Here is a 144,179-nt window from a genome sequence, read left to right as displayed (position 1 = left end):
AATATGGGAACTACATGGGTACATCAATATAATAAGGAGGTTGTGCTAATAACAATAAGGGGTTACACTAGTAGTATAAGGACCTAAAAACCTCGCAGTAGGATCCTTGGCAGCAGAGCAAATGTTGCGTGTGTGGACAATGAACACAATAGTGTTGCCGAAAGGGGCGCTAGTAACATCAAATGAGGTCAACAGGTTTTTGGTGAACATGATGAAAGGTCTAGGCATTAATATGGCTACCCTCCCATGCAAGACACTATATCTGTTGCAGGATGGGATAACGACAGAGTTGTGCGCCAGGGATAGCCGCACACTCAAAGTCCTTAGCGAGCAGAAGATAAATATGGAACAACTCAGCTCACAGTGTGATGAATTGGTGTTGCAAAATCAACAACTGGTGCAAGTGATAGGTGAGGCTTGCCAAAGCGGCTCGGAGTTGGCCATCCCAACAGATCTACTAGCAGAGGTGTGGATCCATAGATTAGCAACAGGATTCCGCGAGGCCAGGGAGGAAACAACAAAGGTTCAGCTGGAGTTGAATCTTTAAATCGCTGAGCTGTGGTTAAAGGCACAACCATCCATTCTCCTGGAAGTCAGAGAACAACGTGCTGGCACTATCATAGCAGGATTGGAGGAAATCGGAGGTGCAATGCGAGACCGCACTAGCATGTTGGAAGAATAACTGGAGGTCCTCACAACTCTGCAGGAGGATCCCAACAACTAGTGCTTAGAGACAGAGGCACGTGAAATCCAACAGCAGTATGACAGTGTCCGAGGAACTACGCAGATAGTGGTCCTCACCCAGAAGCTTGTGAGGATGCAGTAGGCTAAGGCACTGAAAGAGTAGGTGGATGCGGCAAGACATAAGGAGGAAGTTCTCAAAGCGCTTGTCCAACCTTGGATCGATGAGGCCTTCACTATCATGGCAGACATCGAAGGCAAGCTCACACACATAGAGGGGATGCACACATTGCTGTAGAGAACCACCCCAGACACAGAGGTCTCAGAATAGCGGATGCAATAGATCCAGCAAGCAATAGCTCAGTGCATTGCTGACCTCAGCACAATTTAAGAACAGTTGGAGGGACTCCACGCAAAGATCGCCACACCAGCCGAGTGACTCGAGGGCGAGTCACAATGTTTGTGTTGGGGGCCTGTTGGGCATGGAACCCCCCCAAGCCATGTTTTGGGGCTCAAAGCCCAATTTTTGACCAAATTTTGTTGTAAAGCTCCACGAATTGTGGGCACGGGGCCCGAGTTTTGTAATGTAATGTCGGTTAGATAGACCTACCCATGGTTTGTGAACCATGGGATTGTATAAATAGAGTGAGGCTCTAAGTGTAGAGAGGAGATAGATAATAGAAGAGGAGAATGAGAAGTCTAAGTGTGTCTTTGGGTCGTATAGTAGGAGGAGGTTCTACAGCTGAGTGCGCAGAGTCCTAGTAGTCCATAGATGAGTGCGCAGGGTGGAGTCGAGTCTGTAACTAAGGAAGGAATTAATAAAGAGAAGTTTTATCATAATTCTGTGTATATGTTCTTGGGTTAATGTATGTTTGATATAAATTGCAAAGGTACTATTTATTTACTACGCGCACCTGTAGGAATGGTTTATGTCATTAAGTATAACTTAAAGATAAGATAATCACTAACATTGGAATACCAGTAAAGTCTTGGGTAATAACACAGAAGCAGAGTGATCAGCCCCTGAGTAGGGTTATGCATAGGTAGTATATCAAGTAGTGCGCAGAGGCCTAGTAGTCCGCAACTAAGTGCGCGGATCCCTACAGCTGAGTGCGCAGGGCGAAGCTTTCTCCTACTCTACGACCCAAAGACACACTTAGCACTATGACTCAATCACTTAGACTTCTCATGCTCCTCTTCTATTATCTATCTCCTCTCTACACTTAGAGCCTCACTCTATTTATACAATCCCATGGTCCGCGGACCATGGGTAGGTCTATCTAGCTGACATTACATTACAAAACTAGGGCGGACAACCCTATGACTCTATTATACTTTCGTGCCCCGCGCCCGTAATTCGCGGAGCTTTACAACAAAATTTGGTCAAAACTTGGGCTTTGAGCCCCAAAACATGCCTTGGGGGGATTCCATGCCCAACACCAAGCTTGGTCGTCCGTGATGGTGTGCATGTGCTCAACGGTGACATCTTGTTGAAGCGAACTCTTGCCTCCATTGTATTCGGGTGCATTAGTAAGGCTCCTTCATCCAACTCATCTGCTAGTATGGGCATGGTCTTCTTGGTGCAACTGAACTGGCTGTTAACGCTCGAATCTGCCTCAGGCTGAAAAGGTGAAACTCGAGGCCACATCAAACCACGCTCAGCCTCGTAGCTAGCCCTACGAGGACAGGAGAGGGCTCTCTCCTGGTCTATCTCGAAAAACAAGTTTTCAAAGGGGCTGAGATGACCGATAAGGAATACTGATTTTAGGCTAGTAAATAGATAGGAAAGTTTGATTTAGATTTTTAAGTTTTTTGTTGGAGAAATGGGAAAACCAATTTTGGGTGCGGGGATTGAGGTCAGATCTTTGCAGAATTCGAGTTGGGGTGAGGTAGGCAATAGTCTTGATGTCTTTGATTAGGTGTATGGATGGATCAGAACAACAAGGAGCTGAAAAGGGCAAAGGAGAACATGAATCCTCTCCAAACTGACGAAAACATGTAAAACTAAACAAATTTAAAGGAAGAGCACTACAAACAATGGATTCAACCTCATTTACTCATTCATTTAGTTTCAGAAGCATAAGAAGGGAATGGCATACATTAAACATGAATAAACTTACAATAAACTGAGAGATGACACCATCAAGAACTGAAAGCCACAAGGATCCCAATAGGTGCTGCAAAATCTCTGATCTTTCCTTAGCCAAAATATGAAAAATATGTACAATAGTGTGCCAAAATCTTCCCAAGAGTCCAACCTGTGTTACTGAATGAAAATTTACATATATAGACCAAGCTAACCTCATTCCCTAACCTCTAGGGGTCGAGCTCCTCCTTCTAAGAGTGGTTTCAACAAATTCTAAACATGGAGCAGGAATCTAGGTGACCAAAACAACCTGCTTCTAAAAAGAAGGAAACTGATTCAATACATTAATTGTTTGCTAATTTGTGAATGAATCATCTAGAAGAAGGTAGATAAGTGCCATGTTACCTTACATACATCAATTTACATCATGGCGGGTCAAAAATTACATCAAGGAGTAAAACTGGTGAAAACTGGTCGAATTCCTGAGCTGAAAGGTGAAGACTGTGCCAAAAAACCCTGTGCGCCACGCGCCTTTCCACCTATTTTTGGGGCACTTCCCAGCATCCAAATTGAGTTCAGGTTGGCTTGTTGGAAAGCCCTAGATGTCTACTTTCCAACCCAAGTGGAATTTTACAATTTGGTGTCCATTTGCTCCTCCAAAAGTGCATTATCCCGGAAGTACTTTCTGCTGGTGCAAAAGATGGCAGAAAGGTGATTTTCATGGTGTTTTTGAGCCTTTTGGTCACCCAGAACTTGATGAAATGCTTTGGCCATAGCTGAGCATGTATATTTCATCATGACAAATCCAACACTACAAGCCATTTGTGATTTTGACCTCCCAATCTCATGGGTCGCGGGCGACGCGCTACGCGTTGAGCCAAAAAAACTGTTTTTAGGACAAAATTTTCAAAAATGACAAAAATTTTCTCCGAATTCGCTCAATTTCAGAGTGAAGACCCTCCATCATGCATTATGCTCAGCCAGCGAAGCCTCGGCCAAAACTCGAAGTGGATCTAGCCTCTTTCGCCGTTTTAGTGCTTTGCTCAACCTCCTTTGCAAAATCTTCATTTTTGCCTTGCAAACATGCATGCGAGCCCAATAATGATTCTTCATGTGACGAAGCAAGTCTTTGTCTCTATTGGCCTTCGCCAACAACTCCTCCAGATGTCGATTGGCTTTCTCAAGCCAAAATTGCCGCGCAACAGGTGTCAAATCACCCGGTCTTTTACGGGCCAACCTACGGTCTTCGCGGATTCGTTGCAGCTCGATAAGTGTGTGCTCGTCCTCTAACTGTTTATTGCGCTGCTCCAAGTATTTGATCCGACATTCTGCCTTCAGTAACTTCTCATTCAATCTATCAATTTCGGTCTTTTCCACATCACTCAATGCAACATCAATAGCATGACCACCTGAATGGCCCTCCTCGTAAATTGGCTCCTTGCCTCTGTCCTGAACCTGTACTTGTACTGAAGAAGAAGGCGAGACCCCTTCCATACCATGTGGAGATAATACTCGCCGTGTAGCTACAAATAAGGCCATGTGGCCTCGCTGATATGTCACACACACTGGAGCGCTGACATGCTCGATCTCAGGAATGTCAAACTGATGTGAAGGCCCTCCCTCATCATGAACTATCTCAGGAGGTGGCTGTGGCACTGTGAAAAAATCACGAGAAATGAAATCCTCCCAAGTAATGCCCTGCTGCGCCAACTGATGAACCACTATGATCTTGATCAAAGCATAATGATAAATACTCCTGTGCTGCTGTGCTGGGGTCTTCCTTTGTACTAAAGGCACCATCCTCTCTATGTTGCGACACATGAAAAACAGAATGTTCATCATACGTACCCTCGTGAAGCATCAACAAACGGACATGGTACGCATAGAGACGTGTGAATCTGCCCTCGCAACTGAAATATCGAATGATGAGTTTCATTAATGGTGCATACTCATCCCTCAGGAATCTGAAAGGAAAAACTGCGCTCAAGTTTCTCATATACCCGGGTTTGATATATGGCTCATAGTAGAATCTGTCTAACAGCTGGCGTTTACTCCATTCCTCCCCTACATTTGGTATCCTGGTGGCCTGAGCAATAGTCTCGGGTGTCAAGGTGAAATTCACTCCGGCAAGGTTTACATGACCGAACAAATAAACGGACTAGTTCCCGATGATGCTGGATTTGTGAGATCATCTCACAGTATTGAAAACACGATTGACGCTGAAAACAATCCATTGCAAGTGGGCAAGCTTGCAATTGGGCCAAAGAAGTAGGCTCCTCCCTTACATGCTGACCACTTTTGCCACCTTTGTGATACCTCCGTGGCACATTTACCTCCGGTGTAGAATCAGTATCATAATCCTCCTCATAGGCTAACTCGGTCTCTGACATGTTTGGCAGACAAGATAGCTGGAATATGTATATGCTGATATGTAAACTGTATGCTCAATTGCTTGTAGACTGTTCCTTTGCTTCTTCTTTTTTTAAAACAAAACACAGTGCTGTGACCAAGGGGAAAAACAAACACACAAGGGGGTATTAGGTAAAGGGAAAATCAGGGGATTAGGGACTTTGAAATAAAATGTAATTGTGTAGGGAAAGGAAAATGTATACATATGGAAACAGGGTTTAGGGTTTGGGGATATTGAATAATTTTTAAGGAGTTTTCATAGGGGTAAGGGACTAGGGATTTAGGGATCATATGATAGGATTATGAGGGGATTAATGAGAAATTTTAATGAGTTACTTTGGGAATGAGGGACAGCAGGAAGTGAAGAAAAGAGGAGACCTTGGTAACACTCTGTTTTCAAAATGTACAGCAATCTTTTCAAATTTGCAAAGGGAGATTTTCAAACTTTTATCTCAACGGCCATTACCCATAACCCACCACATTCATTGTTGACACCTAATCCGAAACGGATGAGGTGAAGCCGGACAGTCATCTAGAAGATGAACTGATCCGTTTTGTATTTGTATAAATAAAGTGCTAGCTAATGAATAAATATCAATCAGTGTTTTCTCTCGTTTAATGAGGAGTTACCCTGGCCTGACATGGTATCAGAGCACAGGTCCCAAAATTGGTTGTAACTCCTGGTCTGTTCTGTCCTGAACGCCTCTGGTCTGACACTGCCCTCTCATGAGACTGCGCCCTCTGTTCTGACATGGAGACTGCGCCCTCTGTCCGTGGAACTGTACGTTGATGCGTTTCTGCTAAAACCTATCTCATTCCAGCAAAATGGTATACGTTGATGCGTTTTCACTGTTAGGTAAAACCTATCTCACTGTTGTATTGTATAGAAATTACGCCGAGTTATATTGTTCTGTTGAATTCTGCAAGTATCGCTGCGTTATTGTAAAGACTGTGGTGTGAAAACGCTGCGTTTTTGAACTGTGGTTACGCTGTGCGTGCTTGTTGTGAGGGCTTTGAGACGCTGTGGTTACGCTGTGCGTGCTTGTTGTGAGACCTTTTTTGAAACCTATCTCGCTGTGCGTGCTTGAACATGGTAATGTAAAGTGGAGGGATTTGAAACTCGATACTGGTAACTTTTCTTGGGGTTCCGAGGCTGTGACTCGCAAGACTCGTATATTAGACGTGGTTTACAATGCATCTAATAATGAGCTTGTCCGAACCCAGACTTTGGTAAAGAGTGCCATTATTCAGGTTGATGCTGCTCCTTTCCGTCAGTGGTATGAACAGCACTACGCTCAGGATATTGGCAGGAAGAAGAAGGCTGCTGCATACCACCAGTACGTTCTAAGGGCAGGCGCCTTCAAGGCGTTAGGGTCATCCCGGAGCCTGTCCGTCACTGCTACTTCACTGTAGAACGAAAGCACCAAGATTCTTATCATTCCTTTCTTGTAATTTCCTTTGTTGAGGAGACCCGTGTTTTGTCGGTGGGTTTGAGCTTTGTTGATATAACAGATGCCGAGTTTTTTGTATTGATGTATTGAGAATGGTATTGACTGCGTTTGTTTGTAAAGACTGCTCCATGGCATCAAAGCTGCGTTTGTTTGTAAGCTGCTCCATGATATTGGCTGCGTTTTGTTTGTAAAGAGAATGGTATTGGCTGTGTTTGTAAAGCGCCCTCTCTTTTTTTCAAAACAGTGATATATGTTGAGCGCCCTCTCTTTTTTTCAAAACAGTGATATATGTTGAGCAGTAATATATATTGAACAGTGATATATATTTGAGCGCCCTCGTATTTTTTTAAAAAACATGGAAGTGATGGTGATATAAGAAATGCTCATGACATGCTGATGAAATGTTAGAAGAAGAATAAAATGCATAAGGCTATGATATAAGGATATTTTTATAGAAGTTTTTGGCAGAGATATTTTTTCAGAAGGATTTTGTTTACAGAAGTTTTTGGCAGAGATATTTTTTCAGAAGGATTTTGTTTACAGAAGTTTTTGGCAGAGATATTTTTTTTTTACAGAATGCATTCAATCATTTCTATGGTTGGAATAGTTCTCACTGGCAAGGAGAACTATTCTGAATGGTCTCGGATGGTAAAACACACCCTTATCTACAATGAGCTGTGGAAAGGAGTGTGTGTCGGAGAAGAAGACAAAGACCCTGTGCAGCCCACATCAGACAAAGAACTCGCCATTTGGGAAAACAAGAACAGCAAAGCCTTTGCATTGATCGCAGCATCTGTAAATGAGGAAGTAAGTTGTCATATTTCATGCTATTCCACTGCCTTTGAAGCTTTACAAAAGCTTAAAGAACTCTATGGTACACATTCTGCACTTGAAGTTGTTCAGCTCATGATTAAACTCTTCACTCTTGAACTGAAAAATAATGATCCTCTTGCTCTTGCATCTGAAATAAAGTCTATAATGCATGATATAAAATCCACTAAGGTTGAGCTGGATATCTCTCTTATTGCCTTTCTCAAAGCACTCTATCCTACCTACTCTAATTATCTTGAGTCTTTACAAGCAAATGGAAACCTTAAAGATATAACCTTTGACTCTCTTGTGAAAAAGTTTGCTAAAAGAGAGAAAGCCTTTGGAAAGAAAACAGTCCTTGAATCTTCTGAAGAGACTGTTTGCCTTGCTCACAAAGAAAAGCATCCTGCTCAAGATTCTGCAAGAGGAAGAGGTGGACGAAGGGGAAGAGGAAGATACTTCAGAGGCAGGGGGGGCAGACATTCTCAAGCAGAAAAGTCAGATCTGCATTGCATTCGCTGCAAACGAAATGGATCACATGATGCTTCTACATGCAAGCTACCATGGGACAAGGTTGAGCAGAGAAGAAACCAGCAGAAAGGTAAAACTGATGACATAGACAAAGGTAAAGCACCTGAATCCGCTCACTATATTGAGGCACAATGTAACATTGGAGTAAATGAAGACTTGTTTAATGCTTCACTTGCTTCTTCGAAAAATGACTGGTTGCTTGATTCAGGAGCAACCTGTCATATTACTTATAGGAAAGAATTTTTTGAAGATTTCACTGACAATGTTGATGGAGCAGTATACTTTGCAGATCAGTCAAAAATCAAGCCATTAGGGCTTGGCACAATCAGGCTTAAACTGCCTGGTCTTCCAGACTTTCTTCTGGATCATGTTCTATATCTCCCACAGCTGAAGAGAAACTTGCTGTCCCTGGTCCACATCCGCCAGCAAGGTCACTCCATTCACATGTTTGATGGCAAGCTTGAGGTAAGAAAGGCATCTGACCACTCACTTGTCATGAGGGGTATAGAAGAAGAAAGACTCCTTAAACTGCAAGGAACCTCTGCTCATGCACAACATTTTTCATATGTTTCTCATCATGATGAAAGTACACTTCCATCAAGTTTATTATGGCATGCTAGATTTGGACATTTAAACTATGATAGTCTCCGCTTGTTGAATAAAAATGGTGTTGCTGGTTTGCCTAAAATTCCTAGAAAACATAAACAATGTGATGCTTGCATTCTAGGAAAGCATAGCAAACAGTCTTTTCATGTTTCACATTCAAGAGCACATAGGAAGCTTGAACTTATTCATTCAGATTTATGTGGTCCAATGCCTGTTCCTTCTGCAAATGGAAATAAATATATCATGACATTTATTGATGATTACACCAGAATGTGTTGGGTTTACTTATTGAAGAACAAATCTGATGCTTTTCAAACATTCAAGAATTTTCATAAATGGATTGAAAATGATGCACAATCTCATATTGGGTCTATTCGCACTGATAATGGAAAAGAATATACATCAAATGAATTTGAACACTATCTTCGCCAACATGGGATTAAACATCAAACAACTGTGCCTTATAATCCTCAACAGAATGGTGTAGCTGAAAGAATGAACAGAACAATTTTGAATATGGTACGATCCATGCTTTTCTTCAAAAATGTAAAGACAATGTTTTGGGCTGATGCTGTTCTATGTGCTGCATATATAAAGAATAGATGTCCATCTAGTGCTATAAGAAACAAGACTCCTTATGAATTGTGGTATGGACATGTTCCTTCGGTAAAACATCTCAGGATATTTGGTTCCACCTGTTATGCTTTAATACCAAAGGTACATAGAAACAAACTTGGTGCGAGAAGTCGTAAGTGTATCTTCCTGGGGTATTCAAACACATCTAAAGCATACCGCCTTTATGATGAAGTAAATAAAAAGTTTGTTTTATCTAGAGATGTCATTTTTCTTGAATCATCCAAATCTGACAGTGTTGTTGAGCGGCAACTTGATCGCTTGGATAGATTCACAAAACCGAAATCATTTCAAGAGTTTGATAATCAGATTCCACATCTTGAAGGGGGGATTCCTATACTAGATCAACATGTGGAATCTTCTTCTGAAGAACAATCTCCCCTGCATGACACTACAACAACGGATGATGCTTTAAGTGATGTAATTGATAGAATTGGGAGACTCAATCTTGATTCAGACCCAACTCAATCAACAGAACAGCCTGGACCATCTCAGAAAGGTCCCCCAAAGTGGCTGACAAAGACACTTGAAAGTGTTCATCCTGATGAAATTGGAAAAACAGGAACCAGAAATTCAAACCGACAAGATGGAGGTGATGTAGATAATTCTAATTCACCTGTTGATATGGATGTTACTTATGATTGTGAATTGAACTTGTCTACAGATTTTGAACCAACTTCCTTCAAAGAAGCTGCTTCTCATGATGAATGGAAAGAAGCGATGCAGAAGGAGTATGATGCCCTCATAAAGAATGGCACTTGGAAGCTGGTTGATCCTCCATTTGGAACCAAACCAATTGGCTGCAAGTGGGTCTACAAGAACAAGTACAAAGCTGATGGCTCACTTGACAAGCACAAAGCTAGGCTTGTGGCAAAAGGTTTTGCACAGAAGGAAGGGGTCGATTATGAGGAAACTTTTGCTCCCACAGCAAAATGGGCCACCATCTGGACACTCTTTGCACTAGCTGCTCAAAACGGTTGGAAAGTCCATCAAATGGATGTAAAAACTGCATTCTTGAATGGAGATCTAAAAGAGAATGTTTTTATGTCCCAGCCTGAAGGATTTGCTGTGAAAGGACATGAACACAAAGTATGCAAACTTGTGAAGTCCTTGTATGGCCTCAAACAAGCACCACGAGCCTGGTATGAAAAAATAACTGAGCATCTTCTGAAACTCAACTTCAAACATTTTGATCTTGATGATGCAACTTTATTTGTCAAGAAAGTTGGCAAAACAGTTGTATATCTTGTGGTATATGTAGATGATCTTTTAATGACAGGGAACAATGAAAGTTATATTGCATCCATAAAGAAAGAATTAGGAAAATTTTTTGAAATGACTGATTTGGGCTATGTTCATTACTATCTTGGCATTGAAGTAACCCAACATCCAAAGTCCATATTTCTTTCTCAAAAGAAATACATTGGAGATTTGTTAAACAGATTTGGCATGACAGAGTGCAATCCCCTTTCTACTCCAATGGAACAAAACTTGAAGCTCACATCTATTGAAGGAAAAGAATTTGAGGATGCAACAAAGTATAGACAGCTTGTAGGAAGTCTCATCTACCTCACTACTACCAGACCAGACATTTCATTTGCTGTTGGAATCCTCTCAAGGTTTATGCAAAAGCCTTGTGAAGGACATTGGTCTGCTGCAAAAAGAGTTCTAAGGTACTTGAAGGGAACTCAAGACCTTGGAATCAAGTATACACAGGTGGACGACTTCAACTTGATTGGATACTCTGATTCAGACTTCGATGGAGACAAAGAAACTGGGGTATCTACTTCAGGATATGCTATGAGTCTTGGATCAGGAGCTGTCTCCTGGAGATCATGCAAACAATCAGTACCAGCAGATTCCACAACAGAAGCAGAATATGTGGCAGCAGCTGAAGCAACGAAAGAAATTGTGTGGCTCAGGAAAATTCTTGAAGATTTGCAGGTAAAACAAATACAATCAACTCCACTCATGATTGATAACACATCTGCAATAAAGTTGGCCAAGAACCCAAAGTTCCATGATCGTACTAAGCACATCAATACTAAATATCATCTGATCCGACATCATGTTGAGGCCAAAACAATCCATCTTCGTCATTGTTCCACAAACGAGCAAATTGCAGACATCTTCACCAAAGCGCTTGGAAGAGAAAAGCTTGAAAGATTCAGAATGATGCTTGGACTCACCAACATCCCTTCAGATTAAGGGGGTGAATGTTGACACCTAATCCGAAACGGATGAGGTGAAGCCGGACAGTCATCTAGAAGATGAACTGATCCGTTTTGTATTTGTATAAATAAAGTGCTAGCTAATGAATAAATATCAATCAGTGTTTTCTCTCGTTCAATGAGGAGTTACCCTGGCCTGACATTCATCACTAAATACAATGCAAGTGCAATGGATGAGGGCCTACCTGGCAAGTTGATGCAAAGAAGAGGTGAATTTATGCAAGTTCTGGGCGAAAACCCCAGTGCGCCGCGCGCCTCACCCAACGTGCCGCGCGCTTCTGATGCACCGCGCCCTTGTATTTTTACACTGTGTTTGAGTGCCTGATACGTCGCGCGCCTCTGATGCGCCGCGCGCCCAGTCCGATGCGTCGCGCACCCTGAAGCGGCTCCAACTTCCTCACAAACTCACAGTTTCGCTTTGGAATGGTCTTCTTCACTCTTGGCATGCAAAAATGAGTTGAAAATATCATGAAATATCTTTATAAAGACTCCCTTTTGATTTTTGTTTGGTCCATGACCCATTTTGTAATGTTTGGCACTTTTCACTTTTGGTCTTTAATACAACACTGCTTTTTGATTTTCTCATGCTTTTCTGAGGTTTGGACTGATCAATTTTTGTTGATTTTTGCAGGGATCTGGCGTTTGGCTTTGGAGAAGATCAGAGACTTGCTCTGAAACCTTTGAAATGACATAAATGTAGAACTTTTGAAATGACATAAATACAGTTATTTACAATAACAAGTTTTAGTTCCAAAACAGAGTTTTGGACTAAAAATGTTTAAAATGCTTTCTGAAAAACTATTAAATAAGAATCATTTGAAATCAACCTCATGGCCTGCAGGCTTGTTTTATGTATATGCAAAGGACTAACAACCCTAGACTCTATGAATTTTTAACGAAACAAAACCTTTATGACAATGAATGCATGATTATGGACTTTAGTGATTTTTGAGAAAATTTATTTTTTCACTAACTCTGCAGGGACAAACATGAGGAAACACAAAACAACCAGACCCCCTCGTCAGTAAATGGCATGCTCCTAGCGGAATGCAATGAAGTGGAACAAGCGAGACACCTAAAAATGATATGCAAAAGCGAAAAGATCTCTGACGGAGGGCTGTAGGACCGACTCTAACACTGGCAACACACTGATGTAGAGTGTCCATGCTGATCTTCCAGTGTGTGCTGGTGGACATGCACATCAACTGTTAACTACATACTCAACTCTAGTCAGAATTACTTCTTGTCTTAGCCTTGGTTAGTGTGCTGAATGGGTGGGATCGCATGTGTGTGCACAATGACATGCATGCTTCTGAATCCCTTACATGTGATCAACAAAACTGCTCACCATGTCTGCTCCATGCTAGCTGCTATGATGGATCTATAACTTGTACCAGGGCAGTTTCATCCGTGAGTGCATGTTGTGCCCCCTATTGTTCCTGTTCCTATTGCAACTCATTCACTTGTGTGTAGCTCATGTTCTTCCTTGAGTTGCTGCTTCAGCAAATGCAACTCCTTCTTTGTTCCATTCTTTGTCTTCATGCGATTGCGTCGTCACCTCATAGCATGAGCCTCCAAAGTTGCTTTCATCATCAGTGGATCTGCTTGAGCTTGCAACTTTGTTTTGCCTCCGTGTTGTCAACAACCTTCCTCTGTAATTCGTTGCATCCGGTATGCTGCCTTCAATTGTTGATCATGATGATGCTCACTGTGATGTTGTTGCTGTCATATCTTGGAACAACTTGATGTCTTCGTAAGTAGGCAATCTCATAGACACTTGATCGACTGCATCCCTAAGTGTGCTCTGAATGGTGTCTTCGACTCTGCTCTCCTGGAAACCATTGTACCTATGCTGCTAAGAGGAATTGAACAACTATGATACCTGGAGACATGGAAAGACTCATGGAAATCAATTTGTCAGTCAAAAACCAAAATGAACTTGAGAACTAACTTGCAACATACCTGTGTGACTGATCATGAAGGTCGCGCAATTTCGATTGGGAGGTCGAGAGACTGAGTGCCAAAACTACACAAGGCATAGTCTGGGTTACTAGGAGACTGACTGACTGTTGGAACTACACAATGCATAGTCCAGTCTAGTTGTTGACTACTAGAATTGCACAATGTGCAATCTCAGATGGCAATGGTTGTAGGCTTAGTGACTGCATTGCACAATTATCTGGGCCAACAATCACTATCCTTCATATTTGTGCAAAGCAAGCCTAGAGAACAACTCCTGGGAAAAAATGTGCATTTCTTGAGAGGAAGACAGAGCCTTCCCTCCCAGGATTGTGTAATGCTGTGTTGGTGAGGTAGAGGCTAGGCCAAGGCTGCCCAGACTTGCCGACGGGCAACTAAACGTTAATGTGAAAGCAAATGCATGGCGATACTGAGTGTAAGCATAAGATAATTATCGTGCATGCAAACGGTGAATGATAGATTCAGAAAATGGAACAACATGCATGTGGGTGAGGCGAGTCACCGAATCAATGACCGTCCATGAAAAATAGTTTCATGCATGTGACAACAATGATATGTTAATGAAAACTAAAGTGGTGCTAGTACAAGCTAGTATGTATCAAAACGATAGCAAGCAGTCACTGAAATTAAGCAGATACCGTTCATACGAAGCAAAACAAAAAAAGCACCAGAAAAGCAACACAAGACTTGGAAAACGGGCTTACCCCAAAACAACTCGACTGAATGTGCCAACAAATCCTAGATGCGATGTGGGATGTCAGAGCTGCAAGGTTGATGTGAGGAATGAACTCTATAGCATCCGGTTGAGTTTTGATAAAATTGAGGTTGTGATGCACATGCCACAAATCTAGTGAAAGTGACACTTGGTGGGAGGTTTCTGAAATGATCCTTGCATGTAACCTCCAACTGCCAAAAATAGATCCCTAAAATAAGGAATGCCTTTTCATGTTGCCTTGGGAGAAGCAGCCAATGCATTCAAGTTTGTTTTTCTTGGTCCCGAAGGAAACTGGTCAACTCAGTTGCACATGGAAGAGGCTGCTCAAATACTAGGAGAAAATGCACATTTCTGGCTGGGAGCTGGGCTGGCTGCTCAGAAGATTTTCACAATTTCTGGGCAGAGTAGCTAACTGCCACCAAGATTTGCACAAATTCTGGGCTGAGCAGCCTAGCTGGGAAGGATTGTGAAACTTTCTGGGTGAATCTTGCTGAGCAGAATTACGCATTTCTGGGGCCTAGCATGCTTCCAGCTAGGATTGCACAATTTCTGGAGGGAAGGCTGGTTCCCCTCCAAATTTGTGCAAATTATTGAAGGAGATGCCCAGCTTGTTGCTGGACCAAGTCCGAATGAACAACCTGTGAGGGGAATGCATCAAGGTTTTATCGACAGGATGTCTCTCTTTAAGAAAATCACTGGAGCAAGAGTTGTTGTTGTGAAGGTCGGTAGGGAGGCTCCAAAATGAAGCTAAGGAAAAATTTTGGAGGGTGGCTGTAGCCGCTATAACACTTGGTGACACACTGGTAGAACACCAACTCTCTGAATGGACCTTGTTTTTGAAAAGCAAGTCCAACACCTTCAGAAGTATTGTTCAGTTCTCAGCTTGTCTTGGTTTCACACTAGCTTGATTGTAAGATGTGGTATCCACCAAGCTCTCAGTTGATTGACACACATTCCAAGCCAAGTCAACACAGTTGTTTCGATTGGGTTGAGGGGTATATTATGCACAAGCATTATAGTCGTCAAATTCTTAGTTTCATCTCGACTGTTGCTTTGCTGCTAGCTAGCCTAGATAGTACCCCGGTGGAGTCACATAGGAACACAAGCATGGCTCCTCTGCGAGTGAGCCTAGTAAGTACCCTAGTGGAGTTACTTGCATCACCTCTCTGCACATGAAGCCTTTCTCTTCTTTCGCCTTATTCATTTTTTCAAACTTTTTTCCAATTTTTCATTTTTTCATTTTTCATCTTTGCAACTGTGCATAGCACTTATTCATTTTAGAGGTGGAAGAGGGATCCTGACTTATTGAGAGCAGAAGAGGTTGTTCCTATAGAGAAGTAGTTTATTATACCTCTTACATGACTGTTAGGGTTTTCCCCCTCACCTTACTCTACTTGACTCAGTTGACAAGGGTTAGCCCAAAAACAACTGACTAAAGTAGGTGATACTAGTTAGCGCGCAAGCGTTGTGTTTTCACCAAGGTTTACATCGAACAATGCATATTTTCCATTGATGTATCATGGACTAAAGACAACAATTTCTTACATAAGAGAGCGGAAAACAAATAACCAAATGTTTGTACAAGTCCTCTCATACTTTACCCATCTCGTTTCATGAGTCATACATGGTTTCATGCGAAAATCACCTACGAATGAAACAAGCAAACAAAAAAACAAACAACAAAGCAAAGCAGAAGCAAAATTAGAAGTGAAAGAAAAGCGAGTAAGAAAACAAGCAAGTAGACAAACAAAAAAATAAAGCAAGTAAGCAAATAATCATGCAAGCAAACAGACTGAAATAAAACATGACACCTACTCCTAAGCTAACGGTGCATGGGCCTAATCATGTGAAATGATATTTCCAATGTAGTCACCGACGCATTGGTTGACCCATGTTGGTGAAGGCTTGGTTTGCGAACAAGATAGATGTGTGAACTAGAAAACAAGAAAGATGTAACAATGAATACAAGCACACTCCGAGTTTAAAAGCATATATAGAGCAAAGATGAGTGAAAGCACATGACATGCACTCTATGGATCTGCCATGGTGTTGTGCTACGCTGCGTGTAGATGTTGAGTGTATGCATTCTCTTGACTATGACATGCAAGCAAATGTGAGAGAGGTAGACCACTTACGTTGTCCATGTGTGCTTGCTATGTAAGATTCCTCCAATGCATGAGTGATGGGATCATGTAGTTCGAGTGGAGGAAGGAAAATATTGGTTTTTGGTCGAGCTTTAATGCAAAGCAGAGAGTGATGAGGAGCCTTGAGTGTTTCAAAAATTTCCTTACTAGAAGTGAAGCCAACCCCAAGACAGAGAGGGCCTGACATAACCATTAGCTTGGGCTGAAGTGCCTCGACAGTCTATAGGGTTTTGACTTCGTTGACAGATAGATCATTGTAGACCAGTGTCTTAGATAGATTAACAGTGATTGAATCAACATAGTGATTAGATGGAGAAGTAGAGAGATCATGACAACCAAGATCAAAAAATTTAGGATGTTTTTCGGCATCCTCATGATTTAATGAATTGGGCAGAGGGGTAGATGAGAAGAAAAGATATTCGCCCTCTGTGTTTTCAGAAATGATAGATGATAGATTGGATGGATTTCTAGAGGAAGATGTATCCTCTCCACACTATGATGATAGACTGACATCTGACGTGTCCTGTGAATGATCAGAAGTAAAAATATCTGAAAATTGGTTTTCACAGGGGAAATCAATAGTGGTAGAATCACAAGAGATGTTATGATGAAGCGGATGAGGCATGACTGGAAGGGAGTCATCCTTCATTGCGAGTTCTTCTTTAGATTCCTGCACACACTCATTATGAATGATGGTGCAGGTTGGTTGCATAAAACCAACTCCGTCGATAACTTTATCCTCGTTCACAATAGGTGAGGAGTTCGGAATGGAAGAACACGAGACAGTACGATGCAGAGTATCAACAGATAATGAGGACGGAGGTCGAGGGAACGAATCCACATGACAACCAATAGGCTTGCAAGCCAAATCTGTGCAGATATCAAGAGTAGCTTGTTGAAATATGGCAACAAGAATATTCCAATTTAATTTGTCATTGAATTAAATTGTGAATTAAAATCGAATTTAGTCTTAACAACTACTTGAAAATAATTAATTAAGTCATTTTGACTTAAGTAGTTAGAGAAATTCAAGTTAGAAGTCTTTCTAAAGTCATGCAAGAGTTATCCCTTATATTAAGGAGGTAAGTCTTAAATTAAGGAGATAATATTGAGTTATATTTGAGTTGTAATTAGTTAACTTAGTTTATTGAGTTAAGTCTAGTTAAATTAGTTCCAAACTGTTTGAGGAACTAATAAAGAGTTAACAATCAGTTGATGCATGCATGCACTCAACTTGTGTACTCCAGTTAACTGAAGATTCCCTCATCAAAAACTCATGCATGTCTATTTTGAGAAAGACCCATTTGAGATTAAAGTCAAGGATAATGTACTATCAGTTGCATGTGTTTTCCTATAAAGAAAAATAATGCATGCAGAAGGAATCATTCCCTGAGGATTGCAAAGTTCTGACAACGTGTGAGAGCAGTGTTCCACTTGGTGAGGTGAGAATCATCCACTAGGAATAGTGCAAGGAAATAGGAGCTTGGAGGGCAGAGAGGAAGGCTTGAGAGAAGCCAAGATTGCCTGTGAGCATATGTGAGGATTGTACTGAGAGTTGGCTAGTTGTGAGAGCTAAGGCTTTGTATAATTCTGATGTATTTCCACCTTGTATGATAATACAGATAGTGGGGTTTTTATTGGAGGCTTTCCCAAGGTATTCTTATGTGTATTGTGCGATTGATTCTTCTTCTTCTGGTTATATTGTTCAACTTGATCTTTAAGCTTCCACAAATTGATAGTAGAAGTAGGTTATAGTATTCTTCTTTGATTCATATTGCATTATCGGGTTAATCTACAGCCAAATTTTCTACATGGTATTAAAGCAAGATTTGTAGAGAATTTGCAGAATTTCTACATGGTATTGGAGCCAAGTTTATCGAAGTAGTGAATAGTATATTGAGAAGAGAATTTGAAGTTTGAAGTTTGGGGTTGCAGGTGCAAATCAAATTCATATCATACTTCAAGGTTGGCCAATGGCGTTCTATGGCTTGAGACTCGAGTATGCCTTGGAAGGTAGCTTGAATTACATATCATGGAAAGATAGAATGGAGGCTGTATTAGAAGACAATGGCTTGAAGGAATTCATTGATCAAGAAATCCAAAAGCCAGCTTTGACTAATGCACAAGAGTTGGCTGAGTGGAAGAAGTGTGTGGTGAAGGTAAGGCGGATCATCCTTGAGGGAGTTCGAGACCATATTGTCTTGAGTCTTCATGGGAAGGCTACTCCATTTTCAATGTGGAAGACATTGAAGGACCTCTACCAGAACATTAGCGACCAGAGGAAATTGGTGCTCAAGGATAAGCTTCAAAGAATCAGGATGGTGAACGGTGATACTATTTCACATATCTAAACAAGCTCACCACTTGCAGAGATGAGCTTGGCAGTGTGGGAATAACTACTGTCGATGATGATATGGTGAGCCTCACTCTCCTTGGACTTCCAAAGAGTTGGAATAGATACCAGGACTCTATGAATGGAAGGGAGAAACTGCCGGATTGGGAACGAGTGTGGTTGGATCTGATGTAGGAGGAGATCAGGAGGAGCACACAAGATGGTTCTTCATCCAAGGATGATGATGAAGAAAATATGGCCTTAGTAGGTAAGGCAAGGAAAGGGAAGGGGAAGGCTTCTCATTCCAAATTGAATTCTTCTCATGGAGGGAAGAAGGGTGACAAGTCTAAAGTGAGATGCTTTAAATGTCACGAGATGGGACATTATGTGACTAATTTCCCATCGAAGAAGTCCAAGAAGGGATCCTCAGAAGGGTTGAAAGGTGAGGCATTAGTCTCTCAGTTCAAAATGGAATTTACCCTCATTGCATGCATGGTGTCATCGCTAATGGGTTGTGTTTGGTATCTTGATAGTGGAGCCTCATTCCACATGACCGGTGATAAACGTTTATTCAGTACCTTGGAGGAGAAAGACCTCAAGATGTTCATAGATATGGGTGATAATGGAAGGTATAGTGTTTCAGGAGTGGGCACAGTTGCTTTTCAGAGGGAGCATGGAACTCCTATCACCTTGAGAGATGTGATGTATGTGCCTGGATTGAAGAAGAACTTGGTATCAATCACGATGTTGGGGGACAAAGGCTATGATGTTGTCTTCAGTAAAGGAAAGGTGTTCCTAAGACACATAGCCATGGGTCAGACCAAGAGGATAGGGATTTGGGTGAAGAATCTCTATAAACTAGAGGTAGATGATTGTGCAACATTGAGTAAAAAAGCAGAATTGGTGCAAAGCCAAGACATTGGCAAGTTGTGGCACAAGAGGTTGGGCCATTGGCATCATGGGGCTTTGAAGATAATGCAACAGATATCTATAGGACTTCCCAAAGGTAAACTTGAGCAAGTTGAGACATTCAAAGGTTGTACCTTGGGAAAGTACACCAAGTCTTCCTTTCATGATCGAGACAGTCGAGCAAAGGCTATCTTAGAGCAAGTTCATAATGATGTGCTTGGACCATTCTCGACGGCATCCACTGCAAAGAAAAGGTATTATTTGATTTTCATTGATGATTATTCTCGTAAATGCTAGATTTATTTCATGTGGAAGAAGGATTAAACCTTCACAAAGTTTTGTGAGTTCAAAGTTTTGGTTGAGAAAGAGTCAGGGAAGAAGATCAAGGTCATGAGAAGTGACAATGGTGGAGAATATGTCTCTCAAGAGATTAAGGACTTCTGTGCAGCGGAAGGAATTAAACGAGAGTTGACGGCACCTCATAACCCACAGCAGAATGGGGTGGCCAAGAGGAAGAACAGAACTATTGTAGGGGCAACACGGGCGATGCTGCATGACCAAGGCCTACCACTTCACTTGTGGGTTGAGGCATGCAACACAACGGTCTATTTGTAGAATAGAAGCTTGCATCACATACTTGGGATGAAGACACCAGAGGAAGCTTTCTTCGGTAAGAGACCAGATGTGGGTCACTTTAGGATCTTTGGCTCATCAGTATATTTCCATGTGACAAAGAATGCATGGAAGAAACTTGAGCTGATAGCAGAGTTGGGGATACTTGTGGGGTACACTGATTCACCTCACAACTATCGCGTGTACTTGCCTACCAGTCGGAGGATAGTGGTTCATATAGATCTCAAGTTTGATGAGCAGAAGTCCATGAGAGTTTCCCTTGAGAGGGAGCTCCAACTAGAGGCTATGGAGGAACTGTTGGTTCCTAAGGAGGAGGAGCCTCATACTAATGTGGAGCAGCCACATGCAAAGGTTCTATGAGTGGAGACATCCACTCAAGCAGAGTCTTCCAGAGATGGACGGAAGCACACAAGAGAAGCTGACAGGTTGTTGGAGGATGCGAGAGAGAATGTGGGAGCACCATTTTCTCAGCACAGATAGAGGAGGTCACCTGAGAGGTACACTGGATACATGGCCTTTGTTGGGGAATGTGTTGAGACCGAGCCATCTTCCATTTAGGAAGTAGTGCAATAGCCGATTTGTGGTGATGTTATGGTGGAGGAGTACGACTCCATAGTTCGTAACAGTGTTTGGGACGTGGTTCCGAGACTGGAGAACAAGTTAGTTGTGAGGTCCCATTGGCTTTACAAGGTAAAACAAGCTGATGATGATGGGAGGATCATGTTGATGTAGTATGTTTCAACAGAGGAGCAAGATGCGGACATTTTGACAAAGGCATTGTCAAAGTGTAAATTTGAGTTCCATCGAGACAGGATCGGGGTGGTAGATAAACCCTTTCTTGCTAGGAGGGAGTGTTGAAATATGGCAACAAGAATATTCCAATTTAATTTGTCCTTGAATTAAATTGTGAATTAAAATCGAATTTAGTCTTAACAGCTACTTGGAAATAATTAATTAAGTATTTTGACTTAATTAGTTAGAGAAATTCAAGTTAGAAGTCTTTCTGAAGTCATGCAAGAGTTATCCCTTAATTTAAGGAGATAAGATTGAGTTATATTTGAGTTGTAATTAGTTAACTCAGTTTACTGAGTTAAGTCCAGTTAAATTAGTTCCACACTATTTTAGGAACTAATACAGAGTTAACAGTCAGTTGATGCATGCATGCACTCAACTTGTGTACTCCAGTTAACTGAAGATTCCCTCATCAGAAACTCATGCATGTCTATTCTGAGAAAGACCCAGTTGAGATTAAATTCAAGGACAGTGTACTATCAGTTGCATGTGCTTTCCCATAAAGAAAACTCATGCATGCAGAAGGAATCATTCCTTGAGGATTGTGCAGTTCTGATAGTGTGTAAGAGCAATGTTCCACTTGGTGAGGTGAGAATCATCCACTAGGAATAGTGCAAGGAAATAGGAGCTTGGAGGGTAGAGAGGAAGGCTTGAGAGAAGCTAGGATTTCCTGTGAGCATCTGTGAGGATTGTACTGAGAGCTGGCTAGCTGTGAGAGCTAAGGCTTTGTATAATTCTGATGTATTTCCACCTTGTATGATAATACAAATAGTGGGGTTTTTAGCTGAGGCTTTCCCCAAAGTATTCTCATGTGTATTGTGTGATTGATTATTCTTCTTCTAGTTATATTGTTTAGCTCGATCTTTAAGCTTCTGCAAATTGATGGTAGAAGTAGGTTATAGTATTATGATTTGATTTATATTGCATTATCGGGTTAATCTATAGTCAGATTTTCTACATGGTCTTAGAGTGAGATTTGTAGAGAATTTGCAGAATTTCTACATAGATGGGGTGGGAGAATGTGACAATTCAACAGAGGTATGTGCATGATCTCCCACATCACTCCGTGGTGGTGGAGGTGTTTGATGAAATGCAGGCAGGCAATCACTTGTGACAACGACTGTGCCTTCTCGTGATTGAGCAGTTCCATCACAAGAGTATGAGCGGGATTCGAATGATTTCAAGAATTGCAGATTTTCAGATATGTAAAGAAGATACTCAAATCTCCCATCTAGAAATTCCCAATCAATATCATCTTCGAGGAATCGGTATGCAAGATTACAAAGTGTGTGTGAAACTATTCAACGGATTCATCAGATGCTTTTCGTAATTTCATAATTTCCTTGTTGAGTGCTTTACAGTCAAAGTGATTGAAAGCATGATCTATCTCCGTGACTAGATGAGCAAGAGAATGAATAGATTTTTTGGGCAGTGTGGCACATGAGTGCATTGGGTGCCATCGAAGCGTGTAGATGAACAATGCGCAATTCATGTATTCTTAATGAGCCTACAATGTCGACCGCATGCCTAACCAAGGCTACGTGGCCTCCACCATCATATATTTTATGAGACAATTTATCCGAGAGCTTTTCGAAGATAATGAAGTCGTTTCCATAAGACATGAACTCGGGAAGTGCAACTTGGTAGTTAGTCATGATAGATATGTATAGATTCAAAATGGATGTGAGGACTCAGCTTGTCATCTGGCCCTCCTAGCACCAAAATGTTGACGGTGCTAGACCCGCCAACATGTAAGGGGATCTCTCCAATAAGAAGTCCCAATTAGACCTCAGATTGCTTGGTGTAGGAGTCCCAGTAGTGGTTCGTACGATAATGCCTTGACCACGATTATGCACAGAGGCAAGTAAGATAACTCTGTTGGTGGCAAGGGTGTGATAGTTGAAGTAAGACAAGGAAGGTGCATGAGAGGTTCTAACACACTAAAGGTGAGGTGAGTTCGCCCCTTGGAAACATGTGATAGCACTCGGCTTGGAAGGGAACACAGGAGAAAAGATACATCACAACATGGAAGGAAAGTTAGTGATAAATCCAAAATGATGGTTAAAGCAACAACACATTTCAGAAATATTCATACATACTTATACAGAATAGTACATACATGCATGTGTAAGAAAACCAATACATATATCATTTATATTAAACTATATAGCATAGAATACAATACAACATATGCATGAAACATGCTAGCTCTTGTTATATTAAGAAGTGTAAGGTCCAGTCATACAATACAACCATGTCCAACCACTAGTTTTGATAGCGGAACATTACAACCACAACCACCCGCTCCCCCAAAGAGATGTACTAGCTCTACGCAATGGAGAAGCCAAGGCTCGTTACAATACTATCCAAGCTTTCTCTAAGATACTCCTCTCAAAGCTTGGTTGACCAAAAGCCCATACAATGAGTTATGAGGGACTATTTATAGCAAAGGGTGGTGTGACCCTTGACATTCCCCTTTGTGACAGTTCATCTACCCCCATGACTCTTCATCTACTCTATGACTGTTACATCCAACTATCGACACTTGAATTTCCACTTGAAAAGATAGTACATTACAATGCACATGTGTTCATGTGAGACAAAATGGCTTGAGCAAGCCATGCAAGACATCATTGACACTCGGTCTTGTTGTGGCGAGACCAACTCTTTGACATGCTTGTGATGGTGAAGGTGGTGAGCTGATGCCATGCTTGGTCATCTGTGATGGTGTGCATGCTCTCAACGGTGACATCTTGCTGAAGCAAACTCTTTCCTCCCTTGTATCTGAGTGCATTGGTATGGCTCCTTCATCCAACTCGTCTACTAGTATGCATATGGTCTTCTTGGTGCAACTGAACCGAAAACACACTGATGCATAGTGTCCGTGCTGATCTTCCAGTGTGTGTTGGTGGTCATGTGCATCAACTGTCAACTACATGCTCAGCTCCAATTAGACTTGCTTCTTGTGTTCATCGGGGTTAGTGTGCTGAATGGGTTGGATCGCATGCATGCACACAATGACATGCACGCTACTGAATTTCTTGCATGCGATCAACAACATTACTCACCATGTCTTCTCCGTGTCAGCTGCTGGGATGGATAACTTGTACGGGTGCAGTTTCATCCATGAGTGCATGTTGTGTGCCCTTCTATTCCTGTTCCTGCTAAAACTCATTCGCTTGTCTATGTAGCTCATGTTCTTCCTTGAGTTGCTACTTCAGTACATGCAACTCCTTCTTTGTTGCATTCTCTGTCTTCGTGCGATCGTGCCGTCACCTCATAGTTTGAGTCTCCAAAGTTTCTTTCATCATCAGTGGATTTGCTTGAGCTTGCAACTTTGTTCCACCTATGTGTTGTCAACAACCTTCCTCTTGCATTCGTTTCATCCAGTATGATGCCTTTAACTGCTTTTCATGATGTTGCTTGCTGTGACGTTGCTGCCGTCATATCTTGATGTCCTTGTCTACAAACAACTTGATGTCTTCGTGAGTAGGCAAGCTCATAGACACTTGATTGACTACATCCCCAAGTGTGCTCTAAATGGTGTCTTTGACTCTGCTCTCCTGGAAACAATTGTACCTGTGTTGCTGAAAGGCAGATGAACACCTGTGATACTTGGAGACATGGAAACACTCATGGAAAGAAATTTGTCAGTCGAAAACCAAAATGAACTTGAGAACTGACTTGCAACATACCTGTGTGACTCATCATGAAGGTCGCGCAATTTCGTCTGGGAGGTCGGGAGACTGAGTGCCAAAACTGCGCAAGGCATAGTCTGGGTTGCTAGGAAGTTAACTAACTATTGGAACTATGCAATGCACAATCCAGTCTGGCTGCTGACTACTGGAATAGCATAATGTGCCATCTCAGCTAGCAATGGTTGCAGGCTCAGTAACTGCATTGCGCAATTCTCTGGGCTAGCAGTCACTATCCCTTAGATTTGCACAAAGCAAGCCTAGAGAACATCTCATGGGTAGAAATGCATATTTTTGGAGAGGAAGACAGAGCCTTCCCTCCCAGGATTGCACAATGCTATCTTGGTGAGGCAGAGCTCGGGCCGAGGCTACCTAGACTCGCCGACGGGAAACTAAATGTGAATGCATGGTGATACTGAGTGTAAGCATAAGAGAATGATCGTGCATGCAAATGGTGAATGAAATATTAAGAAAATGGAACAACATGCATGTGGGTGAGGTGAGTCACCGATTCACCGACCGTTCATGAAAAATAGTTTCATGCATGCGAAAAACAGTGAGATGTTTATGAAAACTGAAGCGGTGATAGTACAAGCTAGTATGTATGAAAATGACAGAAAGAGCTCACTAAAATCAAGAAGACAACATTCATATGAAGTGAAACACAAAAAGCGCTAGAAGGCAACACAAGACATGGAAAGCAGGCTTACCCCAAAACAGTTAGGTTGAATATGCCGACAGCTCCTGGGTGCGATGTGGGATGTCAGAGCTGTAAGGTTAATGTGAGGAATGAGCTCTGCAGCATCCATTGATGAGTTTTGATAAAATCAAGGTTGTGATGCACATGCCACAAATCTAGGGAAAGCGACACTTGGTGGGAGGTTTCTGAAATGATCCTTGCATGTAACCTCCAACTGCTAAAAAATATACCTGAAATAATTGATGCCTTTACATGTTGCCTTGGGAGAAGCAACCCATGCATGTAAGTCTGTTTTTCTCGGTCCCAGAGGAAAATGGTCAACTTAGTTGCACATGCAAGAGGCTGCTAAACTGCTGGGAGAAAATGTGCATTTCTGGCTTGGAGCTGGGCTGGCTACTCAGAAGATTTGCACAATTTCTGGGTAGAGCAATTGACTGCTACCTAGATTTGCACAAATATTGGGCTGAGCAGCCGAGCTGAGAAGGATTGTGTAATTTTCTAGGTGAAGCTTTCTCAGTAGAATTGTGCAATTTTGGGGCCAAGCAGGCTGCCAGCCAGGATTGTGCAATTTTTAGAGGGAAGGCTGGTTTCCCTCTAGATTTGCACAAATTCTTGAAGGAGTTGCTCAGCTTGCTGCTGGACCAAGTCTGGATGAACAACCAGTGAGGGGAATGCATCAAGGTTTGATTGATAGGTTGTCTCTCTGTAAGAAAATCACTGGAGCAAGACATGTTGCTGCGAAGGTTAATAGGGAGGCTCCAAAATGAAGCTGAGGCAAAATTTTGAGGGTGGTTATAGCGGCTACAATAGTAGCTTATCTCTGAGAAGAGATGTGGTGGCTACATGCCTCTGAATTGAGCTACAACGAGGCATAAGAGCCTTTTTATTATTGAAAAATAAGAGAAAACCCAAAACAACCAAAACCCTAACCTGAGGAGATGTAACGGTAAGAATTTATGGGCCTCGTTGTGGTTAGTTGGGCAACCGACTTCCTAGTGTCGTAACTTGGTCATATTATCTCCATTTGAAATGTATGATTGGCCACCAATATTGAACTGGATCAATCCTCCCCCCTTAGGAAGCAATGGTCTCCATTGTGTTGAGTTCCTCCATGAGATGAGGAAACTTCTACTGAACTTGGTCCTTGGTGAGCCATTTTCCCTTGTGCAAGAGTTGGATGACCTTGACAACTTGATACTATTGGATCTTCTACTGGTGAGTATTCTTGATCTACGTGTCCATGATCTGATCAGTTGTACCTTGTTCCATGTAGTTTGGATTTAACTCTGTTGGTGTGAGTTGTTCTACAATGTCGGATGTGTCCGGTAATGGTGGAAAGTATGGTCGAAGGTGATCCACGTTGAACACTGGGTGCAGGCAAAGGAATGGGGGAATGCTGAGATAAAAATAATTATCTCCCATAGCCTTGGTGATGGTATATGGCCCATATTGAAGTGAGAGAATCTTGCGGTGGGGCCCGGCGAGGCAATCCTTCTACAAATGTAGCCAAACTTTGTCGCCCACCTAGAACTTATGTGGCACCTGATGTTGGTCATGTCGGTGGTTGTACTTAGCATTTTATTTGTCCAATATGTCATGGAATTATTGGTGGATGTGTTGAATGTGCTCAATGAATTTATTTGCCTTGTTATCTTCAGACTGGACATGAGCCGAATCTGCCTGAGTCACTGCAAATGGTATGGCCACATCAATGGGACATAGTGGCATGAATCCCAAGCCCACCTGAAAAGGTTTGTGGCTATTCGAGCTGTGGAGAGCCCAACTATAGTTGTGCTGGACATAGGGGAGGGTCTCATCCCATGTGCATGGATTCCTTGAGTTTGACATGCGTAGAATGTGTACGATCATCCTGTTGATGACCTCTCTATGGCCATTAGTTTGGGGATAGAAAGTTGTGGAATTAGTGAGCTTGGTGTCCAGCATTGACCAGAGACTAGACCAAAATATATTGAGGAACCTGTTGTCCTGATCTAATATGACAGACTTTGGGATCCCAAAGTGTACCCACACTCGTTCAAAGAAGAGTTTAGCAGTGGCTTCTATTGTGATATTCTTCTTGTAGGCTCCCATAATGGCCATCTTCGAGAATCTGTTGACAACCACAAAAACACATTCATTACCATGCTTAGTAGAAGGAAGGTTTGACACGTAATCCATCGAGATGGATTCCCAAGGTCGACTAAGGGTAGGCATCGAAGTATAGAGGACTTGCTACTTGATGGTGGGTTTGGAAATGGTGCAGGAAGTGTAGGATTTGATGTACTTCCTGACATCCTATCGAAGATTCGACCAATAGAAATACTTTTGCAGTGCCACTGTTTTGTTGACCCCGAAATGCCCAGCAACCCGACTAAGGTACGCTTCCCAAATCATCTTAGCACGCTCACTTGAAGGAACACAAAGGTGTCCCAAGGTGAATAACAGAGCATCCTGGAGGTGAAAATATGGAACTTGCTGATCCTCTAAGGTGTATGGTATGTGTGGCCAAATTTTGAGTCACTTTGTAGAGAAGTGGCCAACCAAAGTCTTGTGCCCACAAGAGTTGAGCGCGGTGGTTAACGCCATGATTGGTGGTCGAATGAGGAAGTCTGCAACATTATTGGTGCTACACTTCTTGTAATTGATATTCAAATGGAACTGTTGTAGGTATGTGGACCAATTCTGATGGAGATCATTCTGAAACTTCCCTTGATGAACCACAGGTGTCGCTAGTCTATGTCGATGACCATTTCCTTCCCTAAAATGTAATTCTTCCATTGTCGGTAGGTGTGCACAATGGAATACATCTCTTTGTCATAAGTGGGATACTTCCGGACTGTTTCTGAAAGTGTCTCACTGTGATATGCCATTGGATTCCCTTGCTGAGTAAGGACTGCCCCGATATCATAGTTAGAGGCATTTTCCTAGATCTCAAATGGTTGTTGCAAGTTTGGTAATGAGAGCGCTGGTGCAAAGAAGAGGCGATGTTTCAATTCTGCAAATGCCTTCTATTGATATTCAGGCCAAAATATTTTTTCTTTCACTCCTCCCTTGGTGACATGACTCAAGGGCCAAGTGATATAAGAGATCCCTAACCTGAAGCTACGGTAGAAATTGGTAAGACCCATAAAGTTGCGGAGCTCTGTCAAAGTGGTTGGGGATGGCCAATCCCAAATGACTTGGATCTTAGCTATATCTACATTCATCCCCCAATCATCAATAATGTATCCTAGATATTGAACCTCGGTCATGTCAAAAGTGCATTTCTCCAAATTGGCACATATCTTGTGTTGCCACAGTGTTTCGAGAACCTGTTGGATGTGGTGGAGGTGATATTCTCAACTCTGGGTGAAGATTAGGATGTGATCCAGGTATACCACTACAAATGAGTTGGTGAATGGCTGCAAGATGTCATCCATCATCCCCATGAAGGTTGCAGGAGAATTTTTCAACCCAAAAGGCATAACCAACCATTCAAAAAGTCCCTCCTTGGCTTTGAAGGCAACCTTCCACACAACGGAGGGTTCGATTGGTACCTGGTGATATCCCGACTTCAATTCGATCTTGCTGAAAGATTTTTCCCCCTTGAGTTGGTCCAGAAGGTCATTATTACATGGGCTTGAGTACCTATTCCAAATAGTGATCCTGTTCAACACCTGATAATCAATATAGAGTCTCCAAGTCCCATGCTTATTATGTACTAGCATGATTGGGCTCTCATAGGGAGATGAACTTGGCTAGATGTGACCTTTTCATAGGAGCTTCTAAATTTGTCTCTTGATTTCATCATTCTCCAGAATGGAGCGTAGATAGATTGGTCCATTGGGAAATTCTACACCTGTGGTTAGATCGATGGACTGCTTAACCTGACAATGCAAAGGCACCCCTGCGGAGGAGGTGAAGATGTCCTCGTACTCCTCCACAACCTTGTCCATTTGTTGTTTTCATGTGGAGGAGCCCTGTCTGGAGGTCATGGCCACCGTCGTATTCTTTCCCTAAGGGAATATTATCAGGAAAACAAATTTCCCTATTTTGGAAATGAATTTACTGCATTGTTTTGAAGTAACTAGAAAGATGGTGGTAGGCAACGCTACCTTCAGTATCCTGTACAACTTATTTCCAAAGGTAACAATAACATTGCGAGGCCTTAACTCATACATGACATGTCACTTCCACAAGTATGGTTGGAATAATAATACATCACAAACATCAAGGGGAGTAACGTCACATAACACCTCATCCATGAAGGGATTGATGTTGTATGGAAGGTGACACTGTTGGATCACGCGAAGATCCCGTCCTTGGTGAAGCCACCTGATGGTGTACGGTTGTGGGTGTGATGTGGTCTATAAACCCAACAACTTCACGACCTCTTCTGCAATGATTTTATTTTGGCTCCCACTATCGACATTGAACTGTAGCCGGGAACCCTTTACCCATATCTAGGAGTGGAAGAGATGCTCCTCCTCCTCTAGATCTTCAGATTCCTCCTTCTAGATCTTCGTGGTGGCAATGATGGATTTGGGATCAACATTGATAATCTACTTCCCTCTATCATTCCCCTTGTCAAGTTCTGACTCAGAGTCAGAACATGCATTTGATTCTGAAGCCTTCAGCTTAGCCACTAGTGACTGCTTGGCCCGACACTCACTTGTGTTATGAGTGGAGATCTTAGTGAACTCATACCACTTTCACATGTCCTTCTTCGGCTTAGTAGTGTTTTCATTTTCTTGTGGCTTTGGTGGGTTGTCCTGTGTCATCCTGCCTTGGATTTTTCCTTTGTTCTATGGTTTTGGAGCACCTTTCCCTTGCTTCGGATTCGTAGATCCAAAGTGTCAGTTCTTCTGTTTAAACTTATGCTAGATATTAATGGCATATCGGTATGTCGTGCTGAGCAAGGAGATGTCCAAGAAATCCATCTCTTCTGGGATGTATCTGTTTAGGAAGCCGCAGTACTTTAGTACCAAATGTTTTCCAGAATCCTTGATACCCAACTTCGTGTGAAGGGTATGAAAAACATTGGTAAAATCTGGCATGTCTTGGTCCCTTCCTTGTAGCAACGTGGTCCACTTTATGTATTTTTCCTCACAGACTCTTCATTGTATGAACTGTAAGAGTTGTAGATTGGAGAATCTACTAAGAATTCTTGGTAGGAATCTTTCTACCATAGCTAGTAACAAACCCTGCGTAGTCTTGTAGCTTTGGGCTCTTCTTGGAAAACTTGCTATTAAGATCTTTCTCCCCACTTGCTGGTAAACAACTCCCTTTGAACCTTCGTAATGAACTCATCCACCTTTGAATAATATGAATCATGAATCGGAGTAGTTTCTTGATCTTGTTCTCCAGGTGATTGGTGTGCATTATAAACTGAAGCCTCTTTATTAACTTCCTGGTAGGATTCTCTTCTTGTGCATCTTCCCATGACTGGGATATGGTGGCTCTGCATCAGTTGACTCTCCATTAGATTCATATACATCATAAGAAGGAGGAACATCAGACTTGACTGGATACAATATCTGAGAGTTTATTTGTATCTCGATAATGTTTCCTTCTTCTCTTTCTTATTCACTAGGTGGTGCTTCTTGATGTGAGTAGATGTTTTCTTGGAGTGGAGCTCCACAAACATCTTCAACAGGGTCATTGACCTTGGGAATGTCTTCATCATTAAAATGTGCACATCAATATTCAAATAGAGCATTCAATCGATATAGTACTTTGAAATAGTGATTGAATGGTATATGAAAACTCTTTAAGGAACATATTCTACCATGAGGTATGGTTTTGTACCAAACTCTAGCATCCTCATCTAAATAATGCATGAAAAATTTAATTTGTACATCTTCAAGAAAGATGTCCTATTGTTCCATGCATTCATGAAATTCTTTGAGGTGCTGGTTAGGCCTTCTATCTGTATTCCCACTGAATCTACATAAGTAGGTATTCAACTCATGAAATGAAGGGACATGATTTGGATAACCAACGATAGAAGAAAAATCTAGTGGGGCAAATTTTTTGGCCATAAATGCAGGAATGGCCATCTCGAAAACCTCCCTAGATAACTGATTTCTGGTTCCAAGGTAGGGAAAGTTTTCAGATGCTCTAGCATCAAGGTGAGTATGAGGTTGCTTGAAATCCAGGATGATCAAATAGAGAAGGGAACAGTGGAGTCACCAGGATGTTTACAATAAAGTTGAGACAGTGGAGTCGGCAAGGTGAGAGATCTTCAACCCGCACTTCTCTTTCTCACCTAAAAAAGAGAATGTAAAAATTTGTCATACTCAGGGAAAAATATTCTAATCTGTTCCCTGGGAATGACGCCAGAAAGATGTTGTGTGTTTTCTAGAACCAACTGTAGCACGGGCGCTTAAGGGGACCTAGAAAGCCTCCTAAAGACAACTTTTGGGTTGATTGTAAATTGGTGCCTAGGACATCTTAAATAGAGGAGTGCATGGAGGATTATGAGTGAGGTTTCTATTGCACTCCAATTGTCACGTAGTTAAAAAGATTATAAAGGGGGCTTGGTTCATTAGTTTGTCATGCAGGTAAACTCAAGCAGATAAATGGATCGAAACACTCAGGGGGTAAATCGAGCCAACCTCAAAGAGAAATGGGTAGTTCTGGTGGTCGACATACAACAACAGGCAACTTTATATTGAAGTTGCAATAAAGTGAAGAGGAGGAAAGGAAAGAAGGAATTCGAGGTAGAGGGTTGTATACAGGACATAATCCTAAGCAACGATGTTCCAGCAGAAATATGGAAGAGAGAGGATGTAGAAGAGCTGAGTGCTTACTGAGCTTCCATACCAAATATAATATGGTTACCATTAGTGCTAAACAATAAAAGTGAATCTGGGCTCACACAGGTACTGTAGGTTAATCAAATAACACAAGTAAATATTTCTTGCACACAAATTTAGGTTATAGACTAACATAAGTAAATTTGTCTTATGTTCAAGTATTGTTCGCTTATTTAGTAGCATAGATAAATCCATGAATTAGAGGGAAACTGATAGATTTATCACACTATTTTTAGAGAAGGAAAACATATATGAAATGAAATTACAGAAGGGAAAACATACTGCACATTGATATTCTTGGAATCACCAAGGAGTTTCATTAATACAATATGAGTCCAACATACCAGTACGTTTACATTCAACCAAGATATCACTCAAGTCCCTCATGGATAGGCAAGTCGAAGCAAAGTGGAATTGCAGAAACACTGACCCGTAGGTGCAGAATTACGAAACCTTTTCTAAGTGTTTCTTCCCGCTATTTATAAGAAGAGGGGTAGCTTGGGTTATAGTTACAAAATATATCTTCACCAAAGCTCCAGCTATCTGCTGGACTAGTTGTCTAAGAGTGCAAGGCTCTGTTGCCCAAAATGTTTATAATCAGGATCTGGTCCCTTCTTGGATATAAACATAAATTACAAAATAATGAAAAGAAAGAGGAAGATTGAAATATGATGGAGGAAGTGTCCCCCTTGCTATTCCTATGAAAGGCCTCTAGTCAAGCCACGTCTTAACTGTGATGCACATCTCCTACTATTCAGCCACCTGAACTACCTGAATAGCTAATTCTCTGGAGTAGGGACTGGGTTGACTATGAATGTCTACTGGAGAGTAGAAATGGAGCATCTCTCGACAATCCTTTATTGTGTATAGGAGTGGAGAACCATGCCGAGCCATTAATTCTTCCTGAGTCCCACCATGCTTTCATTTACTCTCAAAAAACGTACAACCAAACAGTCAAATTCATTTATGAGGGTAATTTTGTCTTGGGTTTCTTGTTGCGGGGGCTTCTACAGGACCAACCCATATCACCCTGCCACTGCCTTATACTTTTGTTTAAAGTCACAGCTACCAACCCATATGCCTTTAATGCCCTGTATCGTGCTCACAAGGCCTTGCTATAATAGGGGCTTTTACCTCTGAAACATTATGAAACCGTGAGCTATGATGCCCCTCAACCCCATTTGGTTTTTCCCCTCTCTATATTTCTTCTCATGTGAATGGGGGCTATGACCAGATGCTTAGTCCTAAGGCTCTAGAGCCTTTGGGCTCCCCTCCAGGATCTCTTTCCTTTGTTACTTCAAATCCTGCATACTGATGATTTTCTATGCTTTGCCTTGCGGATCTCCCTTTGATCCTTGCAATCGTCGATCTGTGGGATTGGGGGTTTTTGAATATGCGGCCTTTGAAAACAGGAGATGGACCCGATATCCCCTTTAATCCTATCTTATAAAATATCACATTTGAGGAGCTCCCGAATATCGCAATCACAAGCCTTGTAACTGGAGTTTCCATGTGGCACTTCCTGAGTGGTGACACATGTCACCCAGAAATGGCCCCATAGGATCCTTGAAAAAGCCAAATTTGTGTGCCACGTGTCCTCCATACTATATCATCATCTCCATACTGCCACATCATGTGTCAGCTGCCCCATGGATTCTTAGGACCAATAGGATTCTACCCCGTGGCTTCCTGGAGGAGAGAGAAAAGGCCTGTCTACCCTTAGTTTTTCAATTGATTTCCTTTGTTAATTGTTTTTCGGCCCTCCCAATGCTTTAACATTGAAGCCCAAATTCTTAACGATTTTTCACTATCAGTGCGTTTCCCCTCGCAATTCCTTAAGAACGTTCTATTGGGCCTACTGATCGCCAATTTTATGGTATTACGGGTCCAATATTACGGGGATGCGGTGATGTGGGAGAATGGGATGCCCGATATCACAGGATTGCAGAATGTGAGATGCGATATGGAGGACTTGAGGAATGCGGGACTACAATATCGCGGCACCTATGGGATGTGAGATTGTGATATCGTGGGACCTGCAGGATGTGGGACTGCGATATCGCGGGAATTCGGGACCTGCAGGATGCGATATTTCCAATATGCGGGATTGCAATATAGAATATATGTGGGATGCGGGACTGTAGGATCTGCCCACCGCCGATTTGCTGTGCCCAGGGCCCTCCAATATGCTCTTCTCTTTCATTTCAAAGCAACAAAATCCCCATCTTAAATCTTCTCTAACTTCTGATCCAGAAGTCCATTTTTGGACTTTCATATACTGTTGGAAATATTATCATGCACACTATGCAATGAAGAGGGATTCATTAAACTTTAAGAGCCTGTGTGGCTTAAGAAATGGCTTCAAAATTCATTGCTCTTATGCATTCTGGGCAATTGATAACTTGTAAAGCAATGAGTGACAACACTAGATCTAACTGGGGATAGTGCCTTGCTGGCAAGGTGCTGAGAACCTACATACCAATATCCTTCAACATTGGGCATGGATTCGAAATATATGAACTTATATAAAATCTCCATGAACCTTTATTTGCAGGGAGTCACTTCCCCCCCAACTAAAACGCAGAAATAGAAATTCTAACAACTAGAAATTAAATGCTCAACTAGTGAGATTATTTATATACATTCCTACTTATGCATAGGGCTTAATTCACCTAAGTGAGTTCAACCCTCCAATGGAGCCAGGCTAGCATTTGGGTGCTGGACCTAATGCCCTCATGCTGCTGAAAAATAAAAATTAAAACAAGCATGCACCATGAAAAGTCTTCAGGCAAAGAACCTGATACATGCTCTTGAAACAACCTTTGCTGCTAGCTTAAGAATGTCATTATGTAGTCAGCCACAGGGTCATGGAATTGACTGGGAAAATTTGCTGTTGCCTCATTTTCACAAACATTCTGTTGGCCGATGTCTTCTTGGTCAAGGAAGCCACCATCATTGTCCAACTTCTCAACTTTAGCCTTTCCAAGAGAAACTTGTTGTTGATATTTTAATACCCATTTTTCAAAGGGCCAACCCTCTTGGAACTTTGTGATAGACTCTTCATTCTCTGAACTATAAGAGTCGTAGATTAGAGAATCTAATGAGAATTCCTAGCAGGAATCTTTCTACCACAGCCAGTGACAGACCCTGCATAGTCTTTTAGCTTTGGGCTCTTCTTGGAAAAATTGTTGTTGAGAGCTTTCTCCCCACTCACTGGTAAACAAATCCCTTTGAGCCTTCATGACCAACTCATCCTCGTCTGAATAATATGAATCATAAATCAGAGGAGTTTCTTGATCTTGTTGTCCAAGTGAAGGGTATGCATTGTAAATTGGAGCCTCTTTATTAACCTCCTGGTTTACTTCCTCTTCTTGTGAATCTTCCCATGATTGGGATTATGGTGGCTCTGCATCAGTTGACTCTCCATCAGAGTCATATACATCATAAGATGGAGGAGCATCAAACTCGACTAAATAAAATCTCTAAGAGTTTATTTGCAGCTCGATAATGTTTCCTTCTTCTCTTTCTTGTTCACTGGGTGATGCTTCTTGATGAGAGTAGATGTTTTCTTGCAGTGGAGCTCCACAAAAATATTCAGTTGGGTCATCGACCTTAGGAATGTCTTCATCATTTAATTGTGTGTAAAAATCTTCAAATAGAACATTCAGTGGATATAGTACTTTGTAATAGTGATTGAATGCTATATGAAAACTATTTAAGGAAGATATGACGCCATGGGGTATGGTTTTGTACCAAACTCTAGCATCCTCATCTAAAGAATGCATGAACAATTTCATTTATACATATTCAAGAAAGATGTCTTGTTGTTCCATGCATTCATGATATCCTTTGAGGTGTTGGTCAGGCCTTCTATCTGTATTCCCACTGAATCTAGGTAAGTAGGTATTCCACTCATGAAATGAAGGGACATGATTTTGATAACCAGCGATAGAAGAAAAATCCAGTGGGGTAGATTTGTTTTCCAGGAATGCAAGAATGGCCATCTTGAAAACATCCCTAGATAGGTGATTTCAGGTTCCAAGGTAGGGAAAATATTGGGCCGCTCTAGCATCAGGGTATGTATGAGGCTATTTGAAAGCCAGGATGATCAAATAGAGAAATTAACAGTTGAGTACCCAGGATGTTTACCATAAAATTGAGACAATGGAGTTGCCAAGGTGAGAGATCTTCAACCTGCACTTCCCTTGCTCACCTAACAAAGGAAATGTAAAAAATTGTCGTACCTAGGTGTTGAAGCCCCGAAAATCGGGTCTACAACAAGGGGGATACCCACCTGGTCCAGACCTTGGTTAGCAGCTCCTTTTCCGTTTGGTGTAGTGGGTCTGACTGGAGATATGGGACCAGTTTCCCAATTTATGTGTATGTGTGTGAAGAATTGATATTTCCCTTCTAAAAGTTCCTAAGTGAGATGCTCTAATTCTAACTCTAATCTAATAACATGCAAATCTTATTCTAATAAATAGAAACATCTAATTCTACACTAACCCAGGGTGTAATCCTTCTATTATGCGATCTAAAATGATTTCAAATAACAATTGGTAATAAAGATCATTCAACTGCTATGAGAAAAGAATTCAATAAAGATGAACCACTTCGTATAAAAAGTTAGACGAAACAGTTGTGAAAAACATATCGCATAATAAGCTATTTTTATATTAAGCATAAATAAATAGCTATCACCATACAAAAGTGCCAAATGATAACTCAAGAATTCACACATCAATATATAAACAACTGAACTTGAATATCACCTTTAACACAAGAGGCAGAAATAGTTAAGAGATAGAAGTACCATTTATAACTAGTCCTACTCATGAGCTTCAAGTGATAATGATTTATCTTTTCTTAATCCAACATCCACTAAGAGTACAGAAGTGCAACATCAGTAGCAGATATTAAATGCAGATATCAATAAATCCTGCTCCATTCATTCATCAAAACCTCCTCAGAGGGTGCAAAAGTGCATGTTCTGGGGATACATTTTTGACAAATTTCAGGACGCTTCTCTAAATGCATGAGAAGGGTTTAAATACTACTTAACTAAACCTAAAAATAACTTATTACAAAAATGTAGGATGTGGTTTAAATGACCGTCCTTACTTTGAGCAAAAATAAAACAAAATTAAAACTAAAAATACTAAAATTACTAACTAACTGTGTATCTGATCCTTGAAATCACACGCGTTCAGCATCTGTTTGAGCAGAGTCGGCTGGCTGACTTCCGATTTCAGCTGTGCTGAGAAAACAGAATTGGTAAGAGCTGGCGCCATCTTCTCGGCAGAATTGATGATACACTTGAGAGTCATGCACTAGCTGTGTGGTTTTACCAAGTACATCCAGTAAGAATCCCAATTTAACTTGGTTAACCTTTGGATTGATTCTGCCTTTTCTTGAGCTTTCTGTTTCTAGTCTTCCTATAGTTGATGCACCTTTGGTAGATACCATTTTGAAGATATTTCTAACAAATACCAGTGGTCTAGGATTCAAGTTTTACTTTTTACCTCTATTGTTGCTTTCTTGCAAATTCTTGGGCTTGTAGGTGACTGAGCAATTAGAAACTTTCCTTTTCAAGAAGTTTTGCTCAGTGATGCGCGATTAGCACCTAGCGCTAATCGCGCATCAGAAACTGCCTCCGTTTCTCGATCCGGGCTTCCTTGGTGCATTTTTCACCTTTTGTGCTTTTTCTTTCAATGGATATAAAGCTCAAAATTTGTAAAAATAATGATTCCGCAAGCTCTTGACCCTGAGTCTTAAACTGTCTGTTTCTCATATCCATGCTGTCCAATATCCATTTAACCATGTTTGTATATGGAAGAATTTTGGGCCTCGCCGCTATCCTGTGTAAGAACGAACAAGCTAGCTCTGTAAGGGATGCTTCAGAGGAACTATGTGAGCCTGCAGTAGCCTCGACCTCCATTACTCTGGGATCCTCTTCCTCAAGTAGATTGTACATGCCTTCCTAGGTAGCAATACCAACATCTCGGTTGTAGGCGGTGTCTGTATACAAGGGCGCCATTTCCTTCTCTTCAGAGCTCGGGGCTTTGCCTATCTTTCCCATAGTATCCTGCGTACTACTTTGTATCGTTCTCTCTTCTTCGTTCTTGTATTTTACAAGTGAAGTGAGAATAATGATAAGGAAAGGTGACGGGAAAGCTTTAAATGTCGAAGACATATAAAATACACCACCTTACGTGAAATGATATTTTTGATAAGCATGAAACCCTATTCCATTAATTACTGGCAACTACCTCATTAATTAGCATTAAAGCGCATAACTAGGTCTCGGTTTATGGAAACTACTTTTTGAACCACGAGCCCACAAGATCTGTGATGAAGCGATTTTGCAATTTGCTTTGCAATATCGCAGATCGCAACATCGCAGAATCACGACATTGCTTTCTTGCTATATCGCAAACTTACAATATCGCATTATCGCATAATCGTTCTATCGCATTGCTGCTTTTATCGCAATATCGCAGAATTTCTCTATCGCAATATCACAATATCACGATATCGCAGGAGCATGGCATATGACAATTTTCGTTAATCTATTTCCTGCGATTTGCGATATGTGTCATCTCATATTGGTAGTTTAAAGTTTTTCAATGTGAGCGATGTTTGACACATGCGATGCGATATATGTTCGTAATCCCATATCGCGGTTTCGCATTTTTAGAATTTGGCTTGTAAGGGGGTGTTCATGATCCTTTTGCAATGCGATATTTCCCAAGGAATAATGCTACTTTATCATAAAACTTAGGCTTTTTTTTATTTTTTAAAATTTTGACTAAGGGTCCCCACTTATTTGTTATTAGTAATAACACCAACTAAAAATGGGGGTTGTTGCTGGCCACAACACTAGGGAAAAAATATTATAATCCGTTCCCTGACAACGATACCATAAAGATGTTGTGGATTTTTCTAGCACCACCTCCAGCATGAGTGCTTTAGGGGACCAAGAAATTCTTCTAGAGACAACCTCTGTGTTGATTGTAGACTAGTTCCTGGGACCTCTTAAATAGAGGAGTGCATGGAGCATTATGAATGAGGTTTCTGTGCACTCCAATTGTCACATAGTTAAAAATATTATAAAGGGGGGTTGGTTCATTAGTCTGTCATGCAGGTAAACTCAAGTCGATACATGGATCCAAACGCTCAAGGGGTAAATCGGGCCAACCTCAAAGAGAAATGGGTAGTTCTGGTGGCTGACACACAATAATAGACAACTTTATATTGAGGTCACAGTAAAGTGAAGAGGAGGAAAGGAAGGAAGATATTTGATGCAGAGGGTTGTAGACAGGATAGAATCCTAAGCAATGATGTTCCACTAGAAATATGGAAGAGAGAGGATGTAGAAGAGTGGAGTACTTATTGAGGCTCCATACTAGATATAACATGGGTACCATTAGCGCTAAAAAACAAAAGCAAATTTGGGCTTACACAGGTACTGCAGGTTAATCAAATAACACATGTAAATTTGTTTTGCACATAGGTACTGTAGTTTATAGGCTAGCACAACTAAATCTATCTTATGTTCAGGTATTGTTTGCTTATTTAGTAGCCTAGATAAATCCATGAAGCAGAGGGAAATCAAAAGATTTATCACACTATTTTTAGAGAAGGAAAACATATATGAAATGAAATTACAGAAGGGAAAACATACTGTGCATTGATCTTCTTGGAATCACCAGGGAGTTTCATTAATCCAATATGAGTCCAACATACCAGTCCGTTTACTTTCAGCCAAGATATCACTGAAGTCCCTCATGGACAGGTAAGTCGAACCAAAGTGGAATCGCAGAAATACTAACTCGTAGGTGTAGAATTTCGAAACATTTTCTAAGTGTTTCTTCCCCCTATTTATAACAAGAGGGGGAGCTTGAGTTATAGTTACAAAAAATATATTGACCAGAGCTCTAGCTATCTTCTAGTCTAGTTGTCATGGTGTGCAAGGCTCTGCTGCCCAAAATGATTACAATTGGGATATGGTACCTTCTTGGAAATAAACATAAATTACAAAATAGTGCAAAGAAAGAGGAAGAATAAAAGATGATGGAGGAAGTGCCCCCCTTGCTATTCCTATGAAATGCCTCTAGTCAAGCCATGTCTCAGCTGTGATGTGCCTCTCCTGCTGTTCGATCGTTTCCTGTCACTTCTGCCTGAACTGTCTAAATATCTCATTCTCTAGAGTAGAAAGTGCGTTGAATGTGCGTGTCTTTCACAGAGAAGAAATGGAGCACCTCTCAGTAGTCCTTTGTTGTGTATAGGAGTGGAGTACCATGTCGAGCCATTAAGTCTTCTTGAGTCCCCCCATGATTTCACTTACTCTCGGAAAACGTATAGCCAAATAGTCGAATTCATTTCTGAGGGTATTTTTGTCCTGGGTTTGTTGTTGCGGGGGCTTCTATAGGACCAGCCCATATCACCCTACCAATTCCCTATCCTTCTATTTAAATTCCCTGTTTCCAACCCATATGAATTCAATGCCCTATATCGTGCTCACAGGGCCTTGCTGTCATAGGGGATTTTACCTTTGAAACATTACGAAACCATGAGCTATGATGCCTCTCAGCCCACTTTGGTTTTTCCCCTCTTTGTATTTCTTATCATGTGAACAAGGGCTATGACCAGGTGCTTAGTCCTAAGGCACTAGAGCCTTTGCGCTCCCCTATGGGGTCTCTTTCCTTTTTTACTTCAAATCCGCATACTAGTGATTTTCTATGCTTTTCCTTGGAGATCTCCCTTTCACCCTTGCAATCACCAATCTGCGGGATTGGGGGTGTTTGAATATGTGGCCTTTGAAAACAAGGGATGGACCCAACAACCCCTTTAAGCCTATCTTATAAAATATCGCACCCAGGGAGCTCCCGCATATCGCAATCGCAAGACTTTTAACTAGAGTTGCGACCTTTTACATTCGCCAATCGCCAATAAGCGGGATTGATGATGTCATTAGTGCCACATGGCACTTCTTGAGTGGCACCATGTGTCACCTATAAATGTTCCCATAGGACCCCTGAAAAATCCAAATCTGTGTTCCATGTGTCCTCCATATAGCCGCATCATCTTCATATTGCCACGTCATGTTGATATCAGCTGCCCCGTGGATTCTTAGGACCAATAGGATTCTACCATGTGGCCACCTGGAGGAGAGAGAAAAGGCCCATCTGCCCTTGGTTTTTCAACTAATTTCCTTTGTTAATTGTTTTTTGGCCCTCCCATTGCTTTAACACTAAAGCCCAAATTCTTAGTGATTTGCTATCGACGTGTTTCCCCTCATAATTCCTTAAGAACATTCTATTAGGCCCGCTGATCACCGATTTTTTGGTATTGCAGGGTCCAATATCGTGGGATTGCGATGATGTGGGACAACGAGATGCCTGATATCACAGGACTGCAGGATGCGGAATGTGATATGATCCAAAATGGATTTTGGATAGACTTCTAAGTCTAAGTGTTCCCCACAGGGGAAAATGAAAGTCCAAGGATGTTCCTGGAAATAGCCCCATTGCAGAGATTGTTTCATTCTGAATCTACTACAACTTGAATGTGATAAAATGGACTTCGGATGTAGAAGTTATCACAAAAATAAGTTGCCCTTTATCCTTTGAAAAAGAGGCACATCCTTAAAAAAAATGGCAAAAAAACCCTTATAAAGGGAAATTGCATTGGAGATGGGCCAAGAGGCGGACTTAAGTGGAGGTGGAAGAGACCCCGATTGCCGATCCCCAACATATTGGGTTGAAGGTAGACATATGTAAATAACGTAAGGAAGGGACCCCAGGCTTATGCGATATTGCGATAGCCAATATCGTCGTCGGCGGATCAACGTCGATGATCGGCATAGTCAATAGACAGAACCCCCGGGCCGTTAGAAATGTGATATGCGATAATGCGATATGCTGATCCGCAGCGTGCGATCTCAGTTGTCGGATCGGAAATGAGATCAACGACCAGGATTAAATCGATAGTCAGAAGATCGGTAATCCCCGACATAGAGGGCCGATGCGATAGTGATATGTGATGCGATCTAGATCGTCCAATCAAGGATCAGATCAATGGTCTAGATTAAATCGACGATCCTCGATAGCAGGCCTATACGATTTGCAATTGCGATAAGCGATAAGGGCCAGACCCAATGGGATTATGGACCTGATTACATAAAATTTAAAGTCCAGAAACATGGGATTTCTTTGTATTTCCTGTGTATTGGGCTTTTTGATCCATTTTTGGGTTTTTTCCTAGAGAAAGGCCCCGAGTCCCCTGTAACGGCCCCTGATCATCATGCCACGCTGCAAGTGGGCGTTTTTGGCAGACAATGATGTGTTTGAAGCCACAAAACCACAGATCTAGATGGCCAATCGAACAGATAACGTGCAGAGATGCCACAGGGCCGCAGAGGGATGATTATATGCAGAGAAATGATTGCAGGAAGCCGAAGAGCCAGAAAAGTACCTCAAAGGAGCTAGAGAGCACAATTCAGGGAAGAGGCTAGCCAAAGAACACAACAAAGAGAGCTGAAAGAGTTTTTGGAGTCACTTGGAGCTCAATTGAACCAGAGAGCACGATTGACAAGCAGCAAAGCTGCAAAAGGTCGCTAGAAGGTTGCTAAATGTCACTGGGAGGTCTAGCGAACCACTGATGCATGCAGAGGCTGAGAGAGAACTCAGAGAAGCTGAGAGCCAAAGCTAGAGGCAGGAGCTAGAGCCATGAGCCAGAACCAAGAGCCAGAGCTAGAGCCAGAGCCAAGAGCCAGAGCGAGAGTGCAGAGCTAGAACGCTGAGAGCTTTAGAGCCAGGGATAAGATGGTGTCTAAACCCATTGTGTTCTGTGTAAACCAATGGAGTTGAGCGAGGATCTTGTAAAAGGACTATTGCCATAATCCCAGAGAGCCTAGTCGAGTTGACTAGAGCTCATGGAGACGTAGCCCAAGAGTTTTGGGTGAACTCCTAATTAAATTGATGTCTTATGTGTTTGTTATTTGCTACACTGTTTTATTGTTATATGCATGTTATATTAGCATAAAAAACAAAATTTTAAAGCACGTAAATAGTAAAATATAAACACCAGCATACACCTTATTTTCGAGCACATTATTAATTTCACATTGGTTAATCATAATATCTTGGGAATATTTAAGCTTTGGAAGTGGGAGAGGTTCTTGTAAGCTTGACAAGAAGCCTTTAGTGCCCCATTTTCAGATCAGGTGGTATCAAAGCCTGAGATTGATTAACCGCACCTTCAAAGAAGGTTACATCAGAATGCTTGATTGACAGAGCAAAGATTGCTTTTTTGAAAGGTGTTTAAACAGTCAGAGGTTGATTGTATGCTTGTTTGCACAATGGCTATTGTTTGAGTTTGCAGAGATGAAGGGAAAGATATTGATAACTTAGTCCAGGAAGGACAAAAAAAGGAAGAAGGGTTGAAGACATTCTTCTAATCTCAAAGGACCTCAAGGCAATCGTTAAAGCACAAGAGGTTTATTACAAGAGGTTGCTTGAATAAGCTCTTTATTAATCTTGTTTGAAGTTCTTTTGCTCATTGGCATAATGACAACTTCTACAAGTGTATCTTCAAATTCCTCTTTCATCACAAGACTTTTTGATGAAGACATGAAGCAAGACTTGTTCATCATGATGGAAATGGTGAGAGAAATGTATGAAGATGGAAGGAAGAGCATCATACTTAAAGAGTAGTTGAATTCCATGAAGGAAGAGAAGCAGTTGCTTTCTGACAAATTGCAAGAAATGGAGAGGAAACTTCATATTGCAAATATGAACCTGAAAAGGATGCATGAGTTGAAGTCATAGATTTTTGTTGCCAAAGAAGCCTTGGTCAAGTATCAGCTTGAAGAAGGGGTAAACCATTCCAGTTTTTCTTCAAATTATTCTAAGAATGCTTATATTGGTTCTTTTGAAAAACATACCAGAGGCATAGGTTCCAAGCTAATTTCCAAGATGGGCTATGAAGGAAAGGGCTTGGGTAAACATGCACAGGGTATTGTTGAGACAATAATGGTTGAGGAAAGGCCTAAGTATTTGGGTCTTGGCTATGGACAGTCTTATGGAGGAAGTTCCAAAGTTGCCATGAAGGCCATTGAAACAGTTCCAAGAAGGATTTTCATTTCAAGTCCTCTACCTCAAGATTGTGAAGATTGTATTCAGGAGGAATGCAATAGCTTGAAACATCATTTGTAGGATGTAGGTGTTCAGAAGCACACACTTGAACCAGAGTTGTGGAGACTCTAACAACCTTGAAGAGATTGATGGTGTTCCAAAGGGAGCCACTTCTTCATTTGATTCACCTCCTCATGAAGGCAATAAAGGTGAAAGAGAAAGGTATAAATCTGGTTCTAAACATTTTCCTTTTGATTGTGCAAAGCATGATAAATTTCAATATAGGTATGGGAAAAGAATTGCATGTTCCTTTTGTGGTTTGGATAGCCATAATGTTTCTAGATGTTGGAAGAGAATGGCCACATACAGGAAAATTTTGAAGGAAAGGAAGCAAGAAGCCAAAGGTCCATTGGACAAGGAAAATCATGTTGTCAAGAGGATGCACATGTAGTGCACTTACTGCCATAAGAAAGGGAATCTTGCTGAAAGGTGTTGGACTTTGAATCCAACAATGCTTCCACAAAAGCTGAAGAAAGTGGAAAGAGAAGATGGTAGAAATGGAAAGGAAGATTCCATGGATGATGTGTTTCAGGATGATTCACATGTGATGCTGGTGTGCAGACAAAGGTAGTACCTTTGAAAGGGATTGGTGAGAGATGGTTAGAGTTCTTATCCAATTAAGATTGCATGTCTATTGATGCATCTATTTGCATTTCCTTGTTAATGGAATGCAAGTTGTAGGATTTTACCAAGATGGTGAATGGAAAAAGGTTGAGTAGGAGACTCACATTGTTGCTGCAACATTATATTTCATTTCAGCTTCGAAAGTACAGTGTGCTTAAGTGAAAGTTGAAGGATGAAATGCATGCATGAGCATGATAGGCATGAACACAGGGATGTTGATGTTTTATTTGAACATGTTTGTGTAATTAACTTGAAGGGTTGATTGCTTTGTTGTAACATGCATGTAATGTTGACTTGGGAGAGGTTAACTTGGTCTCCAAGATGGAGCTAATGGTGAAGTGTTTCATCTTTTGAAAAAAAGTCCTAATAGTCTTTTTCTACATGCTTGACTTGAAGGGTCATTTGTTTAAAGGCATGTTTTGTGGGCTTGTTATCTAGTCCATCATTTGTATGCAGATGTAAGACATGGAGGTGTTCACAAGATGTGAAATCTGTTTCTTTTGTTGAAGCAGAAGTTTAGGCCATCCAGTTGTTGTTTGTATTTCTGTTGTTGTTAATAGTTGTTGTTGACAGCTTTTCAAACAGGTGAAAATGAAAATTTGGTGGAGCAGATGTACTTCACATTTGTTTGAGACACCTTGGATCAATGATCAAGGTAGAGAAGTTCAAACTACCTTCTATGACCGTTTCAGTAAGAGTTTTGCAGGAAGGCAAGGAGGAAGGCAGTTCTTCCTAGGAGGACTAGCACATCCAGTAAGGAAAGTGGTCAAAGGCTTTGGTTCAGAGGCACTATGCAAGGCAAGTGTGTGGAGGCTGAAAGAAGAGGGTGATGTTACTCTCATTTAATGTTTAGATCAGTATATCAGTCTTTTGGAGACCAAAAGTTCTTTAGTGGGAAGGCGTGATCCAAAATGGATTTTGGATAGACTTCTAAGTCTAAGTGTTCCTCATAGGGGAAAATGAAAGTCCAAGGATGTTCCTAGAAATAGCCCCATTGTAGAGATCATTTCATTCTGAATCTACTACAACTTGAATGGGCTAAAATGGACTTCGGATGTAGAAGTTATCAGAAAACAAAGTTGCCCTTTATCCTTTGAAAAAGAGGCAAAATCTTCAAAAAAATGGCAAAAAAACCCATATAAAGGGAAATCGCATCAGAGATGGTCCAAGAGGCGGACTTAAGCTGAGGCAGAAGAGACCCCGATTATCGATCCCGGCATATCGGGTTGGAGGCAGACATATGTAAATAACATAAGGAAGGGACCCTAGGCTGATGCGGTATTGTGGTTGCCGATATCGGTGCTGACAGATCGGCGTAGTCAATAGACAGAACCCTCGGGCCGTTAGAAATGCGATATGCCGATCCACGGCTTGCGATCTCAACTGTCGGATCAGAAATGAGATGAATGGCCATGATTAAATCAGTGGTCGGGTGATCGGTGATACCCAACACATGGGGCCGATGCGATAGCGATATGCGATGCGATCTAGACTGTCCAATCGGGGATCAGATCAATGGTCTAGATTAAATCAGTGATCGACAATCCACGATAGTAGGCCTATACAATTTGCGATTATGATAAGTGACAAGGACCAGACCCGATGGGATTATGGACCCAGTTGCGTAAAATTTGAAGTTTGCAAACACGAGATTTCTTTGTATTTCCTGTGTATTGCACTTTTTGATCCATTTTCAGGTTTTTGCCTGGAAAAAGGCCTGAATCCCCTATAATGGCCCCTGATCATCATGCCACACTGCAAGAGGGCATTTTTGGTAGACAATGATGTGTTGGAAGCCACAGAGCTGGAGAGCCAGATGGCCAGTCGAACAGACAACGCGCAAAGAAGCCACAGGGCCACAGAGGGATGATTATACGTAGAGAAATGGCTAGGGGAAGCTAAAAAGCCGGAAAAGTACCTCAAAGGAGCTAGAGAGCACGATTGAGGGAAGAGGCTAGCAAAAGAAGGTAGCCCAGAGAGCTAAGAGAGTTTTTGGAGTCACTTGGAGGTCAAGTGAACCAGAGAGCACGATTGATCGACACCAAAGCTGCAAAAGGTTGCTGGAAGGTTGCTAAAGGTTGCTGGGAGGTCTAGCGAACCACTAATGCACGTAGAGGTCGAGAGAGAGCTTAGAGAAGTTGAGAGCTAGAGCCAGAGCCATGAGCCAGAGCCAAGAGCCAGAGCCAGAGCTAGAACCAAGAGCCACAGCGAGAGCGCAGAGCTAGAAAGCTAAGAGCTTCAGAGCCAGGGATAAGATGGTGTCTAAACCCATTGTGTTCTATGTAAACCAATTGAGTTAAGCAAGGATCTTGTAAAAGGAATGTTACCATAATCCCAGAGAGCCTAGTCGAGTTGACTAGAGCTCACGGAGATGTAGCCCAATATTTTTGGGTGAACTCCTAATTAAATTGTTGTCTTATGTGTTTGTTATTTGCTACACTGTTTTACTGTTATATGCATGTTATATCAGCATAAACAACAGAATTTTAAAGAACATAAATAGTCAAAAATAAACACCAGCATACACCTTGTTTTCAAGCACATTATTAATTCCAGATTGGTTAATCATAATATCATGGGAATATTTAAGCTTTGGAAGTGGGAGAGGTTCTTGTAAGCTTGACAAGAAGCCTTTAGTGCCCCATTTTTAGATCATGATATGCGGGACCTGCAGGATGCAGGATTCCAATATTGTGGGACTTGCAGGATGCGTGATTACGGGACTGCGAGATTATTATATCATGGGAATGTGGGACTTGTGGGATGTGAGATTGCGGGATGCGATATAGCCGATATGTAGGAATGCGATATGGCAGATATGTGGGATTGTGATATGGCTGATATACAGGATTGAGATATGACTGATATGCGGGATGTGGGACTATGGGACCTTCTGACTATTGATTTTCTGTGCCCGGCGCCCTCCAATATGCTCTTCTCTTTTATTTAGAAGCAATAGAATCCCCATCTTCAATCTGCTCTAACTTCTCATGCAGAAGTCTACTTTTGGACCTCCATATACCGTTGGAAATCTTATCATGAGCACTATGTAACGGAGTGGGATTGATTAAACTTTGAGAGCCTATGTGGCTTAGGAAATGGATTCAAACTTCACTGCCCTTATTCATTCTGGGCAACTAATAACTTGTAAAGCAGTGAGTGATAACACACAGAATGTTGCATCCACAAGTATGGTTGGCCTAATAATACATCAAAAACATCAAGAGGAGGAACACCAAATAATACCTCATCTGTAAAGGGCTTGATGCTATATGGAAGGTGACTTTGTTGGCTCACGTGAAGATCCCATCCTTGGTGAAGCCACCTGATGGTGTACGGTTGTGGGTGTGCTATGGTTGGTAAGCCCAACCACTTGATGACCTCTGCTGCAATGAGGTTCTTTTGGCTCTGGCTGTCAATAATGAACTATAGAAGGGAACCCTTTATCCCCATCTGGGAGTGGAAGAGACGTTCCTCGTCCTCTGGATCTTTGGGTTCCTCCTTTTGGATCTTTGTGGTGGCAATGATGGCGTTGGGCTCCACATCAATAATCTGCTTCCCTATGTCATTCCCCTTGTCAGGTTCTGACTTAGACTTGAAACATGCAACTGATTCAGAAACCTTCAAATCGACCACCAGTGACTACTTGACCCAACACTCACTTGTGTTGTGAGTGGAGCTCTTATGGAACTCACACCACTTTCCGTGTCCTTCTTTGGCTTGGCAGTGTTGTCCTTTGCTTGTGGCTTTGGAGGGTTGTCGTGGGCCATCCCACCTTGGCTTTTTCCTTTGTTCTCTGGTTTGGAGGCACCTTTCCCTTGCTTCAGATTCATAGATCCAAAGTCTCGCTTCTACTGTTTAAATTTCTGCTCGATCTTGACGACATATCGGTATATCGTGCTGAGTGAGGAGATGTCCAGGAACTGCATCTCATCTTGGATTTATCTATGTAGGAAGCCATGGTACTTGAGTACCAAATGTTTCTCAAAATCATTGATACCCAACTTTGTGCGAAGGGTATGAAATACATTGGTAAAATCCGGCACATCTTGGTCCCTTCCTTGTCCCAACGTGGTCCACTTTATGTATTTGTCCTCATAGCTCCTAACAGGGTAGTACCGCTCCTTGATGGCATCCCAGAATGAATTCCAAGAGGGAGTGGCTGGAAACAGTGAGGTCGTACTTTCATCCTTCTGGTCATAGTAGGTTTCCCACCAGTCCTTGACATGGGGGATGGCTTTGAGAAGAGAAAAAGTAATATTTTCCTAGCTGGAAAAATCATGAACAGAAAAATATCCTTCTAGCATATTTAACCATTTATTTACAATGTCTGCATGTATTTGGAACTCAAATATGGGAATGTCAAAGTTTACTTATACCTTAAAAGGTGTGGAGCCTCCAGAGTGGCTGGTGGATGTGGATGCTCCACCGGTGGGTAATGGTTGAAGGATCTGGGAAAAGTTATCCATCATCGCGTTCCTTTGTTTCTCAAGGGCCTCCTCGAGCAATATTTTGATAAGATCTCCTACTCCCTAATCTTTCCTTTCTTTCCCCATGGGCGTCTGTTAGGGTTTGCGAGGCTGATCTTGCAAAGGTTCAACCAAATCGAGCCCTAACTCCTTATATCTCGACCTTGTTGGGGACATGCAAAGAAAAAAAGGGAAAGAGCAGATTTCTCTCATACCACTGATCCATATTTAAATAGGAATGCAACAAATTACAAATATAACCATAAATAAAAAGACGCTGTAGAAATAAAACTTCATTTCATTAATATCAAATATTGAAATATGCTTACAAACATAATGGAAATAAGACTAGCTCGAGCGATGTTATCCTATCTCTGAGAAGAGATGTGGCGGCTACATGCCTCTAAACTAAGTTACAATGAGGCTCAAGGTCCTTTTTATTATTGAACAATAATAGAAAACCCTAAACAACCAAAACCCTAACCAGAGGAGATGTAACACCAAGAGTTTATGGGCCCATTAGGGTTAGTTGGGTAGCCAACTTCCCTGGGTCGTAACTTGGTCATATTATCTCTGTTTGACACATATTATATCTCATTGTAAAGATCTCTCCGAGGACTACAACAACTAATGCATCTTCCTACAAAATTACTTGTTGCATTTTTCCAAAAAAAGTAGTTTAGTGCCTCAAAATGGCTCTGGAAATTCAGGACCCGAAAAATTGCCATAAAATGTAAATTGTGCTACAATTAAGGAAACTGAAAAAAACTGACAGAACAATGGTGAGGTTCCAAGTGGAATAGGTGAGTTCCCACCAATATCCACCTAGATCAGTCCTCCCCCCCTTAGGAAGCAATGGTCTCCATTGTGTTGAGTTCCTCCATGAGATGAGGAAACATCTGCTGAACTTGGTCTGAGCCATTTGCCTTGGTGCAGGAGTTGGCCAACTTTGACAACTTGATACAACTGGATATTCTACTGGTGAGTGTTATTGATTTGCATGTCCATGATCCAATTAGTTGCATCTTGTTCCATGTATTTTGGATTTAATTTTGTTGGTGTGAGTTGTTCTGCAATGTCAGATGTCTCTAGTAATGGTGGAAAGTATGTGTTATAGACATATTTGGGCACTACAACCCCAATCACATATGTCAATAATCCAAAGGCTCTTAAACCCCTAAAAGTGTTTTTCCATACCCTAAAAGATTGTGGTCAACTGATTACATCATTTTGCAGAAGTTCTCCCTGAAAAGCCACTCAGAACTAGCCAAACTGGACTATACAGACTGCTCCATGCTTAGGGTGCGATGCATACTGGCTGTTACACTGGCCAGGTGCGATGCATACTGAAAGAACCTTCTGTGGGGTGAAATAGGCGAGAATAGACAAATGGCAGAGATAGTTTGCTAAGTGGATGCCTAAGGAATATTCTAGAAACTTCTCATATGAAACTTGCCTCTCTGAGTTTGCCCAGGGATGAGTAAGAGATCAATGAAATCTCCAAGTGGAACCAAGAACTATCAGTGAAATGACACTAATCAAAAACCCAAAAGCTGACTGACCCCTCTGCAAATATCTATAAATGGATCCCTCATCTGAGAGATCTAAAGGCTGGAATTTTGTAATTTGTAAGGAAGTGCTGTTGGTTTCTCTTTGAGAAGAAACATTGTATTGTTGGGTGATCTTGCTTTTCATGAGGTGAAGAGGGCTTTCATGTTGGAAGGATGATGCTAGATCAAACAGCTGGGTTATAATCCTCTCTTCTACTTCTACTATCAATAAAGTTCTTTGAGTTTTCCTCCATATAATTGTGTACTTGTAAATCTTGCTATTTGTGAATGCAATTGTATGGTTAATGTATTTCTAATTCTACATTGTTTATGGTATTATAGATCTCTATGCTTTGATGGTGTGTTGTTGCTTTGCCTCTATAGATATTCTCTAAAGCGGGATGAGTAGGAGAAGAGTGGAAAGCTCTATCAAGGGAGAGAGGAAACAAGCAAGGAGCCAAGCGGAAGATACAGGTTGGTGCTCTCTGCTTCTCTCTTATATATCACACATAAAGGAAATATTGAAGCGCTTTGAATTGTTTATTTCTAAGATAGCTACCTGTCTTAGTGGGACTAGCAGATCAAAAAGACATTAGTTTTCCCGGAAAAAAAATGGCGACTCTGCTGGGGAGCGATTATTTTGTTTGTTTGTTAATGTTGTTTGCTTTATAAAATACAGACGGAGCCTGAAGTTAAGCCAGCTAGCCCATAGCAAGTGCAAAGTAGATCAACGTTGCTTCAATCAATCTTTGGGTTGGTCTATGAACTGAACATCTGACTTGCAAACATCCTAAGTGCCCTTGTGGTAGCTCAATAACCTCATAAGATCATACCCCTATACTTTGTTTTTACTGTCTATCATAGCTTAGCCTAAATCACTGAACTTAGCTACAAATTTTGAGCAAAAACCAAGCTCAGTTTCGTTCCCTAGTCCATCGCACTGTCTATAATTGGCAGCCTAGATGCATCGCACCTCCCATGTGTTGCAGGTGAGATGCATCACTGTTTCCCTTAAGGACAGGTGCAATGACTGAATGATATTGTTTCCTTCTCTGGAATTTGGTTTTTTCTTCCTTGTTTTCAACTCTATTCAGTAGTTTTGCTGCTTATGATCAATATATCATTGCTGAAGCCATCTTCCTTTACATTATTCAACCTCAATTGATGAGGAATTGTGAATGTTTTTTATGTATTTCTCATCATTTACAGTCCTCCTTTGCAAAGAGTAGCTTAATCGAACTATCGTCTTTTGATTCAAAAGTGTCGCAATTGTCATTGTGAGTCGAAAAGAAGAGTGTCGTAAAGTCTTCCTCTTCTAGATAGTCGATTGTACTTTTGCCATTGTATTTGATTTGACTTGTCAGTATTTGAAGTGTCGAAAGTAGTTTTCCATTCGAAATTGAAAGTGTCGTCTTAGTATTCCTTTCATTTTGAAAAGAAATTGTTGAAGTGTCGCTTTGAAGAAAATAGTTCAGATCTGTACCTAGTTTTCCTTTTTGGCATTCTCACATTAAGGAAATGGAAAAACAAATACATGCATGTGCATTTGCATTTAGACTGCATGCAGAAAATGATTTAGGAAAAGTGCATTTACTGTGTGCTCTCTGCTCTCTGTTGAAAGAATCGTACTCTTCTTTCCTTAGTAGCTAGGATTTTCATTGCTAAAAGAAAACGAACGAATGTTTATCATTTTAGATTGCATATTTAGGAATTTTACATCTACATCACACGGTGAACCTTGAAAGGCAAACTTCTTAAAAAAGATCAACTCTAAAATAAACCTCAATGAACATAAAAATGCTTTGGAACCTAACACACAACATCTAGAAGTCTAGGCTAGAGACGTATTCCAACATCGTAAAGCCTGGTAACTATCATTGTCATCGAAGGTTGGGTGATTCCTCCTCTTTGATATGACAAGTGCCAGTACGGACTTATGCTCCCTATACCATCAAGTATATATTGGGAGACCACAATAGGCTGATATCCTTTATCCTTAGGTAGCTGTGTCTGCCGCCCTATCGATCGCAATGCACTGAACACAACGTTCGGGAAGATTGACTGTCGTACGTAAAATCCTTGGTAATTTCTCTTTAATTTACCACCAAGGTTTATATTGCAGTTTTGCGATTGGTTTGGTAATCCCTCTGTCTAGATTTCCAGAGTAGTCACTTTCATTCCTTTTCGACTCCTTAAAAGAAAAGTTCCATCTGAGCACTTGTCACTTCAGGCTTATTAAAAATCGAAGGTGACTAGAGTCACCTTTAGCTTTTTCTCAACTCTTAAAAATTGAAAAAGTAAAGTTGTGTCAAAGCGTCATAACATTTATTTAATTTGGAATAACATCCCTGCTCCTTCGTTGATCTTAGGTTGAGGTAATGGAATCCACCAATCAAGGATTTCCCCTTGGGGGGAATCCTAGTCCTTTCTCTTCTTGGGGAGATATTGGTGCTCCATATATGGCTACATTGTCCCTTCTAGGAATCACAATTGGCCTGCCGATATGGCTATTCTCAACCTCTGTCATTCAAAACACCGTAATTCCTCAACAATCGAATTAGCAACTAGGTGATACTGGAGTTGCTTCCTCATCTTCTACTTCGTTTGTTTCTCCCTCTCCTTCTTCCTATTTTCTTGGGGAAGCTAGTGATGCTAAAAACCAAGTAACTGAGAAGAAGAAGAAAGGGAAGGAGAAGAAGAAGAAGAAGCCAGTCAAGCAAGGGGGCAACCATGCATCATCTGGCAAAAATCGACACACCAAACCTTCCAAACCCAAATCTCCATGCATAATTTGCAAAGGAAACCACTTTCATCGAGATTGTCCTTGCATTCCGCGGATGTTGAGAGACTGGTCTCCCCACTTGCACCATTGGAGGTCATCAACCTCTAGTGATCATGTTGACAATGCACCATTGACTAGTGAAAATGAAGTTCCTCGATGGAAAGGAAAGGTCAAAATTCCATGTCAATTATGCGATGAAGACCATCACCTTTTCCAATGTCCTTTTCTGGATGAGGCCAAGAGAATCTTACATAACCGTCCTGCTTCACCGCAATAACTTCTGCCTGGATACAAGAAACTCTTGCCAAGTCCATCACTAGTTGAAAATCTAACTGACATACCTCAGTTGTCAGTCGAAACACCTATCATTGAAGATAAAGCCACTAAGTCCATATCGGACTAAAGTCAACAGGTCGGGATGGCAGCCGGCCTAGTCTTGCCTTCAGAAGGTCCACCTTCAGCTGATACAGTTTCCAAAGAGAATGAGAACAACATCATTCAAATTCTTTTTGTCAACGCAGAGTTTGATGAACATGGGGGCAATCTACCCATTCCTTTTCGACAGGAGGGCAGTTCTCCATTTCAAGAGATTCACCCAGCCATTTATTCGGCGCCCCCTCCAAGCAATCTAGTCGTTTCCTTCGATTGGAATCTACTAGCGGGTCCCCGCCTTCCATCTGACTTACCATTCCGAATCATAGTACAAGTTTACAAAATGATCATGTCTAGCACTATCATAGATGAAGGGGCTTCCATGAGTATCCTTTCCTCAACTGCTTGGAAAGCACTTGGTTCACCATCGCTTCTACCTGAGAATCGAAATTTGTTAAGCTTCAACAAAATAACTAGTCGACTGTTAGGGATTCTTCCAAATTTTCCTATAACTTTGAGAAGGAGAATTGTTCACTTGAACGTGATGGTAGTCCAAGGGCCATTAGATTACAATATACTCCTTGGGCCTGTTTATGTTTACAACATGGGAGCTATTGTTTCCACACTCTTTCGAGTGATGTGTTTCTCGCATGAAGGCAGAATGGTGCAACTTGTCGACCAGCTTTCATTTCCTAGTTCGAACATAGCTACAAGTCAAACACCATCCATAAATGGTCTCTTTGTGTCAAGAATGTCTCTTCAACCTCCAGTTCATCCACCTAATTACCGCGAGTAATTCGGTGAATGTAATGAAGCTTAGGGGGTGTGCACCCTGGTCTGCTTCAGCAGGTGAACCCAGATGAAAAAACAGATTTCCTTGTAGGTTATATGACCAATCTGAAACACCATTTCCATGTAGGATATGGGATCAATCTGGAACATTTATCTCCTCACACGTTATGTGATTGGAAGCTCACACCATTCACCTTTGTCTATTTCAATGGACAGAGCCAAGGAAGTGTTTTGTCTGCTCCACAGATGAAATGATCCTGCTTAAATGCAAGAGCTTCCATAAGATAATTGGAAATTTTTGTTTTCTCAACACCTGGGGGCATGCAAACATTTTTCACGCAAGTGAAAAGCGACCAACATAACTCTAACCTCGTAGTATTTTAGCCTAACTTTTAGTTCAACTGCTTAGGTTAGGTGAATGGTCTGATCCACCATTCACCTTTGTCAGCAGCGCGCAAGCAAAGCAAAGGAAATGTTTTATCTAAACTATCCTACCTAACCTCAGTAGTTCATTAACTCTTAGTGTAGTTAGTTTTGTAGTTGGTCGTTTCCAGCCTGCATACAAAAGGCAATGAGCAGGGCAAGCTCACTAAAAAATGAACCTACTAATAAGAGACATCTTTAAAGACGACTGGCATGAGCAATGTTACCGTAGGGTTCAAGCTCGTGAAAAAATAAACCCGCCACTGAGCATAGTTTCTAAAGATTCAAGCTCATTAAAAAATTAATCCACCTTCGGTAAATAACCTTTTTGATTGCATTGCTATCAGCCTTTTGAGCCTTGGTTATGTTCTTACAGTCACCTCCACTCTTTTGACCGATCATATGCCTCCACTTGATTGTTTACCCTTTTGAGGAATAGTCGTGACGAGTGATTCTATTAGCCACCCTCATTACACTACTGTGTTTGAGAAGTTCCAAACTTACCTGGAACCAGTTGCTACTTGAAAACATCCCTCGTTCCTAAAAAACGAGTCTCTTTTAAGCTCTTTTTAGACTCGTAAAATATGAAAAGATTGCTGAGCTACTGGCCTTTCCAGCTTGTTAAAGTAAAGGGAAGCGCCATCCTTCCTCTACATTTTAATCTTTTTGGACCTGAGGGATCATTACACAAAAAGATTGAGTGCTTGTCTTATTCAGTTTGCTAAAGCTATCGTAAAGTCATCCCTTTCATATTATTTTATACTTTTTCAAACTTAAGGGATTATTCCATGAAAAAGGGCTATTGGAGTTTCCTTTCCATCTCTTTTCAGACTCTCTAAACATGAAAAGGACCGAGTTATCTCTGTTGCTAAACTCGTTAAAACAATAGCGACAAACTTTTCCATCCAGACAAGAGTGAGTTTCACTATCGCTCGGCTCGCTAAAACATAGCGACAGGTTTGCCCAAAGAGAAAATTATAGAACAAGCATATGTTATCCTCCTGAAGCTTGACAAAAATAAAGAGGTACTGGTCAGCAATGACTGGGGAAAAAGGGAAGAAAACTTGAAGAACTTCATTGGTAGTAGGTCGCTCTTGAACATGACACTTTCACTCCATCACCATGATTGAGTCAGGTTGGGTTATTCCGTTCACCGGTCACATCACCATTGGTCCTCTGTACCATCCATTTTTTGGTTTAACGCTACTAATCCATCTTAGTGTCGCCGATATCTTCACGAGAAGTCATTCAGAAAATTCACAAACCCAGCTAAATGCTTCATCCACTGCAATACCTTCACCCTCCATTTTTCATGACCACCATTCTTGAACCTTGTATCATTAGAGTGTTTTCACCTCTAGAAAATCATTTGCTTTGTTTCGTGTCGTAGATGTGGGATTCATTAAGGCGCTCCTACGACGGGTCACTTCTTGTCGACATCAGCTCATTAGCCAAGAAGTTGACTTAGGAACAACCCTTTCAGTACTTTGAAGCTTGCATGCCTCAATGGCAAGTTTCTCACTTTCGGCGACAGGTTTACATCAATGGCCTTCGACCGAAAGCTTTTGCGTGGTGTTTGATGTCAGATCCTATATTCACACCATGTGAATTGTGCTATGGTACCTTGAGGGTCATTATCATTATCGGTGATTCCTCTCGCGCCTGTTAACAGCTTACATCATTGGTTGGTAATTAGGCGATGTCTTTCCATGTTCGACTTCAGAACATCTTTTCACATGGATTGACTTGTACATTGGGTGAAGATTGAACGAGTTTGAAGACCCCGAATCTAGTTTCATCTATCTGAGATGTGATATATTTAGGAAAATAAAGACATCAAATGTACACAGAAGCTGCACAGATGATCATCCAAGCTAAGGGATGATGACTCTACAAGAATCAACATTCTGCAACAACAAATGATTATCTGTCCTATGTACATGAAAATGAATTTAAAAAGTTGAGCATGGGAATGCCCGCCTTAGCTGGATCATGAAAATAATATGAAGATAATGTATTGTATTGTATTTTATACAGGTCACCTTCCAGTTCGAAAAACCTCAGATCCTCATGATAAAGCATTTCACCCGACATCAGAAGATTTATGACCTCATGCTTTAGGGGGCAACTGTTATAGACATATTTGGGCACTGCAACCCCAATCACATATGCTGATAAACCAAGGGCTCTTAAAACCCCTAAAGGTGTTGTTCCATACCCTAAAATATCATGGTCAACTGATTACATCATTTCCCAGAAGTTCTCCCTGAAAAACCACTCAGAACTGGCCAAAACTGGACCATATAGACTGCTCCATGCTTAGGGTGCGATGCATATTGGCTGTTACACTGGCTAGGTGCGATGCATACTGAAAGAGCCTTCTGTGGGGTGTGATGGGTGAGAGTAGACAAATGGTAGAGACAGTTTGCTAAGTGGATGCCTAAGGAATCTTCTAGAAATTTCTCATATGACACTTGCCTCTCTAAATTCGCACAGGGATGAGTAAGAGATCAATGAAATCTCCAAGTGGAACCAAGAACTATCAGTGAAATGACACTAATCAAAAACCCAGAAGTCGACTCACCCCTCTGCAAATATCTATAAATGGATCCCTCTTCTGAGAGATCTAAAGGCTGGAATTTTGTAATTTGTAAGGAAGTGCTGTTGGTTTCTCTTTGAGAAGAAACATTGTATTGTTGGGTGATCTTGCTTTTCATGAGGTGAAGAGGGCTTTCATGCTGGGAGGATGATGCTGGATCAGACAACTAGGTTTTAATCCTCTCTTCTACTTCTACTATCAATAAATTTCTTTGAGTTTTCCTCCATATAATTGTGTACTTGTAAATCTTGCTATTTGTGAATGCAATTGTATGGTTAATGTATTTATGATTCTGCATTGTTTATGGTATTATAGATCTCTATGCTTTGATGGTGTGTTGTTGCTTTGCCTCTACAGATATTCTCTAAAGCGGGACAAGTAGGAGAAGAGTGGCAAGCTCTATCAAGGGAGAGAGGAAACAAGCAAGGAGCCAAGCGGAAGATACAGGTTGGTGCTCTCTGCTTCTCTCTTATCTATCATACATAAAGGAAATCTTGAAGTGCTTTGAATTGTTTGTTTCTAAGATAGCTACCTGTCTTAATGGGACTAGCAGATCAAAAAGACACTAGTTTTCCCGGAAACAGTATGGCCGAAGGCGATCCACATTTAACATTGGGTGTAGGTCAAGGAATGGGGGAATGTTGAACTCAAAAGAATTATCTCCCACAACTTGGGTGATGATGTATGGCCCATATCGAATCGAGCGAATCTTGCAGTGGGGCCTAGCGAGATGCTCCTTCTGCAAATGTAGCCAAACTTTGTCACCCACCTGTAACTTGTGTGGCACTCGATGTTGATGATGCTGCTGCTTGTACTTAGCATAGGCTTTGTCCAATATGTCATGGACCTATTGGTGGATGTGTTGAATGTGCTTAATGAATTTTTTTTCCTTGTCGGCTTCTGACTAGACATGAGTCGAAACTACCTGAGTCGCTGCAAATGATATGGCCAGATCAATGGGACATAGTGGTTGGAATCCCAAGCCCACTTGAAAAGGGTTGTGGCCAGTCGAGCTGTGGAGAGGCTAGTTATAGTTGTGCTAGACATAGGGGAGGCTCTCATCCCATGTGCGTGGATGCTTTGATTTGTACATTCGTAGAATGTGTACGATCATCCTATTGACAACCTCTGTTTGGCCACCAGTTTCGGTATGGAAAGTTGTGGACTTAGTGAGGTTCGTGTCCAGCATCAACTAGAGACTGGACCAAAATGTACTGAGTAACCTACTGCCCTGATATGAGATGATATATTATGGGATCCCAAAGTGTACCCACACTCGTTCAAAGAAGAGTTTAGCAGTGGCTTCTGTTGTGATATTCTGCTTCTAGGCCACCATAATGGCCATCTTCGAGAATCTATTGATGACCACAAAAACACATTCATTATCATGCCTAGTATAAGGAAGGTCCGACATGTAATCCATGGAGATGGATTCCCAAGGTCGACTAACGGTAGGCAGTGGAGTATAGAGGCCTTGCTTCTTGATGGTCTATTTGGCAATGGTGTAAGCAGTGCAGGATTTGATATACTTCTCAACATCCTATCAAAGATTCGGCGAATAGGAATACTTATGTAGTACCGCCACCATTTTCTCGACCCTGAAATGCCCAGCGGCCCGACTGTAGTGCGCTTCCCAAATAATCTTGGCACACTCGCTTGAAGGAACACAAAGGTGTCCCAAGTGGCATAACATAACATCCTGGAGGTGAAAATATGGAACTTGCTGACCCTCTAAGTGTGTATGGAATGTGTGGCCGAATTCTGGGTCGCTTTTGTAGAGAAGTGGCCAATCAGAAGTCTCATTCCCACAAGAGTTTGAGCACGGTAGTTAACGCCATGATCAATGGTTGGCTGAGGAAGTCTGTAACAATATTGGTGCTGCCCTTCTTGTACTTGATATTCAAATGGAACTGTTGTAGGTATGTGGACCACCTCTGATGGGGATCATTCTGCAACTTTCCTTGCTTCTGTATTATCTGCAGGGGTCGGTGGTCTGTGTGGATGACTTTTTCCTTCCCCAAAATGTAATGCTTCCATTGTCGGCAGGCCTACACAATGGAATACGTCTCTTTGTCATAAGTGGGATGTAGAAATTCTCACTGTAGATCAACCTGATTATGCAATATAACTAAAGCAAAATACTTAATCTACTTCTACAATCAAACTTGCCGAAGCTTAATCAATTTGAGCAAGATCAAATGGAACACATATAACCAGAGGAGGAAAAAATGCACATGAAACACAGAAGAATACTCTGGGGAAAGCCTCAGCTAAAAACCCTGCTATCTGTATTATCATACAAGTGGAAATATCTCAGGATTACACACAGCTTTAGATCTCGCAACTATCCAGCTCTCAGTACAATCCCTCACTGCTGCTCATAGACAAAATAGAAAACTCATATGCCTTTCCCTCTGCCCTCCAAACCTCCTATTTCCTTGTGCAGTCTTCCTTGGGTGCTCCAGCTGTAACCTTGTGTGACACTGATCTCACACACTACTCAACACACTATAAAATTTCACAAATCTCAAGGAATGAATTCCTTCTGCATGCAAGATATTTTCTTATAGGAAACTTCTTGCAACTGATAGTACATTGTCCCTGCCTTTAATCTCAACTAGGTCTTTGTCTGAACTGACATGCATGAGTTATTTATGAGAGAATATTCAGTTATCTGGAGTACACTAGTTTCATGCATGCATGCATTAACTGACTGAACTCACAATTAGTTCCACAAAATGTTTGGAACTAATTTAACTAGACTTAACTCAATTAATTGAGCTAACTAATTACATCTCAAATACAATTCATCCTTATCTCCTTAATTAAGGGATAATCTCCTCAATCAAAGGAATAATTGTTGCATGACTTCATAAAGAATTCTAGCTTGAATTTCTCCAACTAATGAACTCAAGATGAATTAATTAATTATTTTTCAAGCAGCTGGTGAGACTAAATTCGAATTTTACTTCTCAATTTTAATTCAAGGACAAATTAAAATTGGAATATTCTTGTTGCCACATTTCAACACTCCCTCTCAACAAGAAAGGGATTATCTTCCACCCCGATCCTGTCTCTATGGAACTCGAATTTACACTTTGACAATGCCTTAGTCAAAATGTCTACATCTTGCTCCTCGGTCGAAATATACTGCAACAACATGATCCTTCTCACCACACAGTCTCGGAGATGATGATATTGAATGTCGATGTGCTTGGACATATCATGAAATATTGGATTCTTAGAGAGTTTGATACAACTCTGATTATCGCAATAGATCACAGTTGGATCCATCCTCTGATCAAACAAACCAACTAGAATTTTCCGCATCCAAATGGCCTCACATGCTGCCTAACTTGCATTCATGTATTAAGCCTTTGCTGAGCTGAGTGCAACTGACCTCTATTTCCTGCTGTACCAAGAAACTGCAGCTGACCCAAGGTTGAAAATTCCTCCTGATGTGCTCTTCCGATTTGATGGACTCCCTGCTCAATCTACATCTGTGAAGCCTTGTAGCTTCACTTCCTCTGTCTGTTTGTACCATAATCCATATTGAGATGTGCCTCTGAGGTATCTCAAAACATGCTTTGTCGCCTTCCAAAACAGCTTGGTAGGATGAACCATAGCTTGACTCAACTAGTTCACCGCATAGCACAATTCTGGTCGTGCGTTCACTAAGTACATCAGTGAACCCACAAGTTGCCGATACACAATAGACTCTACTACTTCTCCTGAAGTAACATCCTCCTTCCTCCAATTACCTGCTAGAGGAGTCTGCATGGGCTTGCACTTCTCCCTATGGAATCTCCTGAGTATCTCATTGGCATAATTGCCTTGAGACACAAACACTTCCCCATCCTTCTACCACACTTCCATGCCAAGGAAGTAGTGCATGAGACCCATGTCTTTTATCTCGAACTCTCTTGCAAGGTCATCCTTGCAAGACATGATCAACTGATCATCACCTATTAATATCAGATCAACAACATAAAGAACAATGATCAATGGCTTACCTTTCACAATAATGCAATATAGGTTCACATCCGCTTCACTCTTTGTGAAGCCCAACCCTTTGAAGTAGTTGTCGATCCTGGTGTACCAAGCACGAGGTGCTTGCTTCAGCCTGTACAAAGCTCTCTTGAGTTGGCACACATGCGACTCATGATCGAAGGTCTCAAAACGTTCTGGCTGCTCTATGTACACCTCTTTCTCAATCTTGCCATTGAGTAATGCAGTCTTCACATCCATCTGATGGATCTTCCAACCCATCTGTGCTAATAGTGCCAACATCGATCTGATATATGATTACCTTGCTACAGGAGAAAAAGTCTCATCATAGTCGATCCCCTCGACCTGTGAGAAACCACAGGAAACAGATCTTGCCTTATGTTTCTCCACACTACCATCAGCAGCTTTCTTTACCTTGTAAAGCCAACAGGAACTCACAACTGACTTGTTCTCTGATCTTGGAACCACATCCCAAACACTGTTTTGAACTATGGAGTCATACTCCTCCACCATAGCATCAACCCAAATCGGCTGCTGCATTTCTTCCTAAAAGGAAGATGGCTCGGTCTCAACACATTCCCCAACAAGGGCCATGTATCAAGTGTACCTATCAGGTGACCTCCTTTGTCTACGCTGAGAAGATGGTTCTCCCACATTCTCTCTTGCATCTGACAACAATCTATCAAATTCTCTTGTGCACTTCCATCCTTCTCTCGAAGGCTCTGCTTGAGTGGATGCCTCCACTCCTGGAACCTCTGCATGTAGCTGATCTACATCAATCTGAGGCTCCTCCTCCTTAGGAACCAAAAGTTCCTCCACAGCCTGTAGTTGGAGCTCCCTCTCAAGGGAAACTCGCATGGCCTTCTGCTCATCAAACTTTAGATCTCTGTGTACCACTATGCTCTGACTGGTAGGCAAGTACACCTGATAGTTGTGAGGTGTATCAGTGTACCCCACAATATCCCCAACTTTGTTGTCGGCTCAAGTTTCTTCTAGGCATCCTTGGTCACATGGAAAAATACTGATGAGCCAAAGATCTTGAAGTGACTCACATCTGGTCTCTTCACAAAGAAAGCTTCTTTAGGTGTCTTCATCCCAAGTATGTGATGCGGGCTTCTATTTTGCAAATAGACCATTTTGTTGCATGCCTCCGCCCACCAATGAAGTGGTAGGCCTTGGTCATGCAGCATCGCCCGAGCTACCCCTAGAATCGTTTTGTTCTTCCTCTCAGCCACCCTATTTTGCTGTGGGTTATGAGGTGCCGTCAATTCCCGTTTAATTCCTTCTGCTACACGGAAGTCCTTAAACTCTTGAGAGACATACTCTCCACCATTGTCACTTCTCAAGGCCTTGATCTTCTTCCCTGATTCTTTCTCTACCAAATCTTTGAACTCACAAAACTTTGGGAAGGTTTGATCCTTCTTCTGCATGAAATAAATCCAGCATTTACGAGAAAAATCATCAATGAAAATCAAATAATACCTTTGCTTTGCAGTGGATGCTATCGATAATGGTCCACACACATCAGTATGAACTCGCTCTAACATTACCTCAGCTCGACTGTCTCGATCATGAAAGGAAGACTTGGCGTACTTTCCCAAGGTACAACCTTTTCATGTGTCGACTTACTCAAGTTTACCTTTGGGAAGTTCGGTAGAGGTATGTTGCATTATCTTCAAGGCCCCATGATGCAAGTGGCCCAACTGTCTATGCCATAACTCGCCAATGTCATAGTTTTGCACCAATTCTGCTTTCAAACTCAATGCAACACAGTCATCTACCTCTAGTTTGTAGAGATTATTCACTCGAATGCCAATCCTCTTGGTCTGACCCGTGGCTATGTGTCTTAGGAACACCTTTCCTTTACTGAAGACAACATCGTAGCCTTTGTCTTCCAACATCACGACCGATACCAAGTTCTTCATCAGTCCAGGCACATACTTCACATCTGTCAAGGTGAGAGGAGCTCCATGCTCCCTCTGAAAAGTAACCGTGCCCACTCCTGAAACACTATACTTCCCGTCGTCACCCATCTTTATGCACATCTTGAGGTCTTTCTCCTCCAAGGTACTGAACAAACTCTTATTGACGATCATGTGGAATGAAGCTCCATTGTCAAGATACCAAACACAACCCACCATTGATGAAACCATACATGAGATGAGGGTAAAATCCAATTCGAACTGAGAGACTAATGCCTCACCTTCTGATCCCTTCAAGGATTCCTTCTTGGATTTTTTCAATGGTAAATTAACTGCATAATGACCCACCTCATGACAATTAAAGCATCTCACTTTAGATTTGTCAATATTCTTCCCTCGATGAGAAGAATTCGATTTGGAATGGGAAGCCTTCCCTTTCCCTTTCCTTTCCTTACTTGCTAAGGTTATATTTTCTTCATCATCATGCTTAGATGAAGAATCATCTCTGGTGCTCTTCCTGATCTCCTCCTGCATCAGATCCGACCACAGTCATTCCCAATCCGGTAGTTTCTCTCTTCCATTCACAGAGTCCTGGTAGCTATGCCAGCTCTTTGGAAGACCGAGGAGAGCAAGACTCACCATGTCATCATTGGTTGTTGTTATTCTCACACTACCAAGCTCATCTCTACAGGTGGTGATCTTGTTCAGATACGTAGAAATAGTATCACCCTTTTCTAGCTTGATTTTCTGAAGCTTGTCCTTGAGCACCAGTTTCCTCTGGTTGTTGCTGTTCTGATAGAGGTCCTTAAATGTTTTCCACCTTGAGAATAGAGTCTCCTTCCCATGGAGACTCGAGACAATATGGTCTCGAATTCCCTCCAAAAGAATTTGCCTCACCTTCGCCACACACTTCTTCCATTCAGCCAATTCTTGTGCATTAGCTGCAGCTGGCTTAGGAATTTCTTGATCAATAAAATCCTTCAAACCATTGTCTTCCAATACCACTTCCATGCGATCCTTCCTTGCTATGTAATTCAAGATGCCATCCAGTGCATACTCGAGTCTCAAGCCATTGAACGCCAATGGTGAACTTAGAAGTATGATAATAAATTGATTTTACTCCTCCAACCAAGAACTTCAAACTTCGAATTTCCCTTCTTCAGTATACTATTCACAGCTTCGATCACCTTTGCTTTGATACCATGTATAAATTCTCACTGTAGATCAACCTGATTATGCAATATAACTAAAGCAAAATACTTAATCTACTTCTACAATCAAACTTGCAGAAGCTTAATCAATTTGAGCAAAGATCAAACGGAACACATATAACTAGAAGAGGAAACAATACACATGAAACACAGAAGAATATTCTGGGGAAATCCTCAGCTAAAAACCCTGCTATCTGTATTATCATACAACTGGAAATATATTAGGATTACACACAGCTTTAGCTCTCACAGCTATCGAGCTCTCAGTATAATCCCTCAATGCTGCTCATAGACAGAATACACAACTCATATGCCTTTCCCTCTACTGTCCAAGCCTCCTATTTCCTTGCGCAGTTTTCCCTAGGTGTTCCAACAATAACCTTGTGTGACACTGATCTCACACACTGCTCCAACACACTGTAAACTACACAAATCTCAAGGAATGAATTCCTTCTGCATGCAAGATATTTTCTTATAGGAAAATTCTTGCAACTGATAGTACACTGTCCCTACCTTTAATCTCAACTGGGTCTTTGTCTAAACTGACATGCATGAGTTATTTATGAGAGAATATTCAGTTATCTAGAGTACACTAGTTTCATGCATGCATGCATTAATTGATTGAACTCACAATTAGTTCCACAAATTGTTTGGAACTAATTTAACTGGACTTAACTCAGTTAACTGAGCTAATTAATTACAACTCAAATACAACTCATCCTTATCTCCTTAATTAAAGGATAATCTCCTCAATCAAAGGAATAACTGTTGCATGACTTCACAAAGACTTCTAGCTTGAATTTCTCCAACTAATGAACTCAAGATGAATTAATTAATTACTTTTCAAGCAATTGGTGAGACTAAATTTGAATTTTAATTCAAGGACAAATTAAAATTGGAATATTCTTGTTGCCACATTTCAACATGGGATACTTTCGGACTATGTCTGAAAGTGTCTGACTGTGATATGTAATTGGATGCCAATGTTGAATAAGGATTGCCCCAATAGCATAGTTAGAGGCATATGTCTCGATCTCAAATGGTTGTTGCAAGTCTGGTAATATCAGCACTGGTGTAGAGAAAAGGCAATGTTTCAACTTTACGAATGCATTCTGTTGAGATTCAGACCAAAAGATTTTTTCTTTCACTCCTCCCTTGGTGACTTGACTCAAGGGTGAAGTGATATGAGAGAACCCCAACACGAACCTGCGATAGAAATTTGCAAGACCCAGAAAGCTGCAGAGCTCTATCAGAGTGGTTGGGGCTACTCAATCTCGAATGAATTGGATCTTGGCTGGATCAACATACAGCCCCCGTTCATTAATAATGTATCCAAAGATATTGAACCTGGGTCATGCCAAAAGTGCATTTCTATAAAATTGGCATACAACTTGTGTTGCCGCAGTGTTTGGAGAACCTGTCGGATGTGGTGGAGGTGCTCTCCCCAACTCTGGCTGAAGATTAGGATTTCATCCAAGTATATCACTAAAAATGAGTTGCTGAATGGTTGCAAGATGTCATCCATCAACCTCATGAAGGTTGCAATGGCATTCATCAACCCGAAAGTCATAACCAACCATTCGAAAGGGCCCTCCTTGGCTTTGAAAGAAGTCTTCCACACATCGGTAGGTTTGATTGGTACCTGGTCTTATATGGACTTCAAGTCGATCTTGTTGAAATACGTTTCCCCCTTGAGTTGGTCCAGAAGGTCATCAATCTGTGGGATCGGGTACCTATTCTATATAGTGATCTTGTTCAGCGCCCAATAATCAATACAGAGTCTCCATGTCCCATCCTTCTTCTATACCAACATGATCGGGCTCTCACAAGGTGACGAACTCGACTAGATGTGGCCTTTCTGTAGCAGCACCTAAATCTGCCTCTTGATTTCATCGTTCTCTAGAACGGAGCACCGATAGATTAGTCCATTGGGGAATGACTCACTTGGGGTCAAATTGATGGAGTACTTCACCTAACAGTGCAGAGGCACCCCTGCAGAGGAGGTGAACATGTACTTGTACTCCTCTACGACCTTGTCCATTTGTTGTTGTCGTGCGGAGGGGCCCGGTCTGGAGGTCGTGGCCACCGTCTTCTTCTTTCCCTGAGGGAATATCATTAGGAAAACAAATTTCCCAGTTTTGGAAATGAGCTTACTGCATTTTTTTGGAGTAACCAGAGAGATGGCAGTAGGCAGTGCTACCTCTGGTATCCTGTACAACTTATTTCCCAAGGTAAAAATAACAGTGCAAGGCCTTGACTCATACACAACATGTCACTTCCACAAGTATGGTTTGCCTAATAATACATCACAAACATCAAGGGGAGCAACATCACATAATACCTCATCCGTGAAGGGCTTGATGTTGTATGGAAGGCGACATTGTTGGTTCACACGAGGCTCCCGTCCTTGGTGAAGCCACCCAAAGTACGGTTGTGGGTGTGCTGTGGTTAGTAAGCCCAGTCACTTCACAACCTCTGCTACAATGAGGTTCTTTTGGCTCCCGCTGTCGATAATGAATTGTAGCATGGAACTCGTTACCCACATCTAGGAGTGGAAGAGATGCTCCTCCTCCTCTAGATCTTCGTGTTCCTCCTTCTGGATCTTCGTGGTGGCAAAGGTGGCATTGGGCTTTGCATCAATAATTTGCTTCCCTCTGTCATTCACCTTGTTGGGTTCTGACTCAGAGTCAGAATATGCATATGATTCTGAAGCCTTCAGCTCAGCCACTAGTGACTGCTTGGCCCGACACTCACTTGTGTTGTGACTGGAGCTCTTATGGAACTCACACCACTTTCTCGTGTCCTTCATTGGCTTCAGAGTGTTTTCCTTTGCTTGTGGCTTTGGCGGGTTGTCCTGGGCCATCCCGCCTTGGCTTTGTCTTTTGTTCTCTGGTTTGGAGGCACCTTTTCCTTGGTTTTGATTAGCAGATCTGAAGTCTAGTTTCTTCTATTTATACTTATGCTTGATCTTGACGATGTATCGATATGTCGTGCCAAGCAGGGAGATGTCTAGTGACTCCATCTCATCTTGAATGTATCTGTGTAGGCATTGTGGTACTTGAGTACCAATTGTTTGTCAGAATCATTGATACCCAACTTCATATGAAAAACATTGGTAAACTCTAGATCATCTTGGTCCCTTCCCTGCCGCAGCGTGGTCCACTTTATGTATTTGTCCTCATAGCTCCCAACAGGGTAGTGCTGCTCCTTGATGGCATCCCCGAACGAATTCCATGAGGGAGTGGCTGAAAACAGTGAGGTCATACTTTCATCCTTCTACTCAAAGTAGGTTTCCCACCAGTCCTTGATGTGGGGGGTGACTTTGAGAAGAGAAAAATTAATCTTTTCGCGGCTGGAAAAATCATGAATAGAAAATATCATTCTAGCATATTTAACCATTTATCTACAACGTCTGCACCTATTTGGCCCTCAAATATGGGAATGTCAAAGTTTACTTGTACCTTAAAAGGTGTGGAGCCTCCAGAGTGGCTGTTGGATGTGGATGCACCGTCGATGGGAAACCGTTGAAGGATCTGGGTAAAGTTATCCATCATCATGTTCCTTTGTTTCTCAAGGGCCTCCTCGAGCAATATTTTGATAGGATCTCCTGCTCCCTCATCTTTCGTTTCTTCCCCCATGGGTGGTCATTGGGGTTTGCGAGGCTGATCTTGCAAAGGTTCAACCAGATCAAACACTAATTCCTTATATCCCAACCTCGTTGGAGACATGAAAAGAAAAACAAAGAAAGAGAAGATTGCTCTGATACCACTGATCCAAATTTAAACAAGAATGCAACAAATTATAGATATAACCATAAATACAGAGATGAAACAGAAATAACACTTCATTTCATTAATATCAAATACTGAAATATGCTTACAAACAGAATGGAAATAATACTAGCACAGGCAATGGTAGCTTATGTCTGAGAAGAGATGTGGCGGCTACATGCCCCTGAACTGAGTTACAATGAGGCTCAAGGGCCTTCTTATGATTGAATAATAATAGAAAACCCTAAACAACTAAAACCCTAACTTGAGGAGATGTAACACCAAGAGTTTATGGGCCTTGTTGGGGATAGTTGGGTAGCAGACTTCTCGGGGTCGTAACATGGTCATATTATTTATGTTTGACACATACGATACCTCATTGGAAATATCTATCCGAGGACTACAACTACGGGTTCGTTTTCTTTAGAAATTATTGGTTTCATTTTGCAAAAAAAAACGCCGTTTAGGGCCTCAAAATGGCTCCAGGATTCCACGACCCGAAAAACTTCCAAAAATAGTAAACTATGCTACAATTAAGGAAACTGATTTTTTTTTTTTTTACAGAACAATGGTGAGGGTCCAAGTGGAATGGGTGGGTGGCCACCAACATCCACCTAGATCAATCTTACAGGAAGGATGGACATCCTTTTCAAGATCTCACTGTTACAAGCCAGATCTATGCTCACTGATGCAAGTTGGCTAGATCGGGATATTTCTACACCACTGCCGACAACAAATCGATGCCCATCAATGAGATCTGGATCCTTATCAGGGATTTATGGACATCTAACATTCAAGTGAAAGGCATACATAGACATACCAAATGGGGGACATTTGAATCAGAATCATCATCAGAGAGAATCAATGACACAATCATATCAGAATACCGAACTGGAAAACCTATCTCAGATGAATCAACATGCACCAGATGGGGTATTTTATCAAAAGAAGAATTATGAAGCAAGAGAAGGAGCTTTGATCCAAATTTTTATTCGAACATTCCACGGGAAGACCATTTGCAAGAGGACCTCGAATTGGATGTGGATTCATGAACTAAAGTACGAGATTCAAAAATAGCTGGGTATTTCAGCAGACATGCTAAATTTGATATATGTAGGGAAATTGTTGCAGGAGAACCTCATGTTACAGGATCATGGTATCGCTATTGGTACAACTATCATCCTCAATGTGATATTTTTAGGAGGTTTCTCTGAAACAAGCTCAAAGGGTACACTATCCTTCAAGGATGCAGTCAAAGGGAAGGAGGAGACCCAAACCAAAACAATAATGATTCCAAATCTACCTGGGCCTTATATTGTGCAGCAAAAATCCCTGATACTAGCTCTAGAAGTCACTCTGCCTAAGGTAAATGAACTTTATATAGACCTCCACACCAAAGTAGTTATATGTAGTTTGGATGGTTTTTGGCCCAAACTTGATGCTCTACACCAATGGATCTTCTCCACTTGGACAACAAACTGTGAGATTCATCTATGTTCTAAAGGATTTTTGATTGCTAGATTTCATACAGTTAAAGATAGGGCCTATGTTTTAAATGAGGACCCATGGTTTTGGGGCAATGTGGGGCTATTCATGACACCTTGATTCCCACGATTTGATGCTACCACCATGGTGGTATCTGAAATGCATGTATGGGTTAGAATACACAATCTACCACTCCATTTTTAGCACCACAAAGCTCGAGAAGGAATTGGGAATTCCTTGGGGAAAGTTCTCAAGATTGATGCAGAGAAAGTTGCAAAAAGAATCTTCACTTTCGTTAGAATCTGTGTTGAAGCAGACTTTAATCAAGGCCTATTTGATCGAATTATGTTGGTCCACAACAATATGTAGTGGACAGAACATCTAGATTATGAGAATACGACATTTCATTGCCATGGATGTCTACAAACAGGACACCTCGAGAGTGCATGTCTGCAAGCTAAAAAAGAGCCTGAAAGACACAAGAAACAATCACAAAAACTAAAAGATTGGCAAGGCACTGAATTGTTGGAAGACCCTAAAGAAGACGTAGACATTCCAAAAAATAACACTAATATCAATGAGCAAAACACACAGAACAATATACAGAAATAGGAGGTCGAGCATAGCTCTACATTAGTTCCAATGTCAATCATCTCACAATAGCAGAATGAACAACATACACCTGGAAAAGAGGCAACTGGCAACAAACGAACTTATTCGTCAGAAGGCTCAAATTTTGACAAAGAAATCTCAACAACTATAAAAGAAAATCAAATGACTATTGTATCATCCACACCCAACACTGGTGGTTGGCGAAAAGTGGAAAAAAAGAAAGGTAGAAAAGAATAGACTAATTTTTTCATGAGTTATTGTAGATCCTCAGAAGTCATGATCCGTTATTATGCATATGTTTTTCTACAACATGTAATTTTTCTCCATCTCAATAAAATTACGATTTTTCCTTGGGAAAAAAAATTACTGACTAATAATTATTTAACATGGCTAGCTATAATTAACATGGACATAATACTAATTACTAATTACTATTAATCAATAATAATAATTATTAATTAATTATTATTGATTAATTAAATAACAATTACTCATTAGTTATTATTGATTAATTAATTATTATACTTAATTAATTAACTAATTAATTATTATTATTATTTATAATGATAATTATAATATTTTTATTGCAATAAATTTTTTTTGTATTATGATTTTTCTTGTGATATATTTATCAATAGTAGAAATAAATGAAGTTTCTGGCTATATCAACCACGTTAATTATTGTGGTTGTGTTGGTAAATAAAACAGAGAGGAGAGAATAAACTAATCAAATAATATGGTCCTCTTACACGTAATTGATAAAAAAAAGCTATAACAAAGAATAAATAAATGAATTGAATAATATAAAAAAAATAGACATAATTGATAGAAAAAGTTATAACAAAGAATAAATAGATGAATTGAATAATATAAAAAAATAGACATGAATATAAGTATGGACATCACATTGATAATAAAATACAAAAAAGAAGTAATACTACATGTAATATGTGTAATGACTAATTATTGAATACATTATTATCAATAACTTTTTATAATAAAGATGACTGAGTTGAAAATTGGTTTTATACTTTTATGAGTAAATTAATTTTAAAAATGAATAATTTTAATAATAATTATGATTATTATTATGAATAGTAAAATGAATTTAAATTGAAATTAATTTTAATGTTAAATGGAAAAATATATGTTTAGTTAAAGGATGGACTTTTTGTGTATTTCTATTGAATGAATAACTTAATAAGTATTAAACTTTACACAATACAAATTGTTGGATCATTCTCTTCTACATTACATAGAAAACGAATAAATCCATAAATCATATAACTACCAATTTAAATCAAAATCAAAATCTATTTTAAATCAAAATCTATTCCACACTACAAGGAATTAATCTCCTAATAATAATTTTTTATTACTTAACTTCATATAATATAAATTTAAATTTGATTTCCTTATCTATTAAATAAATTTAAATATAATTTTTTAACTTAATTGGTATTGAACAAAATTCCTCATCATAACATTATTGTTTCTTCTATAGCATTGCATTCTAAAGTTCTTATCCTCTTGACAAATCTATTTATTCCCCAATCCCCTGTATTTATACAAAATTGTAAATTGTTTTCCGTATATAAAATACAATATAATGTCTCAGTAATATCTCCCCATACTAGTGTAAAGCACTTACATTGATTCAAATATAATAAACTTGAAATAAAAAATATTATTTTATATATTTTCAATTTAAATAATAAAAATAATAATTATATATCTATATATATTTTAAATTTATATATAGATAATTAATAATGTATAGATTTATCAAATCATATATATATAAATCTAAATATCAACCGACAAATGCAGTGCCCAAACGTGGTTAACACTGCTCTAATGCCCAAGAAAGCGCATGGGGACAACAAAAGCTGTGTTATGTTTGCTGCATACTTACTCTATATTATACTTTATTGTTATTCGTCAATCAGAAATGGTTAACAGGAATGCCCATGGGCCACACCAACTTTAGTTTGTTGGATCAACGGGATAATTGTGTGGCGTTGCAAAACGAAAACATTACAATATACTAAACAAATAAGCTGTCAGTTTCCAGAGACATATTTAAACGTTATAAACATAAAATGTCACAGCGCACGCTCCATGAAAGCTAATTGCCTAAATTAAAGGAACCCCAAACCTCCATGAATACAGATTTATAGACAAAAACGATGAAGCAGGAATTTAGTTCAAAGTTACCTGTAATCATTATCCCGTCTGGGCACTAAACAATTTATATTACAAGGTCCGGGCGAGCCTCAATGTTCGTTGCCCCAATCAGAATAGGCATGTTTATACTACGAACCCAATTGGCCTGTGGATAAAGTAGTTTTTTTTTTTCCTCAGAACGAAAAAAGCTTTATATATATTATATTGGCAATTGAAGTACATATAAACATATTTATCAGATGCCACTATTGACAATATGACAAAAAATGTAGAGTTCTTGAACTCAAAAGCAACACTGTGACCCTGAGCTATATCAAGACAATATTGTTGACACACTATGCATGTTACAGATCAGTGGCAAAAAAATAGAATTAGCCTATATCAGCATCCAAAGTCTGTGATGTAGACCAGGAAAATGAGTTGAAACTGTATTGTTGAAATTATATCCCTGTTGCGATGTAGAGTTTCAATGAAGTGGTCCGGGAGGAGGATGAGGTCAGACAGTCCTTTGATGTGGTCACAGCCCATAATTATATGGTGACTAGAGCCCAGGTTCCAAGCCAGCATATCAATAAAAATATTTTGAATTTTAATGAAACTTCACCAGATAGCAGAGCCAGTAGTTTTCCCGATATGTCCATATCTCATCCAGACTTTAAAGTCAATGTTGCTCAGATATTTACTATTGATGATATCACTCTAGATACCAATTCCAAAAATCCCATGCCAAAAGGATTTAAGGAGGAGAGCTTGTCCAAAATGAAGGTTGAGGATGCCCCATCCATCCATTGTTTTTGGAAGGGTGATGTGTTGCAGCTTAGTTAAGTGAAACTTCTTTCGATGCTTCATGCTGGACCAAATAAAGATAGCTGTGATTCTGTCCAATTTTTTAATGATGGCAGCCAGAAGATGAAACAAGTGTGCCTAGTATACACTGATTTGTGTTGTAACTACTTGGACCAGAGTGAAACGTCCACCCAAAGAAAGACATTTATTCTCCCATGTGGATATTTTCAAAAAATATCTGTCAACTAGCCAATTCCAATCCGAATTCCTATACTTACATGGTTTTAAGTGGAAGCCAAGATATTTCAGACCAGATGAGAAGCATTTAGAAGGAATACCAAATAAGTTAGCAATATAAGTGATGGTATCAGATATTTCCAGATTATACATTATAACTGATTTGGAATGATTCATTTTGAGGCCCGATGCAATTCCAAATCTATGAAAATTTGAAATAAATGAAGCCAAGCAAACCTGTTTAGAAGCCCGAGAATGAGAATGTCGTCCACAAAAAAGCTATGTGAGATCTATATATTTCTGCCAAGCTTCAGAGGAGAGAAGAGCCCCCTGGCCACAACATCAGATATATGGAGGCTCAGTCCATCTATTGCAAGGATGAATAAAAGGGGTGATAGTGAACAACCCTGCCTAAGCCCCTTGCCTGCTCGCAAAAAGGTGGTCGGGATTCCATTTATGATAACAGCATACTAGACAAAGGTGATGCAGGCCATCATCCAATTTATAGCCTGAGCTTGTACACCTATCTTGTGGAGAACCAGCCTCAGGTATCCCCAGTTCAGATAGTCGAAAGCTTTTGTAAGATCGACTTTCATAATAACTGCATTAAGGTTTTTTGACTGGATGGAATGTATACATTCCTGCGTTGTGGCAACAATGTCAAGAATTTATCTGTGCTTAAGAGAGCCATATTGTTGGGGAGAGATGAAATTAGACAAAATTGGCTTCAGGCGATTTGCTATAGTCTTGGATATTATTTTGTAAACAATATTACAGAGTGATATGGGTCGGAAGTCAGAGAATGTATGAGGGGATTTCTTTTTAGGGATAAGAGTTATATATGAGGAGTTTAAGAGGGGGTGGCCAGAGCCCAGGTTGTGGGATTCTTCAACCAGGTTAATCAAATCAGGCTTGAATAATTCCAAGAAGTGTGAAAAGATTTCCACAGTCCAGCCATCAGGGCCCATACTTTTATTTCTCTGGAAAGAAAGAATGACTACCTGAATTTCCTCTAAAGTGACAGGCTAGAAAAGATCGCGATTAGCCTCTTCCCCGAACATCAATGGAAAATGAGAAACTCCCCATAATAAATCTTTTGGGTCCCCCGAAGGTATCTGAGCATAAGCTGATTTAAAGTATGAGAGGGAAACCCTGCTAATCTCTTCATGGGATTGTAATTTAGTGTTGTTTGAATCATAAATCTCCCAGAAGGAGTTTTTTTTACAATGGGAGTTTGCAAATCTATGAAAAAAATTTGTATTCCGGTCCCCTTCTTTCAGCCAAGTGACTCAACTTTTGAGCTTCCAAGTCATCTCTTTAATAAGCAAAATTTGTTCTCTTCTTTTTTCAAGGGATTGAATTCTGGATCGAGTGTTTGGATTGAGAGTGTGATTTGACATTGCCCTACTAATAATATCCAACTCCTGATCAATCTCGCTAAGCTCTCTTCATATTTTCTTATCCCGTTCCCACTTTTTTGTTGCAATTCGAAGAGCTTTATGTTTGTCAAGGAACAAACCCATACGAGATGAATAGGAATTTGGAATAGAGGCCCAAGTATCCTTAACAAGGTCGGTAGAGGAAGGGTCTTCTAATTAGACTCGATTGAATTTGAAGGGAATTCCCCTTCTGAAGTCTTGTTATCTCTAGTGAAGAATGATCGGATGGTGATTAGAGATATGGCTGCTGATAATTTCGGATGATACCAATCCGAGTCTGTCAATAAGCATATCATGAATGAGAAACTTGTCCAATCTTTTAGCAATATATGAATCCCTTGATCTTCCATTATCCCTGGTGGGGGCATTAGAGTATGGGCAAATGTCAACCAGATTGTGATCCAGAATGATGGATTTAAGGGAGTCAGCCATGGGGTAGCCACGACATTTATGACTCCAAGATTCATGGTCCCCAAATGTACAGTTTAAGTCTCCAACCAAGATGAGGGATGGTAGGAGTAGGAGATACGATTCCACCAATCGATGCCAGAATTGCTCTCTATCTCGGAATAGAGCATGAATATTAAGGATATGGATATTACCTAAAAAACCGCAATATTACCAACAAGAAAGATGCTAGCAAAACAAGAGTAAGCCCGAAGCCGGACTCGGTTTGGATACTAGATGGCAATCTATCCTCTAGAAAGCCCAACAACATCTATGACGACCATGTGCCAAGTTGGAAACATTCAACGAAAGTATCCAGTCGATTGTACACTGGGATGCATAGTTTCTTGAAGTAGGATGATGAATGGACGATGGATGGAGAATAATTCCTTCAGGACAAGATATTTGGGAGCTGCCCCTAGCCCCCTCATATTTAGGGAAAGAATAAATGTCATATGGGACGCTTATTGTGCTGTTGTGCTCCAAGGGCCCGAGATGATGTTTCGGCGATGGGGATGTCAATGAGGGAGGATGTCTCCAGATGATGAGGGGCAATAAGATTACGGAGGTGGCCATGGAAGTGCCGGCTGTCCTTAGCCTTTTTTTTCCTCACAGTAATATTGCCCCCAGTTGTAGGGCTAATATGGGGGGGAGATGGGCTCGAGGGTTTGTGTATGGTGAGGGACCGGAGGTCCAAAGATTTCTTCTGCAAAAGGAATTCCACATCACTATCCACTGAATTTGTGGGCGATGTGATCGGAGTGGAAGGGGAGGAAGGATTTGGTTTGAGAGAGGCCGATTTTGATGGGGTGGTATGGGGCGATGTTATAGTTTGGACATAACAAATATGATTCGCTGTCAGGGGGTCGTTTATGGAAGGCTGACGAGGAGCATTTTATGGAAGGGGAGGAACATTGGGGTTGTGGGAGGGAAGATCAGAAGGCGTGGAAGCAGTTTGGAGGTCCATGTCATTTGAAGAAGGGAAGGATGTGGAAGGAATCGGCGATGATATTGAATGATTTTTCATTGAGAAATGAGGGGAATGAGGAATCAGAGTACCTGAGAGTTGTGGAGGATTTTTCCTGCATGGGGGGGGTCTCTGAGCCACCGAGAGAAGAGCTTCTAAAGCTGTGGAAGATATTCCATTTCCAAAAGCTTTTGTGCAGATTGTTTGCAGAAGAAGGGCGGGCTCTCCATCGGTGGGGGCATTGTGCCAGCAGATGACCAGTCCGGTGGCAATTTATGCATCGGAATGGAACCCCCTAGTAGTCTAGACATTGTGTGAGCATAGAATCATTCCAGCTGATAGATATGTGGTCAGGAAATCCACCCCTGTAGTTTTTTTCGATGATAATCCAAGCAAATCGCTTGTCCATAGCACCCAGATAGCGAGGATCCACATATACAAATTTTCCAATTGCATCTCCGATATCTTGAAGAGTCTTTGGAGACCAAAATTCTATGGGGAGTCCTGGTAATTTCACCCAGATTAAACTATTTTGTGGAGTGTCCCTTAAGGGATTAAATCCAAAGTACCAGGAATGTAGGGCAAGGAAGTTGTGACCATTAACCCAAGGTGAGTTATGAATCAGCTCCAGATCCTCGTGGCATAAGAAATGAAAACTATACCAACCATTACGCAGTCTGACCACCGTTGGCATGTAGTCCAAAAGAACATGCCATTTAGATTGCAACCAAGCACACAGAGTCGGATCATCCATCTAAGAAAAATACCATTTTCCGACTAATGCACGATTTTGCAAACTGGAGATTCTATTAGAGAGGTCTTCATATCCAAAATACATACATGGAGCAGGTTCAAAAATTTTAATAGCATGGGCGGGGTGGCGAGGATCTCGATTGTGACCCAAGTGTGGATGCACATGTAGAGAGGGTGGCACAAGTTGTCCATGTGGCATCATTGTTGAAGGGTGGGTGTCTGCCCCCATGGCATGGATAGTGGTCCCCCCCGAACCCCAGGTTGTTGTGCAATTTTCACGGTCATTGGACCTGTCAAGTGTCTAGTGATCCACAAAAGTGGCGGGTGAGGTCATTCCAATTGACCGTTCAGCTTCCAATGTTGCGTGGATGAGGCCTTCATTGAAAGCAGAGTCAGAGTTCCTCTGGAAAAAGTTTACACAAACCCATACTATGAATGTTGCAGTTCACCCACTAGGAAAAACCATTTGAGATTCTTAAAGAGTCCCAGAGAACTGAAGATTCTCTTTAGCCCTACCACTCCCTTGTGTCATTTTTATCATTGAAATTTGGATGAAACCTATGAAACTCACTCTGATTTAACTATTCAACCTATGAATTTGATTTTTTTTAATGTTTTATTTAATAATTGAAGGCTTTTTCATGATCAATATAATTAAGAATATTGACCTTTTGGTTTTATGTTCTGAAGACACATCTTTATGATCAGTAGAAGTAAAAGTGTTCACAATTAAAGTTTATATACATAAAAAACAATGTGGATTCGAATGTAAGTTAGTTTGGTGCTCATGGGAATTTAACATCTAGGTGGATTAGTTTGACTCTAGGAATTTCACATCAACTTTAGGCATTCAATGGTGGTATGCTATGGAGTAGAGTGAATTATTAATTTTATATTTTATTTATTGGATGTATACAATTTGCAATTTATAGAGTGAGAATTTAAGTTTTAAAATTTTCAAAATAATTTAATATTAATGATAAATAATGGAATTTTTGATAGGGTGTTGGGTTACAGAAGTCACTTGTCCTATGACGAGTGTTAGTTGGGCATTGTTTAAGGTGGGAGAGAGAAATACATCATCCCTTTCACCATGCCAGAGTTAATATCACTACATTCACGTGTGTGAATCGTTCAACTTCACCTGTGTGCAATCACTTCGATGTTATGGAGCCGTTCCTCCTTTGGTTATATTTTTTCCACTATAAAACTCTTTGGTTGTCCAATGTCTCTTTGTGTAATGCGTTCCCATCCCTGCTTGCATCATCTATAGCTTCTGGCCTGTAGAAATTCCACTTGTAGATCACTTGATAATGCAATAGACTAAAGAAAAATACTTGATCTACTTCTACAACCAATTTAGCGGACGCTTAATCGAACATGAGAAACATTAATAAGAACACATATAACTGATATGAAGGAACCAATCACACATAACACAGAAGATATAACCCGGGGAAAGCACCAGCCTAAAACCCCAACTCTGTATTATCATACAAGTGGAAATATAGCCAGTATTACAAAAAGAATCAGCTCAAATGCTATCCCGCTCTCTCTGCAATACCTCTGCTGCTCATAGACAGTCAAAGGCCTCTATCTAACCTTTGGTTTGCCCTCCAAGCCTCCTATTTCTTTGCGCAATTTTGATTGGGGTCCAGTGAAACCACTTGTGTGAATTGGCCTCTTCACACACTCACTAACCTCTGATCTAACTACGCAATCCTGAAGGAGATAAATCCTCATTATGGATGAGCTTCCTTTATAGGAAAAATATTCATCCAACTGATAGTACACTGTCCCTTCTTTGATCTCGATTGGGTCTTTGTCTAAACTAACATGCATGAGTTATTCATGAGAGAATCTTCAATTATCTGAAGTGCAGCAGTTATATGCAAGCATGCATTAACTAACTGAACTCACATTAATTTAAACAAATTGTTTAAATCAATCTAACTGGAATTGACTTTGTTAACTAAGCCAACTAATTACAACTCAAATTAGAACTCATCCTTATCTCTTTAACTGATGGATAAATTCCTCAATTAATAGATAAACTGTTGCATGTCCTCACATAGACTTCATGTCTGATTTTTCACAACTAATTAACTCATGGAGAATTAATTAATTTATTTTCAAACTGCTGTTAAGTTAAAATTCGAATTTTACTTCCTATTTTTAGTCCAGAGACTGACTAAAATAGGAATCCATCCTGAACTGCTAAAAATAAAATGCTATTTTTAGCACTTCCATTTTTCATTCCCTGTTGCCCAATCCACCACTGGTACTCAAACTACTATTTATAGCATTGCTATTTCTAGCACTTCTATTTTTAGCATTTCTTGTTGTCATTTTTCAACACTCCCTCTCAACAAGAAAGGTTTCCTCTCAAACTCGATCATGTACCTTCGGAATGTTCTACATGCAACACTTCTACCAAGTGTGGTTGCTCCAACAACTCTAGAAACAAAAAAACTCCCAACTAACCTCTCTATTGGGCTAGAAACATACTTGAATGTTGAAGCTCTACTTGATGCTGACAAGTGCTTCTTCTCTAACCTTTGTGCTACTTCAACATCTCCATGCATCTCGCACCATTGCACAACTCTCTTTGCCATCTTGCACTGGTGCAACACACTTATGCCTCTCGCATTGTTGTAGCCTGCTAGCTCTGCGTTGTCTTGAGATTCCTGCACTATAGCTCTCTCTGTCGCTCCATCCGCATATTTTTCTACCCAATTAGTCAATCCTTCTACTCCTCGTTGGGGCTCTTGTAGCAAAGTCTAATCAAAGAGGTTGGGTACCTCAAGGATCCTTCCCCTCCTCCTTGGGATGATCACTCCACATCGCCCAACCTCCTACCTAGAGGTATGGCTGCATGTGATCCCTCTTCCCACTTGGCTCGAAGTTTCCCCCTACTGGAGGTCTCTGCATGAGTAGATGTCTCTACTCAATCTCCTCTTAGCTTCCCTTGTTGTGGCTACTCCACAACCTCCTGAAGCTGCTGCACCAATCGTGGCTCCTCCACAATCATCTGAGACTTCTTTTGGCACTGCATGTTGAGAGGTAATGTACTCTCCCTCTCAACCACCAAGTCTCCATCAGTTGCCTTGCTACTCAAGGCTTTGCATGCATCTTGAACCTCAAGAGAATACAGGTTCTTGACCCGTGAACCAATCTGCTTCACCTGTCTAGTGATGATCTGTCTAAGGAAAACCTTTTCCTTACTTAAGACTACATCATAGCCTCTGTCTTCCAGCATTGCAATCGACACCAAGTTTCTCTTCAGTCCTAGTACATACTTGACATTGGTCAAGGTAAGGCTGCTCTATGCTTCCTCTGAAAAATAATCGTGCCTACACTTGAGACACTGTACTTTTCATCATTACCCATTGCTATGAGTATCTGGAGATCTTTCTCCTCCAAAGTACTGAACAAACTCTTGTCGCCGGTCATGTGGAAAGAAGCTCCACTGTCAAGAAACCAACCACTTCCCACCATGGATGAAACCATGCATGCGAAGAGTGTGAAATCCAACTCGAACTATGAGACCTTTTGATCCTTCCATGAATCCCTTCTTGGATTTCCTCAGTGGATAATTTGTAGCAAAATGGCCCACCTCATGACAACGAAAGCATCGCACTTTCAATTTGTCAAACTTCTTCCCACCATGGGAAGAACTGGATTCGAAATGAGAAACCTTCTCCTTCCCCTTCTTCACCTTACTCACTAAGGCATAGTTTTATTCATCCTCCATGGATGAAGAACCATCTCTAGTGCTTCTTCTTATCTCCTCTTGCATCAAATCCAACCAAAGTCATTCCCAATTTGGCTGTTTCTCTCTTTCATTAACTAAGTCCTGGTAGTTATGCCAACTCTTAAAAAGACCAAGGAATGCAAGACTCACCATGTCATCATTAGCTGTCACGATCCCTACACTTCCAAGCTCATCCCTGCATGAGGTGAGCTTGTTCAAATACATAGAGATCGTGTCACCCTTTTCACACTTGATCTTTCGAAGCTTGTCCTTCAGTGCCAACTTCTTCTGATCACTGCTATTCTGATATAGATTTTTCAATGTTTTCCACATTGAAAACGGTGTCTCCTTCCCATGGAGACTCAAGACTATGTGATCTCGAACTCCCTCCAGAAGGATTATCCTTGCTCTAGCCACACATTTCTTCCATTTAGCCAACTCAGCAGCACCAGTCGGTTTGAGGACTTCTTGATCAATGAAGTCCTTTAGACCGTTATCCTCTAGTACTGCTTCCATGTGATCCTTCTTGGCCATATAATTCGAACTGCCATCAAGGGCATATTCGAGTCTCAAACCACAGAACACCATAGGTGAAATAGAGATGTGATAAGAACTCGATTTCTATATTCAAGAATCACAAACTTCAACTTCTCCCTTCTTGTATATTGTTCTTCCTTAATCACCTGTGCTCTGATACCATCTAGAAATTCCACCTGTAGATCACCTGATAATGCAATAGACTAAAGCAAAATACTTCATCTACTTCTAGAACCAATTTAGCGGAAGCTTAATCGAACATGAGCAACATCAATAAGAACACATATAACTAATATGAAGGAATCAATCACACATAACACAGAAGATATAACCCATGGAAAGCACCAGCCTAAAACCCCAACTCTGTATTATCATACAAGTGGAAATATAGCCAGTATTACAAAAAGAATCAGCTCAAAAACTATCCTGCTCTCTCTGCAATACCTCTGTACTCATAGACAGTCAAAGGCCTCTATCTAACCTTTGGTTTGCCCTCCAAGCCTCCTATTTCTTTTCACAATTCTGATTGGGGTCTAGTGCAACCACTTGTGTGAATTGGCCTCTTCACACACTCACTAACCTTTGATCCAACTACACAGTCCTGAAGGAGATAAATCCTCATCATGTATGAGCTTCCTTTATAGGAAAAATATTCATCCAACTGACAGTACATTGTCCCTTCTCTGATCTCAAATGGGTCTCTATCTGAACTAACATGCATGAGTTATTCATGAGAGAATCTTTAGTTATCTGAAGTGCAGCAGTTATATGCAAGCATGCATTAACTAACTGAACTCACATTAATTTAAACAAACTGTTTAAATCAATATAACTAGACTTGACTCTGATAACTGAGCCAACTAATTACAACTCAAATAGAACTCATCCTTATCTCTTTAACTGATGGATAAATTCCTCAATTAATAGAGAAACTGTTGCATGTCCTCACATAGACTTCATGTTTGATTTTTCACAACTAATTAACTCATGGAGAATTAATTTATTTATTTTCAGACAGTTGTTAAGTTCAAATTCAAATTTTACTTCCTATTTTTAGTCCAGGGACTGACTAAAATAGGAATCCATCCTGAACTGCTAAAAATAGAATGCTATTTTTAGCAATTCCAATTTTCATTCCCTATTGCCCAATCTAGTGCTGGTACTCAAACTGCTATTTATAGTAGTGCTATTTTTAGCACTTCTATTTTTGGCATTTCTTGTTGCCATTTTTCAACATGACCTAGGGTGGTGGTCCATCCTGTGCTCCTTGGGCATGCTTCTAGTGACATTCTCTTGCGTGTTCCTGCTAATTAAGAAACTTTCCATCTCAGCTCCTCTCTTGAGGACACATCTTCTTCGATTATGGCTGGCTATAGCTTCAATTTCCTTTTTCTCTCGGGGTTTCTCACCTTGGCTTCTTGGGGGCGACTTATGGAGTGCTTTGTGCTAGACTTCTAGTTCATGTCTTCTTAGTTCTATGTCCGTGGGTGGTGTTGTAGCTCTTGGGGTGGCAGCTTAGTTTTAGGTTGCTGTTGGATTCTAGGTCTTCTCACATCTTGGCTCTTCCTTTCTGGGCTCTCTAGTCTCAATTCACCCTCTTGTGCTCTGCTACAGCTCTGGTGTAGGTATAGAATTCATAGCATTTCATTTCAATTTCGTCTTGGGTGTCTGATATTTTATATCTTGCTCTCTCCTCTCAAGTCTTTCACTTCCACTCTGGTCTAGCTTGTCTCTATTCGGGCAACCAATTCTCAATGGTGGCAATTTTTGTGTGGTTATCCTCTTCCCTCAAGTATGCGGTAGGGCCTATTAGGTTTTGAGTGGCAGGTGGTAGCATTCTGGTGGCTCTTTCTTCTGGCTTTGCATCTCCCCTCTGAGCTGCGTCATGAATTCTATCCCTTGCTCCTCACGTGTCCTTGCACCAGTGAGACCTAAAGGCTCTCCTGTCATCACTAGGCCTTGAGGTGGTGCCACATTTGTTTGAGGCAAGAGTTCTACGTGGGGCACGAGTCCTTTGAGAGGCTTCGGTCATGGGAGTCATGGAATCCATGGGGGTCGCAGCTCTTCAGTTGCTTCCATGGAGGGAAATCATCGTCAGATGGTTTGTCATCTTGGTCGTGGCACATGCATAGGTGATCGTGGGTAGGAACATCAATGTGTTATGACACCTCGGGGACATGACAACCAAGGACGTTAAGGGACTTTGTGTCGGGCACCTTCTAGGAGGACAAACCTCTCGTCAGCAATCCTGCAACTGGTGCAACTTGTCTCTTCTCAACTGGATGCCCTTGATCAAACCTGTAGGGAGGAGCATGAGGTTTTCATGGCCAAATTAGAGCAGCTTCAGTACCTCATGTGCCATGTTCATGAAAGGGTGGTAGCGGTTTGGTGTGGGCATAATTTGCTGATGGAAAAGGTTGAAAAACTGGAAACTTGTGTTCCTCACTTTGAGTAACATGTCAACTACATGTATCGGCCTCTATCTCCCCCAGGTTTTGGGCTAGAAAATCCTGCTTTAATTACCTCTGACAACTGACTATGTTCATAGGTGTGTTTCTTGTTCTTTTAGTTTGATGGAATGTTAGGCCTCTTAGGCTCTGGACCTTTGGAAATTTTTATTTTTATATGTTATATGGTTATCGCATTGGTCAACAAACCTGTTCAAGGTGAGAACATATGCATTTTGACATCCTTGTATATGCCTTTTGATTAATAAAATCTCTTTGACTCACAAAAAAAAATGATAAATAATGGAAAAAAATTAGGAAATTCTTACTAAAATGTAATTTCTCAATTTGTAAATTGAAAGAAAATTAAGAAACTTTGATTGGAATTTAATTGCACAATCCATAAACTTGATTAAAAAATTCAAAGAAAAAAATATTGCTTAAAAATTTTAAAATAAATTTTGGTACTCTTTGTCCATGTACATAAGTCTACACAAATTACATAAATCAAAGAAAGATAGAACTCTATGAATATGAAGAAAGGTAGAACTCTATGAATATGGTGTATACAATTTCATAGAACAAACACAATTTTACAAACATTTCCATAAAAAGAGTCTATTCAATATATGGGGAGTGAGAATGAACTAAAATATGATGAAAAAAAATAATAATGTCAAAAAAGATATTCAAACTTAAAATTTCCAAAGTAAACATTTTTCAAGACTCCACATGGATTTTGATCTTAAATGGCATGAGGTAAGTTTTTTGTTAATCAATTCACTTCAGTGCTAAATAAACACAATTTCATAAGCATTCTTCATTAATCAAATAGTGTTATATATAAATATATAAATTGTTGCCTCAAGGTAGGAAAACTATCTTGGACACACGATCACTTGGTTGAGAGAATATCTCAACCATGCACACATATAGAAAGGTAACTGGTTGGAGAGAATATCGCAACTATCTAGACCTCAATAATCTCCTAAATTATAGGGGAAAATGCCTTTTGGTAGAGCTTAGAACTCAACCTATAATGACCAATAATCCAATAATATATTATGAGCACACTCGTAAGACAAGTAGGAGTTATATACTCCAACACTCCACTTTAACCACTACTTGTCTTAATCCTAGTCCAACCATGCATTACGAAGTGTTGATGTCCATATAAAGGAATAACAATCCATTGTAATGTATGCCTACTTAATCGTTACAACCACCGACCTATGTGCGGTCTACTAGGATGTCCGTTTTCATGCACATGGTTCATTCAATAGATATTTCTTTATACATGTACTTCCCCCTCCGTCATCATCATCTCAAGTTTTCTTGGATTAGCCACAACCATGTTGAGGGTTTTCATGGCTCACCCTCAACCATGCTCAAGGTTTTCTCGGCTAAACCTCAACCATGCTCAAGTTATTCTTAGTTGGCCTTCCCACAAGTGATTTATCAGTAACCACAAACTTACAATTACACATGGTTTATGGGCATATAACTTAAGTACAATTACAAAATCCATTCATGGTGATGTAGGAGCATCCTTTGTCCTCCAACAAACCTTGTCAACCAAAAACATTTTTTGGTTAATTTCATAATAAGTGTTGTTACTCCTATGTATTTTGAGTTGTTTATACACCCAACTAATAGTTGTTGATGTTTCTATAACTACATTTTATTAAAGTGATGATTTATTTCAAGTTTCTGACACTCCTAGGGTCACGTGTTGATACTCCTCGTGTGTGGAGTGCTAATAAGGTCAAATTGACAGTTGTTTAGTTGCATTGCTATATATATAAACAAAAGTGTATGTTGCATATGGGTGGAAGAGTGATGTTTAGCATCGCTCAACCCCACACACATCACAAATTGTTACATGTGATGGAGGGTAATGCTTAGTATCACCTCTCTACCCTTTTTTTTGTAATTTTAAAAATACTTATTATTATTAATTTAAATTATATATATACATATGTTATTTATTTTTATGATTTAAAATGTTTCATTACTTCTTATTATTTAAAAAAAAATAACATGTTTTCTAATGTTTTTTTTTTTTTTTTTTTTAACTTTGTTTTTTTCCTTAAAAATTTATTTACAATTTTTTCTCAATGAACTCTTAATGTAAATTATTAGAAAAATAAATATTTAATAATTACATTAAAAATATATAATGTTATTTTTAGATTCAAAGTCAAATTTATGTTTTTTCTTGGATGGCATGAATGACCAAGACTATAATGTGAATTAATTGGTGATTTTAACCTAAAAAATAAAATAAAATTTAAATAAAATTGAAAACACGTGAATAACAAACATTTAAAAAAAAAATAGAAAAGTAGACAAAATTGAAGTGTTGAGCTTCACAGTTTTTCATAGTCATGAAATTTAGTCTTTAATGCTATGGTTGTAAAATGTTTGAATTTTAACCACAATAGAAGAAGGTGATGATTGTACATCACCAATTTTGCATTCCCATATGTTTTTTCATATCTTTCATAGTCATGATATTTGATCTTTTCCATGATTGAAAAATGTTTGAATTATAACCTTGGAAAACATAAGGGTGATATTACATCATCACTTTTTCATTTCAGTTTGGCTTTTCATGTATTTATTAATTAAGATATTTAGTTTTTAATGTCATGGTTTAGAAATGTTAGAATTTGAATGTAAAAATTATGATATCTAAATAAAAAGAGCCATGTGGCAAGTTGACCGACATTTAGAATTTGAAAGTAAAACTTATGATATCTAAATAAAAAGAGCCATGCGGCAAGTTGACTGACATTTAGAATTTGAAAGTAAAACTTATGATATCTAAATAAAAAAGGCCATGTGGCAAGTTGACCCACATAATGATGGGTGTTACTGAAAATAATAATAAAAGTAAACAAATAAATAAATAAAAATAACAATCATTTCCTTCATTAGCTTTGTTTATAACTCCATTTTTAAAAGTTATTTTATAAACTAATCCATTTTCATAAAACAATTGAGAATCATTTTTACAATGAAGTTACTTCTTTTTTTGTTGACTAGCGGAATCGACCACGACGGTGGTATCGTAGTCGTGTTACACATGGTCAAATCCCACATCTGCCACTATAACCTCTAGGAGGAACTGCCCAGCCGGCAAGAATGGCCCTTGGGTAAGACGAGACTCGAACTCGTGACCTACACAATGGCATGGGCGACTTAATAGATCATACGCTGGGCACGAGACCAAACCTTTGCGGGCTTACAATGAAGTTACTTTATAAATGAGAGTTGCATGCAAAAAATAACTAAAAAATTAATATTAAAGTTAATTTATACTGATTCAGTTTTATAATTTAAGTGAAATATACTAATTTATGAAGTAATTCTAGTATGCACAAGTTCTTTTTTGGTCGGGCCCCAATATTCTATTAATTCATAAAAATGTTACAATAGATTTTCATGAGAATCATTGAGCTTGTGCCCTCACTTCTATCATATTTGTTAGTGAGGAGGGCTACACAAAAACTAAGTGCAAAAAACTAGAATTTACATAGGACCGAGAAACAGAAGGACCATATAACCCAAAACACGTCTAATATGAGAATACAACCCATTGCCATTAAAGTTCAGTAGGAATTATCAGAACTGGTCCAAAACCAAGTATCTTTGGGAGTCTCGGATCATCGTGGACATGGAATTCTAGGTGGGAAAGACAACCCTCTATTTGCTCAGGCCTCTCATTTTTCCTCACCAAATAGAGGCCAAACGAACCTAGATGTCCCACTGGTTATACTAGATATCATTGATAAAAGAAATCAATTCGTTATGGTCATCGTAAAAGTGTTGGCCCAATTCCTACATGAGTGTTCTAATGTTGTGCATTTGCAAGTCCAAAGAATCCATAGAGGGTGGTATATCCACATGACCAAGAGACTAAATATGGTCATGGACACCTCACCCTCAAATGTTGCCTTCACTCCCCTGTCACCTTCCTCTTCCCCCACATGACCTCCAAGCCTGTTGGTTGGCAATGAGGGCCTAATCCTCGCATACCTCATTTGTGTTGCCACAACATTACCCCTCTTCCACCAAACCACATAGCTAGACTTTGTGTCTTCACCAAAATGTAGAAGATTGACAACTACAACTATGTCCAGATCCTACATTCAAGAATGAGAATGCCCATAGATTCCACACAGGCTGCCACCCAACATAAGTATCCCCTCCTACCAAAACCACAACAACTCCCCCCTATATTCAATGGCCTAAATGACAGAGTGGAAGAATTCCCAGCAACCGAAGGAGAAAAGCCAAGAATCTAAATTCCATCCCAAATCCCCAGGACCATCATGAGGCAAAAATTCTCAACAACTATGGTGAAAACAATGAAGGGCCCAAGTGTAATTCCACATAGCACATATGCAAAAGGGTGTAGATGGAGATAACATAAACCCCACCCGGGCCTATTGAAAATTCACCACTATGAAAACCAAAGAACAAGACCAGGAGGCTTACCAGGTGGGTTTGAGAATAACCCCGAGCTAATGTGAATATTTCAATGAACTAGTGTAGAAAGGTTCCCTCCCACTTCAGGTCAAGCCAGGTGCAAAGTGAATCCCTACAAATAGACACTCCAGGATCCCACATTCTACGAATTTTTTTTCACTATTGGAGTCGCAACATAAACCCCACCCACCTATAGTAGACTTGGATAGAGAATGCACAAACCTTATGAGCATGCAGAGGTTGGCAGCCTATGAAAACTCATCATGGCACTAACCACTTTCACAATCTCCCATAAACAAACTCACCAAATATAGGAACGATCCTTCCAACCTGCTAATAAATTAGAGGTGATGCCACTCAAACATTCTTGGGCCCATATGCCACCTATCCACTAAACACCACATATGTCGTGAGATGATCATTATTGATGGTCTACACCATGCCCTTCCACTCTAATAAAACCAAGATCATCAACCCCATCGAGGCTTAGATCACACAAAATATGAGCTCAAAATTTCTTACTAAATAAAGTAACTTTCAACAAAGTAAGTGTTGACTCTGCCAATACATTATTTAAGAAGTTTGAATTTGAATAAAAAAGTGCATAATTAAAAAACGAACATAGAAACTAATATATGTTATTCAACAATTCCTTCATCTCTGCCCTTGAGGACAAAGATTTTCTTTTAAAAAGGTTATCTTAAGATCCTACCCTAACTCTCTAGGTAAATAATTAGCTTACAAATTTATTCACACAATTTCTAGTCAATAAAACTTATATAATAGTATGAGAATAATAATTATATGAAAACTTACTAAAAAGTTTTTATTCCTTATAAAAAGGGAAACATTATAATGAAATATCTTTTCATGAAATTAAAACGTTATTTATTTAGAAACTACACATTCAAAAAGATAAATAAACATTATTTCTTAAAATTGTATAATATATATATATATATATATATATATATATTTTTGTCAATGCATATTATATTGAACATCATTCTTCACGGGTATCAATAAAAAGAAATATTGTTGCCCTACGTGAGACCTCCTTCTCATAAAGTAGTGCCATGTCAGTAGCGTACTTATCCAAATTATATAAAATTCCTAATAAAATGTTAGCCATAACAACAATTTCGTTTGCATGGCCAGACAGCTTTAATATATTAAACTCAAATTTCGTGTGCGTGGGCCGAATAGCTTTAGTTTGATAAGATAAATTTCGTTGGGCCAACGGGACACTCGTATTTCGGTGAATTTTAATAAATAGGACAGAAATAAAACAGAGAGGAGAGAATACTCTGATCAAATTATATGGTCTTCTTAAATTTAATTGTTGGGGAAAGTTATAATATAGAATAAACCGATGATTTGAATAATAATTGAATTTAGGTTTATGTTATTCATATTTTATGTGTTTCTAATTAGAGATAATTTATTTACGGTTTTGAATTATTCAGTGTGGTATAATGTAGAATGAAATCATGGCACCAGATTAAATAAAAATATTAATTTAGAAATCTTTAATATTTTTAATGGTTATAATAAACAGATAGTTTAGAAAAAATTCTTTAGAAAATTAAAATTGACTTAAGTCAATTTTTTTGAAACTCTCATAGGAAAAAATAAATAATATTATGTGTAATATGTATAATGATTCATTAGTGAATACATTATTATTAATATTTATTTTTTTCTATAATAAAATACAATAAATAATATTGTGTGTAATATGTGTAATGATTCATTGTTAAATACATTAGTAGTCACTTTTTATAATAAAGATGATTGATTTTAAAATTAATTTTACATTTTTAATAGTAAATAATAATAATAATAATAAATTTTAACAATTTTAATGTTAATGTTAAATGGAAAAAATATATATTTAGTTAAAAGGTGGGCTTCTTGTTAATTTTTGTTGAACCGATCATTTAATAGGTGTTAAACTCCACATAATACAAATTATTTGATCATTTTTTTATGGGTAACTCTTCTAAATTTATAGAGAATGATGATAATAATGATGATGATAATGATTCATTAATGAATAAATCCATCAAATCATGTAGCCACCACTTTAAATCCATTTTAAATCAAAATTTATCAAACACAATGAGGAATTAATCTCCTAATAATAATTTTTTTATTACTTAATTTCATATATAATGCTAAATTTATACATTAAGAAATTTGATTTCCTTACATATTAGATAAATTTAAATATAATTTTTTAAACCTAATTAATATTATTGTCATGTATATCCAAAAAATAATCCACAAATTTTGTTATTTTGATGTAGACATTTCAAATCTAGAACAAAATTTCTCATCGTAATATTATTGTTTCTTCTATAAACTTGGATTCTAAAATTCATGACGACCTATTTTCTCCCCAACCTCATGTATAAATACAAAAATGATTCTAAAATTCTTGAAGACCTATTTTCTCTCCCAACCTCCTATATAAATACAAAAATGCAAATTGTTTTCAGCATATAAAAATACAATATAAAGTCTCAATAATATCTCCCCATACTCAAGTGTAAAGTACTTACATTAATTCAAATACAATAAACTTGAAATAAAAATATTATATATATCTTTAATTTAAATAATAAAAATAATAACTATATATATTTAAATTTATATATAGATAAGTATTAATAATCCCAACAAAAATTATATCTTTTCAATTTATAGAGAAAGTCAGATAATTAATAATGTATAGATTTATCAAATCATACAGATGAAGCTAAATATCAACCAACAAATGCAGTGTCCAAACGTGGTTAACACTGCTATAATGCCCATGAAAGCGCATCGCGACAACCAAAGGTGTGTTATGCCTGGAGCATACGAGTTGGCACCTCGAAAAATGGTTAACAGAAATGCCCATGGACCACACCAACTTTAACTTTAGTTTGTTGGATCGTTATTTGGGGTTGCAAAACGAAAACATTACAATATATTAAACAAATAAGCTGTCAGTTTTATGTTCCGAATACACATCTTTATGATGGTAGAAGTAAAAGTGTTGACCGTTACAGTTTAAATACATAAAAAACCAAGGTGGATTAGACGGTGAGTTACTTTGGCGGTCATGGGGATTTAACATCTGGTATTCGTTTAATATTAATAATTAAATATTAATGATAAATGATGAAAAAATTAGGAAATTTTTACTAACATGTAATTGCTTAATTTATAAATTGATTAAAAAATAAAAAAATATGGTTTATTTTTTCTCATATTTTTTTTCCAAAGAAAAAAATTAATTTTTTCTTAAGATAATAAAAAGTTACATAGTATATGCACTTAAGCCTTCAGTAAATTGTATGATTTTGTTCAAATCATAGAGTTGTTATGAAATGGTAAGTTTGAGTGTCTTCTAACTCTATCATTTTATTTTTGCTAAATCAAGATCGCTGAAAAAGTTATCCTGGGCCTCCTCAATGAGGAAAACAACCCAATGATTAGCTTCCAGTAACTGTACTCCAAAAAGAGCAAAAACAAACACTGATCACTGATAAAAACCAAAGCACCAAAAAATATGTTTTGAGCCATTCCCGGGCCTCCTCATTGGGGAAAATAGCCCAAACAGGAATGAGTTTAGTGAACAGTTTAAACATGTATTTAACCAAGTCGATGTTGTTGTTTCCTAGTAACGGATTTACATGAGAAAAATAATGTTTGCTACTTTAATCTAGAACACTGAAACAAGAAACAAAATAACTGACAAAGAAAGTATCATATGTCGAAGCCAAGTCTGTGTGACAAGATTGCCAAAATGGTGGCTGATCCGACACACAGATCTCATCCCAATCTGCTTTCTCTATCCTCCAATTGACCATATCTTGTCATAGACCCACTTTAGAAAGATAGTCTGTTGTGCCATTACGTTCCCTATATATATGACATAGAGAAAAATCATTAAAAAAAGCTTTTAAGTATTTTTCTTCTTCTAACAATGGAGATAAAATGTAATTTTGGCATGTGCTCATGCCATTTAACCATTTAATGATATTCATCAAATCTCTGAAGATCTGAACCGAATGTATGCCTAGGTGGGTAAGCCAACAAAGGAGTAGTTTTAAGGCAAGAAGTTCTGCGTAATTATTGGTTCCATTCCCCAATCCAACTGAGTCTTTGAGGCTTCTATGAGCATTTAGGTGTATCACTAATCTTGCCCCACATTTGTTATTTTGATCGGAGGCCCCGTCAAAATAAGCCCATGGAATTCCTTCCCTTATTTGTTCCTCTCTTATGATTCTTGGGTTTACTTCCCGAATTGGCTCAGGTATACTTGCATAAATTGCAATGCATCCTATAGCAATGTGCCCAACTGAGGGGTTCTGGTCCTTAAAAATAATGTTGTTTCGAGCCAACCAAACACCCCAGGCTATAATTAGGGGTAAATTCCTCAAATTTCCTTCAAGATAGTCCTTCCACCATTTATTTCATACTTCTGCTAGTGAATCCCCTTCCCAGGTCAACCTAGTCTGAATTAGTATCCTTGATTCCATCCATACCTCCTTTGTGAATGGGCATTTTAAGAAGAGATGATGAATTGTTTCTACGTCATTTTTACATAAAGAACACCTCCCTCGGCCTGACTTGTATCTCCTCTGTAATATGTCCCAAGTTGACACTTCATTTCTGAGTATGCATTAGAAGAACATTCGAGCTTTGGCTGGGCATTTGAGCTTCTAGATGAGGCTAACCCGCCATTCTTGATTCCCCCATCCCTTTCTTGACATGAGAAATTTATAGCCTTGTTTTGGAGAATAGGAGCTCGTGGGGGCATGTGCCCATACGAGCTGAGCTAGTCTATCTCTTACCTTGACATTGGACCTAGTCAGTTCCTTGGTGAAGTTGTGCCACTCCTCCCTCCATTGTTGATTGAGATTTAGGTTAGTCCTGGACAACCAGGCTTGTCCCCATATCGTGGAGTGACCATTCTTTCTGAGCTGGCTAATGTGCTCAATGCCTCTAGAGCCTAATTGGTTTATAACATCCAAAGATAGTGAAACTCTTTCGTTGCACCCCACTCATGGATCCTTTCCTATCTTGACTTGTTCTCCATTTCTTATTTGTCAGGAAAGGCCTTGTTCTATGATATTGAAGGCGTCTATGGTGGCTTTCCACACCACTGAAGCATTCCCTTTCTTCTTATTCAACTTCTGATCCAATCATCCAAAGGAATGGGATTGATGTACTTACATTTGACTACTATTGTCCACAGGTTCTCCATCTTTATTAATCTCCATCCCATCTTAGCTGCGAGAGATGGTCCAAATGCTAATTTTTTTTAATATATAATAGAAAGAAAATTAATTTTTTTTATTATTGGAATTTAAACTCCCAAACCATAAATTTCATTAAAAAATATAAATATAAATATATATATATATATATATATACATATATAGCTGATGAGTTGCGGAATGCTATGTGTGACGAGTTGGGTGTGCGCTCTCGGTTAAATGCAACGATCTAGGAAAATGATGAGTCAGCAGGTGCAATAAGTCGATGAGCAGGCACATTGGTTGCAACATTTGTTGCGACGATGGGATGAGTTGGAGGAGCAACGAGCTAGGGCGGTATGTTAAAGGAGCCTGGGGCACGAGCGTGACGAGCCAATGAAGAGTCGAAAAATCGAAAGGTTGGAAATTTGGTTAAGTATGGCAACTTTGTGAAGGAGAGCTTATACCATGTAAAGTTGGGCATGTGGACTTGACAGGGCAGCGGCATGGGCGAGCCGACGTGAAGTGTGGGCGAGCTAGTCGAATTGGTAGGTCAGCCTGGGTAGGCCAACCCATGACAACTTTGTGGAGGAAACATATAAGAAGGTGGATGCCATGGAGGAGAAAACATTCAAGCAATCAAGTTTGAAGGTCAACAAGTGTGAGCTCAAGCAGAAAGGGCAAGCAAAGGGTGGACACATAAGACGAAGGCAAGGTGCAGGCAGCAATCTGACCATAGCACCAAGCCGAGGAGGAGGAACACAAGTTTCGGTCGGCAAGTTGCAGGTTGGGTATTCTGCCAGACGAGCGAACCGGACAGGGCGGGAAACCCGTGGAGGGCGCACTGCACGACGACAAGCTGGGCCGAACGAATGGTGGGTCTGCGGAATAGGTCTGTGGTGCGGGTGCAACTACGAACAGACCTAAGGTTATGACAGTCTATGGTTGTGACTACGATGAGACACGGAGGCGCGAGCGAAGTGCCAAAACGATGGATGGAGCTACAGACAGGTGTGGGGCAGGACGACACATCTTAGGCGAAGTTTGAGCGATGTGAGTTTCGGTGAATAGTGTGACGGGTAGTTGAACTGGGTGGCATGACTAGTCATTGCGGAGGGCGGCTCGGGGTGGGCGCCTCTGCCTGATGAGTTGGGCGATCCAACCTGGAAAGGGTGGGTGCTCCTGAATGGTGGTTCGGGCAAGGCTGCACAATGCAGGTCGAGTTGCATGTTTTTCCAGATATTGTGAGAAGGAAGTTGGGGTTCCTCTCTGAAGACTATAATTGCATATTTTATGGAAGATTATTATTGTCATTGTGGGCAGACTCATATTCACAGTGTTTCCCCTCCTGTTAAATATTGTATCCGTTGTGCATATGTGTAAATGATAATGATTATGATAGAAGATTAAATTGGATGTTTCCATTGTGTTATGAATATTAATGCTTAGAAAGTGAAAAATAAACTAAGTATGGAATGTTAGATGTAGTCCACACATGAAAGTATTGTTGAAAAGAAATTGGGTGGTGGTGCTGCACCTGCTTATGAGCGATTGAAAGACTACCGCTAAGATAGAGGCATGACAAGTGGTATCAGAGCCCAAATTTTGTAGGTTTTGATTTGAAGAAGAAGAAGTTGATCCCACTATCACTTGGTGACAAGTGGTATCAGAGCCCTGATTTAGTAGAACCAGGTTTGCAGATTGAAGTGATACAATTACATTTCGTGATAGGTGATTCAGTTGAAGTTTTGGGTTTTGAAGGCTGATGACTATTGAAAGTGAAGCAGGTGTTGAAGGCTTGCCAAACGAATGAATATGGTTGAGAGGGCACTTCAAAAACTTGAAGACATGACTGATTATTGGAAAGAAGAAATGCAGAGATGCTATGAAGCTCTTGTACAAGAGTGGGAACTCTTGCTACATATGGGAAGAAGGATAGAAGACACGCGAGAGGACTTGAATAATCTTTATGGGAAGACTGCAAGGAACTTGATGAGGAGATATGTAGGGTGATCTTAGGCTCCAAGAACTCATGGATGAACGAGTTCAACTAAGGGAGAAGAGCACCATGGTACAAGCTAAAGTGAAGGAAATTGAGGAAGATATTAAGAAGGACGTTATTGGAAGGAAGACCGTTGTGATAGAGCAAGATGAGCTCGATTAGATTGACAAACTTGGGCACTATCACTGAAACATGCAACCAAATGTTTGGAAGATTGGTTCACTATGAATAGAAGGAATCAATGTGTGCTTGATTAGCACACTTAAGCAGGATGCAATGAAGGACAATCCTGAAGGAACTCAAGTAGAACCAGGATTGAATTGCTTAGATGGGCCAAGAAAGGAGTTGAAGTACCTTAAGAAGGAAGTCAGGTCGAAGCACAAGTCAATATACTCTTCTGAGGGAGAAATGTTGAAGAAGGTTGTTGAGGTAAGACAAAAGATCAAGACGAAGGAGGATGGGGATGCCTTGAAGCTGAATTTTGTGCAAGTAACCGTACATGGAAAAAGGTTTGCAGCTTTGGTGGACACGGGAGCTACTCATAGTTTCCTTAGTAGGAAAGCAACAAAGTCTTTTGGGAAGAAAGCTGAAGTGGTAAGAGAGTGGAGTGCTTTCAAAGGAGTAAACTATACCATTAAAGATGTGACTAGTGTATTGGAGGACACTCAGGTGAGAGTGGGATCTTCGTTTGGAAAGTTGGACTTTAGGATCATTGACTTGGATGATCATTCTATGGTGCTGGGGCAAGACCTTTTTAAGGATACACAAGCCATACTAATGGTGGACCGAGATATTCTCTTGATTATAGCTGGAGGAAGAAACTTGTTGGTTTCAATAAATAGGAGGAGTTGCTTGGTGTATAGACTAAGAATGGCTTTTATGACTTTTTATCCAAAGGATCTGAATGTGAAACATGAACATGTGGAGCAAAGAGAACTTGGATGCATGAATCAAACAATGAAACAAGGGAAGTTAGTAGACTTCGATGCAAGAGCTAGAAGGAAAGATGGAAGTGGAAAATCAATTTCACATAGGTTTAGGCACTTGACAGGGGCATATTCTATGGAGGATCTTCACCATGGGGTTGCAAATGAAGGGATTTCGAATACTTCTTCGATGGAAGTGGTTGGGGAAGATTACACAGGTAGAGATCCAGCTGGCATAGTGGAGTTTTGCAGGTATCCCATGGGCATATATGACTTTCAGTTGATGAAGGACAAGCTTGAAAAGCTTGGTTGTACACATGAGGAGGTTGAGGCTGTGCACAGGTACTTGAGGATGCAGTATCAATCAGATACATGGGTGGATGAGAGTCAGGGAAGGAAATTCCTGGCCCTCCTTTCTCGATAAAAAAACCTTGGAGATGGGGTGGTGTAGTGGCCTTGACATTTAGGTAGGCTTCACCACCTTTTCAAGGGGCCTTGGGGATGAGGCTTCTTTATTTGACAGGTTGATGATGCTTGGATGTCAACGAAGAGTCAAAAAACCAAAAGGTTGGAAATTTGGCTAAGTATGGAAACTTTGTGAACGAGAGCTTATACCATGTGAAGTTGGGCATGTGGAACCGGCATGGGCGAGCCAATGTGAAGTGTGGGCGAGCTGACTGAATTGGCATGTCGGCCTGGGCAGGCTGACACATGACAAATTTGTGGAGGAAACATATAAGAATGTGGACACCATGGCGGAGAAATCATTCAAGCAATTAAGTTTGAAGTTCAACAAGTGCGGGCTCAAGAGGAAAGGGCGAGCAAAGGGTAGGCACATAAAACGAAGGCAAGGTGCAGGTGACAATTTGACCGCAACACCGAGCCGAGGAGAAAGAACACAAGTTTTGAGTTAGAAAGTTGTAGTTTGGGCACTCTACTCGACGAGCGAACCGGACAGGGTAGGTGACCCATGGAGGGCGTGTTGCATGACGGCAAGCTAGGTCAAATGAACGATGGGTCTGCGGAACGGGTCTATGGTGTGGGTGTGACCACGGACAGACTTACAGTTACGACAATCTGTGGTTGTGACTGTAGTGAGACACGGATGTGCGGGAAAAGTGCCGGAATGGTGGATGAAGCTACAGACAAGCACTAGGTAGGGCGACACGCCATGGGTGAAGTTTGAGCCACGTGAGCTTTGGTGAACGGAGTGACGGGCGGTTGAACTGGGTGGCACGACAAGTCAGTGCGGAGGGCGGCCCGGGGGTAGGCACTTCTGCTCGATGAGTTAGGCGACCCGACCCAACAAGGGTGGGCGCCCTTGAATGGTGGTTCAGGCAAGGGTGCACAACGCAAGCCGAGTTGCATGTTTTGATAGATATTGTGAGAAGGAAGTTGGGTTCCTCTCGAAGACTGTAATTTCATATTTATGAAAGATTATTATTATCATTGTGGGCAGACTCATATTCAGGGAGTTGCCCCTCCTGTTAAATATCATGTCCATTGTGCATATTTTTAAATGATAATGATGATGAAAGAAGATTAAATTGAATGTTTCCATTGTGTTATGAATGTTAATGCTTAGAAATTGAAAATAAAACTAAATATGGAATGTTAGGCATAGTCCACACTGGAAAGTATTGTTGAAAAGAAATTGGGTGGTGGCGCCGCACCTGCTTATGAGCAGCTGAAAAACTACTGCCAAGATAGGGGCGTGACAAGGGGTTTTGGATAGACGATGATTGGATGTGTTGTTAAGGAATTCCTTGATGTGAAATCACCCATTCAATTACCTGCCTGATTGCGGTGATATATTGGAAATGTTGAAGATGTAGTCCTACCAAGCTTACAAAAAAAAAATTGTTTAAAATAATTTTTGGTATTCTTTAATGGTAGTTTGTGTACATAAGTGTACACAAATGACATAAAACAAAGAAAGGTAGAACTCTATGAATATAAATAAAGGTAGAATTCTATAAATATGATTTATACAATTTCATAGAACAAACACAATTTTACAAAGATTTCCATAAAATGTTTCTATTCAATATATGGTATGTGCGAATGAACTAATATATGACGAAAATAAAAATAAAAATGTCAAAATATATTCAAAGTTAAAATTTCCAAAGTAACCATTTTTCAAGATTCCACATGGATTTTGATCTTAAATGGCTTGAGATGGTTTTTTTTATTGATCAATTCACTTCAACATGAAATAAATACAATGTCACCTCTTGTTCAAACAAATAGATTTGTATAAGAACTCTTCATTAATCAAATAATGTTATATATAAATATATAAAGTGTTGCCTCAAGGTAGGAAAACTATCTTGGACACACTATCACTTGGTTAAGAGAATATTTCAACCATGCATCAATATAGAAAGGTAATTGGTTGGAGAGAATATCTCAACTATCTAGACCTCAACAATCTCCTAAATTATAGGGGAAAATCCTTTTGGTAAAGCTTAGAACTTTACCTATAATGACCAATAATTCAATAGGTAATTATGAGCACACTCATAAGACAAGTAGGAGTTATATACTCCAACACTCCACTTTACCCACTACATGTCTTCATATCAATTAGAAAATTCTATCTATGGTCCAACCATGCATTATGATGTGTTGATGTCCATATAAAGGATTAACAATCCACTAGAATGTATGGGTACTTAGTCGCTGCAACCATTGATCTATCTGCGGTCCACTAGGATGTCCTTTTCCTGCACTTTGTTCATTCAATCTACTAGGATTTCCCTTTCCATTCACATGGTTCATTTAATAGATATGTCTTTATACATGTACTTTCCCTTCATCATCATCACCTCAAGTTTTCTGAGATTAGCCACAACCATGCTCAGGGTTTTCTTAGTTGAACCTCAACCATTCTCAAGTTCTTCTTAGTTGGTCCTCCCATGTTGAAATTTGCAACAAGAAATATTGAAAATGGCAACAAGAAGAGACTTCTAATTTAATTTTCCCTTAATTAAATTAGAAGTAGATTGTAATTCCACATCACATGAAAACTTGTACAAGTTAACTAAGTCAGCAAGACTTGGTTAGCCCAGTCAATTCGAGTTGAGGGTCAAACTACAGAAATGTAGAGTTCTCCTAAGTTTTAGGGGGTTCCAATTGCAGTTTATTTTGAGTTGTAATTATTTAAATTAATTATTTGAGTTTAATAGAGTTTAACTAGTTCTAATTGATGGATGGACTAGTGAGAGGTTGAACGAATTAAATTAGATCTAATTCATGTGCAGTGATCAGTCAGATAACTAATAATTCACTATAAATAGTTGTTGCATGTCAGTTATGAGGAAGATCGAGTTGAGATTGGAGTTAAAGGGAAGCGTACTATTAGTTGTATAATCATCAAATTGTACAGTTGGTGGATATAGTAACAAGAAGGCCTAAAATAAGTCATTCCTTAATTAGAGAAATTGTATTTAAAAGGAGGAATGAAGGCATAAGTTTCTTCATTATTTTGGTGAGCATGACTTGGTGAGACCAAGCAATAGGAAGCACAAGTTTGTGCATGGATCTTGTGAGCGCAAGGAGGTAGGGGCTTGGCAAGCAGCAAATTTGGCTAAGTGTTGGCTTGAGATGGTTTGTGAAGCAAAGAGATAGATTGTACTTGTGCAGGAATTGTTCGGGTTGAAAAAGCATTGTATTTTATTGTCATATCTTTTGGTTAATGCAATATTGATAGTCGTGTTTTTAACCAATTTCTTTCCCCAAAAACAATATTGTGTTATGTGCGATTGAAATTCTTCCTTTTATACGTAGTGCTTTCATCGATCAATTTTGGTTTCCTTGATGAGTAGAGTAGATTATTGTCTTATGTTTTAGTATATCATACAAGTTTTTGAATCTACAAGTAAAAATCTACATGGTAGTGGAGAACAATTTTTTTTGGCGGTGAGATTGCAGAGCAGATATGAAAACTTTTGTACAAAAAATAAAAAATAAAAAAAAATTAACATATCTGGAATTTTTGCGAAAAAATACCCAAATTCAAAAAACAATCAGGTGAATCGGGGTTCAGATGAAGGAGATATCACCGATTTAAAATCAACTCTTTTTTCAGAAAATTTTGTGATGGTGGGACAATTACAACATGGATTTGAGTTTCCAGACTACCCAGACAATGTGATATTTTACAAAGGGAAAGTATTCCTTAGACACATAGCCATGAGATAGATGAAACAGAGCATTGTGTGAGTCCAAAAGCTGTATGCACTTGAGGTACAAGATGCATGAAAAGCATTGAGGACCAAGGAAAATGTTAGAGACTTGGTGGTTGAGAGGGAGCATGAATTACTTATCAATATGTAGTCTCAGACAGTTGTGGAGCAACCACAATTAGAAAAGCATAGAGGAGACCGAGTGGAGGCATCCACTCAAGCAGAGACCTCTAGTAGGGGGGAATTTTGAGGAAAGTGGGTAGAGGGAGCACATGCAACCACACCACTAAGTGAGGGGTGGGGTGATGTGGAGTAACAGTCCCAAGAGTGAAGAAATTTGGGTAGGGTCCATTGAGATGTTTTGTCTCATGGATCATTTCCTTTCTACGGGATCTCGCAGTACAGTAGCAGGATGGATCAATGGCAGTTGATGCAATCAGGATTCAGAGTGATAGAGTGTTGTACTGTTCAAGAGATCCCATTTTAATATATTATAAATTTCCTATGAAATTTATTATTTTAAAATAGGGACCCTTTAGTTTTAAAAAGCCTTTGATTTTATTTATTTAAAAAACCAAAAAATTAAAAAATAGAAAATCAACATAAAAACTATTAATAAAATCAAAGTTTAAAACTTAGGCTTTTAAATTAAAACCCAAGTATTAAACCTTGATTATCAAAAAAACCAAGTAAAGAGTTTTTGTATTGGTAGGTATAGAAAATGGAGCTCAAAGTTAATGAAAACTATAAAGGGGAATAAAAAATTGTTAATGAAAAAATGGTTGAATGAGAGAATGAGGTAATCTTAGTAGTAGATGTTTGGGAATTTGATGTAGTAGATTTCGTTGGGCGGGATTGAAGTGCAAATTCAAATGGTGAGATGCCAAGTTTTGCACTTTGGGACCGAGTCAAAACACCAGTTTTGTGAAACATAGAAGTTATACTTCCTTCAGAAACTTCAGATGATTCATGATTTTCTGCTGAAATGGATACATCTTCCAATTTCTTTATCAAAGCTGTAATTTCTAGTGATTATGGAGTATAATCTGCAAGGATTACCTCAATAAGTATTCTAGGAGACTTGGGAGGTGATTGTACAAATCCTGATCTAAACATAGGAGATTCTGGAGGGGATCTGGAAGTTGTATGAGATTTGGAGGGGAAATGACTCTTAGAATGACCTTTTGTTTTTGGATTGGAGGTAATTTCCATTCATAGTCTGCATTCCCTCGTTCTAGCACCAAAATTGTTGATGCCTCGAAAATCACTTCATCAACACGGGGGAAAACCACCCAGTCCGAACCTTAAGATAGCTCCTTTTCCATTTAGGTAGTGGCTCGGACTGAATATAATGGGACTAGTTTCCCAATTAAAGGTGATTGAATGAATGTGTAATTATTATATTGGAGTGAAATATATGGATTTGCAGCAATGAATCGAATGGAAAACATATGCATTAATCTACTCTATAACCTGAGATTGTTGAACATTTATCTAGATGTGATCTATAATGTTTTTCCTTAGTAAATGACAATATAGATTTCTCAAACACCAATGGAAATGAAAATATTTCAAGATGATTATTTTGATTAAATTGTTAATCAAAATAATGTGTATAATGCATATTGCATTTAGAATATCAAAGCAAATTTCTTAACATGTATTTAAAAATATCAATGGTAGCATGATTAGAAATGAATACATGTAACACTGTTCTTTAAATACCATGTAATAAGAAATCTAAAAAGATAAATTTACTATTTATTTATGAACAAAACAGAGGTACACAGATAGAAATACAATATTCATGTTGCTCAGTTCATAAAATAAATAGCATCAGTTTAGTCATTCTCACAAAGATGATTTCAGGAGTACAAAAATGCAACTTCTCAAAATTATTTATGAAAATTCCTAAACTTAACATTGTTCAAGTCATTCTATTGAGAAAAGTATGAAAGTACAATAGTGTGAGCTTTCGTAAGCCTTTCTTCATAAAATTCAGGAACTTAATTTCATACAAGAAGTAAGCTTAAATAGAAGAAAAACAATTGAATCTATTATGCAGGGCATTGAGGGCATTTAAACAGATCCCTTCAGTAACGTTTAAAGGAAAATAGTTTTTTGGTAGAAATTTCTAAATGTGATTTGTTGTCTTCATAGGATTTGTTTGTTCCATCAGATTCTCTGGATGTTTGTCTGTCTATTCGAATTGAAATGCCACTTATCAACACAGTTGTCCTCTTCTGTCATGAACCGGAACATGGAAAATAGGAATCGATAAGTAAAAAATAAATGAAGCTGATAAGTGAGTTTCATTTGAAACAAATCACATTTTGCAAGAAATCAAAAACATAAAAATAAAAATAAAAATTGTAGAGCGTAATAAATCTTGAACACAACCATCATGAAGAGGAATGCAGAGTGACGTCTGTGATAAGAGAGGGAGACTTTACATCTTATTGCAAATCACAAAACAGAGAGATAGTGCAATCAACATTCGGGAATATCACAATCACAGTTATGGAGTGGTAGACTATAAGAAGTGGTCGAAAGACTTGTGATTTGCGAAATGCGGGATAACATGATGGTGATGTCACTATGACATGGCAGATCCATGTGGAAAGATGGCATGGCAGATGAGGCGAAAGATGATATGGTAGTAGAAAGAGTTTTATCGCAGATCATAATCGCATTTGGCAGGAGTCTTTGTAAAAGGCAGTATGGTTAATAGAACCGTAATAGTTATGGACACGAGATTTTTATGAATCACAATTGATTTTTATACTTTTGAAATTAAAACCATGATAGCCATTTTAAGTGAGTGAAGGATTAGTTAGTTTTATGGAACATATGAAGATTCCAAACACACAAATTAAAGAAATATTTTTGTTTGAAATACTATCACCTCCTTATGCCATACAAATAAATAAAATATAAAATATTGGTGAAATTTAAGTATAACATATTGAAATTTAATAAAATATTAATGAGAAGATATTAATATATTGATTTAATTATAAGATACTTTTCATGGTGTCCTAGATTGTCTCTATAAAATATTAAGATATTTTATAAATATTTAAGTATTTTTAAATTTAATTCATAAGAAAATAATATTTTTTATTTGGGTGAAATTTTACTATTATCTATTTTCATATTCATAGTTAAAAACTTCTTTCAATATTTTTTGTTTTTTTGAATAGTGATTTGTCTAGATTATAATTTGGTTGACATGTTAGAAAATCCACTTAGAGACCAACATCGATAAGACCAGTACATGTACAATATTATCAATTTCAAATACACGAGATTTTTCCATAGACACTACTTATTTGGATAGTCTAGTATTGTGCCTCAAGTCTCAATACTCTTATTTCTAAGAGTAAATTAAGTTGTTTCATTCCTACTAACTAGTCTATATCTTACATGCAAGGAGAAAAAAAATCCTTTTTTGAATTCTTTCTTTAAATTTGAGAAAATGCAAGAACTAGTGCCAAAAAGTTTAAATAAACTTTGTATTTACAGTCATAATAAAAAAACAAGTGAATCATATTTTCACTTCAATTGTATCCCCAATAACAATTGGTATTATTCTTTGCACAAAATATTAGTGTGCTATGTATTAATAAAATTGATTTTGTTACTAAAATTTAAAGTTTGAATAGTTTCCTAATAAAACACATCACGCTTTAAAATGCATAAGCTAGAACAAGAGGAAGGCAAAGAGATACCTTTAAATCATGATTTCAACTACAATTATGTACAAAATTCTTATTGTTATCACCAAAAAAATGATCATTTAGCCTAATTTACTAGATGGATCAAAGTAAACTATGTAAAGCCAATTTTACTATGGTAAAATTGCTTTTAAATCATTAATTATCTTATTTTTCTCCAATAATAATTAATTAATCACTAATTAATTATTATTCTTTGCCAAATTTGACTAAATCCCTTAGGAATAATTAAATAAATCATTATTGGTTTATTATTCCTTAACTATGATAAACAAATAATGATTTATTTAATTATTCCTAAGGGATTTAGTCAAATTTGGCAAAGAATAATAATAATTAGTGATTAATTAATTATTCTTCGAGAAAAATAAGATAATTAATGATTTATTTATTTATTTTTCATGATTGAGTCAAATATGACAAGGAATAATAATATAACATTGGTTTAATTAATTATTCCTAGAAGAAAATCAAATAAATATTGATTTATTTAATTATCCTTCATGGGTTTAATTATAAATTACATAATAAAGGTGGTTTATTAAGTAATTTGTCATATTGAAAGCAATTTTACTATGATAAAATTGGCTTTACATGGTGTACCTCGATCCATCTAGTAAATTAGGCTAGATGATCAATTTTTTGGTGATAACACTAATTTTTGTTAACAATGTCTGACACAAATGAATGCATCTTTTGTTCAGAGCTAGTTTTTGTTTAAAGCATCATGTTAATGCATTGATTACATGTCTTAACATTGAAAATAATTTATATGTAATGATTACAAATATGGCATAACCAATAGTTTAGTATCCCATTAAACCCTTATTAACGTGCTTAAATAGTAATACATTAATAGCTATAAAACCTTGGTTTGGATAATAGGAACAATGGTATATAACTTGAGTGTGAATGTTAATATATTTTGAAGCATCGTTTACCATAGTAGGCATGAAACTTCCCACTCAATCAAGAGGTGAATGATTCATGATGGTGCATGCAATGTATATTATTTTTATGTAACCATATCATAAAAAAGAAGAAAAAAATAAATCAACAACTTGAAAATAGGTCTCTTCGAGAGGAAAACCTCTTTTTACATCACATAAATGAACAATTCTTGGATGATTCACATAAAGACCCCCTTGCTATAAATAGGAGTGTAATGGGTAAAAATATAATTATGGCCTACATAACAATAATAATGTAAGTGCTCAACCATAACAATAGTGGGCTTCTATGGGAACAACTGTTAGTATGAAATTTCTTGGAAGGTGTACCAAAAACTTCTCACTTAAGTCACTAATGACAAGTGACCCTAACAACAATTTGTCACCTCTTATGCTTCGGATCTGCAATCATAAAATGAGAAAATGTACAAAAAAAAGACATATGTGATCCAAAACAGAAAACAACAATAGATATCCAATGTAATAACCCAATATGGAAAGACTTTTAAATGAATAATAATCTTTATTGATAACACCTAGTGAAAGAGATCTATGAAAAGGGTTTGAAAATCCCCCTCTATGGGATGGGTCTTCTGATGTCCTTGATGCTTTAATAATCAATTCTCTCTCTCAATATGTGAAAAAACCAAAACAATGTGTAGAACTCGAGTGGGAGCTCAAATTCAAGAGGATGATAATGATCATGGTGAAGAATGAATGGAAAACACTCTTATTTATAACAAGTTATTGGGCTGATCTCAAAAATAGAAAATAATAAAATAATGTTGACCAAATCAAGATATAACCGTTAGGAATACTTTATTATATTTGTTGGACAGGGAAAAAAAAATTAAATGGTCAAATATCTCTATATAGAAATAATTAAAAAATAAAATGATTTATTAATTGTTTCACGAGGATTAAGAATGATGTGAAATTGAAATAATTATTAAATGGTGATTTAACAATTATTCGAATAATATAATTAAGGAATAATAAATAAATAGTGACTTATTTAATTATTCGTATGTGATTTAGTCAAATGTGAAAAGGAATAATTATCAAACTATGATTTAATAATTATTCCTAGAGAAAATTAAATAAATAATGATTTATTCAATTATTCCCATGAGGTTTTTTAATTTTAATAAAAAATAATTTAATAAAAATGTTTTACTAAACTATTTTCCATGGTGAAAGTGATTTTACTATGGTAAAATTAATCCTACTTGGTGTATTTCATTCTACCTAGTTAGAAATGGCTAGGCCATCATTTTTTGGTGATAACATATTCACCTCTAGTGTATGAGTTTTAGAAGAAAATAGTATGACCGAAGCACGTTTTAGGTTACACTTCCATACGACACTAAAGGGGAGAGAGAAGGAGAGAGAGTTGAAGCAATGCAATGAAGGAAAAAAATGGAGGGGGCGAGACCTACTAAAATGATAGAAATCTCATTTTATGTTGGAGTACATGATCTCAAATGAGGCAAGATAGGAATACCCATACTCGCCAAGATAACTGAGTACAAAGAATAATGGTGAGTAGAACAATGTGGGACTGAGCTACAAAGTACATGATACATGATATGCTGGCATAAATGGGCCAAACCATAATACAATGAATCCCACATACATAATGTGCTTGGAAAGACATAATCTAGGACTAAATACAATAACATCTGAGTACATAAGATGTAATGCCCCTCATGCTGTCATGGTGAGGGGGGATCACAACCAAAGAAGCCTTACTACAGAAGAAAGGGCTATGAAGATCTCAAGGGATCATCTGAAGGAGACATGTGTGATGTGAGCTCTCCAATTGAGTGAAACCAAGCCCATCCATATGCAGAATCACATTTGAGGTTGGATCAACATCTGTGGACATCCGGGCATGTGGGGGGCTACCTGAAGAGCCACCCCCTCAGGAGGTCTATAACATCTCACACACATAGAAGAATCATTGGGACAATAATCTAAATCACTAAACCGTCAAGTGTACGATTCTCAATCGTGTGCTAATGAGATGACGCCGAGCATGTGAGAAACAACCAAGTCAAAGAGCAATGCTGATTCCATTTTCTTGATCTGAGGCGTCGAACAAAGATGAAGAGTGGAACCAAGCTACACCGCCCTCTAAACCACACTTCTAGAATAAAAGTGTTGAAGTTGACAGAAGAGGTCCTGCAAGAGTTAAGGCAATGATGAATCCTTAACAAAGGCAGAATGTATCATAGTAGAGTGACTGATGGACTAACAGCAGGGATGATGATGGAAGGAAACAAGATGAGTGGAGGGATGAAAAATTCCCTTATGAGATCATAATATGCATGGTTGACCTCGCAACGATTGACTCGATTCTAGAGGGGTGGTCAATTACTCAGGCGGGGGCTTTTCAAAGATGGAGCAGTATATTTGGAGGAAAAATATGAACACGATGGGATGAATTTGACACAAATATGTATGGAATACTGTAACTGGAATCAATGGGACTTAGAACAGACTTCATAGATACAATGGTGACTAATCTCAAATGCTCTTAACAAGGGTGACACCATGATGCTGCCACATGGGGTTAGGCCCGGAGGGGACCATAAAAACATGAGGATATTATGGTTACTCATGATGAAAATTAACAAGTGAGTCAACCAATGCGTGGGTAAAGTGGTACCAGAGTATAGGTCAATCAAATGAAGAAATTCAATTTTAATAGGTAGCAAAGTGAGACCTCATGGAAAAAATGACTTCCTCGTGAAGTGTCACATTAAAAAGAACAAAGGTAGACCCATTATAGAACTTGGTGAGAGATTTCCATCGGTGTTGACAATTCGTCAAATCGAGCAACAATTTGGTTGCAATGGGCGATGAAAAAAGTAGGGGTTTTCCAATAAAAGGGCTTCTTGCCCCCAAATCAAATTCATTTGCATAGTGAGCTGTTGGAAAAATTGGAGAGGAGGAGAAGGCCCTAAATCTCGTGGAGATTGTAGCGGAAAATCTAAAAACCAAAATTAAGATCTGCAATTTGGAGATAGGTGGCCTAACCATACTCATCAATTTTGGTGGATTGGATTTTGAGATTAGGGTTTCAACCCACTCGGGGAAACCCCTGTTCTTCCTCACAGTCAGAGTGCACTTTTTGGGTCTTGATCTATGCTCTATAATCTATAAAATAGGTGAATAAGTGAATCAAGGGCATTTTTGAGGGAAAAAAACTATGTTCTAGATTGAGAGGAAAAGAAAGGTCTCTCTTGAGCTAATGTTTTGAAACCATGATGTATACCTTTTACTTTGAACTGACAAAACATAATGGTACGCTACATGTATTGCAGAGTTGAAGCTGTCATGGTGAGAAAGAGATTAAAAAACTCTTCATGCTGAGATTCAGGGGAACCAATCTGTCATAGGGGTTTTGGCATGGTATGGGGCGCTCAATGTCATAGAGAACCCATTGATGAGGGCTGGTGAGCCTTTGCTGTCGAGAATTGTGAGCTACTGGGACCCATATTAGGAAGCCTTTATAGTACAAGGGCACATGATTTGGATCACAATGCAGGACATATATTTTTTTAAAATATTTCCCCTGGGGTGGTGGAGGAGATACATCCAGTGCTTCCTCGTCAAGGCATATAAGAGAGTTTGTGGATCGTCATTGTGTAGCGCGTGTTTGTGCAAAGGGAACAACCATCCAAATCAGTGACTTAGAGAGGCTTGAGACACAAGTTACAACCGCAACAATGTTGCAGAGCTTGTGTAGGCATGCCTTTCATCACAACACCTGGGGGAAAATGATGCTTGTGGAGAGTGCGTTGGTAGGGACCTACTATGAGTGGGTCTAGATGATGTTGTCATCATTGAAACAACATTTGACTCTATGCAAACTATGGAATAATGATAAGTGTTCATTTGGGACAATGTTATGTTCATTCTTATTTGAGAAGATCCTGACCATCTGACCACATATACAGATTTGTGATGGGGGCCCACAGGAGCCTTGGGGAAAGCTATTGTAATGAGGTGGAGGAGGGGGAGTCGGACGGGTGTTCCAACCTGATTTTTTTTTCACATTGGGACCAGATGGCACTATACATAGATGACTATCTATATAGTGGAATGAACTATCAGGGAGATCTTGATTTACCACCTCCACTAGGACACGCATGGGGTCCAGATGGTAAGTGAAAGTTGTTATATATTTGATGCATTCATAGTTTAAGAAATATGTGTATGTGGTACTAATTTCTAACTTTGTGGTATGCATATATAGCACTGGTGAGGCTAAAAATATATAGGGGATGAGCTGCAACGCTTGGGGTTGTAGATCAAGGTGGTGCTACATGACAACAAGATTAGGTAGTGATTATCTACCAGAGGATCTCCAACATAGGTTGAATGTGTTACTGACTGTGGTGACAAAGAATGGGTGTCATGAGTTAGAAGATCGGTATACATATGAGTGCACTGGTCTTCCCTCAGAGTGGTGAGGTATCACGAGGCACATTGTTGGCTAATTGGGAAGTTCGAGATTTATGGGGTGGCGGGATCGAGCCATTGGCTCGAGAGCCCCCAGATGATAGTTATTAAGCATAGGGACATGGAAGCCCCCTTTTTGTTTTGTTATAACATTTGAATGAGCATGTCAGACGTATTTAGAGTAGTGGACCCCAAACACTATATGTTGGATATTATGATATGTAATATGGTTATGCATATTTTTGTGACGAATTGTGGCTCGACATTTGTTTATGCTATGGATGTCTTATTGTATATGCATGTGATAAATTCCAATCTAGAATATTATTTGCAATGGTATCTATATAGTTAATTTGGGCTCTAGGAACATGACTGAATATAATGGATTCAAATTCACATGCCAAAATCTTAACTCATAGATATTTTCTAAATAGGACAGGATTAAGCATATGATAAACAACATTCAATTGCATGAAAAGTAGAAAGGAATAAAGACAAACATGAAGGTGAAGGATGTGACTATGAAGTGCATTGACTAACAAACCTATCAAAACATCATATTCAGCCTGGTTATTGGTGGCAGATCTGATGCACACACTGTTATAGTGGACCAATGAATGCAAGAGGGTAAAAATGGCCCAAGTTTCTGAGGCCAGATTCCTAGAGAAGCTACTGGCACCATCAACATAACTGATATGAGGTCTAGATGAGGGATCCATCTGAAAGATGAAAGAAAGCAATGAATGGGTGAGGCAATGATGAAGGATAGTGTCAACACCATGATGACGAAGGTCACCACTAATGAGGAGATAATGAGGGGCCTCCTGATCTACAGTGACAGTATAGGGGAAAAATCTAGAAAGAGGCCATGGTTGATGAAATGGCATCTTTGGGAAAAACTGAGGATTGGGATCTTGTTGGGTTTCTAGCTGAAAGGAAACCCACTGTAATAAAATGGGTGTTTAAGAAGAAGATGGATGTAGAAGGAAAGGTGGAGAAATACAAAGCTTGGTTGGTAGCAAAAGGTTATTCCCAGGTGTCGAGAATTGATTTTGGTGATATTTTTCCTTCTATTGCCAAGGTAGCTTTTATTAAATTACTTTTATCTATTGTTGTTGTTAGTGCCAGTCAGTTATGCTCATCACCAGTGATCAAATATGATTTTACCAAGTTTTGTTAAGGGTCTGAAGGTCAAATTTTATTATGTCACTAGGTTTTCAAAATAAAATTTGGTCACTGGTTAGTTTGTCTAGGATGATCTCTATTCTCTCAATAATTTCACATGTCGGTCGCTTATATCACTTGGCTGATTGTTTCATCATTAAGAGGAGGTCACCATCATGTCACTCATCACCATCATTATTTCACGTAGTCTAATGTGTCCATTAGGTCATTAGGTTCTCAAGGTCACCAACACTTTCATTTCATGCATAAAAATCCAGCATAGGATGAGTTGTGATAAGCAACACTTTTCAATAAATTCTGATGTAATTTCATAATTACTTCATAGCTACAGTTTGAAGGTTCCAAAAGAAAGAAGGTTCACTATTCAAAGAAGATAAAAAGAAGTCCAGGTTACAAATGTCCAAGATTTTCAAGTTCAAAAAGAATGAAAATCATGTTTGAAAAAGACATGTAGGGCCAATTATCACTCAAAGGAGAATCATGTCGTGTCTATAAAATCCAAAAAAGTCTCATACACACTTCATTTGTATCCCTACCTCATTTGGTTATTGAGCTCATTCATCCTTAGGTGATAAACCACCATTTTTTCAACTCAAATTGGAAAAATTTGTTTGGTGTTATGCATAGAAACACTGCACTGATTTATGGAAGAGGCGTTGTGCTTAGAGGCACTGTGATGCGCTTTGGTGCTGCGCACTAGTGAACTGCGCTACACATAGGATAAAGTATCCTAAAACTCACAAAAAATGACCCAAATAAAAAATTTAAGAATGCATTCCAGTTTCTTATTACTCTAAGCCATTTAAGAAGTAAGTACACTCATTTCACTCCCTCTTTTCCTTTGGCAAAACAAATAAATGATGGTGAGTTTAGTCCTCTATGGTTTATATTAATTTCATGTCTTAAAGCTTGCAAATGATCAGCTATAACTTTCAAACCCTATAATTTTTATCCCTCTACCCCTTTTTACATACAAATCACCATCCCATCCGCCAAACAAACCATTTCCCTTCAGTTTACTAACCTTCCTACAAACCCTAGCTCTTATCTATCAAATTGAGTAGTTTCCCTAGCTAGGTCTATTTTCAAATTTTCTTGCTCATTTCCATCCATTTAACTTCAAAAAGATTTCTAAATCCCCTGACCATCTCCCAAATTTTCCCTATTACCATTTCCCTTCCCTAACTTCCTCATTTCACCACTTCACTCATTTCTCACTGTTTTTTCCATTTTCTTGTCATGTAGGGTTTTCAAAATCGAAGGAGATTCTTCACCATCATAAAAGAGAAAACATTATAAGGTGGGCAAATTCTGAGGTATGAGCCCACAAATTGCAATGAGATCAACTCTTCACCATTCATTAGATAGTGATTTGAAGATGTTAACTGCCTAGGGTTTTGTCAAAGAGTGGGCGAAGTAGGGTTTTATGAACAACTCACTGATTGGATTGCGCCCAATATGAAAGGAGAAAAGGAAACAATAGCAAGGATTGTTACAAGAAAATTTGGGCACATCAATCCCAACTTCCAGACCTGTATTATTAGGGCCCATCAACCCCTAATTCAGTTGTTTTCATTCCCTAATGAAGTTAACCTACATCATGCTTGCTTCCCAAGAGTTTCATGACATCATTCATCCAAAAAATGTCCTTAAGGAGATCATCGTAGGTGGCCTTCTATCTGGATACAATGAATGGCATGCACTACACTGTTTGGGTGCTATGCATAGCACCTGGCCTTTGTTGCACCTATAATGAGCGAGATCCATTGAATTTTTTAAATGAACTCATTGGATTCCTCATGCAATGGATGCTTCTAGATGTTTCTAGAGGGATTGGGCTTGCTTTTGGATGAGGAACGAGATGGATGAACCTTAATCAATTATCCCTTCCTCCATGGAACCACTTCCCAATTATGGCAAAGCATTCATGAGGGCCATTAATGGCCTAACCTCCTCTTTTCAGCTATAAATGGACCAGGCATTCAAGGCTAGTCTAAGGTTGGAACTTCATAAGCTAAGGAAGTGCTATTGGAATGAGATTAGTAGAGAGAGTAATGTTATCATGTCAAATTGTTGTTCCATGAGGAGAGAAGGGTTTGAAGCTGGAAGGATGACACTGAATCGAACATGCATCTACATGGGTTATAATCTTTCCTTCTATGAGTAAAGAGTTCTATTATTTTTCCCATTCATCTGTTACGTGTTGTGTTTTGTACATTCGATTCTATAATATGTTTAGTTAACAGATCGATATGTATGCTTTGATGGTTTTCTGTCTCGGCTTGTGTGCAAGTACCTTTCAAGCGAGTTAAGTATGGAAGGGAGTGGTGAAGCGGTCAAAGGGAAGAGGGATCGAGCGAGAGATATAGGTTGGTACCTTTTCTCCTCTTTCTTTTATCTGTTAGCTATAGGAAAAGCAATGGAATTACTTTCACTATTGTTCTAGATTTGCTACTAGGTCTAGGGGTTAGTCATTCAAAAAGACACTAAATTTGCCCATAAAAAAATGGCGACTCCACTGGGGATCAATTTTATCCCTTATATTAGCTTATCCATATCTTAGAACACTTTGACATACTTTACTCTTTGTTTCTCATCGAATTCAAGTCCAATTCAATGAAATTTGAGTCAATTTGAGCATAAAATTGTCATTCTGTAATCATAGCACCTTTGTAACTGAGACAGTGCAATTAATGGCACCCTCTGCACTGAGACAATGCTATGCATCGCACTGTCCCTCACTCTGGCCTGTGATGATTCCTTTAGGATCAGTTTTCCCATCTAGGAGCTGAAGCCTTTAGTCAATTTTCAGTTGTTAGAATTGCTTGTTGAATTTAAATAAGGTCTTGTCTCTAAAAATAGTCTTTGTTTCCTTGTTTCAACCCATTTTAGACTGGATTGTTAAATGTTTGTTTATGTATTTGTTTATCATTTGTAGTCCTTAGTCAAAAATAGTTTCAGTCGATTGTTTTGAAGTGTCATAAAATCTTCCTTTATTGAATAATCGATTGGTCTATTTTGTGCATCTGATTCATATTTTCGTTTAAGTGTCGAAAATATTTGTTTCCTTAAAGTTGAAAGTGTCGTTTAGTCTTCCTTTACCTTTAAGAGAAATTTTCATAAATCGACATTTTTGTGAAAAGAGCTTTTGAATAATTTGTTCATTTGTTCTTTTTAGTGCATAATTCACATTAAGGAGAAATGAAAAGAAAAAGAAATACATGTAATTACATTTTAGGAGTTTGACTTTGTGTGCTTAAAATGAATGGTTAGGGATATGCATTAGTGAGTGCTCTTTGTTGTTTGATCCAAAAAGTATTTGTTTTCTCTATCCCTTGTAGCTAGGATTTTCATTGTTGAAAACAAATGGAAAGAGTGCTTCTCATTCTAGTTGCATTTTTAGGAATTTCAGAAAACATCTCGTGGTGAACCATCAAAGGCAAATTCTAAAGAAGATCAACTTAAAATTAACTTCAATTAACCTAATAATGTATTGGAATTTAACGCAAACATCTAGAGGTGTCTAGGCTACAGATGTGTTCCAGCGTCTTAAAACCTAGTGGCTTTCGTTTCATTGAGGTTGGGTGATTCCTCCTCTTTGAATCAGTAAGTACTAGTACATACTTGTGCTCCCTATACCATCGAAATTATAGTGGGAGACCCCAATAGGCTTACATCCTTTATCCCTAGGAAGCCAAGTCTGCCACCTTACTGATCACAATGCATCGAACACAACATTCGGGAAGACTGACTACCGTACGGTAAATCCTTGGTAATTTCTCTTAAATTTACCACCAAGGTGTATATTGCAGTTTTGTGATTAGTTTGGTAAACCCTCTTGCTTAGTATCTCCAGAGTAGTCACTTTTGTTCCTTTTCGACTCCTTAAAAGAAAAGGTCCATCTGAGCACTTGTCCTTTCAAGCTCATTAAACAACGAAAGCGACTAGAGTCATCTTTTTCTTTTTCTCGACTCTTAAAACATGAAAAAGAAAAGTTAAGTTCTAGTGTCGTAAAAATTAATTGACCATGGATAACATCCTCCACATTCTCTTCTTAGTTGATCTTAGGTTGAAACATATGGCGACAAATCTGGAGTCCACCAATCAAGGAATTCCTCTTGATGGAAATCCTAGTCCTTTTCCTCCATTTGGAAATATTGGTGCTCCGTATATGGCTACATTGTCCCTTCCAGGATTTACTATTGCTTGCTAGTATGGTTTTTTTCAACGTCCTTGGTTCAAAATTTCATGATTTCTCTGCAATCGAGTACACCTCCAACTGGAAAAAATCAACCTCCAGTTGATCCTAAAGTTGACCCTTTGCCTTGTTCCTCGGTTGTTTCTTCCTCATGTTCTTCCTCTTCGCCTAGTGAAAGTATTGGTACTAGTAACCGGGTGGCTAAGAAGAAGAAGCACATTCAGCAAAGGGGAAACCAAGCAACCATTGCTTTGAATGCAACATCTGATGAGAAACCGTCCATCAAGTCTCACAAAGTTCGATATCCATGCAAACTTTGTGTGGGAGACCATCTTCTTTGAAATTGTCTTGATATTCCTCAGATCTTAGAAGAATGGTCTTCTCGTTCACATCATCCTGTGTCATCAACCTCGAGAGATCATGTTGGTGACATACCATCAACTAGTGATAGTAAACTTCATGGACAAAAGGGAAAAGTCAAATTTCCATGTAGGTTATGTGAAGGGAATCACCCCATTCACCTTTGTCCCTATCTGGACGAAGCCAAAAGAGTGTTGGATAACCGTCCCACTTCACTGCAGCAATTTCCATCTAGTTACAAGAAACTCTCCCTAAATCCTTCACTAGTTGATGAATTCACTGACCAAAATCAACCGTCGGTCGAACCCACTTTCTCTTAAAGTGAAACCAATGAGTCTTTACTCGACCCAAATCAATAGGTCGAGGTATCTATTGACTCGATTTCACCTTTAGTAAATCGTACCATTCCCGAAGAGAGTGAACATGATACCATTCGAGTTCTTTTTGTTTCATCAGATTCAAATGAGCTTGGGGGTAGTCCTCCTATTCCATTAAGACAAGAGGAAAATCCTCCAATTCCCATAACTCAAGGGGTTAATCCTCTCGTTTCTACGGTCCCCCCTCCAAGTAGTCTAGTCACTTCCTTTGATTGGAATCGTCTGGCAGGATTCTGCCTTCCTTATTATGTGCCCTTCCAGATCATAGTACAAGTTTGTAATATGATTGTATCTAGCACTATTATAGATGAAGATGCATTAGTGAGTATCCTTTCCTCAACTGCTTGGCAAGTGCTTGGTTCACCACCACTTGTGCCTGATACATAGAATTTGTTGGGTTTTAATAGAGGAACCAGTTAACCATTAAGGATCCTTCCTCAATTACCTATTAATTTGGGAGAAAAACCATTTATCTGAACATGACAGTAGTCCCAAGCCCTTTGGATTACAATTTACTTCTTGGGTGCGACTACATTTATGGCATGAGAGCTATTGTTTCAACACTCTTTCGAGTAATGTGTTTCTCGCATGAAGGCAGAATTGTCACCATTGACCAGCTTTCATTTCCCGATCCAAATATGGCTCCTAGTCAACCATCTTCCATAATTGTTCGTTTTGTACCAATGGTATCATCCCCGCCAAGGGTTAATTATGTGGCAACCTATTCCATACTTACATCAACTGACAATCAATTCAATGATGTTGTACATCATATACTGGGGGCATTGGAACCAGATCTCTCCTTCATGACCTCTTATGAGTTGTGATCAAGGGTTTGAGGATAGTTCATTGTCTTGTGTCAACCTTGTTAAAAAAATGAAACAAGGGCTCGAGGATAGCTCGTTGTCTTGTGTCAACCTCGTTAAAAAATGAAATAAGGGTTCTGAGGATAGTTCGTTGTCTTGTGTCAACCTTGTTAAAAAATGAAACAAGGGTTCTGAGGATAGTTCGTTGTCTTATGTCAACCTCGTTAAAAAATGAAACAAGGAATCTGAGGACAGTTCCTTGTCTTGTGTCAACCTCGTTAAAAAATGAAATCAAGGAATACCAAGGAAAGTTCTTTTACTGTGTCAACCTCATTAAAAAATGAAACAGGTCCAAGGATAGTTCCTGGTCTTGTGTCAACCTCGTTAACAAATGAAACAAGGAATTAGAGCAGAGTTCCTTGTCTTGTGTCAAGCTCTTTTAAAAATGAAACAAGGTCCCATAGAGAAAAGTTCCAAGTCGAGTCTTTGATTAGATCTCGTAAAATCCTAGTCGAGTCTTTCACTTGATCTCGTAAGCAAATGATAGCCATGAGTAGTATACTTAAGTGAATGTAATGAAGCTTGGGGGGCATGCATCTAGTGGTAAAGTTAAGTTTCCCTGTAGGTTATGTGAAGGGAATCACCCCATTCACCTTTGTCTATCTGGACGAAGCCAAAAAGGTGTTGGATAACCATCCTGCTTCACCGCAACGACTTCCATCTGGTTACCAGAGACTCTTCTTTTCATCATGCTAGGGGCATGTAAACTGAATCCAAGCATAGTTTTTCGTTTCAAGCTTGTGTAAAAATGAAACTGAATCCAAGCATAGTTTTTCGTTTCAAGCTTGTGTACACATGAAACTGAATCCAAGCATAGTTCCCAATGGTTCAAGCTTGTGTAAAAATGAACCCATTTCCATTTTTGACCCTCGTGATTGCCATTCTATCTGTCTTTTTCGTCAGATGAGTCTTGGTTGTTTTCATCCCATCGCCACCATCTCTTTGGCCGATCATACGCTTTCACTTGGTTGCTTTACCTTTTTGAGGGACAGTTGCAATGAGTGGTCTTATTAGCCAGCCTCTTCACATAAATGAACATGTTTTGAGAAGTTCCAACATCACTAGAACTAGTTGCTACCCTAGACACCACTCATTCCTCAAAATGGAGTCCTCTTTAAGCTCTTTTCAGATTCTCTAAACATGAAAAGATTGCCATGAACTTGTCGTTTCTAGCTCGTTAATGGATTAGAATCGATATCTACTTAGTATAGTTTTACCCCTTCTTCGGGTTGAGATAGATTAACTACGAAAAAGGTACTCATTGGTCAAACATGATGAATAGGTTCTCTCTTGTATTGTTTTATGCTTTTACGGACTTGAGAGACAAATGTATGAAAAAGAACTTGTGTAGTTTTCTTTTAGTCCCTTTTCAAACTCTCTAAATGTGAAAAGGACCGAGTTATCTTTGTCGTTAAACTAGTTAAAAACATTTAATAGCGACAAACTTGTCCATCTAGACAAGACCGAGTTTGACCTTCGCTAGACTCAAAAAAACATCAAATAGCGATGGATTGACCCGAAGGGTGAAATTATACAACAAGCATATGTTATCCTCCTTAAGCTTGATTAAAAATAAAGAGGTATTGATAAAAAATGACTGGAGAAAATGGAAAAGCCGGGAACACTTTATGGTTGCAGGTCGCTCTTGAACATGACACTTTCAACTCATCATCGTGACTATGTGGGTTGGGTCATTCAACTTGATGGTTATCACACCGTTGGTCTATCATACCATGCATCACTTTGTTTTGGGTCAATGCTACCAATTCACCTCAGTGTCGCTGATATGTTCAAGAGAAGTCATTCAGTTCAAAACTTCATCCTTTACAATACAGTAAACCTTCATTTTCATGCTTGCCATTCCTGAACCTTGTGTCGTCAGTCGATGTTTCATCTCCAAAATCATTTACGTCGTTTTGTGTCGTTGATGTGGGATACATCAAGGCCCTTGTGCGACGAGTTGCTTCTTGTCGACATCAACACATCATCCAAGAATTTGACTTAGAAACACCCCTTCAGTACCTTGAGGCTTCCGGCAATAGGTTGACATCACTGGTCTTCGACTGAAAGACTTCGTACGGTGTTCGACATCAAATCATTTATTCACACCTTGTGAAATGTACTGTAGTACCTCAAGGATCATTATCATTATCGGTGATTCCTCTCGCATCTGTTAACGGCTAACATCATTAGCTGGTAATCAGATGATGTCTCTCCATGTTCGACTTCAGATCATCTATTCACATGGTTAGGCTTGTACATTGAGTGAAAGATTGGATGAGATTGAAGACCCCAGATCTAGTTTCATCCATCCTGGCTGCGATATATTTCTTAGGACTATTATATCAAATGTACAATGGCCTTACCTTCATGGTCATCCATTCATGGGTCTACATCTGTAGATGACTATATATGTACATGTAATGAAAGTTTATAAAGCTGAGCATGGGTATGCCTTTGCTCAGCTAATTATGAGAAAAAATCAAAGTATCATGATATTTGTATTGTAACTGATGCAAGTCACCTTTCGGTTCAAAACCTTCTATCCAAAGTGGTAAAGCACCTCACTCGACATGGTTATTTTCGACTTCCTGCTTTAGGGGGCATCTGTTACAATAAAATTTGGGCACATCAACCCCAAATTACAGACCTATATTATTAGGGTCCATCAACCCCTAATTTAGTTGTTTTCATTTCCTAATGAAGTTAACCGACATCATGCTTGCTTCCCAAGAGTTTCATGATACCATTCATCCAAAAAATGTCCTTAAGGAGATCATCATAGGAGGCCTTCTATCTGGCTATAATGAATGGCAGGAACTACACTGTCTGGGTGCTATGCATAGCACCTAGCCTTTGTTGCACCTGTGATGAGTGAGATCCATCGAATTTTTTAAATGAACTCATTGGATTCCTCATCCAATGGATGCTTCTAGATGTTTCTAGAGGGATTGGGCTCTCTTTTGGATGAGGAAGGAGATGAATGAACCTTAATCAATTATCCCTTCATCCATGGAACCACTTCCCAATTATGGCAAAGCATTCATGAGGGCCATTAATGGCCTAACCTCCTCTTTTCAGCTATAAATGGACCAGGCATTCAAGGTTGGTCTAAGGTTGGAACTTCATAAGCTAAGGAAGTGCTGTTGGAATGATATTAGTAGAGAGAGTAATGTTATCATGTCAAATTGTTGTTCCATGAGGAGAGAAGGGTTTGAAGCTGGAAGGATGACATTGAATCGAACATGCATCTACATGGGTTGTAATATTTCCTTCTATGAATAAAGATTTCTATGCTTTTTCCCATTCATGTGTTATGTGATGTATATTGTACATTCGATTCTATAATATGTTTAGTTAACAGATCGATATGTATGCTTTGATGGTTTTTTGTCTTGGCTTGTGTGCAGGTACCTTTCAAGCGAGTTAAGTACGGAAGGGAGTGGAAAAAGAGGTCAAAGGGAAGAGGGATTGAGTGAGAGATATAGGTTGGTACTTTTGCTCCTCTTTCTTTTATATGTTAGCTATAGGAAAAGAAATGGAATTACTTTAACTATTGTTCTAGACTTGCTACTAGGTCTAGGGATTAGTCATTTGAAAAGACACTAAATTTGCCCATAACAGGCATTGGTTTCACATTCTTAGTTGTTGCCATCTCTCTTACCACAGGGATACCAAATCATGGGGAGTATTAGTTCGAATGCATGAGCCTAGACCTTGAGCAATACAAATCTTTCTTGAAATCAACCTACATAGAGTCTCATTCACACATCATTCCATTAAGATACCTATTGGAAAAGTATGCACCGCTGATGAAGGCAGCAATGAAGTTTTTCACTTGTGAGGGGAGATTTTCAAGATTGTATCAATACCACATTAAGCTGCTAATGCATTTCACAGTTGTGAAACCTCTTAGCCTATGTAAATACTTGTGTAGAAGTAAGAGAATTACCCTAGACTTTTCTATCACTGTTTGATAAAGGTTTTAGTCCTCCATTAATTGGAAGAAAAGAACATAGCATGGCATAACCTCATTTAAACAACCTTGCAGAGGCATGAAACTACTTCACCAAGCCATCACCAAGGCACACCAAAACAGCCTATGGAGGTAGGTTCATCAATAAAATTAAAGGAGGTTCCCAAGGAATCTATATGTGAGGTGACCAAAAAATACCAGAGAGGAAAAAGACTTGTGTTTACTTCTCAAGTTGGGAAAGGGGGCAAGCTTTCTACATCAGCACAATAAGAATCAGATTTGCAGGATGAAGAGCTAATTGAGCATGATTTTGACCTAGTTGACTTGGAGGGAGTAGATGAGCATTCAATATTACAACAAGTTATCAAGGAGAAGGATTCCTAAATCAGGGAGCTCATGGAAAATTTGGCAAGGGCTAGATTTATCATTTCATTCCTTAAGCAAGAAAACTGTCAACTCAAGGCCAAATAACTAATCATGGAAAAAGAGCAATCTAAGATGTTGAAGAAAGAGGTGTCTAGTCAATTTAACGTCTTAAATTTCTCTACATAAATTATCAATCCGGGTATCGTAAACTGATGAAGTGTGGTGCACCATATGTGCTTAGTTAACCTTTTTCTTACTTCATTGTTTTATAGATTTTATTTTGTTTTGGGGTTTTGTTTTTGTTGGTTTCCTAAAGTGTCTAATGCAAATGGAAATCCTATTCTAAGGTCTTAAGAATACTTTTAAAGGTCAAGTATGGGTAGAGATTTCAAAAGAAGGTTTATGTCCCTAATGGTAACTTCCAAAACTTAGCACTTCAAAAGATCTCAAAACATGCTATTGATCAAATCAGTACTTGAACAAAAGTGTAAATATGCAACTACTTAAATCAAACAAAAGATGAAATACTGATCATGAAATCACTGTCTCTACTACTTGTCTAAATACGGAAATAAAAGTTAAGCTATTGCATTGAAACAAATAAAAAACTGCAAACTAATAAAAGTAAAATCAAATCACATCATTCATAGTTTGATTCCTCACCAGGTAGTCTAAGCTATGGCTTTCAGAGATAATCGTCAATGATATGAGCAAGTTGATATCTAATTGCAGAAAAGTAAAACTAAAATCAAATCACATCATTTATAATTCGATTCCTCGCCGGTTAGTCTAAGCTATGGCTTTCAGAGATAATCGTCAATGATATGAGTAAGTTGATATCTAATTGCAGAAAAGTAAAACTAAAATCAAATCACATCATTCATAGTTCAATTCCTCGCTAGTTAGTCTAAGCTATGGCTTTCGGAGATAATTGTTAATGATATGAGCAAGTTGATATCTAATTGTAGAAAATTAAAACTAAGATCAAATCACATCATTCATAGTTCGATTCCTCGCCAGTTAGTCTAAGCTATGGCTTTCGGAGATAATCGTCAATGATATGAGGGATTTGATATCTAAACTAACTGACAAAGCAAATGAATAAAACTGAAATCAAAGCATAATTGAAATTGAAAAGCTAAAAAACAAAGTCAGCAGAGAGGCAAATCTCATGTCATTATTTGATGCAAAAACATGTAAAGAAAAACTAATCTACAATCAACTGGTTGAATTACACTTATATGAATTAAAATTGCATGAATGGAAAATCTAATCTATCAAACTTGAAAGAAATCAAATGACATAATGAAATCAAAGCAAAATTACAAAATGAAATCTACTCTACCTTACATTTTAATATGCTCCATGATATCTACTTCACATCTCCTTCCATGTTGAGAACATCAAAGTTTTATTCAAATTCTTCAAAATTACAAAGTACAACAAATCTCTTTAAAGCTTCCAAAGCCACCTCATAAGCCAACAAGCTTAAGAACTAACCAGCTAAGACTAACAAATGAAGGAGAGAGATCTCCTATTTATACAAAAAGATGAGAAGCCATCTCATTAATGAGAGTCCATGAATCTCTCCCTTTACCTCTAGAGTCCTAATCAAAATAGGAACTGATAAGACACATGTCTTCTTAGAGTTACAATACAATTAGGATATGTGACACATATCCTCATGATCCCATGATTCTTTCCACTCAAATTCGAATTTGGCCTTAGAGTGCCACATAAGGGTCTTCTAGAAACCTCATTTTAACCTACACATGTCAACAATCTCAACCCACCTGTTAGGTATAAGCATATGCACATTATTTTCTAATTTTTAACCACAAATTCACTTAAAAGGCTTAGAATTAATAAAGATTGGAAAAACATAAATGTGACCCAATGATAATGAAAGTGGGATGAATGTGGTGACATAGTAGTGAAATGGAGGTGAAATGGAGGTGATATAATGGACATAATAGTGAAAGTGTAATGGAAATGAATGACATTTTCAAGACTCAACATACCCCCCAACTGAAGCTATTGCACGTCCTCATGCAATATATATTACATTAACTCTTTTGATCCTTGAGCTTTGGCTTAACTTTGCATGATATCATTTGATAACTTCATATTTTTGCAAAGTGTTTTACTTGAATTGCAACATGGTTGGTTCTTGTGTTACAACTAATTCTTTTATTGTTGCATTCTATTTTAATCTTTGAACTTTGCATAATGATATTTTGATTATTGTTGCAAAGTATATCTTTATTGGATTGCATGATGGTTGGTTCTTGTGTGACAACCATAATTTTGTTTGTATCCAATTTATCCTTTAAGCACTTTTTTGAAAAGCCATTGTATGCTCATAATAACAATGTAATAGTTAATATATGTTGGAAGTATGTGGGCTCCTGAGTATGATATGGACATGGCAAGATATGAAGATGAATGTATTCCCCCCCAACTGATGGTATTGACAATTTTATGAAATGAGGAAGAGAAATGTTTTTCCAACAATTATCATTCTAGCTTTTTATGGAATTCTATGGTCAAAAGTTAGAAAATGACGTACCTTAACTTACCCTTTGGAATGGATGAGTTGTATGTGTGGTGGCTGCAAAATTCTGATCATATTCTTCTTCAAGTGGTTGAACAAGAGGAGTCATGGATAAAGAGATAAGATGACTTTTTATTGCTTCTACTAAAACTTGCTGAATCTGCTCCAAAACGCTGAAAATAATAGTCTTCATGTTTTCAAAACTCATTGGCACAATTCCTACTATGTGAAAAGATGTTCAGATGTCGAACATAGTAGGAAATTGTTGACTTAGTGGCCATTAATGGATGCCACTAGTCAACATGAGAACTCTCACCATTGATGACAATGAGAGTCAAGATGCCCAAACACATCTTGCTAGGTACGAATGATTTTGTCGATGTCGAGTCACCTAGAAGATCTGATGAACAATGGACATCAATATATTCCCATTGTTTGTCAGCATGAGAACTTGCCATTAAATCATGCAAGCCTCAAGGTGTTTTTACAAAGAACTTAGACTCAAAGGACTATGGACTCAATAATTTGCATTGAAGCAGGGCTTATTTGCGAAATGAAAATGACAAGAAATGGAAGATGGCAATGGAGAGTAGAAATGGTAATGGGCAATAAGCATGTGAATGAGCCTCTTGCTTTTATTTGTGGGTTATGAATGGACAAAAAGAGATGGAAAGTGTATATGAATGTAAATGGAAAATATGGAGTGAAATGAGGTGAATGGTTTATTATGAAATATGGATGTGATGGAGACAATAGTATCTGAAAGTTTTTCAAGTGTTTGGATCTGATTTTGCATCATCATATTTCCTCTTTGTTGTTGATCATCCTCTTATGAAACAAATTGGTCTCTTAGAGAGACACCATTCTCTTGTAGTCATTTGTCCTTCCTCCTAGAACCTGCAAAAAAACTAATACTTCTTTTGCAATGGAATGTAAGATTATCAAAGGAGAGAGATGGCCAATCTCTCTACTTATGATATTTACACACAAAACTAAGAATTTGTATTAATGAAACAAGTTCTCAAAGGAAAAATCAAAAGAATTTATACCTGCTTTGGAATTGGTGCCCCAAGTTGAATGTTGCTTCTTTTTAGCAATTTATTTCATTATTTTCCATTTCAAACTCTAATGATGGATTTCTCATTGTGTAGATCTTGTTGATATCTTTCCAACGATACTTGAATCATCAAAATCTGATTTTGTATGAGAAAGTTAGGCTGATTTGAACAATGAGGTTTTTCAACTGTGGAATTGGAGAACAACTGCAGAATTGGACTTTAGCTGCGGAATGTCGACGGTTTCTGTAGCTAAAAATCTTGAATAAAAAGTTAGCCATTCATCTTTCATCATCAGTCCAAAATTAATTAATACCTTCAGAAAAGTGCGCAAATAACTTATTCATTTCATTAATTCAAAATTATTATTATTATTTTTTTATGCGGCAACTTAGTGTGGCGACTTAGTGATAACACACAACTTGACTTCCCTTTGACCGGGGTCTTTTTCATCGAATTGGATCAAATGAATAGGACACCATCCATGTACTGACATTTTCCCAGCTACCCATGTGGCTCGTTTTGTCTCTCGACACCTGTAACCTACAGAAGTAATAAAATGGCTGCGGAATTGCCAGTTAGCTGTGGAATCAGGCTGCTTTCCGCAACTAAAAGATAGCCAACCATTAGTTTTCTAATTTAAGTTATTTTCTTCATTGTTTGCATGTAGTAACTCTATGAATGGTAGTGGCATATGGAGCAAAATAGTTTCGACGATGGAAATGGAATATCAGGGTACCAACTCTTGTGCTTCTCATTTTTTTTTTTTTTTTTTTTTTTAGGTATACCCGAAGTGTCACTTTCCTACTGCCATCTGAATCATAAACCTTGAAGATGAATTCAATCTTTTGGTTACTTAGAAATTAGGCACGGGAACAATTTTAGAGCACTTTGACTATAAAAAAAAAAATGCTTATGCAAGAGTGCAAGGATGCAAGAGCTAGTATGCAGGAATGATAGATTATTTTCAAGATCAAACAAAAACCAATGATTTCAAGAATACAATTATAATGCACCAGAATTTGATATGATTCAGATCAGCCCACAATTAGCATGCAAACAGTCCCAAAATCTCACTTGAAAAACAAGATAATACTTATTGAGCCTTTAAGTGTATAATTTAGGATTATCATAACTTATTTTCAGGACCAAAATTCGAAGATTACCCTGTTGTAGCAGTTATATCAGACTTCTGAAATACACAAGACTGCTAAGGAAAATGAGCAACAAAGCTTCAACTTATAGTTTTATAAACAACTGAAGGCACATCATGATAAAACCTCCACTCCTTCCAGTTTCTAAATCATAAAACAACCCATTTCCTTTTGCTGTCATGCTTCTATTTTCTATTGTTTGTGCCCTGTCCATTGTAAAATATGGACGATCATCCGAATTGGCCAATTTTGTCTACCTCATTCACATTTTCACCAGCGAGAAATTGAAAGTACCATCTAAATCATACGGGGCTGGGGAAATAAGGCGGTTCCAAGTATATCTGGTTGAGTCCGTCGGGTCTGTAAGAGGATCTCTTCATCTCCACGCTGCCCATTACCGTAATCACCAATTGAAAACAGAGTGATGCTGAATGAATAATCCAAACAATATGGATGTAAAAGAGTCATATTCAACTTGGTCAAGTTATACAATTTAGCTGTTAAATAGGTGGAGTGGAGAAGTTCGGTTGAAAATGACAGATCAGTTTGGAAGAGGCGTACTCAACTGGTTCACGTAATGGAATTAATTCACTAAAAAGAGCCGTCTTCAATTGGGATTACAGGTGTTAATGAGTTATAGATGAATGGAAATAAAAGGTGGGAGACGTGGTGGAGTAAATTCCAGCACATAATCAAATTAGAATTCCCCTTTCCGAATTAAATCACAGCCTGTTCATTTAATTGAAATTCCGTTTTTTTTTTTTTTTTTTTCACGCAGCAAGCAAAAATGCGCTCCAAAGAACCAAGGATATCTCCCAAACCGCCACGAATTTCTAAAAACCATTTATGGGTTATCTAACTGACCCTACTCGCAAAAAAACCCATGTTTTATTTTTTTCAAATTCACCTTCATTTGGCGAAATTGTGCATTTGACGTTTGACATTTTTCTCTATTTACGTTTTTCTGAGTTAATGTTTTTACTGTTCTGCATTTTATGAATTTGTTGCATTCGGCCTTCTGGGTTTCATTTGCTGTGTACTGGCTCTTTGAGGCTAGCTATTCACCTATACAGTAAGGAGATATGCATTCTAAATCCATGTTTTAAGGTCTCCATATAATCAAATCCCTGTAGCCTCGTGCTAAACAACATGTTTGATTTGCAGTGCAGTTTTAATCACATTCCCCCTCGTAAGTAACCCAACCCGTTTCTCATTATTGTCCATTATAAGCAATCTGGATTGGCCTGGTTTACTTAGTGTTGTGCGGCTAGGAAGGTTTAATCTTGTCTCGACCAAAGATAGAGGCGGGCTGCGTGCTTTGTAATGAACTTCTGCTCAATTGATATCATCACAATATACTCCTATATTATGATCCCTGATATTGTATGGCTCGCATCTCATTGGAAAGTTACATATTTCCTTGGAAATGTTGGCAGACATCTCCATATAGTTATGGTCTCAGTTGGGATGTTCCAGCAAGATAGAGGAATAGAAGAAATGATTGAGATGAGAAATAGCAGCTGTAACAATGTTGATGATACTTCAACAATGGATGGAATATGGATGAGTGTTGAAGATTTTTACTAACATTGACCTGCTACTGTTGATTACAAGAGTCAGGGAAACAACTAGAGGAGGCTATTGCAGGTTTTTTTTATTTGCTTTTGCAGGTTTGTTTTAAGGCCAAAGCTTGAACAGGAATGCAGATTTCTATTGAGGCCACAGTGAAAACTAGGATTGAAGATAGCCATAGATTGATTTGCTTTTTTTTCTCTGAAATTGTGAAATTTTATAAGAAGGATTAATGATTTTCAATTTCAGGCAACAAAGACTTCAAGGAAAACATGCTAAAAACAGGACTTTGACTGAGGTCTTAAGCTAATTTTTTATCAATCTGAGCTGGGTGACTAGGATAGGATCCATGTCAGGACAATTCTGGAGATGCCCATGTGGTCAGTTTCTTCATTGGATGCATGTAACCTGCTAAACCTTGAAATCAGCTGCGGAATTCACAACTAGCTGCAGAATCAGGCTACATTCCACAGCTAAGTTGCAAAACCTTATTAAAATAGGATACAGTGTTTTGAGGACCACTACAAACCATAACCAGTCAATCTTGGACAGTTGAACCTATCAAAGTAGTTGGGTTTCATTATTTTTTTTTTTTTTTTTTATTGAATCAATTGAAATGATGAAGTTTATTTTGTCTCCTTTTTTCTTTATTTTATTTTATTTTTAACATAACAATTTTTTTTCTGATCTTCCAGATCACACAAAGTGCAGGAGGAGAGCATACTCAAGAATTATTAATTTTTTTACATAACAATCCTTTTTCTGATCCTCCAGATCACACAAAGTGCAGGAGGAGAGCATACTCAAGAATTATTAATTTTTTTACATAACAATCCTTTTTCTGATCCTCCGGATCACACAAAGCGCAGGAGGAGAGCATACTCAAGAATTATTAAAAAAAAATAGATGTAAGAAATAAGGTCTCCTAATTAGACTTCCCCGACAATGGCGTCTAAATGTCTAGTCAATTTAATGTGTTAAATTGCTCTACATAAATTATCAATCCGGGTATCGTAAACTGATGAAGTGTGGTGCACCATATGTGCTTAGTTAACCTTTTTCTTACTTCGTTGTTTTATAGATCTTATTTTGTTTTGGGGTTTTGTTTTTGTTGTTTTCCTAAAGTGTCTAATTCAAATGGAAATCCTATTCTAAGGTCTTAAGAATACTTTTAAAGGTCAAGTATGGGTAGAGATTTCAAGAGAAGGTTTATGTCCGTAATGGTAACTTCCAAAACTTAGCACTTCAAAAGATCTCAAAACATGCTATTGATCAAATTGGTACTTGAACAAAAGAGTAAATATGCAGCTACTTAAATCAAACAAAAGATGAAATACTGATCATGAAATCATTGTCTCTGCTGCTTGTCTAAATACGGAAATAAAAGTTAAGCTATTGCACTGAAACAAATAAAAAACTGCAAACTAATAAAAGTAAAATCAAATCACATCATTCATAGTTCGATTCCTCACCAAGTAGTCTAAGCTATGGCTTTCAAAGATAATTGTCAATGATATAAGCAAGTTGATATCTAATTGCAGAAAGGTAAAACTAAAATCAAATCACATCATTCATAGTTTGATTCATCACCAGTTAGTCTAAGCTATGGCTTTCAAAGATAATTGCCAATGATATGAGCAAGTTGATATCTAATTGCAGAAAAGTAAAACTAAAATCAAATCAAATCATTCATAGTTCGATTCCTCACCAGTTAGTCTAAGCTATGGCTTTCGGAGATAATCATCAATGATATGAGCAAGTTGATATCTAATTGCAGAAAAGTAAAACTAAAATCAAATCACATCATTCATAGTTCGATTCCTCGCCAGTTAGTCTAAGCTATGGTTTTCGGAGATAATCGTCAATGATATGAGGAATTTGATATCTAAACTAACTGACAAAGCAAATGAATAAAACTAAAATCAAAGCATAACTAAAATTGAAAAGATAAAAAAACAAAGTTAACAGAGAGGCAAATCTCATGTCACTATTTGACGGAAAAACATGTAAAGAAAAACTAATCTAAAATCAACCGGTTGAATCACACTTACATGAATTAAAATTGCTTGAATGAAAAATCTAATCTATCAAGCTTGAAAGCAATCAAATGACATAATGAAATCTACTCTACCTTACATTTTAGTATGCTCCATGACATCTACTTCACATCTCCTTCCATGTTGAGAACATCAAAGCTTTATTGAAATTCTTCAATATTACAAAGTACAAGAAAGCTCTCTAAAGTTTCCAAAGCTATCTCATAAGCTAATAAGCTTAAGAACTAACCAGCTAAGACTAACAAATGAAGGAGAGAGATCTCCTATTTATACAAAAAGATGAAAAGCCATCTCATTAATAAGAGTCTATGAATCTCTCCCTCTATCTCTAGAGTCCTAATCAAAATAGGAATTGATAAGACACATGTCTTCTTAGAGTTACAATACAATTAGGAGATGTGACACATATCCTCATGATCCCATGATTCTTTCCACTCAAATTCGAATTTGGCCTTAAAGTGCCACATAAGGGTCTTCTAGAAGCCTCATTCGAACCTACACATGTCAATAATTTCAACCCACTTGTTAGGTATAAGCATATGCACGTTATTTTCTAATTTTTAACCACAAATTCACTTAAAAGGCTTAGAATTAATAAATATTGGAAAAACATAAATGTGGCCCAATGATAATGAAAGTGGGATGAATGTGGTCACATAGTAGTGAAATGGAGGTGATATAATGGACATAATAGTGAAAGTGTAATAGAAATGAACGACATTTTCAAGACTCAACAAGAGGTCAAAGGTAAATAAGTGTTAGAGAATGATGAGCATGATGAAGAAGAAAAGTAGATTGGAAAGAAGAGGCCTATGACAAAGGGTATCAAAAAAGCATTGTAAAAGGAAAAAGACCAAAACCTACTAGATGAGGACTTTGATATTAAAGACAGAATTGCTATGGAAATCAACGAAGATAGATAATATTGGCTATGCAAAGTCAACATCAATTTATAGAAGCTTCTTGACAAGGCTAATGTTGGATGTCGAGCCTGATTATCTTATGTATTTAAAGGTCTTAGCCGGATGTATACCCTAGGAAGACTATACACCCCTCCACGCAAGGGGGTGAGGGGGGGACTTTCCCCCTCGCGGGGGTTCGGGGGGGCCAATCCCCCCTGGTTAGGGGGTCCAAGGGCCAGCGGTCCCCTAGCGGGGGTTCAGGGGTAGTGCCCCCGAAGCTTAAAATAGATGTAAAATTGCCTTGTAAAAGACTAGTAATTTCTAGTCAATTTGGGCCATTCATTAGGCAGATGATCTGGCAATAGAAGTTATGTTTAATTTAGGGTATTTTTCCCTAGAAGGCAACCCCTCACTATATATGAGGGAATTGTATTGCGTCTATGAATATCTGTATTCTGAGTGAGGATGAGAGAGGAGATTGAGAACAAAGAGGGTGTTACAGCGGATCTGCTGTAGGTTGTATCTCTTCGGTTTGCTGGATAATATAATAAAATAAGGATTGGCTATTTCTCCATGGATGTAGCCTAAACTGGGTGAACCATGTATATGTGTGTCTCTCTTGTTTTATGTGTTTTCTGTGTTTATATTTCTGCAATATTTTATGTGTTTCATTGCTCTGTAATATATAATTTTCTAACAACTGGTATCAGAGCCGAAGGTCTATTTGGCTAATAAACTCATAGGAGAGAAGGGTTCTTGGTTCAAGTGGGAGCAATGGCGGAAGATGGTAGGTTTAGGGTCAAAAAATTCAATGGTCAAAACTACCAGCTATGGGAGATGCAGATGGAAGATTATCTGTATCAGAGAGATCTGTACCTACCATTGAGCGGAAAGATAAAGAAGCCGACGAGTATGACAGACACAGAATGGGATATTCTTGACAGGAAGGTACTTGGAACAATACGGTTGTGCCTAGCGGCCTCGGTAGCATTTAATATTTCAAAGGGAACGACAATAGAGGGTTTAATGTCGGCATTGGCCAAACTATATGAAAAACCCTCGGCCTCAAATAAGGTATTTATTATGAAGCGTTTATTTAATATGAAGATGTCAGAAGGTGGATTTGTTGCATACCATTTAAATGATTTTAATACAGTTATAAGTCAGTTAAGTTCTGTAGGGGTAAATTTTGATGATGAAGTTAGGGCTCTGTTATTTCTGTGCTTATTTCCAGAAAGTTGGAATGATTTAGTTATGGCCATTAGTAACTCTATCTCTGGATCCAGTACTTCAAAGTTTGATGATGTTGTCGGTGCAATCCTTAGCGAGGAAATGCGATGGAAAAGCTCCAGTGAGACATCAGGTAATGATTTGAATGCAGAGGCTAGGGGAAGAAAAATGGAAAGAGGAAAGAGCTCAGGATATCGTAGTAAGTCAATAAAAGGCAGATCTAAGTCCAGATCGGGGATAGTGTACTAGAAATGCAGGAAGAAAGGACACCTGAAGAAAAACTGCAAGTCTCGAAAGGGAAAAGGAGATGCGTAGCAAGAAAACAATCATGAAGCGAATGTAATAGGATGTGTTGCAAGATGCTTTGATTTTTTCATTAGAAAATATTATTGATACCTGGGTGCTAGATTTAGGGACGTCATTCCATGCCACACCTAATAGGAAACATTTTCACGATTATGTTCAAGGAGATTTTGGATAGGTTCGATTGGGTGATGATAAACCCTGTAAAATCATTGGAATGGGTACAGTTTTCATAAAACAATAGAATGGAAATCAAATGGCTATTGAAGGAGGTAAGGAATGTTCTAGATCTGAAGAAAAATCTAATTTCAATAGGGCAATTGGGAGGTGAAAGTTGCGTAACTACTTTCACAGATAAAACCTGGAAGGTCACTAAAGGATCCCTCGTAATAGCGAAAGGAGAAAAGGTTGGTACATTATACTTATGCAATGGTATTTCTAAGTCTGTTAATGCTTTAACCTCTACAGGGAAAATTACGGCGTTGTGGCATAATAAGCTTGGGCACGTGACTAAGAAGGGGATGCAAATTCTTCACTCAAGAAATTTGTTGGCAAGCTTGAAGCATGTTGATTTAAAATTCTGTGACAATTGTGTTTATGGAAAATAGAAGAGAGTCAGATTCCTTAGAGTTGGGAAAGAAAAAAGAGTGAAAAATTAGAGCTTGTGCATATAGATGTATGGGAACCTGCTCAGGTATCATCTCTTGGTGGCTATCCTTATTATGTTACTTCTATTGATGAGGCAACTAGAAAAACCTGAATTTATTGTATTCAAAATAAATCTGATGTATTTGATACTTTCAAGAAATTGGAAGCTTTGGTTGAAAATGAGATAGAAAAAATGTTGAAGTGTCTCAAATTAGATAATGGAGGTGAATATTGTAGCAAAGAGTTTGATAGGTACTGTTCGGAGAATGGAATTAGTAGAGAGAAGACAATTCCAGGAACACCACAAGAAAATGGTGTGTCAGAAAGGATGAACAGGACAATCATGGAGCGTGCAAGGTGCATGAGATTGCATGCAGGATTGCCTTTACAATTTTGGGCAGATGCTGTAGATACTGTTGTTTATCTAATAAACAGAGGGCCTTCAAGTTTCTTGGATGGTGGTATTCCAGAGGAGGCATGGATAGGTAAAAAGGTAAACTACTCTTTTTGAAAGACTTTTGGTTGTGAAGCCTTTGTCCACATTAACAAAGAAAATAGAACAAAGCTTGAGGCAAAATCAAAGAAATGTACCTTTATTGGATATGGTGTTAATGATTTTGGTTATCACTTTTATGATTATGATAAACACAAAATCATTAGGAACATAGATGTCATATTCAATGAAAAGGTTTTATATAAGAATCAGCTACAGGAAAAGAAATAGGAAAAAGAAAACAGAGAATACAAAGTGCTTGACGATATCACAGGAAAAGTGATGGCGCTTGAAAATCATAATGATCAATAGCTAGAACAACAACCACAATAGCAACAAGCACCCCAAACACCTGAAAGTGGTGTTAGAAGATCTACCATGACAGGTAGACGCCCTGAACGATACTCTCCTTCATTATATTATGTATTGTTGATTGATTCTGGTGAACCAGAATGTTATGAAGAAGCAGTGTAGGTAGAAACTAGGAAGAAGTGGGAGTAAGCCATGAAAGAAGAGATGGACTCCTTAGCACATAACCAAACTTGGGACTTAGTCAGGTTGCCTGCAAGTAAAACAACATTACAGAATAAATGGGTTTACAAGTTGAAGGAAGAAGATGGAGGTAGGAAAAGGTATAAAGGTATAAAGATGGTGGTGAAAGGGTTTGCACAGAAAAGGGGTATAGAATTTGATGAGATATTTTCTCCTATTGTGAAAATGACTTAAATTAGAACTATTCTAAGTCTACTAGTAGATGAAGATTTGCATCTTGAGCAGTTAGATGTAAAGACAACCTTTCTCCATGGGGATTTGGAGGAAGAGGTATATATGCAGTAGCCACAAGGATATGAGGTAAAAGGGAAGGAGAAACTAGTGTGCAGGTTGAGAAAAGCTTGTATGGCTTAAAATAGGCTCTAAGGCAGTGGTATCTAAAATTTGACAGGTTTATGTCTGAACAAGGTTATACTAGGTGTCACTCTGATCATTGTGTTTATCTCAAAATGCAAAATTATGGCAGCTATATTATATTGTTATTGTATGTAGATGACATGCTTGTTGTAGGTTCTAACATGTAGGAAATAAATGTGCTCAAAAGGAAATTGGCAAACTAATTTGCAATGAAGGATTTCGATGTTGCAAAACAAATCCTTGGTATGAGAATAACTAGAGACAGGAAGAATCACAAACTAACATTGTCTCAAAGTGAGTACATAGAAAAGGTGTTGAAAAGGTTTAATATGTAGAATGCAAAACCAGTTAGTATACCTTTGGCTAGCCATGTAAAATTAAGTAAGGAGGCATGTCCTAAGACTCAGGAAGAAATGGCTCATATGTCTAAAGTTCCATATGCATCAGCAGTTGGAAGCTTAATGTATGCAATGGTTTGCACAAGGCCTGATATTGCACATGCAGTGGGAGTTGTAAGTTGGTACATGAACAATCCAGGAAAAGAATGCTTGATAGCGGTGAAGTGGACTCTTAGGTATTTGAGAGGTACCACATATCAAACATTGCTCTACAGGGATATGTTGATGCAGATATGGCAAGTGATAGAGCTAACAGGAGGAGCACTTCAAGATATGTATTTACTGTAGGTGGAACAACTGTCAATTGGGTTTCAAAAATCCAAAGTGTTGTTTCACTTTCAATAATAGAAGCAGAGTATGTTGCTGCTATAGAGGCTAGTAAAGAAATAATTTGGTTACAAAGGTTTCTGGATGAATTGGGTAAGAAGTAGGAGTTGGGCAAGTTATACAGTGACTGCCAGAGTGCCATACATCTTGCAAAGAACTCTGCATTTCATTCCAAGACTAAACATATACAGCTCAAGTACCATTTCATATGGTCAGCATTGGAAGATGGACTATGGAAGCTGGAAAAGATACACACTAGCCAAAATCCTGCAGATATGCTAACAAAAATTGTAACGAGGGAGAAACTGAGAATCTACTAAGTTTGAATTGGTCTTCAAGTATGATGAAGAAGATGAGAAACAACCAAGTCCAAAGTGGAGTCATTGTCTAGCAAATGAAACAGCAGTGAAGTTGCTATAATCAGTCTCAAAGTGGGAGATTTTTTGGTTTGGAGCCCGATTATCTTCTGTATTCAAAGGTCTCAGCCGGATGTATACCCTAGGAAGACTGTACACCCCTCCACAGGGGGGGTGGGTACAAGGGGGACTTGTCCCCCTCGCGGGGGTTCGACGGGGGGGGCTGATCCCCCTCGACTGGGGGGTCCAAGGGCCAGTGGTCCCCCGGCGGGGGCTCGAGGCCAGCGCCCCCGAAGATAAAAATAGATGTAAAATTGCCTTGTAAAAGTCTAGTAATTTCTAGTCAATCTGGGCCGTTCATTAGGTGGATGATATGACGGTAGAAGTTATGTTTAATTTAGGGTTTTTTGCCCTAGAAGGAAACCCCTCATTATATATGAGGGAATTGTAATGCGTCTATGAATATCTGTATTCTGAGTGAGGAAGAGAGAGGAGATTGAGAGCGAAGACGGTGTTAGAATGGATCTGCTATAGGTTGTATCTCTTCAATTTGCTAAATAATATAATAAAAGAAGGACTGGCTGTTTCTCTGTGGATGTAGCCTAAATTAAGTGAACCACGTATATCTGTGTCTCTCTCATTTTATGCATTTTCTGTGTTTATATTTCTGCAATATTTTATATGTTCCATTGCTCCGTAGTATATAATTTTCTAACAACTAGTATCAAAGCTGAAGGTCTGTTTGGCTAATAAACTCGTAGGAGAGAAGGGTTCCTGGTTCAAGTGGGAGCAATGGTGGAAGATGGTAGGTTTAGGGTCGAAAAATTCAATGGCCAAAACTACCAGCTACAGAAGATGCAGATGGAAGATTATTTGTATCAGAGAGATCTGTACCTACCATTGAGCGGAAAGACAAAGAAGCTAATGAGTATGACAAACATAGAATTGGATATTCTCGACAGAAAGGCACTTGGAGCAATACAGCTGTGCCTAGCGGTGTTGGTAGCATTTAATATTTCAAAGGAAACAACAACAGAGGGTTTATTGTTGGCATTGGCCAAACTATATGAAAAACCCTTGGCCTCAAATAAGGTATTTCTTATGAAGCGTTTATTTAATATGAAGGTGTTAGAAGGTGGATCTGTTGCAGACCATTTAAATGATTTTAATACAGGTACACGTCAATTAAGTTATGTAGGGGTAAATTTTAATGATGAAGTTAGGGCTCTATTATTTCTGTGCTCATTGCCAGAAAGTTGGAATGGTTTAGTTATGGCCATTTGTAACTCTGTCTCTGGATCTAGTACTTTAAAGTTTGATGATGTTGTTGGTGCAATCCTTGGCGAGGAAATGCAACGAAAAAGCTCTGCTGAGACATCAGGTAATGCTTTGATTGCAGAGGCTAGGGGAAGAAAAATGGAAAGAGGAAAGAGCTCAGGATATCGCAGTAAGTAAAAAAAATGCAGATCCAAGTCCAGATCAGGGATAGTGTGCTGGAAATGTGGGAAGAAAGGACGCCTGAAGAAAGACTACAAGTGTCGAAAGGGTAAAGAAGGAGACACACAGGAAGAAAACAATCATGAAGCGAATGTAACAGGTGATGTGTTGCAAGATGCTTTGATTCTTTCATTAGAAAATATTATTGATGCTTGGGTGGTAGATTCAGGGGCCTCATTCCATGCTGCACCTGATAGACACATTTTCATGATTATGTTCAAGGAGATTTTGGACAAGTTCGATTGGGTGATGATAAACCCTGTAAAATCATTGGAATGGGTACAGTTTTCATAAAACAGTAGAATGGAAATCAAATGGCTATTGAAGGAGGTAAGGCATGTTCCAGATCTGAAGAAAAATCAGATTTCAACAGGGTAGTTGGGAGGTGAAGGTTGCGTAACTACTTTCACAGATAAAATCTGGAAGGTCACTAAAGGATCCCTGGTAATAGCGAAAGGAGAAAAGGTTGGTACATTATATTTATGTAATGGAATTTCTAATTATGTTAATGCTTTAGCCTCTACAGGAGAAGATGTGACATTGTGGCATCATAGGCTCCGGCACATGAGTGAGAAGGGGATGCAGATTCTTCACTCAAGAAATTTGTTGCCAGGTTTGAAGCATGTTGATTTAAAATTATGTGAGAATTGTGTTTATGGAAAACAGAAGAGAGTTAGAATCCTTAGAGTTGGGAAAGAAAAGAAGAGCGAAAAATTAGAGCTTGTGCATATAGATGTATGGGGACCTGCTCAGGTATCATCTCTTGGTGTCTCTCGTTATTATGTTACTTTTTTTGATGATGCAACCAAAAAAACCTAGATTTATTGTATTCGAAATAAATTTGATGTATTTGATACTTTCAAGAAATGGAAAGCTTTGGTTGAAAATGAGATAGAGAAAGGTTGAAGTGTCTCAGATTAGATAATGGAGGTGAATATTGTAGCAAAGAGTTTGCTAGGTACTGTTTAGAAAATGGAATTCATAGAGAGAAGACAGTTCCAGGAACACCACAAGAAAATGGCATGTCAGAAAGGATGAACAGGACAATCATGGAGCGTGCAAGGTGCATGAGATTGCATGAAGGATTTCCTTTACAATTTTGGGCAGATGCTGTAGATACTGATGTTTATCTAATAAACAAAGGGCCTTCAAGTTTCTTGGATGGTGGTATTCCAGAGGAGGCATGGACAGGTAAAAAGGTAAACTACTCTTTTTGAAATACTTTTGGTTGTGAAGCCTTTGTCCACATTAACAAAGAAAATAGAACAAAGCCTGAGGCAAAATCAAAGAAATGTACCTTTATTGGATATCATGTCAATAATTTTGATTATCGCTTTTATGATTATGAAAAACACAAAATCATTAGGAGCAGAGATGTCATATTCAATGAAAAGGTTCTGTATAAGGATCGGCTACAGGAAAAGAAACAGGAAAAAGAAAACAGAGAATACACAATGCTTTACGATATCACAGGAAAAGTGATGGTGCCTGAAAATCATAATGATCCACATCTAGAACAACAACCACAATAGCAACAAGCACCCCAAACACCTGAAAGTGGTGTTAGAAGATCTACCAGGATAGGTAGACCCCTGAACGATGCTCTCCTTCATTATATTATGTATTGTTGACTGATTCTGGTGAACCAGAATGTTATGAAGAAGCAGTGTAGGTAGAAACCAGGAAGAAGTGGGAGCAAGCCATGAAAGAAGAGATCGACTCCTTAGCACATAACCAGACTTGGGACTTAGTCAGGTTCCTGCAGGTAAAACAACATTGTAGAATAAATGGGTTTAGAAGTTGAAGGAAGAAGATGGAGGTAGGAAAAGGTATAAAGCTAGACTTGTGGTGGAAGGGTTTGCATAGAAAAATGGTATAGAATTTAATGAGATATTTTATCCTATTGTGAAAATGACTTCAATCAAAACTATTCTAAGTCTAGTAGCAGCTGAAGATTTGCATCTTGAGCAGTTAGATGTAAAGACAACCTTTCTCCATGGGGATTTGGGGAAAGAGATATATATGCAGCAACCATAAGGATGTGAGGTAAAAGGGAAGGAGCTACAACCCCTAGTTTACCAATGCTCACTAGAAGGATGCGACAACCTCCTAGAGGAAGTTACAACTTCCTTGCCTAGAACCACCTTGCCAACTTTAATAATAAAAAATAAAACAAAAATTGTTGGCTTCTATGCTAGGATAGTGTCTCAAATACATTAGCATTGAAAAAAAAAAAATTATACAATCTTGTTATGTCCTTTTTCTCAACCATTGTTGCTCATGAACTATTTCCAATACTGTATCAATGACAATGAAATTGTACTCATGCAAATTCACATCCTTAGGCTACTTTCTTAGATATAACTTGATGTTCCTTTGGTTTGCCCTATGAATGACCTCTATCTGTCTTAACCTATTCCTAAGACAACACACGATCATAACCTATAACACATTTGATCACCGCTAAAAAAATAATTTGATTATGGATTAAGATCCTAAGAACAATTTGTAATAACATGTCAACATTGAACTGCAAAAATGTTGTTAGTTTTTTATAATACAACATAAGGGATTTCCATAGTTTTCATCTCCATGCACAATTATTTGTATCCCTTTCAAAACCAAATAATGGGACTGTTGAAATGTTGGATATTTAATCTAATTAGTGGTGAAAAGAGTTCCAATGCGCTCCACGTAGTCATTCATTTACAAGATTGGATAGATGAAGCCTTTGAATATGTGACTAATCAACCCACCACAATTTGTGCCAGAGTATAGAGAATGTCATGTCAGGACTGATTCAAATTACTCTATCCCAACAATTTGTCGTGCCAGTATGACCAACCACGTGATGCTTAGAAATTGGATTTGAATAACAAGACTAATTACGTGTAAAAACTATCTTATTACAAATGAAAACTTTAAGCAATGTACTGAGTTTCACACATTCGTCATGTATTTGATATTTATGTTTCCAATCATAGATTTGAGCTGAGATCAGACCTATAATCAAACTTGTTCATGGGGTCAAAGGAGCATAGGAATTTTTTTCCTTCAAGCATTGATTCAATTCATAGTCTATCACTCTCAGTTAGAACATGATAAATTTTCCATGTGATCCCTCTTGTGTTCTACAAACTCAATTTATTTATGATTGTGTACTGCTTGTAGTGCTGATCAATCAAACAAATGACTAGTTTTTCATGAGTTGAAAGGGCTCTTTTGGGACAAACATTTGTATGCGATTGGAATCGACCTATGCTTTTGTTCATTCAATACACTTGATCCTCATAGGCTTGAAATAAACAAGATGCATAGTTTTACTTTTTCCAGATTATTTATATTCTCTCCAAACCTGCCAAGGAAGCAAAATTTGTTAGGATCAAACCGATGAGTCTTCGTGATACAAATAAAGGTATTTTAGGTTGATGCTCCATAAAACATATATTTATGCAAGGGCTAGTAAAGATTTCCAACTGATTTTTTCTTCAAGACACTAATGGTATCAAGTCCAATATGAAAGGTAAGTCCTGCAAGATTCATGGGGAAGCCCTAATGTATGGAAAGTCCCTATTATCTATAGACAAGGAACAATGATTCAAGAATAAGTAATATTTCCATTTGTTGGGTTGTGTTATATTCTTTCCACTACTACCCCACACATGGGGGGTGAGAGTTCACCCTGTACATTCCGTGGGGCGCTGCTGGGGGGGTGGCTGCCCCTCGTGTCAGGGGGGTATGTCGGGGAATTTTTTTGGACCCTATATTAGGTGGGCGGACCTACCTATGGTTTTGTGCATGGATTTGCACATGGTTTTGGGCACGATAGTTTTCTGTCCATGGTATTTTGTAGATCTAGACAAGGGAACTAGGGTTATGTTCCAATCCAAGGTTAATGGATTGGTATTTATCGATGCTTCAACATGTATAGATATGTATTGTAACATTGAAAGGAACATAATGAAAAATCAATCTGGTAGTCCCATTTTTGGATCCACGGGAAAATCTCTATGTATATCTATTTTATGTTTTATGCTCTCGCCATTGTTTATTTTTTGTTTTTAGAATTCATATGCAGGTAATTCTTGCACATGGTTAAAACCAACACCATTGCCATCTCTTCTTCTTGAAATAAGCACATTAGTTGCCCAAATCTCCATTCCTTTTACCTTGTTTTCACATCAATGACAAATATCTCAACATCACTTTCAAAACAGATTATAGATTCTAAGAAATGTATCTACTTAGTTCTCAATGAAACAATAAAACTAAGTAATAAACATATATAATTCAACGATTGAAAAAACTTAATTTTTATTGAGCTCTATTATTTCATTTTCAAACATTTCTCTGAAATTTTATGTATAGTTTTGTTTTGTTTTTTCTTTTAATAAGAATTCTATCATATTTCCTATAAATCATAAACATACCTAAATATAAATAAACAAGGAGGGTTTGAAAGGTTTGAGTGGTATGAGTAAAACCAAAGAAATTGTAATAAGTACACAATGAGCTTGCTAGTCTATGTAATATGCCAAAAATAAAATAAAAAACCATAAGAGCCCGTCTAAGGAGAAACAAGGCTGAAATAATGCTTAAGTGCTTAGATGAACCTTTAGGACAATGTGAGAACATATGGTTAGTTTACCATTTAGGAAACCAAACTTTTCCTAAATGGATTTTTTTTACTATAAAACCAAAAAGGAAAATGGCAACAAAGCTATCTATAGAAAAAATTGAAAACATGTAACCTAGAGGAGATGGTGAAGATGATGTAAAAATTAATTGTAGATTGAAAATACAAATTGAAATATGCTAAAAGGATATACTTAAATCTACTCTATTCATCAGGGAAACAATTAAAGGATTGCGAAATCACGAAGCATACAAGATAAAGAATTCAATCAACACATTACACAATGATTTCCTAGTGAAACCAAGAGCTAAAAACCCTTTCTATATATATATATATTGCATTAGTCAGAAAATATGAGAAGATTACAACGCTTTGCTCAAGCTTGAGTAGCCTCTGCACTATCTCTATCTACAATTCTTTTCTCAAGCTCGAGCAACCTCTGCACTATCTCTATCTGTCTCACTTCTTCCTAGCCAAGCCCACACCAATACTTAACCAATTTTTTTCTTAACCAAGTCCATATTTCCTTGGGAATTAACCCTCTATTAATTGGGGAAATTCCTCAATTGCAATTGCACAATCATCATAGGCCTTCCTTTGACTGCATGCACCACCTGTGCAATTTAGATGCTTATACATCTAATAGTACACTCTCCTTGAACTCCAATATCAACTAGGTAACTCTCAAATCTAACCTGCATGAGTTATTTATGAGTGAATCATGATTTTATTGGTTGATCAATGCATGAAGCACCACACTACACTGCATGCAACACCACAATCCTATACCTACCATTACTTCCTCCAATAGTTAGAACTACTTTAACTGACTATAACTTAGTTAAACTGAATTACTTAATTACAACTCAAAATAAACTCAACCTGGGCTCGTATAATGTAGGAGACACTCTACATGACTCAAGTTAGACTCTCAACTCAAATTAACTAAGAAAACTAAGTCAAATTAACTTAGTTAACTAATACAAGTTTTCATGAGATGTGGAATTACAATTTTATTCCCAATTTAATTCAAGGACAAAACTAAATTAGTATTTTTTTGTTGCATTTTCAACACTCCATCTCAATAAGAAATGGATTATCTACTACCTGAATATTTCCTTTATGAAAATTGAATTTGCACCTTGACAATTCCTTTCTCAAAATATCTGCATCTTGTTCCTCTGTAGGAATGTACCTCAGCAACATGATTCTCCTCTGCACATAATCTCATAGATGGTGATATCGAATGTCGATATGATTGGACCGATCATGAAAAACTGGATTCTCAGAGAGTTTGATACAACTCTGATTTTGACAGTAAATCACTGTAGGATCCATCTTCTAACCAAATAACCCAACAAGGACCACCCTCATCCAGATATCCTCACAAGTTACTTTACTAGCAGCCATGTACTTTGCTTTTCCAAATTGAGTGCAACTGATCTCTGCGTCCTATTGTACCAAGAAACGGTTACTGACCCAATACTGAATATTCCCCCTAATGTGCTCTTTCTATGGAATGGACTTCTTTCCCAATATGCATCTATGAAGCCTTGAATCTTCACTCCCTCTGTCTGTTTCTACTAAAGACAAAAATAAGTGCTTCCTCTAAGGTATCTCACCACATGTTCGTCGCTTGACTAAGATGGTTAAGTTCAAAACATATGTTCGTTCATGTGTTCACTAAATACATAAGTGAACCCACAAGTTTCCTATAAATAGTAGCCTCTACTACTTCACCTGAAGTAGCATCTTCCTTCCTCTAATTTCCTGGTAGAGGATTCTCGATGGGTTTGCTACTCTCCATGTGGAAATTATTTAGTGTATCGTTGGCATATGTTCCCTGAGAGACAAATAGTTCCTCATCTCCATGCCATACTTTCATATGAAGGAAATAATGCATGAGCCCCAGGGTGTTCATCTCAAATTATCTCGCAAGATCCTCTTTGCAACATTTTACCATCTTCTCATCACCTGTTAGAATTAAATCATCGACATATAATACTATAATCAACCATTTACCTTCAATCACAATATGGTGAAGGTTCATATCTACTTCACTTTTTGTGAAGCCCATCCGGGTGAAATAATTGTTAATCCTGGTGTACCAAGCACATGGTGCTTGTTCAGTCCATACAATTCTCTCTTGAGTCTAGACACATGTGACTCTCTTTGAAGGTCTCAAATCCTTATGGTTTCTCAATTTACACCTCTTCCTTAATCACACCATTGAG

The sequence above is a fragment of the Pinus tabuliformis genome, chromosome 8 (genome assembly GCF_031772625.1).
Source record: "Pinus tabuliformis cultivar Carrire ecotype Pingquan chromosome 8, CPIR1, whole genome shotgun sequence".
In the NCBI taxonomy this organism is placed as follows: Eukaryota; Viridiplantae; Streptophyta; class Pinopsida; order Pinales; family Pinaceae; genus Pinus; species Pinus tabuliformis.
This window is presented reverse-complemented; position numbering follows the sequence as displayed.